The sequence below is a fragment of the Falco biarmicus genome, chromosome 1, assembly GCF_023638135.1.
Source record: "Falco biarmicus isolate bFalBia1 chromosome 1, bFalBia1.pri, whole genome shotgun sequence".
NCBI lineage: Eukaryota > Metazoa > Chordata > Aves > Falconiformes > Falconidae > Falco > Falco biarmicus.
Window position 1 is genome coordinate 95,674,533 of NC_079288.1, and position 144,179 is coordinate 95,818,711.

The 144,179-nt window shown below is 38.7% G+C and overlaps 1 protein-coding gene across 3 annotated transcripts; it reads left to right on the forward strand.

Moving 5' to 3' along the window:
- Positions 1-323: 323 nt before the first annotated feature.
- STIM2 (stromal interaction molecule 2) lies at positions 324-74,286 on the forward strand. Of its 3 annotated transcripts, XM_056349488.1 has the most exons (13): positions 324-693; positions 38,792-38,922; positions 49,986-50,100; positions 57,160-57,271; positions 57,947-58,062; positions 59,401-59,578; positions 60,518-60,695; positions 61,290-61,457; positions 61,670-61,770; positions 62,020-62,258; positions 65,858-66,059; positions 66,329-66,477; positions 66,845-74,286. In XM_056349488.1, the coding sequence occupies exons 1-13, from the start codon at positions 483-485 to the stop codon at positions 66,880-66,882; spliced, it is 1,938 nt and encodes a 645-aa protein (XP_056205463.1). In that variant the 5' UTR covers positions 324-482; the 3' UTR covers positions 66,883-74,286. The 3 variants fall into 3 exon arrangements, with proteins under 3 accessions (XP_056205463.1, XP_056205473.1, XP_056205454.1); XM_056349479.1 differs by lacking the exon at positions 66,329-66,477 and having other exon boundaries at positions 331-693; XM_056349498.1 differs by lacking the exons at positions 65,858-66,059; positions 66,329-66,477.
- Positions 74,287-144,179: the final 69,893 nt, after the last annotated feature.

Sequence of the window (144,179 nt, forward strand, 5' to 3'; positions counted from 1 at the left end):
GCCCCTCCGGCCGCCGGCCCACGGCCGCTCCCCGCCCGGGCACCGACCCCCGGCCTGGCTCCGGGGCAGGGCTGGCAGCGAGCCCTGCCGGCGCTCCGCCGAGGGGCACCGCCGCGGCACGCACGCTCGCCGCCCCCCGGCGCAGCAGGCCCGGCCACCCGCCGCCTCCCGCGCCCCCAGGCGCGTCCCGCCGCGCCGCAGCCCCCCAGCCCAGCCCCGCTGCCCACGGGCTCCCGCCGCCCGCCCCTGCCCGGCCCCGGCCCCGGCCCCGGCCCCGGCCCCCGCCCCCGCCCCCTCCCGGGTGACGTCACCACGCGGTGACGTGTCGCCCGGGCGGCTCGGCGGCGGCCGCCGGAAGCGGCGGGAGGCGGCGTGGGACCGGCGCTGAGGCGGGTTCGTGCCGCCGGAGCGGGCAGCGGCGGAGCTCCAGCCCCTTCCTTCCTTCCCTGCCCTTCCTTCGCCTCGCTGCGACGGCGATACCCATGAGCGGCTTCCGAGCGCCCGGCGGGCGGCCGGCGGCGACCCCGGTGCCAACCTGCCTGCTTCTGCTGGGGCTGCTCCTGCCCGGGCTGCTCCCGCCCGCTGCCGCCGGCGGGGGACGCGACCCGGAGGCTGCGGACGGCGGCGGTGGCCGGCGGGGCGGGCGAGGAGGCGCCGCCGCCACTGCGGCGGAGACGGCGGCGGTCGTGACAGGTAACGGCTCCCACGCGTGCCGCCGGCGGGGCGGGGGGAGCATCCCGCCGGCGGGGGACACACACACCGGCTGCTGGCGGGGCCCTGCCCCGCCCGGCGCGGTGCGCGGCGCTCCGGGGCCGCCTCCCTCCGCCGCGGGCCCAGGCACGATGCGGCTCTGCAGAGGGCGCGGGCCGGTCTGCAGGGGGCCCGGCTGCGGCGGCGGCGGCACTGCGGTACTGCCCCGGCGGCGGCCGGCCGCCCCCTCTGCCCCGCCCGGGAAGGCGCCCGCCGCAGGCTACGCGCGGGATCCCGCTGGATAGCGATGCTGTTGCGACCCGGGGCCGCCGCTTCCGCGTCGGCTCCCGCGGTGCCGCCCGCCCGTGCGGGTGGGTGCCTGGGGCGCCGCCCCGGCCCTGGCCCGCCGTGCGCCTCTGCCGCGGCTCCCGCACCCGCAGGGCGGCTGCCGGGCGAGATGCGGGGCGCCCTCCCGGCGCGGCGGGGGTGGGGGGGCGGGCTGCGGTGGCCCCGGGGCGGGGAGGCGACACCCCCCCTAGCCCGCTTGCGGGTCCTGCCGTGCCGCCGCGCAGCTAGCTGCAGCGCCGGCCGGGAGCCCCGTGCTGCGAAGACAAAGGTGTCCATCCCGCGCCCTCGGAGGGGATTTAGCCCTCGAGAAAAGTGTCGAAAGCTTTTCCCCCGCTTCACTTAATCGAAACAAGTGAATACATTCGTACAGCCGTGCTTGCGGCAGGTGGTAATGCCTGCAGTTGCAAACAGCAGTTGTGGTGAAACATTTAAAATAATCTAATTTCAGCAGGCGTCGACGGCTCTGGATTGCTTATACGCATTATGAACCTGTCTTGAGCAGTAGGAAGCTTTATGGTCTGCAGGCTTTTCACTTAGGAAGATGGGGTTTGAGCGTCAGGTAGTAACTCGAAAACATTTAGAAGTTTGTTGCGTCTCTTGGTGTGCTTTTCAAATAGCTCGCTAATGGGAGGGGGTGTGTGGAAGGTGGAAGAAAATCACAAACCGTACTCCTTCTGAATTAGTGTGCGCTTCTTATCAGAGGAAAAACTTCTGATATTGTTTGGAAGAGTATTGACATCCTGAGCTGAAATTACTGAGCTTCAGTGGATGAAACATGCATAGGTTTCTTCTCAACATAACGCTTTAAAAACGTTAATTGTAACTGCTGGAACTTCAACGGTATTCCCGCAGGAACTCTGAGATGGAGGTGCAAGGCTATGTGATCTAGCCGATCTTGTTTGAGGACACAGCATTTCTGAAATACAAATTGTCCAATCTGTAGGCTTGCTGTGTAAACTAAGGAAGTTGGAACATCCGCAATCTGTGAAGCAGCAGTCAAACCTCCCAAGGGTATTGTGAAAATGCTGTGTTGGAATAGCTTTTTTTTTCCAGACCATAATTAATCTGGTTGTAGGTGGTATTTAACAGTTCTTGCTATTATAGTGCTGATGCTGTCTACATTTCATGCTTAATCAATCTTGATGTGTCAGTGTCTGGAAAAAAGACTATTTTATGGACTATAAAAGTACAGAGATGCTTGTCAGCTGTCGTGCTTTTCCCCTGCAGTGAATCTGGTAAAGAAATACATTTATTTGAGAAATCTAACATGTTAAGACTGGATTTATTGTGCTACATGAGTTTGGTCTGGAAAATATTTATGGTTAAAAGCCATCTTAGAATGAGTTTTAATCTTTAGGAGGTTTTTAACATAGTTCTGTGTTCATCCACTCGATAAATAGAATGTTTAAGTTCATCACGCAAGTTTTTGCCTGTCTGGTAACTAACCCCCAGATAGTTTTAAGTTACTCTTTGTAAAGCTGGAAGAACTCTTGAAGGTTGGGAGAAAATCAGGTGACGTGTTCAGCGGGTTGTTTTGCTTATCTTTTAGGGAAAGAATGATAGATAATATAAAACCTGCAGATGTGCCATGGAGTTAAGAGGGATTGCCAACACTCATCTGGAGAAGAACAGAAAAAAACTTAATTTATGTCATCTTAATAGGTTTGAGAAATACAGTCCAGAAGATGAAAAGCTGATAAGGCTGTGCTAGGAAGAGGCTATCAGATACTTGGTGGTGTATGGGCAGCACAGCTTAGGAAATAACCCAGGAGCCCTAGTAACAAATCGATCTGAATAAGCAATGTTACACAGCTGGCAAAAGTGGGTGCTATCCTTGGATATGTTGATCCAGTTTAAATTACAGAAGGCATCTGTTTTTTTTCTTCTTGGTTGCACTTTTGTGCCTAGTTCAGTGTTAAACAATCCAAAAAATGCAGAGGAAAGTAGCAATGTGGATAGAGAAACTCAACCTATCACTGATGCTAAAAATTTTTTAAAGTATTGTTTTATTTTGGAGGGTAGAAAAGGCTGTGGGGAGTGTATATACAATAAATAGTTCACACAAGCATATTGATTTTTTTTAAAAACTTTCTGTTTTCTTGTTAAGAGGAAGTAATTGTCGTGGGTGAGATTTAGGTTAAATATAGACTGGAAAGTTTTTACCTATAGCAGTCAAATTACGTAGATTGTTCAGTAAGTTCCTATTATTGGGGGCTTTTATTGTGTTAGAGGAGAAGCTGGCAAAGTTTATCTAGACAGAAAAACTAGATACCTAGACAAGTTTATCTTGACAGAAAAGGTATGTATAATGAATTTTAGGACTAGGAAAGAGCCTAAGATTCTACTCCTGCTGTATTTCATTGGATATTCAGGGATTTACTCAGTTGTTTATATAGATTAACATTACTGTTGTCTTCCTGTGTATGTGTGCCTTTTTAATGGTGATATTTATAAAATGACAGCTGTATATGTAGCATCTGACACTGTGATGAAGGTATTTAGTCATAATTATGGAAATCGGATCAACAAAGCTGTGTTTCCACTGGATGAAACGTCATGAGGCGATTTTCTACTCATTATGGCTCTGTTCACTACTGAATTTGATAGAAAGTTTTAAGGAACCTTCTGTTCTGAGTCTGAAGACAACACGGGGTTTTCACGTTCAGTTCATTCATTGACTGTTAATTACGTTGCTTTTTAATTTTGTATAGTTGTGGATTCTTTTCTTGTTTAAAAGTCTAAATTTAGTTCGTGATCATGGATTAATTTGTCTGCCTTTCAGGTGAGACAAAGAACCAGGACCTGTATTTGGCTAATAAATTTTTCTCAAATAATGGCTTGTAACACTGAGCTAGACCATTTTTAACTACAGCAGTACATTGTATTTACTGAAGAAACAATGGACAACATAATGTAACATTTTCCTGAAAGCCATTCAAAGATTTGTTTTGCTTGTAATTGAGTTTCCATTCTGGAACTTTTATTTATATATGTATATGATAATAACTTATCTATCATCTTAACACTCTGAGCTCTTCATATTAATTAGACTTTGGCACTTGAGAAGTGAGGCTTTCTAGAAAACGTGTCTTTTTAGCTGCAACTTGACAATTGTTTTAAGCCATTCTAATGTGGGTGGCTGTTGAAGGGTGGCTTTCTTGTTTGGAGTTGACCCCAGCTGGCCAGGCAAGCAATATTGTTAGCAGAGAGCCAGTAGGTGTGGGCATGCTCATCCCAATACTTGCAGCCCACAGGGAGGGAGGGAGTTCCTGCTGCCTTTCTGCTTTGTACCCTGCTTGTCCCCAGTGTTGTGATGAGCGCTGTCAGTTGCTCTAGCTTGCAGGAATGTGAAGAGAAACACAGGCAACAGAAAAATCGATAGATTTCTTAATCAGACTCTTTCCTGATATGCTTTAAGCACTAGTGCCAGTGCAACGAAAAGGCAGGATGGGACTGTCCAGGTGGGATCATCAGTGGGGAAGAAGGGTGGTCTGCCTCCTGTGATGGCAAGGAGTGATGGTTTGAGCATAGCTGTCCATAGAATTGCATCAGTAAGGTGACTGTAAAACTGGCACAGTGACCTTTTTTTGGCTTGAATAATCCATTTGGAAGTTGGTGGTTATGTGTGTGGACTAATACAGAGTGCAGTGACTTTGGTCATGTAGCAAATGCGCTGATCTTAAAAGGTTGTGAGCTATGAGACTTCTGTCACTTCCCTAGCAAACTGCTTTTTAAGGCTGGTAGATTTTTTTTTTGGGTTGGTTTTTTTTTTTTATTATTCCATTACTACTTTTTGTTTGTCTTTAAGTACTTTATGATCTAGTCTTACTGTTTCTGTTGGGAGGATAGAAATTGAAAGTTCTTTTTCCACTAAAGGATGTCAACTTCAAGCCATCATTTGCTTTCTGATAGCATCTCAATGCAGTCATCTGCCCCTGAAATCCAGCTGGTTTCTGCTCTGTTCTCAGTTTCATTAGGTTTTTAATTTCTTAGCATATTCTTTATTTTTAGTAATAAGGAATAGGAGAAATCCAGCAAACAAGGTTTCTGGGTTTTGATTAGCTCAGTTGGCAGCTGGTGAATTGTCACAACTACTAGATATAGCTAAAAAAGCTGTAAATGGCTGGATTTGTAGAGGTTCTTGAAACAAATATTAAAAACCAAGCAACCAAGGAAAATCTTGGCTTTATGTAGCAGAGCAGCGTTGGAATCCCACTCAGATAAGATCTCAAGCCCTTGTAACTTAGCCATAGCTGAGTATTTTTGCCTTACAGCCTTCCAGTGTTATTACCGTAACTCTTCAGTGCTTCTGCTAGTGCATTCTGCAGCTTCTGGTGTACTGTGAGCTTTTTTCCCTTGACTGTCAGCATCACCTGTTCTGAAGATTTCCCTGGACTTACTGTGGGAATTAGCCAGGTTTAGTTAGTATTTTGTGTTTCTTGTCTTACAGTAGCAGAGCTTGCCTTAAAACCCCTCAGTGACCCTCCCCGGTTTTTTTTGTTGGTGGTTTTGTTTTTTTTTTTTTTTTTTTTTTTTTTTTTTTTTTTTTTACTTGGTATCATCCCTCCATCAAGACGTTTTTGTATTGCTCTTTCAGTTATAAGCTGCTCTGCTTTTCTGGGGACCTCCTACCAGATTATGTCTAGCTGGTCCTATGCAGTTTGGGCATGATTCATTTTCTTCTAACTAACCTCAGTGATACTCATCTACCTTAAGCAGGTTGAGCTGCCATATATTTGTCAAAGAAGGACTGAACTGACTGAGGAGGCAGTTGATCTTGATAAGATTTCCCATGATGCTACCACTATGAAAAACACCTAAAAATGTAGTTTCCTTTTTTCAAGTTTGTTTGAAGTAAGCAATTTATATCCTTTTAATTGATTTTTTTTAGCTTCCGTGCTGTAACTTATATGTCCTTTTTTTTTTGCAGTTGGCATCAGGGGAGAGGAGCATATTGAGAATAGTTGTGATGATGTGGAAAAGCTAGGAAAATTACTACTTTTATTTTTGTTAATTTTTAATACATTGTCAAAAACTCCTTGGAAGTCAAAAGAGTATTATTTTACATAAGAGTTGGCTGTAATTTCCTGCAGAAATCCTGAGGTATGAGAAGACTTCATTGGGATTAGTCTTTTATATCCTATCTGTGAAACTGGCTTTTTAAAATACAGGAACTTGAGATGTTTCTCTTGATCATATATGGTATGTGTTAAGGATAAATAACCACTATGTATTGTTGACCTAAAATAAGCACACGCACATTTTACAAACCAAGGTGAGTTTCAAGTTATTACATAAGTTAGTGTTATTTTGCTTTTGGATACTTCTAAGTCTCTCCTGTTACTATGGAAACTATCTTTGCATTTCTGAAAGGGGGAGGGGGTGAACAAAATGATAATACATTGTGAAAATTTAGAATCGGTATAACCAGAATATGATTATCTGGGTACTATAACATCTGCATTTGTTTACTTGATTTCTGTGAGCACTTGTAACTTAACTGAAGAGAGTTTATTACTGTATCTTTCATGTTTGTTTGATTTGTGGTGGTTTTTTTCATTCTTTTTTTTTTCCTTTTGGACCTTTCTCCTTTTCCTTCCAATCCCAAAAGCATGGCATTTTTCAGAGACCTGTTCAAGGAATCCTTAAGTCTATATAATGAAAAGTACTCCGGAGTTTTAACTAAAATCTGTCTTGACAATTGAAGATAATGTGCTTGTTAGAACAGTTAAGAATTTAACAGCACTCATAATAGAACTGTTGACTCATTTGACTCAACAGAATTTGAATTAACAGGTAAGAACCAGTGACATTTTAAATCTCATTTCTGTGGTCTCTAGCACAGACTTTTAAGTTTATCAGGAGAAAATTTCCTCTCTATGCAGACAGTGTTATGCTGTTGCAGGCAAATATTGCTTCTCCTGTGATTCCTGGATGCAGAGGCAGGAGGGAACCTGCCGCTATTGCAGCTTGTATTGCTAACCACAAGCAGCACCACAGAAACTTGTGTAAATTGGAAGTGGTTGTTGAGGCTACTTGGATTGTGTGAAGCTTTAACTTTTGCAGTGGCTCAGAATTTATGGGAATGCAAAGATCGCTTTGATCATTTTCCTCTAGGCAATGCTTTCTGTCTCTTACCTTTTATTCTGCATCATGAAACATTTAAAAACTGTCAGCAGTTCAGCCTTCTGGTACTGTCTCCAATTAAAATTTTAATACCTGATTATTTTTTTGTGTGTATTTAGTTTCTGTGGTTGTAATTAATTTGTAAGAAATTGTCATTTGCTCAGCTTCTGAAACTGAGGTAAGCAATAACCAGTAGTTTATCTGAACCTGTTAAAAAACAAAGAAAACTTGTGGTAGAGTTTAATTGAAATATGTTTTTGTTGAATAAAAATTTGATGAAGTCATCTTGGATTTCTAAGCTCTGTGTAGTTTCTTCTTAAAATAGGAAACTTTCCATACATGAAGGTGTGGTATGGGTGCTTTTTCTCACTTTGTGGTTTAGAATAAAGGAAGGGGTTAGTTGTATGTAGTTATAAGCACGTTACAATATTACACAGATAAAGGAACAGTTCTTCTCAGAACCATCAGGTGTCTGTGTGAACTGAATTAGTTCAGATTCAGCGTTCTCTGCAAGTTAAATATGTTAATTTCCTTTCTAAATTTCACACAAACATTATTTTATTTTTAATAGTAAACAACTCCCACAGGCTGCCATTAAGATTGGTCATCAGTAACTCTTGATTGTTTCTTGGCTTTTCTTTTGTACATGTAGCATTTGATAAATGAGCAAATGGCTTAAGTGATTTTTTTTTTTTGGTTGTTTTTAGATTTACTCTGTTTACATGTAGAAATATGTTAAGTGAGTTTTGCTAGGAAGTTATCAACATAACTTTTGTCAATCTGCTGAATTTTTTTTTTTTGTCGCAGGATATTACTTGGAATGCATTCCTCCCTCCTACCCTCACTAGAGGCAGTAAGGAGGTGAATTTTTTGTTTGTATTTCTAGATCTAAAGCAAATAATAATAATAAGTCTTACATTGTTTGTCTCCACTTATAGTCTGGAAATGACAAGCTTGATTAATTTTTCCTCAATTTGAAATGCTATCCAGTGCTTTTATTTGAAGAACAGTGAGCAAGAAATATATTGTTAATGAATAAAGAAACCCATCCAAACCATGAGGTCGGTGATGATTTTGAAAGAAATATGAAAGTTAATTATTCTGAGTAGGAGACCTCCTTCTAACTGTAGTTTTAGTTCTAGATTGCTATATATGGAAGGTTGCAAGGTAACTTCTTGCTGTGACATGGTATGCCTATATGACAAATGCTGTTGGCTTGTTATTTTCATTGCCTAAAGACTTGCCAATTATTTTGAAATGAAAATGAAATTACTTTTTTCAGTGCTAAGTATTATTTACTGTTTTGCTAAATATTAGCAAATTAAACATCATTAATTAAACAGAATTAAATATATTACACTACATAATATCATATAGCTCCAATACTTACATTATAATTTGGCAGGAAGGAAAAATGTATGTATATCCTTTTCTTCTTGCAATTTTTACTTGCAAATGAAATGCATCAAGGCAGCCCTTGCCTTCCCCAGGGTATATTTTTAATTTTTCTTTGAAAGACCTAACTTTGCCAGTACTTTTTTGGAATATGACTGCCTCAGTCTCTTCTCTTCTACCTGGTTGATGTTCCCGGAATGTATCTACTGAGACACTGCTGTCAGAGCCATAGAGGACATTGTAGTTACTCTGGGAACAGCACCGTGATATGTCAGTGTGAGTACAGATACAAGACAATGAAATGGTTTCCATTGACTTCACCATATGAACCTGTATTACATATTCACTGGGATTTCATTCAAAGACTGCATTTTAAGTAAATTGATATTTTGGGTTTGGTCTTAAAATGCACTCCTGGTAAGTGGTCTTACTGTGTGTTGCAGGCAATGATGAGAGATCTGTAGCTCTGCAGCCTTTGAAGGATGTTGCTTTGTAACTGGTTTAAATGGACCCTGGTGTAGGCTGTTTCTGCAGAAATAGGTGCTCTTCCTTTGTGCTTGTGGCTTTCTGTCCCTCCCTGACTATTCTGTGTGTTCCAGCTGCTCCCTTAATATTATCATGGCTGGTGGTGAGCTAGTCTGGGGGAATTGATTGAGCTGGATGTTTGTATTAATTTTTTTCTCAGCAGAATCGGGCTTGCTTCAGTTCAGTGCGCAGCTGCACAAGGGTGTGCGTGAGAAGGTAACAGTGTTGGAGTAAGGTAGTATTAACGATTTTTGTAAAAGCCCATGCATGCCAAGTAAATAGAGATTGAGAAAGGTGGATAAAGGGGGATTTAGCTACTTGCAAAAAGCAATGTTTTACACAGTTACCACCCGTGAGGTTGAAAAATGGCATTCAAAATTGGTAAAGAAATACTTCAGCAATCCATAAAATTTGTAGAGGGAGACTTTTAAATTATCAGTAGAACAAAGACTTTAGTATGGCTTCTTAAAGAGAGAAGTTATCGTAGATGATAGTAACTTCACTTAGGGAGAAATTCATGCTTTTTTAAGAGTTCATGTCTCGAAACTACAATCACTTGCTTAGCATAACTATTTACTTATATAAAGCAAAACTGATGAAATGTGATTTTATTAAGACAGGATAATGAAGAGGAGTCCCATGCTTGATTCAGTTATAGATGATTGAAGGGAAAAAACCCCCACCTATCTGAGTCTAAATGCATCCAATTGACTACTCTTACACTTTGTTATAAAGGAATCCAAGTAAAACTGGTTGGTTTCCTTTCTTAAGTAAACATCCTTCCTAGGAAACTATGCATCTGTGATGTGCTTCTTTTTTTGTCACAAAAGCATTCAGAAACTTGTTTTATGTTGCCTCATGTCTGTTTATAGTACCCTCTGAACAGTAGTCAAGGCTTTAATTTCTCTTGATGTTGATAAGTGGTAAGACTTCCTCATTTCAACAAAATGGAAGCTCTGTACACAACCTCGGCTGTGATCAGGTCCACAGAAATTGCTGTTTCCTTACAAAAGAGTGATAAGCAATCACAGGTAAAATGTTATCTTAACGAGGAGAAAAAGGATGCATCTTCACAGTACTAGGTCATTACAAACTGAGCTTTATACCATTTAGCTTAGAAGGGAGTGGAAGTTTGATGTCTAGTGAGATGATGAAGGGAGGGGGTTGGGAAGGGGGGGATTCAATGTAAACTGCTGGTGCCTGCAGAGATCTTTTTGGTATTTCATGATACTCTGTGATAGGATGATGAGAGGGTAGTGTTGAAGTGCAAGGAAGTAGGGCAGGGAGGGAAAGGAGGAAGGAACTTGTTTTAGCACTTTCATACTGTTAAGTGTGTACTTGGACTGGATTTAACCAAATAATTGGAGCTCTGATTAGCTGTTATACTTGAGATTTTTGGGAGTAATGGTGGATTGTTCCTTGGAAACAGCCTGGTTATCGATCAGGAAGAAATACTACAAATTCTGAAAAAAGGTAAATAGTATACTATTGTTGTCACTTGAAAAGATTGTAAAACTAGGAGAGGTTTGAATAAAGCTTGCCAATGCTTTTGTATATATGTTTGTATGTATGTAAAGTGTGTATGAAAAGAAGCTGGCACTTGAATTTAAAAGATCTGCCCTGTGGCCATAGTTCTTTGGAAGCTGAAGCCCATATACTTCGGCAGCTGTGGTTTAGGCCTTCAGCCTGTCCTCTTCCTCATGCTGAGCTGTTTCAGTTTAGTTGTTGGGTTCATTTTCTGCTGGAATAATGTGCTGAAAATGGTGAAGTCAAGGTCGAATGAACCCTGGGCTGGAAGCAAGGAAGGCCAAAGAGGTGGAGGGACAGAGGGATGGAAGAGCACTGTGGAAGCCAGATGGGTTTCAGGTCTTAGGAGGTGTGATGATAGTGAGGATGTCTCTTTGCAACAGTGATGGTGAGGATTGTCTCTTTGAGGATGACTCTTTGAAATCATGAGTATTATAAAGGAGGCAACTCTAGAAAGACTGGTAATTATTTTCATGCTATGAGACCTGGGAGCATTGGTGGAAAATCAGAAGGTTTAAAAATAAGGTGTGTTCCACTGCTTTCCATTTTCCTGGGGGAAGGGGGAGAGCACACTGGCATGAATAGGGGGAATTGAACTGGGAAACTAATTGCCGTGGACTGTTTTGCCAACCAAAAATGGGTTGGGTTTGGGGGGGAAAAGTGGTCTTTGCCATCATCCTTTGTACTGCGCTATGGGCTGCCAACTGGTGCTGTGCAAGGCTGAACGAGGTGGACACCTTTAGTCAGTGCAGCTAATTCGTATGTTTTGCTAGTTTTTTGTAAAACTGCAAGGTATCGTTGTGTTGTTTGAGGCAAGATAATTTGACAAAATACTTGCTGTTTTCCATTAGAATTTCATTTTTAGTTCTGTGCAAATGTTTCAAGTGACTGCTAAAGCAGAAGGAATAAGTAAAATGCTTAAAGGAGAATGTCATAATTTTGTAGTAAGCTGCATTGGGATTTGTACAGTAAGTTTTTGGGAGGCGTTATCAACTGGGATTTTTCAAGTTAAGGACTGGCAGAATTTTTGCTGGTGCTGATTGAATTCATAAATTGATTTTATTGAACTGTTTTTCTTTTGTTGATTTGCACTGGTTTGCAGTCTTCTAAGTAGTATCTGAAGGCTGAAATTCCTTTCCTGCCTGAAGTTTGTAAAATTACAATGACTTTTTTGGTTTTGATTTTTTTCTAACCACTTTTAGTTTTCTATGCCCAAAATGCTGTCAACAGCAGGTTAACATTCTTACAGAAGCCAAAGAACAAGATAGCCATTGTCTTGTTACCCAATTTATTGCTTTTATTCTTTAAATATGAAAGTAGTAGTTGATTATTCACTTGGATAGATTTTTTTGAATTTTTAGCACTTTTAATAAGTGCTTCTTTAACTCTTGTCACTTGTTGTTCTGATACTGGTTTTCTTGTGCCTGTGAAGTGTTTGAGAAGACTTTAAGGCAGAGAGTTAAGCATACCAACTGATGACCCTGAGTTTTCAGAATGCTGTGTTAACCTGCTTAAAGGCTAGACGTAGTGCCTTGCTCTGTCATGAGAGAACTAGTCTCTAGTATCTTACCTTCAGATCTGACTGGGGGTGAAGTGGAGGTTTTAGGCAGCTGTAGTGTTTTAGGTAGTAGTGTGACAATTTTGAAGATCAATCAGCCTGTTGCTGAAGATCAGTCAATCCGATTTGCTTTGTAAAATGGGATTTCGTTTTGTAGCTCCTACCAGGCCACTCTTATTTGCTGGATGTTGAGGGGAAAATAACTGTAACTTTTCAAACTTGGTGGCCTCTTGTCTTTTTCAAATTTTTTTCTCCAAAAGCTTTCTGAGACTTATTGGAATGAAAATGTTTATTTTGCTGTTGCTTGTACTATTGTGAATACTTTAAGTGAAACTCTTTTTGCCGTGGGGTTCTGCTCTGGCAACTGACTGCAGAAATGTTTCATGAATGTGTCTGGTTCAGTTTGCCTTTTTCAAAATTTTTTTGGTGTATGTAATAAAAATGAAAGTGGAAGTGGAAACTCTGCTAGTAACGAGGACATTTTGCACATGAAAATTAAGAGAAGTATATTTAGTGTTTGAAGGAGTGAAAATTCAGTTTTTCCGGGTCTGTGCTATACTTCTAGTGATCATAAAGGTCAAGCTTAATTCTGGTCTGTTTATTGGGAGTGTAGTAGGACACTTGCTAGAAGAAGGAAGGAGCATGTATTTCAGAGCTGTAATTAAGTTTTCTTTGGCAAGTTTTGCATTCAGACAGGCTTAAATATGTAGTTCGCTGGCATTTTCTGCACACATGTGAGAACTGAAAACATCAACTGTAAACTGCTGTGGAAAACGATGGCATGTGTCCTGGGATCACCATGGTTGCTGCCATTTGTACAACTGCTTGGATATTTCAAAGAGCTCCTTCTGTTTGGCTAGGTAGTGAATTTAAGATCAGAAGTTGAATATAGAGCATCCTGTATTGTGTGGAATTAAAGCATTTAAGACATTTCTGAGGTTTTTTTTTTCTTAACCCCGGGGTTGTTGGATACCTAGTGGAGAGCATAATTCTTAGATATTTTCTTAGTATGTGAAGTAAGTTAGAGACATATAGTAGAGGGTGAATTATGATGTTCATACTGGTGCTACCACTAATAATGAAGTGCTCAAAGTATTGCAGTTGAAATGCTAGGGTGAGGTAAATACTGTACTTTTCCTGTGCGTCTTGTCCAAGATTATAAGTAGACTTATATTTGCATGAGTAATGTGCCTTTGGCTCTGACGTTCACTTGTTTTATCAAATAGCCTCCCCTGATGGTCTCAGACATCTTACTTAGAAATATTTTGAAACTTGCTTCCTCTTTGGCCTATCTTAAACTTCTGTTAAACATAGATTACTTCAAAGTGCAAGTTGTAGTTAGTTTGGCACACAGGCAAACCCATTTGATTTACAGATGGCACGTGAGGCATTCCCTGTTTACTAATTGAAATGAAGCAATGCTTCTTCCAGAAAGGGTTGAAGCATGTGGGATGGATACTGGTGGGGTAGAGGGCTCAGAGTGGAGGAGAGCAGCCGGCCCCAGCAGCAGCTGTTGCTGCCACGCTGGTGGGTATTTCCAGCAGTGAGCCTGCTTCCTCCTTCTCCTTGGCTTTTCTGCCTGGCTGTTGCTCATGCCAAGGCTATTGTTATTATACTGAATTTAGAGAATGTGGCATCATTTGGGAGCTAGTGTTTCAGATCATGTGGTGGGAGAAGCATGCTTGGTTAGCAATTACTATGCACAGTTTCCTGCTTCACCTATTCATTATTTTAATTTGTTGTTTACTATTGAGTTTGTAGGGGCCCCAGAGGTGTTAAAAGGCCCCCGTGGAATTACTTGATCAGAAGCTTTAAGGATGGGATTCATTTCACATCTGTTGAGGTGTTGGCATCTGAGGTAGGAATCTAGGCTCCTGTAACAGAGTAAATTTGTTTTGTCATGAGGTAGAAAGCTCTGTTGAGATGGATGGGACACACCACTAACTCAAGTTGCTGTGTCAGATTTCTTTTGTGTGAAGAGGGCACTTCAGATTTAAGGGAAAAAATTTTGTTGTTCTGGCTTTATACGAGAACTGTTCTAGCAACAGTACTTCATCCTGTTTAAGGAGCCTCTAACCTGTTTACATTTATATCTAAACTTAAACGCTTTCTGAGTCAAGTATTTTTGGCATGTTTCTTTAATGTATTTAAGTTTTTATATGCTATATGATAAATAATTGCTGCTCAGGTTGGATATTAATTTGGCATTTATGTTCACAGTGCTTCTTAAGTGCACTTAAGTTTTGTTTTCTGTGTCATTTAGCTTTAAAATGTTGCAGGATTAGGTTTCAGCCAATCAGTAATACTACCTAGGAAGCTATAATTAATGTGTTAGGGGAGGGGAGGTGGTGTTAACTCCTTCTCCCCATCTTTGATAACCTTATTAGCCATGATTTATTACTTTCAGAAGGTTTGAGGCTTCTTAGTAGATGACTTGCCTACTAGAGAAGATGATCTATGCTTGAATTCACTTAGCTTTTGAACTGTTTTACAGAATTCATCTGAGTGGTTGGGTTGCAGTGTAAGGAAATTAATTTTTTTAGGATGTAATGTTTCATAATGTATTTTGTAAGATTCTTCTAAATGTCTTATCCATTGAGTCATGCTGTTGCATTTGTCTTGCCTTGCCTCCTCCACCCCAACAAATCTTGTGCATGTTTTAGATGTTCTGATTGTGTACCCCAACCTCCTTAACAGGCTTTCTCACCGCATTTGATTCGCTGCTTATTTTTTGCTCTAGTTTGAATGAAAAAGAAATACTGAAAAGCCAAATCCAGCCATCCTGTATTGCTATTTGATGCAGGAATTGTGTGGGTCTTGTAAAATGCTGGTTACAACAGCACATAACTGAAAATGCTGTGTTCCAGAATGAATTTACATGTTTTGCTGGCTTTTTTTTTTCTCTGTGTGTGTCTGTAACGTGCTCAGATGGTTTTAGACCTATCTGCCAATGTTCATAAGAAGTACCAGAAGTAAAAAGCAGACTGCCATCAGTTAATGTGGTTCTGAAGCTCTTAACAGAAATACTTTGGATATGTAGGTAAGACTGAAGCACAGCTATAGAAAAAGGAAAGAGTGATTCCACCTCTGCATTAATTGCATCTGGGAACTTCAAGTAACACTTTGTACTTCATGGCAGAATGTTGTGCTAAATTAGAAATTGTGATACCCTCGCCCACAATTGTTCAGTATCATGCAACTGTGATTGGTTTAGTCATGAGCAGAGTACTGGGCTGCCTACTCTGTCTTTGCAAGGTACCATGGCATTGGAGTTGCTCTTAGTGGTTCATTACTATTCATATCTGTTTTGCAGATGAGAGCTGTGGGCAGTGTCTTTTTCTGATGGCACGGACTTATATTTGAAAGATACCAGGGACAGAGAAAACCCATATTCTTCAGGAATGTTTGGTGACATGTAATCTGCAGCTTGTTAGGAGTCTATAGTTGTCCTGTGTTTGAGGATCTTTCAGTAGTCATTCAGAATATCTGACAGGATTCTCCAGAGTTTCTGTTCCCTTTTTGTACGAACATCGAAATCTGCAGAGAACTCTTACCTGTTATATCTGACTCATGCAAGTTCTAATAAATCAACATTTATGCTTAAGTTCTGTACTGTATTTCTAAGCACAGCTGAAGGTTTTTCATATAATTAAGGCTTCTAGAAATCTGCAGTGTAACTCTTTATATGCAAATCTTTCAACAGCTAAATGATATATTTAGGAGTAGTGATTTGTCTAGTATACAATGATTTATTCTGACATGTAATTTTTTTAATTAATGTCTTTTCTTCCTCAGGCAAAACTCTGGCTTTGGATGCCTGTCCAACATTACCTTCACTTTTGGTTACACCTGCTATTTACCTCCTCAGCTGGGTGTCCCATGGAACTTGCTAAGCAATGTGTTCAAAAGAAAAAATTTCCAAAAGTAGATTTCTGTTCAGCTTTTGCTTTTATGTTGTTTATAAGGTGGTTCAGTTCAGAGAGTGGGTGAAAGATATGACAGTGAGTACTTGAGAGATCTGGAGTTTGTTCTTAATAAATATCATGCAAAGCCATTTAGATTAGTTAAGGCCTTATTACTGTCTGAATTTGTTTTGTCTTTGCGTTTTCTGCCTAATTAATGAACACCTGTATCATTGCACTCAGAGTTGATCGTTGACCCAAGCTTAATTTTGGGAATGGTTTTTGGGTTGTCTAATGCACTTAGATTTGCAAAAGGACCTTTATATGAGGTATTACAGCATTAATATCTCCTCTGAACTGGAATTTTACTTGTGTATAGTGATGCTAGTAAATAACTGAATATTACATGAATATGAAATACTCCATAATTACAAGTAGTGTAGTCAGCTTTCAGCAAAAGGTGTGTCTGTCAAAATTAACTCCTCTGTTCTGTCCATGCACCTGCTTGGCATAGTGTTTACTGTGCTAGCCAGCTGTTACTGTTGTCCAACCAGACTGTAGAAAGAACAAATAGGAAAATCACAGGCAAATAAGAGTAAGTAATGACAAGTTACCAGTACAGCCTCATGAATGTTCAACAGAAGATGGATGCTGGCTGAACATGGGTAGAAGAGAAGCTAAGTAAAAGTTGCCAGTGGAGTGAGGTATAGGCCAGGGGAAAGATCCGTCCACGGAGGGTGGCAAAGATTGTGTGTGCTGCACAATGCATTGTAAAAATGCTGCGTCTGTCTAGAACAAAGTACCTTCGCATTGATGGCATTCAGACATACAAGTCATTAGGATACTAGTTGTGACAGATTTGTTTTGTGTAGGATTTAAAGGGTTGCATACGCAGTTCCCAGCAGTAAACAAGTTGGGGAAGCTGGGAAATGTTGCTTTGGATTATTTCTTGTCTCATTTTTTTGGTGTGTGTGTTCATGTAAGTAAACAATATTTTGTCATAGATGTTTAAATAACAAGTATAAAGCAAAACAGAAATGCTAAATTAAGACATGTCTTTAGTTATGTGGTTTATTTTTATATGAGAAACATGGTGATTCTGAAATTTTCCACTCTGAGGGTGCCTGGCAGGTTGCAGTGTGGATTCTTTATTCCACTCATAGCATATTCCTGCATGCTTTTGTTAGTGACTGAAAGTTGTTAGTTAATTCACTGATAAAGCTTTAGGGTAACATTTAGTAATTGGTTTACTTCTTTGAAAAACTTACTTTAGCAGAATTTGTGTTAGTGTATGCATGACACGTGATTGTACAAAAATTAGTAGTACTGAAATTATGCCATGAGAAAACCTAAAGGCTTTTTTCACTTTTCTGTAAGTAATTTAGCCTTACTTACAAGTACTTGTTTACCTCTGAAGAATTGGATAACAGATAACATACAGGGATGATTGTATGCATGTATCTTTCTTCCGTTACTTAAATTTTTAAAAGAATTAATGGAATCAAATTTTGGATGTGACCGCAGATCTTTACAGACCACCAAAATACTGTGTTTGGAACAAAGTGATATTGGTCAGTATTTTTACTGCTTTTAAAAAAGGCCAAACTTGTATTTTGATAGAGCATCTATCACTGTTATTCAGAACAATTTTGCTGAAATTTCATTTTGTGATAAGAGAGAGGATTCAGTTCCTGTGGCATCAACTTTTACTAAAATGTTGGTGTCTGCTGTTTTAAGAGAAAATCCATGTATGTTATTTGTGGTGTTGTAATGTGGAAATCCATAGAGGCTCTTTGGGGAATTGTAGGTTTTTTTTCCAGAGATGGCTCTTTCAGACAGCAGTTGATGCTGTTACTCACAAATATGCTTTTATGCATATTGTTGTGCATTTCTCCCCCTTCACTGGTCCAGAGGTGATCAGTTAAAACATTGTTTAAGAACATATTCATTGTTTTACAAAATCAGAGAAGTAGCTTATCTAACACATGGAAATAACAATCTACCAGGGGCTTGAGAAAAGGATATTGTGAGAAGTCTAGCACATAATTGCAGCACAGTGATTCAGTATGACTCTTCCTACAGAAAACGTTTACTAGTTGTTTTATGTCCTGAAGTGTGAAGGATTGTTCCTGTCTGCTTGGTTTTTATCTTACCTAAAATAAACATGGCTTTTTGTTCCACCATGTAGATCTCACTTTGAAGAAAGTTTGGTGTCTTGGATGTGATGATCAGCAGAACTCGTTGTTGTTAAAGGCAGGGTTGGTTCTTTTCGTGTTTTGTGGTTTTGTGTGTTGTTTTTTTTTTTGTGTTTTTTTTTTCTGTGTTTTGGGTTTTTTGTGAGGTTTTTTTTGTGGGGTTTTTTTGAGTTTTTTTGTGGTTTTTGTTCTTTTGTTACCTAGTAGCCTTTCAAAATACTGTCATTTGGGGGAAAAAAAATACTATTTGGTTTATTTTTCTCTGCTTTGTTTTCTATTGTATGCTGTTTGCTTATGAAGATGTCCCCTTCCTTTGGAATTATGCTCATTCTGTTTGGAGATGGGCAGAACATCACACTGAGTTGAATCAAGGAAGGTGTAATTACCTCTGCATTTCTCTGTTTAGTAATTTTTAATAGCTGCTTATTAAGCAAACAACTTAATGGAGTTAATACCAATTAGCAGTCTTTCTGGTAAGAAATTATCTGCTAAAACATTCCACTGTGCATAACTACCTCAGGTGACTGACTGCACAGATCAGCAATGGTCAGTTTTTCTGCACCTTCCCCTCCACACAGCTCAGGCTTGGATTTCTCTTCAGATTGTCATAGATGGCATTTGCTGTTAACATGCTTTACTTTGTCAACAGCAAAAATCAGTAGGAAGGAAGGAGGTTGTTATGCTTGGTATAATTTCTGCAATTGAATTTGTAACTATTCAGCATTGATGGGGGAAAAAATGAATGTCTCAGTTTTTGTTTTGGGTATAAACTGCCTGGGTGTGAGCCTGTGAGTGTAGAAGATTTGTACCATACGTTGTGTTCAAATTTTTCTGCTGCATTTGTGTCTTATTTCTAAAAAAGTTGTCTTTGGTTTGGTTTTACATGTTGTACCATCTCTTCTATTGAGTACAACAGCTAATGAAAAGGATTTTGTGTAATTTATTGGCTGATGAATTTGCCTTCAGGTAAAATACTACCTTCAAAAAACAAAGTCAGCGTTTTCCAGACAGAACTGAGTGTAGCTGTTTTTCTCCTAGAACATACGGAATATTTATTGTATTGACAACGGAAGAGAAAACTCAAGGCACTCTGGTAGGCTGAGTAAAAGGCAGGCATTAAGGGGAAGTATATTTTTTGCTCATTTGATAAACATTTTATGTTAAACAGCGAACAAATGGAGGACAATCCTTCAGGAACCTATTGGCTCTGTGTGACCAAGCATTCCTGTGGATCCAAACTGAAACTAACAACAAAAAAATTTCTTGATTTCTGCTGATAGCATGTTTTATCTACCAAATGATGAATATTGCCACCTTTTTTTGAGTAACTCCTAATAAAAAGGAACATCTTATTTACATGTTGTGCATAAACACGCTCAAATTTTCTTTGACAATGTTGCTTAGATTCTAGTGAGTTACAGTGACTTCAATTCAATATGTAATTATGGGAATATTGTTTCCTTTAGTTTCATCGCCCTTATCTCTAACAGAAGGCAAAGTGTCTAAAAAAACCCCCAACCAACCATAGCAAAACTAATCACCTATAAATGCATGTTTTCATCACACAAAAATGAAATTCTGTTGTTGCTTTTAGGGAAATTAAGAATAGGGAAAGCAAAATGCTTACATGGTTGGGTGTTTGGGGTTTGGTGTTTTTTTTGTTGTTGTTGTTCTGGCTTAATGGAGAAGTCCTAGGTGGGATAAACAAGTGGCAAGACTTTGATGTACTAAATATTTCTGTAGCTTGTTTGAATCATGCTGTTTTCCTGGCTGTGAATTGAACATGCAAAACCACAGACTAGTGGTTCTAGCCATAGACTGCTCAGTGGTGTGCTAAAAGTGAACATGTTTGCTCTGCAAGTCCTGCCTGAGGTGTGAGCAAGCTGAGCTGAGTATTTGCACCCATACAGAAAATCTTAAGACTGACTTATGAAATCAGCTGTCTGTTGTCTTCCTGATTAGTTAATGACATGCCACAGAGGCTGCAGCTTCAACTTGCGCTGGGTTTGTGCTGCAGTTTATTCTTCTGTCTCATGCAAGGGGCCTTGAGGTGGCTGGGCAGTGGAGCTTTGATCAGTTAGGGAAGATGCTAATGAGGAGAGAGGCTTTTGAGTCAGTTTGCAGTCTCTGAGGTGACAGGAAGACACCATGCAGCAGAGATGGCTGAATGTTTGGCCTGATTCCCTTGTTTCTGTTTGAAGGCGTGGCTCCTATCACCCACATCTTCATGTGGGTGGATAATAGACTGCAGAAACCGATTAATCAAACTAGCGTACAGCGTGCAGGCAGAGCTGGGGTGGCACTGTAAGATTTGGATTGAAGTGCTAGGGGTGACTGAACAAATTTTGAGCTCTGGCATTTTTCTGAAGGAAGATGTAACGTTGAAACTGTTGCCAAGGTTTGTTGGTTTTAAATTGCCATTTGGCTTAATTTGGACAAGGTTGAAAACCGTGCTCAAATTCTTCCTCCCTTGAGGATTTGATGGGGCAGGAGTTTTTAAGTAGGTCAGTGGGCCTGCTCAGTTATTGGTATATGAAGTTGGTATATATTACTGTAGTTTATTATGTAGCAATAGCTATGGGATTAGAAATAAAAATATTGTGAGAAAAGGTAGGTCTTCTAGGCCATTTGTATCAAGATGTCCCTGTGAAAAATAACAGCTAAAATACTGTCTGTCTTCATTTTGATTTTATCTAGTGGCTTGCTTTTTGTTACTTCGGATGTCATGTATTTAGTAACTATGTACAAACATTTGCCCTCATGAGTTTTTTGTGCATATATAGAAGTATGTAATTCTGACAAATGCTGATCTAATTTGAAAACTGCAAGTGAGTATTTAAGCATATAAAAGGTTGTCTCCTTTTATGACAGCCCTCACCCTCTTGCTGTCTCTCTTTCGGAGTCATTTCAAATTGGCCTGCAGCTAGAAAGCCCTTTCAGGTAAGAAAAGAGTATGCTTGTGTTCATTTAAGGAGTTTTTGGGGTTTTTTGGTGTTTTGTTGTTTTTTTTTTTTTTTGTTTTGTTTTGTTTTTTTTTTTTTTTTTTTAAAGTATATATATGATGTTGCATATTATAGAGAGTGGGCAGGAATTACTTGTTATTTTTTAGAATAAATGGAATACTTGCCTTTAGAGTAAAAGTATGTGAAAATGCATGTTCTGGAGCTGGGTATTTCGTTTGTCACCCCACTGGTCTGCATTTGAGGAATTTCTTCTGTTTGACCTCTTATGGAAAGGGACACTTAAATGATGGTGAAAGGAATGATTCTTTTCAAGGCAGTGCTTTGGTAGCAACATAGGGTTGCATTTTTTAGTAGTGTAGGTTTTATTTTTTATCATCTCTGCAGGTATTTGCAGAATTCTATTGTCATTTGAAAGACTGTACTTGGCTACCAACTATCCTGTTATCAAAGTTGGGGTTTTCCTTTGATAATTTCTTTAAGTTTTTGTCATTCTGTACTTGGAGTAGTAGGTATTTAATTTTTGCCCCAGTCTAGTAGTATTGCGGTCTTTTCCGTGGCTTTAAAATAATGGTGTAATACTTATTTTAATTGCCAAGCTAAAAGAATTCCTATTCTATTAATCATGTTTTACTACAACACATAATCCTTTGTAAGGGATCAGTAAATCAATAGCCATGTGATCTCCTATGAAACAAGGGATTTTAAAGAACTCCAGTGTTTAAGTTTATTACTAAAACTTGGCTTGAAATAATGACACTTTTTTTAAAAAGAACAAAGAATCTTTTATACACTGCAGAGATTAAATTTTACTGCTAGTAATTTACATTACCTGACTTCTGGAGTCTCAATACTTGTAGATTAAAAAAAAAAAGCCCAATGAAACTTGCAATTGTCGGCACCAGTAAATTTGGTAAACTTAAATAATGGTTTGATAAGTTGAGTTTTATATGCTGGTTTACTGTTTGAGATTAAGTACTGTTACTTAAAAATGTTAATAGCTTTGTTCTGCTTACTAGGTAAGCTATTCCTGGCAAGTATTAGAGAAAGGGTTATAGTTAATTGCATTAAAACCCACCTATCAATAAATAGTGCTCAAGTTCAGTGTGCAGTTACATGAAACAGCTGATGCGGTTCAGAAAAGCTTGGAATAAATTCTTAGTAGTGTTATGGTTGAGCCCTGGTTTTACATCAGGGTTTGCATCTTCTGTAAGGTGCCGCTGTGGGTAGTTACACACAAATGAGCTCTGAGCTCAGTATTTTTCATGCTGAGGTAGAACTTCTTTCAGTGTAAGAACTGAACTCGATTGGAATAGATTTGGATACCTTTTCAAGGTATTGGTTGCATTAATTCTGCATATCTCCTTAATTGCACTTCATTTTATCTGATTGCAATTGCTTCTCTGTAGTAGTGTATTTCATACATGCAAGCATTTCTGCAGCTTTCTAATCAAAATATGGGTAAAGTCGAAGGTTAAAAACATAATATTAGTGAATACATTGAATGTTTTTGTAAGGTGCTTTTGTTAACACTGCTCTATGTAGATCAGTAAAACTGATGGCTTACTATCTTACCTCCTTTTCTACCATTTCCACACCCTTCTCTTTCCCTTCCCCCTGCTATTGACTGCAATTTGGCTAACAGCATCTTGAATCTTATTTTTGATCAAGATTGCAGTTGTAGTGCAGTAACTTATGTAATGCTTTTTCATAAATTACTTTTTCTGCTTATAGAAACAGTGGAATTTTTGCAACAACCCTGTCTTTTCTCTTCTTCCCTTCTCCTTCTGCATGTGAAAATTGTTAACCCTTCTCAAAATCTTTGTATTTAAGCTTGTGTAAATGTCAGTAAAGCCATTAAATTTTTTTTAATGTATTCATCCCTAGAGAATCTGAAATACCTCAATTTTTAAATTGCTGAAAGGGAAGCTGAGGCTTCTTACCAAAACAGCACTGAATATTATTGGAGCTTTAGAAAACTAACAGTGCAAGATAGTTTCTTTGCTTTAGCTATGTCACAAATATGTAGGCTTTTGCAATAGGTATCTCATTTAAAAGTACAGGTTGTCATTTATTTGGGGCTAAATGTAGCCACGTAATGTAGAATTTTTTAGCTTTGTTACCTTCGTAAGTTTGTGCATACAAAATGTCTCCTAATGTAAAATGTATTTCTTATGGAGATGCAAAGTAATGTTATACAATACAGTGTAGCTTTAGAAAAACCTTATTCTTGAATGAACATGCCTGTTCTAGTTGTGATGAAATCTTTCTTCTGAACGATGATCACCCTATTTTTAAACTCTGGGCTTCTACAAGCATCTCAATTCTTGACACCGTGTTTTCTTTATTGTCTTTCAGTATGCTTTAAGTTCTGCTGAAAGTCGTATCTCTTTATTATATACAAAGTATTGGTTTGAACTGACGTGATGGTAAAACTATACAGATTTTGCAAAGGTATTCCTGAAGGATAAGTTCATTTGTATGCATTCTTTAATTATGCATATGCATTCCTCCTGTCATTGAAAGGCAGTAAAACCTGTGCACAGATGTCAAGGCTGTAAGAACCCATTTGGGATTTGATCAGGATTTCCCAAGGGCTTCTTCAGGCTTGCCTTGATTTTTCTTCTGTTTATTATCATTAGATATTTAAAACTTCGGGATGTAAATGTGGTGGGTCAGCAACTTCTTCACAACAGTAGGCTTCCTAGGAGCATCCTAGGAACAGATGGTGAGGATACAGTTGACATTTCATAAGTAAGTATGACTACTGGTGTTACATTTTTATTTGTATTTGTGAATTGGAGCCCTCAGTTCAGTATCGGGGCAGTTGTTACTCTAAAATCTGCCTTTCAAAAGAGATGATAGAAATGCTGATTGAAAGGGACCACTGAATGTCAAACCTGCGCTTTGAGCGAGAATGTTACCACTGCAAGAAAAGGTCATCTGGCCAGCTCCTGAAAGCCTCTAAGGGTGAAGAGTCCACCTCCTCTGAGTAGCCTGTCCTAATGCTGCAAAGCCCTTCTAGCAAGAAAGGGTACCCTGATGGTCCCAGTGCATAGTTTAACTGTTGCCCCATGTTACATGCTCTGCCCTTACTGAGGAGGGTTTGCAGCCTGTGTCAAGTAGTTAGTTGCAGACCACTATTAGATCACCTTAGCCCTCCTCTTTACAAGACTAAACAAATTAGTTTCTTGAAAGCTGGCGGTCTTGGAATTATGTAGGATTGAAACTCTGTTTTATTTTAATCTTAATAAAATTGAAGCAGCTCATTGAGCATAAGATTTGGAAGGCTAAAGTTGTAAGAATGTGTAGTATTACTGGATTAAAAATGAGCCCCCAAAACAAAGAAAAGGCTGCATGCTGCAAGTATGTGTGTATTCATGTGTATAGATATGGCCAAACAATGCAACATTTTACTGGGGGGGGGGGGGGGGGGGGGGGGAAGAAACCCACAAACAAAAAACCCCACAAATGGCCAAATAAAAACAAACCAAACTTGAATATCCTAGGTTGTTTTGCTGAAAAAATATAATCTGTTTATATAGAGAGAAGATATGTAATGTTTTGCTTCAGCGTTAAGTACTTCAAAACATGCGTACTTTAAAGAATTTTCTGCATGGACTTTTTTTGTGTGTTAGATAATCACAGATGAGTAGGAACAAGTAGGCTTTGGAGAGAAACCAGGTGAAATCACATGTGGAAAGGTTCTTTCATTCAACTAAGTTTAAGAAGGCATCTGAGCAGGAAATGGTATAATTTTTTACTACTCCAATGAGAAAAAGATGGAGAATTTATTACTCCAAACATAAAAGCTTCAGACTGTTTCTTGAGAGTATTATCTTGCATGAGATAGGGTAATTAATAGCTCACAAATAAGTAAATTTTTAGACTTGTTTAGAAACCTTTGAAATTGAATTTCTGATGTACCTAGATGGAAGACTTTTTTTCTTTACTGCCTCGACTTTCCTCCTTTAAATAAACCTTAAGATTTTTAGATAGAAAAATTAAATTTTAGAGAAAAGTAAGGAAGGAAGAAACGGAGAACTTAATTGATAATTGCGAAGCTAGTAGGGTAGTGGTTTAGTAGTGTAATCTGTCTAGTGTAGGCTGTTTGCAATGTTATCATAGGTGAAGGAAGCGAGAGAACTGCAAGATAGCTATCTGCCTACAGTATAGTGAGCATACTAAACTTTCAGTTTATGATGCTACCATTTTGAAGTAACGTATTAAAACCGTGGTTTTCAGATTTCAGTTCTTGTCTCGTAATAGTCCCAACTTTGTCACATATAAAAATAATGCTGTTCTTTGCATGTGTCTAAGACTTTTAGTTCATATTGTTTCCAGAGGGAATTTCTGAATAGGAGTGGAACTTTCTGGGTGTATACTTCTAGTTTGAAAATTTTATATTAACTTTTGGTAATATTAACTGAGTAGGTTTAAAAATACTACTTTGTTTTTTGGATTTTTGTTGATTTTAGAGGCAGCTTCACCTGGCTTTGGTTTGGCATTGGTAAAAACTTCACTTGTGTGAAGAAAACTTCAACAAACATTTTAAATGTCAGAAAAGTATTTTTGTTTTATCTGTTTTCATGTTAACTGGAAACTTTACCATGTGATAACTTCTATGTGTGAATTTAAATATGACTAAAGAAATGAAACAAAGGAGGAAACAGTTTCCTTTGTGTTTTAATAGAGTAAATGAAGAATGTAGTTCTGTGTCATGGAGCATAAGGCATAGTTGCCCACGAGCCATCAGTGTGCCCTGTGGCCAAGAAGGCCAACAGGATCCTGGGGCACATTAGGAGAAGCATGGCCAGCAGGTCGAAGGAGGTGATCCTGCCCCTCTGCTCTGCCCTGGTGAGGCCACATCTGGAGTGCTGTGTCCAGTGCTGGGCTCCCCGGTTCAAGAGAGACAGGGAAGTGCTGGTGAGGGTCCAGCAGAGGGATATGAAGATAATGAGGGGGATGGAGCACCTCCCTTATGAGGAAAGGCTGAGAGAGCTGGGCCTGTTTAGCCTGGGGAAGAGAAGACACAGAGGGGATCTTACCAAAGTCGGCAAATGTCTTAAGGGTGAGTGTCAAGAGGCTGGGGCCAGGCTCTTTTCAGCAGTGCCCAGCAACAGGACAAGGGGCAACAGGCACAAACTGCAACACAGGCAGTTCCTTCTGAATATGAGGAAAAACTTGCTTCACTTTGAGGGTTACAGAGTACTGGAACAGGCTGTCCAGAGAGGTTGTGGAGTCTCCTCTGGAGACATTCAAAACCATCAGGACATGATCCTGTGCAACCTGCTCTAGGTGAGCCTGCTTTAGCAGGGTGTTTGGACTAAATGATCTCCAGAGGTCCCTTCCAACCCTGACCATCCTGGGATTTCTGGTAACTGTTACCCATTTTCTGCTATCCAACTGTATGTTGATTGTGCTCAGTATTCCTCAGAAATTCAGAATGTAAAAAACATTTTCCTCTTGCCCCCAGCAGATGACTTGGTATAAAAATTGCTTTGAAATGGTTACAGACAAGAACTGGATTTAAAGGGAAGATTTATGACCTACAAATCTTTGTGTTAATATAGAAAAAATTAAAACACTTATGCTGGTTGGTAGATGTGACTGACAAAGAATAGTTGGTATTTGGATGTCAGCTTTGTCAGGCATTGCATTTAGGGCATGAGAATAGACCTTGGAGATAAAACCTGAGAATGTATGTACTTTGTATTTGATTAAACCAAAATTAAATGGCGAAGTAGATAAAACCTGAGAATGTATGTACTTTGTATTTGATTAAACCAAAATTAAATGGCGAAGTAGATAAAACCTGAGAATGTATGTACTTTGTATTTGATTAAACCAAAATTAAATGGCGAAGTAGAATAGTATTACAAAATATGCTTCTCTTTGAGATGTGAATGAAGAACTTAAGATGTTTTTATTGTCTATGGAGGCCATAAACCATGTACAGAACAGCTAACAACAAGACAGAAACTCCAACATATTTGAAAACAAACCTTGTTTATTCTATATGTTCTATTTGTAACATATTTCTGTTTCCATGGGAAACAGAAGGTTGCATGTGAAATCAGCTTCCTGGGATTTTTGAAAATGAGATCTAATTGAACGTGTTTAATTAGAATGAATCTTTGACAGTTTTGATTTACTTTTTCTTATGCTTAATGGTGGGCAGGTGGCTTTTTTAATTTTTGGAAGTTACTTCCTTTCTGATATTGAAAATGATGGACTGCCTGTACGTGTTGATACTTGATATATTAAAAAAAGGTAATGTGGCGGAAACACTTATGTCTATTGGAATTTGGCTCTGTGCCTGTTTTCCTACTTATGTCTTGCAGGGAACAAATAGCAACAGAAGCAGTGGTAATTCTGTGCATGAGATCCCCAGTTCCATTTGCAGTATGTGTCTGGCAAAGCTTAAAAACCAATGAAGGATATGATTTTTCATGCTTTAGCCTTTTCAGGTCTCATAACCACTAATATTGATTTGTATCTGAAGTCTTCTGTAAGACTCTAAAGTATACAATGACATTTTATGTTTAAATAGACATATATGTATATATGTCATAAAGTACCTGTAATGACTCCTGTTAAGTAAAGTAGTGATTGTCTGGAAAAAGCTTACTGCCCTTCATTTCATCTTGATTTTTACCCATGTGTGTCAGGAGCCTATATTGGGAATTAAGTGAAGACTTGAGTAAATTACATATTTCTTAGTGTCATTGGTTACCTTTAAAGGTATCTTATACCAATGTTCTTTTACAATTGGTTGTAACTTCAGTTGTCACAGTGTTAAATTATTTTAAAATATCTTTAGACTTTCTTGTTCTTTCCTTTGAGTTTTCCGTAAGTATTTTCCTGGCTGTTCTCTTCAGAAGTCTGCCAGTAATAAAAATTTTAAAAAGCCTCTAAACAAAACAAAAAAAACCCTGAAACACAAACTCCCTTGGCTTTATGTAGCCAAGTGTCATAGTTTGTCAAGTTTGGAAGTTTGGGACAGGTCCTATTATTTTGCTCTTTTTATAGTCCTGTGTATGGAATTCTTAATGCATGCTCTGGCTCCTATGATTTGGAAACTGGTCAAAAATTTGGAGCTTGAATGAAGGAAGTACATAAATTGTATAAATACTTGGGGCAGATATGAGCCTAATGGACACCTTGAGCTTGCTAGTGTAAGTTTGTAGAGATTAGGTGTCTCTGAAGTCCTGCTGTTAATACAGCCGAAGCGGGCTGTGTGTGGAGCTTGTGACTTCTGTAGGCTTGTTGGGGGAGCCTTGGAGAAAGGACAAATTGTGAGCTTGCCAGCAGTGGTGTTAGAAACTGTTTTGCAAATCTTGTGGAATGTTTTATCTGTTTGCTATTGCTCTAGCTCCTGCTATAGTGTTACAAAAGTTGGTTTTAGCTTTTATAGGCCACAAAAATCTACTTGACAAAATGCAGATTGCCTCAGGTGTTTAGTGTTGTATTTAAAGTCCAGCCATGACATCAGCTTGTTGCAGGTAACTATGTATTAATTTTTCCACTTGATAATTGTTAATTGCAATAAGTCATCTAGGACACGACCTTATCTTACGTCTCCTAGTAGAGAAAGCAAGGATGTAAAAAAAAAAAAAATGGAGTTTACCGCTCAAGTCGTGTAGATTTTGTTCCACTGCATTAATTCCATTTTTCAGTTTATTGCTCACCTGCTGTGTTGCTGGCTGGATTCATTTGTAACATAGGGCACGTCAGGACTGGGCTTAGCAGCAGCACTGGCTGTAAAGTGCAGCTCTGCCTGCTTCTGCATGGGTTTCCTCCTCCTCCTCCTCCTCTTTTGCTGTTGCAAGTGTTTGTGCAGGCGTATAGAACCAATTCAAGCAGAATCGGTTTCCTGGTCCTTCCTGCAGCATGACTGCACAAATGTGCTTACTGTTGGTACAAGGAAGGCAATAGTACATGGACAGAAATGAATGGTGGGGGCACGAGCAGTTAGAATCCTTTTAGCATTAGTCTTTGGCTTATTCTGCTTTAGATATATATGAAATCACTGCTTTGGCTCTTCCTTGCACCCTGAATATGCTCGTGCTCTTTGGGAGCAACTGATGTTATTTGAAGCTGTACAGTTAGTGTTTGGCAATCTGTGTTGTTCAAGCAAACTTAGAGTATTTGGATACTTTACTGTTTTCTTTTGTATGTAACTTCTCAATATTTTTCTAGAGATGGAATGCTGCTACTATAAACTTGTGTGCGAATTGTACGCAACTTTTTTTGATGGGAAGAGCCATGTGTTTGTAGAATGAGGGTGGTTGGTTTTTTTTATTTAAATGGAATCCATTTGAGCAAGTTCTCTCTAACATTACGTGACTTTCTTTAACTCTTTTGGAGTTTTTAATTGAACTGAGTTTAATTTTTTTTTCTACTGTGTGATTCCAGTGCATGAATTAATGCACAGAGTGTGAGTGTTCAGTGTTTGTTCATTGTGTCAGTAAGAGCTGGCTTCTATTTTATTGACCACTTTAACAACTAAAGAATATGTATTGGAAAACTATACTATTTGCTACTATTTTTATGGACCCAGGTGTACATTTATCAAAACAGTATCGACCAAGATGTATCTAAGATACAGGCAACTATGGTTTATTCTAACATTCTGATAACTGTAAACAGCACTATTTCTGTTAAGTTTGAGCAATAGCATATGTTATTTCCAAAGATGTGACTATCTCATTTTTTTTATGTTCTGAAAACTTTTTTTTTTTAAAATGATCTTTAGATCTTATTTGCATGAAATAGGCCAAGGTGAACTGAGGCACCATTGGTAGGTTTGTCAGCTCAGTTATCACTTGGTGAAGTTAATCATGAGAAAAATATTTAGCAGCATATTAGTAGGAGCAAAACTGCCAGTTCTGCAATCTGGAGCTGGATGTGAGTGCTAACAGCAAAGCAGTTTGTGTAAGCTCTGGGACTAGGATAGTCCTTAACTAGCCAGCAATCTGCATGACTAGTTCACGTAAGATAGTAGGAGTATTTAAAGGAACTTACATTTATACATCCTCAAAGTTACTGATGTTGAATGGTGCTAGAAGAAGTGTTTCATTATGGTGTTATTGATTAAATAAAATGGATCTGTGTATTCAGTGCATCTGTATTTCTGAAAGTATAAACATTACATAGGCTGACAAAGTTAATACTCAAATACTGGAATCCTAGCAGATTATGTATTAAGCAAGTGCCCTGATGCTTTAGGTTTCAGTTGTATAATTCTAATATGCTCTCTTAAAGTATAAATACATCCTGACAACATGTTGTTACAGGAACTGTGAGGGAACTGATGATGCTACAGATGGTGCTCACAGAGGATTAAATTTGATTCCTTGGTTAGAACAGTTAATAATATACGTACTAGATCAGATGGTGTAGAAGACTGAAGTAATTCAGTAATGTCAGCAATGTCATGCTTGCATGCCTGATTCATGGATATAGGATACGATTATGAACCACATGTGAAAACAAATATATCAGAGGAAAAACTGGTGTGATGAAAAGTGTAAGTTTAAAGATATATCTGTTTTTGTTTGAAAATAATAAATGTGTCTTCAATGCACTCCTCTAATGCACAATTTTAGCATGTGTCAGTTTGTCTGAAAGTGTAAGGATGTAGGTCTTTAAAGATGCTTTTTTAAATCTTCAAGCCACATCTGTAAAACTTATGCCTTTTTATTAAACTTTTTAGAAACTATGTAAGGTGGTGAAATACTTTTCAAGTGCTGCTCCCTCTTTTCATTCCAAGTTGTGAACTATCTTCTTAACATGAAAAAAGTTCGTAAACTTTTGTATTATTAACCATACTGTTGTGGTGGTTGTATTCTGCAGATCACAGTCTGCCAGAAAGGACTTAGTGGCTCATGCTCTGCTCACATCTAGAGCCATATCTGAAGAGAAATTTGTACACTGAATACTGACTATACATTTCACCAGGAGGCTAAAGATCAGGCTCCCAGATTAATTCACAGCAGAGCTGTTAACAAGGATGGAATTCTAAGCAAGAAGATGAGGTTTTAGTTAGAAAACAGTTACTAAGGAAGTTTGCTTCAGAAATTCCATGGACATCTTGTCAGACTTTTGAAGGTCACCTACCTGTAAATTGCTTTTCTGATTTCCTGACCAAATTAAGAAAGTGGCTTAAAAGTTATGCTACTGTTACTCCTTAGGCAGATTAAATTACATGATCAGGGATATACTGCATATTTTCCTGTTTCCTGCTGTTAGAAAAGGGAGAAATACATTAGAACAGCAGTGAAGAATTCAGACCTAAAATATAAAAAAACCTTGTGTGTTATTATATTAATAGTCACTGAATATATATGAATACACAGCTGTAGTTTTTCATCAGCTTAATTAATGTTCTGTTGACAAACGAACTCCAGTAAATTCACAGTCCCTTCAACAGATGTAACTTTTAAACATCTGTAGGATGTAAGGCAAAAATACAGACTGTCTTTTCTGTTTTGTCTGAGTTTTAAGGGTGTGTTTTTATCCCAGGTGAAGCTAAGAATTTAGGTCATCTATGAACGTATGAAAATTTGTTTTTTCTTGGAGCTATTCTGATTTTAGATGTTAATAATTACTATAAAGTGCAAAGAGTGCATCATACATCTTTAAAGGAGTTTTAAGTAGTCTTCGCTACTAAATCAAGATAGTTGAAAACTTAGTTTTATATTGTGTTAAATATTTCCCTGCTTGGTTTTGTACTAATAAATACGAGTAAAATGAGACAGACTTTCCTGTTGCTTAGAGTAGGTATCAGACATATGGCACTTTTTTTCTAAACTAAACATTCATATGTGTTTGTAGGTTTGTATAGTAAGTATCATTGAAGTGCAAATAAGGTTGGAAGGAGGGAAAACCAGAATTTTTGATGGCTTGTGTAAGATGCATTCTCCCAGTTTCCTCTCATCCTGCTTTGTTAGGGTTGGGAGGAGTTCCTCTTCTAAATCAGTCTACTTTGACCATTGTATAACAATAATTGTCCAACTTCCTCTTCCCTTCAGACTGTGTCGTTGCTCAGGGGGTGTGTGGGAAGGAGATGGAAAAGCCATGAATCCATCTTCCTGATTTTTGTCTAGTCAGACACAGCAGTGTTGTAATTTAATAATCAACTTCCTAACAGTCTAAATGAAGTGTTTATACTGATATTTCATCTTGTCAGAATAATCCTTGAGATGATTAATGTATTCAAACCCATTTTTGCAACTTCCTTTTTAAACAAGCATTACTGATTTGGGATAGTTGCTTTTAATGCAGTTAAAGCAAAAATAGATTTGACATCAAATTTGATTATCTAGAGAATTCCTTTCTGTTTCTAGAGAAGTCCTTTTCCACTGAGTAAACGTTTTTATTACTATGAAATTATTAAATAGTTTTCTAAGGTAGTGTATAATGTTTTAAATGTCTTAAGTGAACAAAAAGTTCTGTATGCTGTTCTGCAGTTTGTTTTGAAGCTTTTTATCTAGGAAAGATTAGAAAAGCTTTAATTGAAACTTGCCTTAACACTTGATTTTGCTAATGGCATTATTTGACTAAATTTCTGCTTCAAATGATTTCACTGTTTTTTCTTTTCTGTGTGTAAAAAATGAAATTTAAGTTCAGAATTAGACAGCTTTTTTGTGGGTGTGGAGAAAGCAGAGATGAGATAATGGTGATTTAAGGAAAAATCAAAGCTTTGCTTGCCTCATCAAGTTTCAAGTTTTGGGTGGGGGGAGATAGTTGATTGCATATATTAAAAGCTACTGAAATAGCAAAATAGATGGACACGTCAATACTGCCAAAACCAGGTTTGCATCTCATGCAAAGATTGCTTATATACATAGTGAAGTGGTAATGATTTATTTTAAGGTTCTTTGAAAAGTCTTCTTTTTTAACTGAAGGATGGTTTAGTGGATTTTAAAAGGATTGTGGCAGCTTTCATGGAACTGAACTGCAAATTTTGTTTTTTTTTAAGCTGAAATTTTACCAGTTGCTAAGCATTGCGCATGTATTCAGAAACAAGTGCTTCAGATACCAGACTTTGCAGTCCAGAGTTTTATTGCTGAGTCTTATCTGCTGTTATTGCACGAGGTTATAAACACAATTTCCGAAATTACCTGAATTTCTAATATGGAGTAGTGGAAAAGCCTAATGTGAAACTTCAGTTTTTAAAATTCTTTGGTGACAATAATTTCCTGAAACTCCTTTCCCATTGTACCCCCTCCCCTCTCCCTGCTGTCATTATTATTATTGACTTTTCCTCTTCAGGAAGCTCATTTAAGTAACATCAGTGTTGTGATTAGAAGATAAGCGTGTTACACCCTTTTTGTCAAAATTTTGTCTGTTTTTTAGTGGAAAGATGTGCTGCAATCATGAGCTTTATTTTTCACTCTGATCATTTAAATAAATGTCACAAATGACATTGTCAAGTTAAATGTTATATCCTGCTCAGCCTACTTGCCATATGGAGGAGTTTAATTATTAAGAGTAGGAGTGATTTGCTTTAGGAGCTTTTAATTGAAAGATTAAACGAAGCTCACTCTGAGGCTGTCTCTTCAAGTATTTGAAGATTTTAATGACACCTTATGTAAAGATTTAAGATAAAAGCAACATGTTTATTTGCTTTACTGTGAATGGTTATTTTGAACATCTGGTCAAATTTTTGGAAATGCTTGCTTTTTGTTAACTTCAATAATCTGTATTGTAGCTGACACTCAGATTTGTATGGAGGTCATTAAAAATCATTGTTTTCTTACACTTTTTTTTACCTTGAAAGGAATTGTATTGAATTAATGAAGAAAATGTAATGTAGTAGAGTACAGTGTAAAACTAAAGCACAAAAGAAATCTAAAGAAATCGAAATTGTAGTTAGATGAAGATGCGTTTGGAGGGAGTGGGGGGTTGGGGTATTGTGGCCACCTGCTTTGGCTCTGGAAAATGCAGAGAAATCCTACCTCTGTCCTCATGGCTTGCTTATACAGTTTTAAGCTGAGAGTATGTGTTTAGGAAGCTGACAGTTGTATAGTGCTTGCCTTTCCTGTGAGGTTTCCCTTTATCTCAGATGGCTTCTTAGGAATGAGGAATCATAAAACTAGTAGGACATGGTACACTCCTGGATTCATCAGAAAAAGGCAGTCGCAGCAACACTGCGGGCTTCAATAGGACTGCCATATGTTAGCACAAAAAAGTGCTTTTCCCTCTCTGTGAACAGTGAACATTCTCACAGAACAGAAATGATGTGTAGTAGTCAGTCTCCCCAAATAACTCCCAGCCACCAAGTTGTTCCGAGTGAACTAATCTGGAAGCTTAAAGGCATTTAAATTTTAAATTTGGAGGTGTGTATCTGGTTCCGGGTACCTCTGAATATCATAAAGGTTTTTTCTATTGCTATACTCTTAAAAGGGATCTTTGAGACATCAAAAAGACTTAAGGGCTGGGGTGCTTTGGAGACCAGGCTGGGACTGCAGACAGCTGGCTAGGGTCCCTCTGTCACAGGCTTTGGCACAGTCATAGCTTTTATGCTGCAGTGTCCGTATGCAAAAAGCTGTGTGTGTAGGATGGCTAATAATCCTGCAGTTACTCGATCTGTCAGTCCTTTTCACTGTTGCACTCACAACAGTTTAGGGAAACATAAATGCAGGATGGATGAAAGACTGTGAGGTGCATATACACTTTTGCTTTGGAGTAATTTCTAATGGTGTATCCCTAAAATAAATTTCAAGGGCTTGGCTGACATGAATGCTTGAAGGTATGGGTGGAATTAATTTTCCTTACTAGCCTGTGTTGACATTGTCAGTTTGTATGTTTAATTCCTGTTGCCTTCAGGAAATGAGATGGAAAAGGTGTGATTCTAAAGTTTAGGAGAATTTCAAAATGAAGTTTCTCTTGTAGTCTTGCCTTGGTTTAGCCTCACTGAAAAAGAGAGAAAGGTCAGGGGGAGGGGAGGAAGGGGGCAGAAAAGCCCCTAAGTAATAGTAAGTGCTATTTTCCCCTTATCTGTAAATAGAAAGTTTCCTGTAATCCAGATTGGATAACTCTGTACTTGGTTTGTTGTCTAACAGTCTCCTATACGACTGGTTTGTACCTGTGGCTTTGTGCAGCTTCCTGGGCTGATGAAGGCTATTTACTCCTCTTGCCTCAGAGCCAGGAGGCAGTTACCGAGCTCCTCAAGGCAGGAGAAAGGTTTGGTCAAAGGTTCTGCCAAGTTTGTTACGCCATAAATTCGACATCTATTTTTTTTTTTTAGTAAAAAATTTCTTCCTTATGATGACCAGAAGTTCTGAAACTTCCTCACTTCTAAGCAACATTAAAAACAGGTCTGTAAAATAACTTCTGCCTGGAGTGGCATATGGTGTGCTTGTATGCCCCTTGTCTACCTCATCCAAACTGTATCTCTCATTTGCTTTGCTAATTCTTCCGTGCTATTTGTTAAAGAAAGGGTCAAACTAAGCTATCAGGTTCACTCCCTGAGTGAACTTTTTGGTATCATCTCTGTACTCTTTCCCCTGATGAGGATTTTGAACTAGGTGCATTTATGACAACATACCAGACTAGGACAGAGAAATTGGTTCAGACATGAAATTAAGTCTGTCCTTAAGGTACAGGAGGAGGTTTGGAATCCCCGAACACCTTCAATAGGGTGAACTCAAAGTGAAAAATGAATTATCAACTAGTCCTATGATTTGTTACGGGGCCTCAGGCTTATAATTGTGGTGCTTACAGTCTCTTGAGACTTTTCCTCTTGGCTTTTTTGTTAGTTAACTGGATGCTTGAGAAGTTTCTAACCATACTTCATATAGTATTAATTTGAATTGTTTCTGCCATGCAAGTAAGACAAAATACTGCATGTTAGAATCTCCTGCAGAGGTAGGTGCAGATGGTTAGATTTCAATCAGCTGTGTTTTTAATCTGGTAGGGCTGCTTCATAGGTATCCTTGGGAAATGCTTTTCATTTATTCTTATGCTGTGGCTTTGTGATTTGTTTTTGTGTTGAGAATGTTCTCTAAAGAGGGGTTGACAAGTGTTGTTAGTCTGGGAATGTTTAATTTTACCATATGAAAATAAGCTTGAAGGTAAATCCGGATTCTGTTTAGAGTGGGTTCATTTTTATTACAGTTGAGATGTGGTGCTACTCCATGTTACTACTTAGTCCCCAAACAAGCAGTTGGAACTCTATCATCTCTTGAGAGAGACATCAAGTGTTCCTGGAGTCAGTGCACGGGACATTTGAAACACAAGCAGCCTGTTTGTTTCTCTCAAGAAAAGCCATCGCTCTTAAAAGTGCCCTTGTGCTAAAATAACCAAAAAGTTACATTTTAAAGATAAATAAGTATTATGATTAAGAAACTGATCAACCTCAGTTTGGAGAAAGTGTGCTCTGAGAAAAACTTTTTGATTTGAAAAACTGGGCTTTCAGCTAAATAAAGTGGAAAAACATTTGAGGGGGTGCTTGCAAACTGTGAACATTTCTCTGATATTTTCTTCTATGTAAGAATAGAACTAAGTATAAATTGAAGAAGTTGGGTGTGTTTGAGGGACCTGTTTATCTGTTTTGACAATTATGCTTTCTTCTAACTTAGAAATACAGATCTGGCAGTACAAAGATGGTTCTTCTGATATATGATTGTATTTTAGTGCCACATTCTTTGTTTATGGTTGTTGGAATTTAATTATTAGAAAAATTTTTAGGTGATTGATTGCATTGCAAGAGAAGCCATTCTACAGCAAACACTCTGTTTTACAAGGATAAGTCCTTTTACCTCCTCCAATGATAGTGATTTTTTTCATTGCAAGGCAAAAATCTAAAAGCTGTGTATTGTGAAAATCAAACCTTTTCTAATGAAACAAAGATGGGCAAATGAAATATGTTTTAAATTGTAAAAAAATTACGTGGCTTCACTTTTTTCATGAAATATTAGTTGCATTCCAAAACTGAAAGTTGTTTGTTGTGGCCTGATTTAATGTTTAGTAATTTGTCTCTGATCTAGATGAAGTAGTTCTAAACCCAACCTTTCTCTGTTCTGAGACCGTGTCAGTGAGGTGTCTGGGTTTTCTGTGGGTTTTTTTGTTTGCTTTTTATTTTTTTAATTGATACATGGGCACAGATAACAGGTAACTATTAACTTCTGCATAATAAAACTGGTGGATAAAGTAAGAATGCTTTGACTCATGTTTAGCTGCAGGGATCAGTCCTATTAATGTGCATTTGCGATTCCAGCTATGTTGTGGTTGCTATCTTTGTACTTCTGCTTTGTAGCCTTCTGCAAACTGACTCTTATCCTCTACTCATTATTTTAAAATTTATAATACACAGAAAAGCAGAATCATGCCAATTCAATTGGTATGGAAATACTGAAGTAATTTATTTTTCTGTGCAAATGCTGGTTCCTATCAATTTCTATATGTGCATCCTTTTACTTATATAAATGAGCCTTTAATAAGTTCTGTAGTAATATGAAAGCTTAACCCTTTGATAGACTAGAAGAAGCAAAAATTACTCATATGCTGCCTCAATTTAATTTGCTTTGATGTGATTGAAGTGGAGTGTACCAGTTTATGGGATCTAGTCAGTGTATTTTTATAATAGCTATTACAAAGGGAATTTACAGTCTCATTAAAGCTGAACTTCCAAAAAATTATTTGTGTGTTCTTCTCCACCTTCTATTCTTTGATGGTGTTTGGTAGGTCAGAATTAATGAAATACCTAGCTATTAGTGCCAAAGTCTGTGAAAGACCGATCTTTAATGACAGTTGGTCATCATGTGTTGTTGAATCTTGGAGCGTTTGGCATGTGCCTTGTGGAAGGGAAAAAACAGAGCTATAACAATGTGATGTGGTAGAAGCAGAGCCATTAGATAAGCATATATTGTGAGCCTTCAGTGATGAATACAAATGAAAATGCTATTTTTGATCTGAAATCTTGTTTCACAGTGACTCTGCTGTTTTTGATCAGAGCATACAGGACTGAGAGATCATGTGTTATTATCAGTTGGATTTTCTTTGTGGTGTGCTTTCTTTTTAGTCCTCCATGAATATTTTGCATCCAGCAGTACTGTCTACTTTAAATTTGATCTGCAGTGTTGTTACCATCCCTTTGTTATCTGTGTATGAAACTATGATTGTAGGACATGACAATTCTTTATCTTCCTGCACTGCTCTCTGTTTAGCCCAGGCTTTCAGAAAGGAGGTTGAAAAATGCAGTGGCTTTATTTGCTATTGCAGTGATATATTACTAAGGGTGGGTGATAGATGAAGAGGTGGAGATAGCAGCGAGAGGGGTGCAAAAAAACCCCCTCACGAGTCAAACTATTTCAATCGAGGCCGCCTTTCTGGATAAAGAGCTGACGACACTCCCCACCCCACCCTGCACTTTTTCTTGACAAGAATTACTATTTTACAGCCAAATTTGACAACTATGACCAGGTGACTGTGTGCAGTGAAATATATGTACACTTACAGAAATTCAAGCCCTTTCTCTTGCTTGGAAGCTTTATATTTTAGTGTGACAGTAGCTAATATTTCTGGGCTTTTTTTGTGTGTTCCCCCTGCCTCTAGATCCCTGCAGTTCACTCAGCCCACCGTGCTTTACTGAGGAGGACCGGTTCAGCCTAGAAGCTCTCCGCATGATCCATAAGCAAATGGATGATGACAAAGATGGTGGTATTGAAGTAGATGAAAGTGACGAGGTAGGAGTGAAAAGCCTTCACTTGTGCATATTTAAATCTGTCTTTTCTTTTTTTCTCCCTGTTTTATATAGCTGCTTTTTATGTTCTAGCCGTTGAGTAGTTGTTGCTGTTTTTCTTAATTCAGCCCTTCCCACAGCCAAATGTGTAAGGAAAGTCCAACTTCTAGAATTGTCTGAAATGGGATATTATTGTCCATTGTTCTAGCCTAAAGGAAAGTTTTATATGACTATGTATAAAAGCTGTTATTTCTGTGATTAGTGTAAGAGGTAGGCAAATGGTGTTGGTTTAACTTGCATTGAGGCAACTAAGAGTCGGACTTGGTATGATCTGCCACCTGGCATGTCAGTTTCTTTGCTCCAAGCTTTTCTTGCTTAAGGTATCACTGACCTTTTCTATTTACCTTAGATCTGTTCCAGGCACTTCACAGTGCAAAACAATACCCGTTACAGCAGTCTAGAAAGTTTTTTTGTGTGTTTTTGCTTACATTTTACAGACAAGTAGTAAATGTCTGCTGTAGGTTAATGGTAAATTAAGTCCTATGAAGTAAGGAAAATTATTCAGACTTGCCTCAAGTTTTTGGTGAGTGTGCTCAAATGGGTTTGGTAGGCAGGCTCCTGGTGGTCCTGGCAAAGGACTTGCCCTTACACTTATTCAACTTTACTATCAGGATTCTCAGATCACTGGGTAGGAATAGAAATATCGATGCAGTTTCATTGTTACTGCTGCTTTTGCTTTCTGGCAGTTGTCAGGTACAGACTTGAGAAAGGGAGTGAAGATGTCCCCTCATCTCCTGTCCCCTAAAAATGAGGGTATTGCTATGTGGTTCTGAAGCCCATTCTCACTGGAGGTGAGTGGGAGAGGAATCTAGCCCTGATTTCTCTTCCCTTTTTGGTAACATCTCAGGGAAGATTGCTCTCCGTAAGTTGTGAATTATCATTGTCAAGTTTAATTTGATGCTACTTACTTTTTCTGTGTGACTGTGCACAAGTAGCATCAACAGTGATCGATGCTTGGTTGATGTGAATTTTCTGAAAGAATACAGTACAGTGGAGGGAATGGTCCAGAATAAAATAATGTACCTTTTAACTTTGGAGGAAAAAAGAAAAAATCTGCTCTGTACCTTAGGGAGTGTCATGGCGAGGTAGTTCAGGCACTCGAAATAGTCTAGCACTGTTGCTGCAGAATGTTTAGTTATTTTCACTAATGTTTGGGAGTGTACAATCCAGTCTGCAAACTGAAACAGAAGTATGAGTGTGAGCTTCCTGAGGAGCTTCTCAGCACTGTGTGGTACTCTTGACATTGTGCTGCATTTGCTATACCTGAAAGTTAAGAAAGTTAAAAGAAAATACTGAAATATTTATACATTGGAAGCTTTTCATTAGTGTTCAAAAGATCTGTCTTAGCTTCCAGTGGACCATTTTTATGTTTGACCTTAAGTTTCTTCCTGTTCCAGAGGAATGTCAAGATAAACTCAAGCAACAGAAGCTACTTTTAAACTCTGTTAAAATGACTGAAATAAAAACACTGTTCATGAGGGTGGTTGTTGTAGCTGGGGTAATGAGAGATGAATGAAACTGTATATTCAAACTATTTGCTGTACATATTGAAGAAATATTTAATACCCCCTAAACGAGCTCTTTTCTACGTACAGTTTGCATGCAAATCAATGATGAATATGTATTTGCATAGAGTGCTTTCTTGTAAGACATTAAAAGCAAACCCGAAATTAATGAGAAATGTGGTTTAATTGCAAGTTCAACTACTAATTTATATGCTCTTGTTGTAGCACTTACTGGATCTTTACTATAATCTTGACAGATCTGACACTATAACAACATAGTTACCTGATTACAGTAGGTCTGAATATATGCTAAAAATGTTGTCCTAATATGCACTATTTAAAAACCAGACTTGTGTTTTTTGTTCTGTCACAGTGGGTAATATTGCTTGTTTTGAATAAGAATGAGGACTGATAATTAAAAAAACTTGAGAAGTAAAGCTTAATGAAATACAGGGTTTTTACTTAACAGCAGGGTAATGGATTTCCTGTTTCATGCTGCATGGTTTTTGCTTGCAAGACTCCTGGAAGAGCAGTGTATTAGGTATGTTGATTAGATATTCATCGGCTTTTTATTTGGCAGGAAAAAATGTGACAAAGTACAGTAAGTTTCTGCTGTTTTACCAGCACTAAAACAGTGTTACAAATTCCAAGTGTATATTTACACCAAGGAAGTAAGTTCTTGTAAAGAAGTTATTTTGAGAGGGGAAGGTAACAAGAGCTGAAGATGTTGAAGTATTTATTTTAACTATTCTAATTTGCTAATCCAGTTGAGAACTTTCAACAGTGATTCCAGACATTTCATCTGCATGCTATTACTTTTCCTAATGTTACTCATGCCCGGTTTTATGTTGTAGTTTGTTTTTCCTCTGTAAAATGAAGTCTCATGTAGAAACTCCTTCTCTACAGAAGGATCTTTGAGGATATAAGAAAATCTGAACTGTTATAAGAAACTTTATTTCGTATAAATTGTCTGATACTGAAAACAGTTTTGAACTACCTTGTGTGGACTGGGAAGAAGCTTGTATTTGACCTTGATGAAATTGATGTAGGGAAACCTGATCTGAATTTTTAGCATGGGATTTATTAGTCATTAAGACACATGAGGGTTTTGTTGAAGTCTTCTGAGGAGGATAGAGGGGCTCTAGTTTGAGCATGGACTGGTTAGATGGTGTTTTCCTTATTCTTTCACCTGTTACCTAATTTAGACTGGGTGGTATAACTTAAGAGATGTATAAAGATGAAAAACTTGAACTTTTAAATTCACTACAATATACTTTTTCTGGTTCTAGTTATTACAAAATACTTACAAAAGAAGAGCTTTAGCTACTCATGTTAGAAATGTTTTTGCATTCAGGTTTCACATAACTTTCTAATACTTGCCCTGAATTTTCAGTGTAGAATTATGTACTTCAAAACAAGAAGTATAGCTTGAAAAAAAACCCAATGGTTAAGATAATAAATTCATGTCTTACTTAAAAGTATGCTTTACTGTGCAGTTACTGATTTCTGTGAAGTGTAGGCTATCATGGTGTGAAAACCAGAGAATATGGTACATCAGACAAGAAGAAAAAGGATGGATGTGGAAAAAGATTATGCTTATCATTGGGGCAGGCTAATATGATTTTTTTTAAAATCAAATCTAGTTCTTGCTATTATTCTTTCTTATTAACATACGAAAGATTGGAATTGTTTAAACTGGTTTAAAGAGGGGGGCTGTAAAAGGGTAAGGGGAGGAATGTATTACTAATTGAGGTTTTAGTCATGTGTTGTGGGAGGCTATCTGCCTCAGGAAGCATCTGTTGCACGTGTACATGATTTTGTTTCAATGATGAAAAGACACAATCAGTATGACAGACTTATCTGTTCACTATTAACATAGGTTTTTCCTGTTTCCAAAGAACCTGTATGTGTAGATCCTACATCAAGTCATTTCCTCAAGGAATCTCTCTGTAGAAATAAATAAGTTGATGTTTTTGAAATACTAGTATCTTAACAGTGTGTCTACTGTCACACAAAGCTAATGGCACAATTACAGCTTTGTGTGGGATCTTTGGATAGATCAACTTAATAATCTTGATGTTTTGTTTGAGTTTATAAGTGCACTTAAATAATTACTTAATGAAAATCCCAACCCAAGAAACCCTCCCACAAAACCACCAGAAAAGGAAAAAAACACTGTGGAGAGGAAGAGAGTGCAGCATCGAAAGTACGAAACGATCAGAGAATGGTGTTTAACAGTATAGTCAAAGAAGTTGGAAAATCAGGGGTGAGAATGCAGAAGTGCCTGACTTAAAGTGTTGTCTGGAGGCAAGAATCAAAAAGAATCTAGTGGCCTAAACCAGGGAGTATTATTGTCTTCTGTGTAGTGTTTAAAGCAGAAAAAGTAGCTAGTATGGTCTGATGAGGAATAAATAGTAATATAGCACTTTGGCTATGGTAAATTTGATGGGCAGAATATTTGACAGCCCAAGATCTTCCTCCGAAGTGACTGTTTCTGGACGGATGGGCCCTGTGAAGCTGTTGTTTGAGGGCTTGAGGTTGTTATTTGCATCTTGGATGCGAATAAACTGACAGAGGTGGAACAAACCTACGTCTAGAGAGAGTATGCTGTGTTTTTTGAGAGAAGAGGAAGGAGTGGACTCTAAAAAGGAAAAAAAAGTTGAAGCATCCAGAAGGAAACAAAAATGGAGAAGATATGGAGGTCAAATGTAAACAACTCAGTTAAAAATAATTTATAGAACTGAGGTGAATTCAGAAATGTATGCTTCAGTATACCCCCTCTTTAGTGCTAATTTGTGATTAAAAGTTTCATAATAAAGGAGAACCAGTTCATGTTCTTATTACTTATTTTTATTACGTAGTTTGCTAATCATATTCTTGGTTGTTTGTTTCCTTTCTTTTAGCATTTGAAATGGTACATGCATCTACACATCACAATCTATTTTACAAGCTTGCTAAATTAAAATATTCCACACTAATATTTATATTTTGGGATAATCTGGAGAGATAAAATTTAATATAACTTTTCAATGTGAAATTATTTTCTGTATTACTGCTGAAATACAGCTAACTATTTGATTTGTATAAGATGAGTTGGTGAAAGAAGTCGGTGGTTATCTTTGTTCTTTAATTCCTTAAGAGATATTTAATAAATGAATAAAACATGATTTATTAGTTTGGACCAGAGACCTATTTGTTTTGGTAATCTGTTCTGGACAGTGGTGAGTACAAAATACTTCAGGCAAAATCGCAAGAAATTCCATGACAGGAAGTCCTGAAGAATAGAGGCCAAGATAGTGTGGTGCTGCCATTTTAAGTGTGTGTATTTTGGATATTAGAAGCCTAAAGTGTGAGGTGAAAAAACACTTTCAGAATTTAACGTTAAACTTGAGATGACTTAAGTGAAGTGCCCTTCTGTATTCTTGGGACAAAAGCAAATTTATGCCAGAACGTCTCTTCCTTTCAATTGTTGCATCTTGGAGGGAGTGAAGATTTTTGGGGAGGGGGGAAGTACAGCTGTGTATGGAACAGATGTTAAAAAAAACCCAAACAACGGATGACAGTTCAAAAGCTTAATCTCCCTTCTTCTTTCGTGCATCTTGGAACCTCATTAAACTTCAGGAGCCTACCCCAGGTGTTAGGTTTTTAGTTGGTTCTGCTATAAGGCTGAGCTCTTGCTTGATTTTGTTGTCTGGAATTATACACTCAGCAAGGTGTTAGATGTCCTTTAAAGTTCTCTTACTATTCTGGTTTAGTCCTTATTTTGTATCATAAAGGTCCTTAAACTGGTGTTCATATTTATGTAAACTACGTAATACTTCATTGTCAGCTGGTTAGGCAAAAATCTGCATGGTTGAGAAATACCTGCTGCAGTGGTTCAGAAACTGAAAACGTTACAACTGTTTTCTGTAGTACTGGGATGGCTCCTCAGTGTGTTTTGTATACCTCACTGTGCAAGAGCATTCTGTTACAAATGTTGATCTTTCAAAGACATATTTTGAGCTTCCTAACCAACATAGCAAACCTTTTCCAAAGCTATTGGGTTACTTGGATCCCCATAGTTTGTCTAGATCTGTTAATAGAGGTCTTTTTTTGCATGGCATTTTATCATTTAACTGCTGATGTATTTGCCCCCAGGCAGTATGCCTTCTAGCCTTCTCGAGCTTTGTAAGCAACTCTGGACATGTCTACATAGTCTGTGTTTTCAGAGCAGGATAGGTAGGAGCCCTGTCTTGTCTGAAGACCTTGCGACCATGTTAGTTTGTGGCTGTGCCTGTGCAGTGAAGTCCTGTAGAGAGGCAGCCTGTGTTTCATAGGCACCGTTGCATGGAAACCTATTCCAACGTGATTTGGATCAGACCTACCTCATGCCTTGCCTCCTTGGAGGTATTTAAGCTAATATGTAGCTGTCTGCACCCGTTTATGTAGCACTGCAGGCATTTAGTTCTGCTACAATGAAATGCCCCCTTGGAAATTCTATCTTGGCCGTTAAGAGATTGCAAAGTTTACTTTGCAGTAGAATAGCTACAATATTGTTTTGAGCTTTTTTCCATAATCTTTTTTTCAAAACAATTGGTAGGTTACTTAAGATATCCTTGGTAACACTTTCATGGCTATAGCCTGCGTTTTCCCAGTAATGTTTTTATTATGCTTAAATATATTTTCTTATTTTACTGTGTAACATCTTTAGAAACTGTCTCTGTAGGGTAGGCGGTTGTGAACGCGGAGTACCTGAATCGTAGTATGTTGACTTTTAAAAACATAGTTGCCACTGTAACTTGTAAGTCTGACTTTCTAATACTGCAACAAGTCTGGTAGCAGTGGATGGGAGGGAATGTACTAAAAGGTTGTGTGACGGTGACTAGCTGTATCTGAAGGTAGTAGTATGGGAAAACTGAAACTGTAACTTCTGCAGGTTTTCTTTTGAAGGAATAAAACTGAAGGAAATAACACTGTTTAAGGAATTAAACATGTTAGATATAAATTAAAATAGATGCTCAAGGAAGACAGTAATGCTTAGCCAGGAGATGTCACCAATTGCTCCTAAAGTAAACTTGTCAGTTAGAGGGTCTATTTTTAAGTTGGTGAAACTGAAAATCATAAACTTGAGCCTTTACCCAGAACAAAATACAAACATAGCACGAGTACTTCCATTCTGCAGTTAGTGAGTGTGGTTAATTGTCCTCTTCCACTGCCATTTGTGAAAGTGTGCAGTTGTTCATTTGCTCTTCAAGGAGCAAGTATGTCTTGTAACTTCCATACTTTAACATATTTTAACTTTTTGTATTCTTGCATGTAGTTTTAGTTTTTAAGTGCTATCTTCATGTCAAACCAGTATTGGATTTTGCTCTGCCTTTTTTTCCTCCTTTTGGAAGGGTTGGATTTTTGTTGTTGTTTCATGTTAGATTTTGATTAAGAGTTGACTGGATTTTGGTGGATGTTACAGCTAAAGACTTTCTGAAGAGGAGGGAAGGTTGTGGTGTATGTGACCTTGTAACTCTTTTCCAAGGTTCCACAAGTCTTGTCCTTTCCAGGGAGGAGAAAGTTTTCTCTCCACCTATTACACTGCTTAACCTTGGCCTTTGTGATGTGAATTTTTATAGAGGCACAGTTGTTATGGTACTTTTGACTTGAAACTGGAGTTTTGATCTCTAGGTGTGGTGGTTTTTTACTCTTTCCTTGTTTTTGGAGTAACTACTTTTAAAAGTGATCCCCCCCCCCCCCCCCCCTTATTTCACACAGATTTTTTTTTAGTTATCTACTGCTTGCTTGGTTTCAACTTTGTAGTCTTATAAAGCCATCTCCCTCTTGATTAATTATGTTGGCTAAGATAATCCTTAGATGTTTTTTGTTAGAGCTTATTCTTTTAACCTCCCTATTTAGAGTTATTTTTCTAACCTTTTCTTTGTGTACTTAATGACCAGGGCAACAGAAGAGAGATTAGCTGCTACCACAAGGAACAGAAAAATCCTCTCTTTTTACCAGAGTTGTTCTGTTTTTGTGGCTTTCTTTAATTTTTTTATGGCTTGCTTTAATTTAGGATGCAATTACTTAAAGGAAAATTTCCGTATTAGGCCAGTTTTGAAACAAAGATCTTTTAAGCGAAAGAAAGATGTTTGATGATATCATGTATCTCTTAATTAGCAAATGCATTCATTCTTTGAAACATGATGGCCTCTTTCTAGCTATACACACTGTAACTTTACCATTGTGACCATCTGGTGTAAGAGAACCTTGTTGAGGGAGGAAGTCATTGTGGTTATTCTTAGAGGGTATGGGAGCATTATAGGTGGGACTGAACAGAAGAGTGGCTCTTTTCTTGAAGAAATTATCATAAATGCATAATCCTTCCCCTTAAGGAGTAACTGCATATTGATTGCTAAATGCGAACTGCTTACAAGTTTGTGCATCGATGATCCCTTTTTTTAAAGAGGGACTTAGTCAAATATTCTAAACATTTTCTCATTATAAACCAGATCTTTTTCCACTGTCATCCTCATCGCCTGGGAAATCTTGTCCTTCAAGCTTGGATTTGTTTTCTGTGTTTGTGATGAGATTTGAGACCGGGCTTTTCGGTTTTTTCCTCTCCACTTGTTAGCATAGCCGTTTGTGTTCGGCGGTGTGTTGGGAACGTAAATTCATACAGTAACTACTTTTGCTCCCTCTGCCGGCTGCATAGCAGAATGACATGAAATTCTGCACGTTTGCCATAAACTGTTGTTGGCATTGCTTATCTTGGGTGCCAAGGCAACCTATCTGTCCCATTTTTTAAATCGGAATGCTTTCCTGTAGTACTTTGGGGTGAGATGTAGCTTTTCTGTTTATCAGTTGGCATCTTCCTTCTCTTCTGTATTCCTAACCCTGCATATAGGTATTGTTAACAGCAATTCAGACTTCCTTTGATGGCACCTGTAGCTGTTCAAATATTCTTGTCCTAAGGTGTTTTACAACCTCTGCTGACAACTAGCAGTAATGATAGAAGCAAGTTTTTCATGAACAAAACTGATCCGATGTATGATTTTAGCTGAGGAGATGCAAATATGCTTAAACATTTACATAACAGCGTATATTCCATTGCTCCTCTTGAGAAACTTGATTGGCCTACAACGTTTGTTTTTACAGTTTTCCATGCCTGACATTTGGAGGCTCCAAGGGCAGTGCATCACCAGTCACTAGAAAGCTGAAGTGTTAGTGTGTACCTTAACCCCTCTATGAAGGGAGATAGTTTTTACAGGGAAGGAGCTATAATGTATTTTTTGCTGTCTTTTTAGTAAGTTTTTCACAAGTTTCCAAAAGACATGTTGGGGATGGTAGTTGATGGTAGGTCCTTGCACTCTGAAGGGAAGAGATGAGGTGGGCAAACATCAGTTCTTTCCAGCTTCAGCTGTGATACTGTACTTTAATCTGGAAAGCTTAGAGACATTAGTGAATAAGAAGATTGTTTTGTTTTGATTTCTTATTGTTTGATTTCTTTTCTTCAGTTTACCCTTTAATAAACATGGAGGAGGAACAAATAGGATAATCATCCTTTGATTGCACTTGTATGTTAGCCGTGGAAATTGCCAGCTTCATGGTAGTTGTGCCAGTTTGGGAAGAACTCAGAGTTTGCACTTGGACTACAGAGTATGCTACAGATATTTTTACATTTGCATATTGTTACAGCAATCAGTCCTTCCCTGTGCTTACCACGCTCTTTTACAGTTGCTGGTCTGTCGTGTTTCAGAACTTGCGTAATTGCCTCTGCCCCAGCAGGCTGCTGTTTTCAATTGTTCTTACATACTTCATAAATTTCTGCTATATTTCTCATGTATATACATGTGTGTATGTGTATATATCCGTATTTATGTGTTATAAACATAGGAAAGAGGAGGTAGAATTCTTGTGCAGTTTGTATGAGCTAAATAGAACTATTTTAGGAATCAAAAGGCTTTAGAAAGCTAATGTCTGATAACCAAAAAAAGTTTTGAAGTGGTAGATGAATGAAAGAGAGTTTGCATCCAGTCTGTATTTGGAACCAAAAGACATGCATAGCTTTATGATTGGATTAGGGAAGGTGACTAGTATTTTATCCCAAGTTTATCAGTTAGAGGAGAAAACTTGAATCCTTTCCCATATTTTTAGATTCCCTTATTGATAAGAATGAAGTTTTTAATAAGAGGAAATTGTTGTTAGTCCTTTCTTGCATATTTCAGCTATCATACGCTACCTCTTTTTATTAAGAGTTAGTATTATGTTTTAACATCAACTACTTTTCAGTCTGTCCTGCAGTTTCTTGAATGACGTAATCTCTAGATTTGTTAGAAATGGTGCCTGTGTGGGAAGCTCTGCAGATAAATTATTACCAGGGCTAAATTCAAAGAAGTGGGGCCTTCTGCAGTGCATCGCTAGCTTAGCCTTCCTCCTACCCTCTGCTTGAAGTGGTGATGAAATCAGACCAGTCACATAAAAAACTGGGTTTTTGCATTAGCTGTTGTGACTGTCTGTAGGTGGTTTTGTTTGAACAGCTTTATCCTTCAAGAACTGAAGAAAGCAAGCTATCTACTGTGGAAGATCACTTAGCTCTTGTATTAATTTTCTGGTACTAAGGTCTCTGCTCACAGAGACTGCTTATGCTGTGCTTTTAGGAACTGATATTTGTGGAAGGTTTTCGCTATTAATGGAGGTGGTTTGCAAACCAGTAGTTCAACTTTTCTAGGTCTGTGTGAAATAAAAATAAAACTGGTTTTGCAGTTCCATGCTTTTTTATTTGTATGTGTTTGGAAAATCCGTTTGTAGTTACTTCTGAAATATCGATACAACACTGTTGTATATGCCATGATTGCAAGATCTTCCTTTTTATCCTGTTTACTAAAAGGCAAAGCGTGGTTATTTTGACATAGGCTTCCTGTTAATTACTGAGAATGAAACAGCTTTGTGTGATGATTCTGTACTTGTAGTATAACCACTGAGGAATCATTAGCAAGAAGAAAACTGTCCCTAAGATGACCTCTGTTTTTTAATTTGAAACAGAAGTAAAATTTTTGTTGTCTAATCAAAAGGCTTTAGTAATACTTAGTCAACGCCTTTCTGTCATCCCTCAAGCACTTGCATTTAACTGGTATAGCAGCATGCAGTTATTACTCATCCATATGGCATGTTCTCAAATCTTACATGGTCTTCTGCTAGGTGAAGTTGGTTAAATGTCTTCAGAATAAAGAAGTATGCAGTATGACTTGTGTGGTGCATTTTGTAATCACTGTAAATCTAAGGCATACTAGTAATGTTAAACCTAGTATACTAGCAACTGCACCTTCGGTTTTTCTAGGTATTAATCATTGTGAAAATCAACTCCTGTAAGAGTGTTTAGCTTGCTTTCTTCATCTTTCATGTAGTCAACTTACAGAAATAGTGTGCTGCTTGCATGAGCAAGAAAAAGTAAAGATTCTCTTCTGCCTGATTTCCTTGTAGTTTGTTTAGAAAATGTTACTTTGGCATTTAAGATGATGTTTTCCTTTTTCTTCAGTTTCTAAGGGAAGATATGCAATATAAGGATGCCTCTAATAAACATAGTCATTTACACAGAGAAGACAAACACATCACTATTGAGGATCTGTGGAAACGCTGGAAAACATCTGAAGGTAGGTAAAGAAGAATAGGTGAAAGTGATGGTCATTATTGAAAATAGATGTAATTCAACTATTTTTCCACCAAGGAGTTTGGAGTAGTAAATGGATGACCTCTTAAATGATCTTCATGAATCTGTTTTGGTGCTGTTCTTTATAGGCGTATGTAAACCTGACAAAAAACTCTTTGTCCAGCTAGTGTTAATTTCCTCTTGATGTGCTGGGTGTATTCCAAGTAAACTAAACTAGCTTACACATGCATCTATGTGAGGTTGTAATTTATGAAGGTGACAGTTGGAAGTGTTGAATTACAGATAAGCATGTTTTTAATTCAGTAATCCCTAAGGGTTGCTGTCAAGCTATTTTTTGAACATTCATTTTTTTATATGTTGTATTAAATCGAAAGTCCAGTGTGCTTCCACTGCAATGTAGATCTTTGGGCTACAAAGAGCTGGAATTTAGTTGAAAGCATTTTGGAAAAAGGTACTGGCAACCTAATACCATCGTCCCTCCCTCACTTTGATTTGAGTAAGTAAGTTGAGCCAAACATTTCAAATATCACAAGACACTACTTAACAGGTAGTGTAGTATTCACTGCCAAATATGTTCCAGGATGTAGTGAAACTTCCAGAGCTCTGGAATGTTAGGAGAAAAAATACTTCTTTTTTCACACCATTCAGAAGGTGTTGTGCTAATGGTCAGCACAGATCTAAAAGTTTAGTCAAACAGCTGAAAGTAGAAACAAAAGAGAAATGAAATTTAAAACATGCCGTTGGTTCATTCTGCTAGTGTAGGAAGTCGTTAAGTGCAGTCTGAAGCAATATATTGGTCAAGTGTTTGTTGCATGGTGAATGGCTATGTTTTAACCAGCAAATTTTAGCCTCTTCAAATATTCTGTAAATTATTCACTAAAGATCTTGTTCAATGAAAGTATTGCAACTGAAGTATCGGAAAAATACCTCCCTACAATTGTTTGTCTAACTTATGAGTTATCAAAAATTTGGGCTATAGTGGTATCAGAAGTGTCTAATTTGTCTGTTGTGTAATCTTTGTTCCAGGTTTCTTGAATGTAGTGTGAGCAGTGTGAGTAAGACTCAAAAGACTTTGAGAGGGATGTCTGGTCTTACTGTGTCTGCTTATAATGGCTTCACTGTGCATGCTCTTGAGGAAACTGAAGTTGCACCGCAGGGAGGCCCTTAGAATGAAACTCCCAAGCAGTGTTAACAGTGGTCTGCTGACTGTTAGAAAGCATGAAGCCCTCAGATAATAAACTACTTTCATTTAATATTAGGTAACATGGAAAACACATTTTTTCCTTTCTAGATAATTTAGGGATTTTGATGTATTTTCGTCTTATGTGCTGCTAGTTTATCGTGTCAGTTTAATGCAATTTGACAGCATTAAACAAAAGGGTGGAAGGTAGTATAAATGATGGTATCGGTAATTTGAAACTTCCCTAAGTAGTGTGTTGAGGTATCTGTGTGAGAATTACAAGCTCTGAATAGTGCTGTTGACATTGCACTTCAGTACTTAAACAGAAACATTTTCTGGATCTATTGCTGCTTAGTTTATGCTGAGTAGAATTGCCCATTTGTTCCCATAAAGCTTGCTTTATGTGAAAGTTTGTCTGAAGTATTTGTCAAATAGTTTGCTTTCTGTTTAAGATATTGGGTGATGTGAGATAGGTAGGATTTGAGGGAAGAAAGTGAAAACACGGTTTATGATACAGTAAGTGTGCTATTGCTGTTTGGAGTCTCCTTTTAGGATTAACAAAAACAGAGGTTCTTTTTAAGTGATTGCTTGAGAAGGATCTTAAACAGTGAATAGATCCCTAAGAATGGGCTCCATTCAAAGCTTTAAAAATTGCCTAATAAAAAAAGCAGCTTCAGAATATTGTTTTTTGATATTTCTGAAATTGAGCAGGCTTTGGGTATCCCCCCTACCTGGTGCAAAATCCTTAGGGCATAGTCTGCACTGGTGCAAATTAAAGGAATTTCAAGGGTGCTATAGGTTTTAACTGCATGAAAGGAATTGTAACTTAAATCAGCATTTAGCCTATTCTTGCTGTGTTGCCATGCAGTTTCAATGAGTCATTCAGTATTTAAAAAAAAAAAAAAAAGGCTGTCACTTAATTTAGTTTAGCTGAAATTGCTTATGTTTTTTGTGACCATTTAAATTTTTTAATCTCATAATCTAATTCTATAGAGAGCATTCCATTTAGAGGAATGCCTAGGAGCTAGCATAGCTGTTTAAACCATAGAAAACACTGCTTTCTGAAAGTATTCTGGTTTCTGTTGTTGTGTATGTCTGTTCCTTTAATGTAAATGCGACTATATGCTTGTATTTGCTTTGACTATGTCCTTTTCTTTCTGATTAAGCAGTATTTATACATATACAGAGCCTTTCTGCTATTCTAAAATATCGAGCTTAGTAATTGCTGTTGGGTTAAAATCAAAGGTGCATCTTCAGTATTTTTTCAACAAGGGCCTTGAAAAGGTGGTAGTTGTGAGTGCAGCAGAGGGGACAGATGAACATTCGTTTTGATGGCTGAACACCAGACCGTACAATTATATTTGAAAATTCTTTGTCTCAGAGGTGTCTGCCTTCTCTTTTTTCTGCCCCTGTAATAGGCTGAAATCTTATAAATTTGCTGTCTGAAGAGAGATGTAAAGGTATTTATCCTCAATAGTAAGGGAGTCTGTAAAATCAGTGCAGGGGCCTTCAGCTGGGTAGTTCTCTGACCTGTCTTGGAATAGGTAGGATGCTGCGTTCTTGGTGGTGTAGCGTTGTCCCTTGGGACTTGATTTTATAGCAAAGCAAGACTGTAGTGGCCAAACCTGGAGTTCATGAATGATTCACTGTTGTTAACTAATTTTGGGTAGTACTCAGATTAGTCTTTTACAAACTGCCTTAAAAAAACCCACATCAACAACCCAGGTTTTCTTTACCATTATGACATATTATTTGGCCTTTAATGTAGAGTATGTCCTATAGTGCATACTGCCCTATAATAAAAAAAAAGCTTCTCCCCACCTTGTGTATTTTTTTAACTTTTTTTTTATTTTGTTTTGTATTTGTTCTGTTTTTGGTTTGTGTTTTTTTTTTCCTTTTCTGTGGAAAGTAGAAGGTGACCTAAAGTCTGGTACCTTATTAGGGGAAAAAAGATTAAAAAATGGCTTACTTTGTGTGGTCACCTGTTGTATACTGAGGTAATGTTGCACAGGTGTTCTTGCAGCAACTGTGACTAAACTGCATACCACAAATGTGTTACTGTTGCCTCGCACTTTCTTAATTGTTTGCTGTCTCAGGTTTTAAATATCTGGAGATTGGAAATGCATGTGAGCAGGGCTTGGCCAAGGGTGAGTTACATAATGCTGTGTAGGGTTCCAGACAGGACCAGTACGGTACTGCGGGCTGGCCCTTCTGTGTGAAATGAGTTCTGTTGAAAAGATAGTCAGGGTCATTCCTCTCTTTTGCTTTTTCATGCTATTTGGTTTGTTAGTTTAAAAACCTTCTGGTGGCAGCAAATTTCACGCTGATGTTGTTGCTGAAGGTCCTGCTAAAACAAAACTAACTTTTAAAACTTTGTGTCTGCTTGCTACAGAACAACTTTCTGTTTTTCTGTATTCTGGTCAGCCTTTTTTCAGCTTATAAGCCTAATACATGTCTGTCATCCATTCCTTGCCACAAAATATGCTTATTGAATGGAATTTGATTTCTGAAAGAGTAGGAGGCTCATAGGGGTAGTGAGGCTGACACTGTAATATTGTTTTACTTCATGCCTTCCTGCCCTGAAGCACTGTGCTACATGATAAATTCAACATGAAGAAATGATCTTTTAATGGGCCATTAACATGGATTAGCAAGGAGGAGCTTTCATACAGGGCCAGTTTGAAGCTGTTTTTCCTTCTTCACCTTCAGGCATGTTATAGCAGTTTAAAAGGAGGGGAAAAAAATTAGAAGAAAAAAACCCAAACCAACCAAAACCAGCGAAGCCAAAAAAAACTCCAAACAGAAACAGCCATAAAACCCTCAAACTTGTGATCAGAAATAGAACAGCTGATGCAAATCTAGACTGACTGCTGCACTGTAAACACTGTGGCTTCTACACCTGCCTGCCCAAAGCATGTTGCTGACATCCTCTCTCAAGATACCTATTTGTGAAAACAGGTGTGAGAGGGAAGGTTGTTTTGCTTACTCTTGCATGGTATATGCATTTAACTTACAGTAGTTGTCAGTGGCTACTCCCCTGTCCAAAGCACTGTATTCTTCCTGGGCAGTTAAAATAAGGAGAAAATGACAACCTCAGCTAATTAGCGGGAACTGGCACATTCTAACTGGCAGTGCTGGTTGAGATGAGTTTCAGCTGGCCTCCTTACTTTTCAGTATACCCGATGCATACTGCTTGTCTTGTGTCATGTTTCAGTAGGCTATAACTGCTTCTGCTGAAGAAAGGCCAGTTTGCTTATCAGTATTGTGTATTGTTGTAGGATAAACATATATATTGGTTGTAAGGTCTTACCGGAGACAAGCAATACTTCTTACTAATACATAAAAGATGCCAACAAAAAGAAACAGTCTGATTGTTTTCACTGATCTAAATCAATCTCCCAGGGCTTCACTGTGGTGCTGTAGGAAATGGAGGACAGGGTAGTTTAGGATCCAGTTCCACATGGAAAAGTTAGGGATTTGCAGGCACTGATACTGGAATTCTGCTAATACAGAATTAGGTTACATAATAAATCTAAATCTCTCACAAAATATGTGCGTGGGCAGAGATTCGGACACCGAAATCACAGAATGAGAGTTGACTGTACGTACTGATTATGCTTAAATGGCGAGTGGCCATTTAAAAGGACACAACATATTTCAAAGAGTAATTGGTACTAACTTTTATGTAAACAGGTAACAGTTTAAGAAGAATATAGAAAGTACAAGCTCTGATTCTAGTTCAGGATAGAGTTTGGTCACTTCTTTTTGCTATTTCTGTAATAATGGAGGTATTTGATACAGTGACAGATAATGAATAGCAAAGTGTTTTTTCCTAGGTGTAATTGGTTCGTTTGGGGAAATTTCCTTGATATTCTACGAAGGAAACATCACACTAAACAGTAAAACAGATGTGATAGGCTCTGCTGTAATCAAATATGTATCTCATTTCTTACATGATAGGTTTAAAATCACTAGTGAATTATAAACAATTTACAAATTTACATAAATTTTGAGAGGGACCACAGAATGCTTTCAGCAGAAGTGAAACTTACTGTTACTTCTTTTTTTTTTTCCTCCCTGTCAATTTATAAAGTCAGTGTATGGCTTCTGAAGTGGCATGTTCTGTACTGTCAGTGGTAGTCTGTAGTGTATAGTAGCTATTTTAGGTGATTTATCTTTTTTTCCTGTCACGTTAAAATGCTTTTGCTTTGGATCATTTTATGAACATACTTCCAGAATGCAGTTAAGGTGATATATTTCTGGATGATCTTACCACCCTTTTGAGATGCTTAGAATGATTTGTAAATCTGATCACTTATTGCGAAGATTAACTGTTTTGTGAATGTGAAAATGATCTGTTTACAAATTAAGCCCAGACATTTACCATAAAAGCTTAGAGTAATATGGCAAAACTGAACCTGGTGCAACCAGGATCAACACCTGGAAAACAGCTTGTGGCTCAAAAGCAGAGGAAGAAATGGGACAGCTTTCTGGGAAAGAGGTGTAGCCATTCGTACGGCTAGGATGCAAGTAGTTTGTACTGTGAGTTTATTGTTTTTAAGCTGTAAGTGGGTCTATGAAATGTGTTCTGTCTCCGCTTATCTGGAGTGATGAAAATCTGAAATGTTTAAGCTTATTTTACAGCTATGTTAGTGCAGACAGGGGACCTAAAGTCCTTATTTTAGTTTAATTGTGAACTGAAATATGAATTTGAACTCAGAAAAATGTCTGTTGCTTGCAGCTTACCTGTCAAGCTTTCAGCAGCTTTTTCTAAAGGATCATTGTCAAAATTCACCACTGAGAATGTGTCCTTATGAGGTTGCTAAACAAATGTCTGCCCAGCATTGTCACACAGAATTAGTTTTCAATTGAGAAACTTTGGATTGTGGGGTGTTTTTAAACATATTTGTTCATGCAAAGATACATCGGTTCAGAAGGAGGCTGTCACTATTTCTTTCACGTGCAGACAGACTATGGCAGAGTGGATAAATGTAGAGGACAGTTTCCCTTCAGCCTTGCCAGCGCTAAGGTGTAAGCTGTAGCAGCTGGCCTGTAAGGGTCAGAAATGTGAATTTAGTTTAATTTGGGTTTTTTGTTTCAGTGGTTTTTTTTTTTTTTTTTTTTTTTTTTTTTTAAATCTGTGGGAGGTATTTTCTTAGAGCATATGTAGCTATAAAAAGTTATGTACACTGTTCTGCTATATGGGCAAGTTGTTGATTATTGTCTACATATTTAAATAATTTTTCTTAGTGGGAATATTGTAGTATGTAATACAGCTGTTCTGGGCATAGGTTTAATTGTTTTCCTGCTATATGTTTTCTGTCTTCCAGTATTTCCTTTCAATTTCCTCTGTTCTATGCTCATCTTTTATGGTTAGTAGGCATGAGCCTTTATGGAGATTCTTGTGAAAACAAGTTCTTAAGCCATCATCCTGGGAAAGATCTTGGTGTATTGCCTTAAATGGCTACAGCACCTGGTGACATGTCTTTAGTTCTGCAAGGGTAGCAAGGACAAAAGGATTGAGGCTGAGATCAGTTTAAGCAGATAAAAGTCACAAGACTGTCCTGATTTAAACTAAAGCAAACCAGTAAATTATTCTGTGGAATTTTTAATAAAGAAATGTTTCTGTTGGTTCCATGCTTGTTTGTTTACAGTTTGCCTAAGCTTCCTCTGAGAAGCACACAATGAGATAGGTGAAATGCCAGAAACACCTTGGTGAAGGTTAATGCTAGTTTTTCTGCAATTCTCTTTGGCACTGTTCTGTTCACTGTAATCTGTTGTCTTCTGTAACTGCTTGTCTTCTATGTCTTGCTATTGATTTTTACAAAAATTAAAGGTAATCAAACTGACTTTTTCTTCCAGTCCATAACTGGACCCAAGAGGACACCCTTCAGTGGCTGTCAGAATTTGTTGAACTGCCTCAGTATGAAAAGAATTTTAGAGACAGCAATGTCAATGGAACAACACTTCCCAGGTGAACATTTCTTCTGGATTAGTTTCAGATAATTCCCTGTAGGTTACTGCTTTAGTCTGTATGTGGGAACAACTACGTGAACCTAAAGTCTGACAAGATACAGTCAAATGCAAGAAAAGAGAAGTGTCCTTGTGGTTTTGAACAGCTGGTGTATTTTTTTTTCTATGCCAAATTATTTCAAAATATAAATGCTTCTTGCCACTCCTTTTGTCTTAGTTTTGCTTCTTACTGTTGAAGTTTCTATCATTGGTCATATAATTCTGTATGGCAGTGAACTTTCTTTTGAACAACTTCAAATAATTGTATGGGTATACATCAAAAACTGTCTGTAGAACCTAATTTCTTGAGCATAACAACTAGATTTGAGTATTGTATGTATTTCAGAGAGCTGGTGTTGCAAGTCTGGAAACATACCATTACCTTTAACTCTGCCAAATGGATTTATGTCATGATTATTCCAGAAAGAAAAGAATAGGGAAATGCTTTGATGTTTTTCCTTTGCCACATGCTGATATGCTTTTTTGTAGCCCTACTGTCATGGTATTATGTCTCTCACTCTCATTGTATAACTATAATCTATATAATTGTTGAAAATGCTATTGATGTATTTCTTTCCATAGACTGGTTTTGAATATAGCTTGTGGAATAGGTAACGTTTTGTCTTATCATTAACAGGATAGCAGTAAATGAACATGCTTTCATGATCTCTCACTTGAAAATAATTGACCGGAGCCATAGACAGAAGCTTCAGCTTAAAGCCTTGGATGTTGTTTTATTCGGACCTCTCACCCGTTAGTAACTTTTTGTAGTGTTTTCTTATCTCTTATTTGTAAGAATTCAACAGAGAATATTTTCAGTGACATGATACTGTAGGTAGGACAGCTTACCTATTTTCTGGTTGTACTGATGGATTGCTTGGCATGCATTCTGGAACTGGGCGATGAATTAAAAAGTTGTCAGGTTGCTGGGATCAGGACAAAGGTTCACTTCTGTGTATAAGATTATATAGATATTTTAGTATAACCCCACTTGACAGAAGGGTGTTGGCTTTTGTGTCACAAGAAGTGTCCTCTGTTTTTGAGTGTTTAAATTGTACTTGCAGCTAGTGTTACATTCACTTCCCAATTAGCTTGGACAGTGTAAGGTGGGATGCTGAAATGAGGGGGAATGACCTTTCCCAAGGAAGCAAAAAGGAGCTGGTGGTGCAAATCCAATACCGGTGTCTTTCGTGCAGACTCAGCCTTAAGTGCAGTTAAATTAATGCAGCATTTACACAGCTGACATCTGACCCATCTTAGCATGTGCAGAGATTTCTTTACCACATCACCAGCTTGCTTGTATGCAGTTATAGAGCTGTTGTGGTACTGTGCATGTCAGGTATTCCTGAGCTTAGTGGTCGGTTTGGAGAGTAGTGACTGACTTCACAAAAGTCAGGCCAGATTGGAGCTGGCCTGACTGATATGAGTTAGCCTGACAGATCCGAGCTGGAGATTTTCAGGGGAAAAAAAGCACTTTGCGTCTGCATTATACCTTTTAATGCTAACAGAAACTGTCCTTTGAAAAATTTTTTATAAAGGTGCAAGTGACTATAAAAGTTGTACTAACAAAGTGTATGTGAATCTGGGATATGATACTTTGATAGTTCAGGTCCTGCTTTTAAAAAGTGCTGCTACTAGCTACTTATCCTTTTAAAATCTACTTTATTTTCTACAAGTGCATTTTTAACTTAGCACAGGGTATTCCAGAGGTGCAGACTGGGGAGAGCTTACTCAAATATAACTAAAGTTCCTACTGGCCTGATTAAAGTGTAATTGGGGAAACTCTCAATTCATTTAAATAAAGATAACACACTATGTACTGTAAAAGTTTAGTAGGCTTTCCTCAATATAATGTATGTTTTAGCATAGGTGAAGTAGATTGTGCCAGAGCAGAGTTGCTTAAGTTGTATGGAAATGCTCTGGAGTCCATTTGAAAGGTTGAAAAGTTGTTGGAAGTGGTTGGAGATAAATCAGTCGGGATTCTGTTTAGCATCAGGTTCTGTAACCTTTTAGGCTGTGGGGAAAAAGAAAGTCCATAGTCTGTTGCCTGTATCAATGAACTAGTTAATGATCTTACTATTCTCTGCACAGGTCCCCCTCACAACTGGATGAAGGATTTTATATTAACAGTTTCTATAGTTATTGGGTTTGGAGGCTGCTGGTTTGCATATACACAGAACAGAACCTCAAGAGAACATATCACAAAGATGATGAAGGACTTAGAAAGTCTCCAAACAGCAGAACAAAGTCTTCTTGACTTGCAGGAAAGGTATAAAAGCTAAAAAAAGTTAATGTTTACTTGTCCTTTTGTTTTGAGGTTAAATACAAATACAGATCCTGATCATTTTCAGTCATACATTATTTGCATTAAGCTGCCTTTGAATTTTGTTCATCATCATTTTGCATGGAAATTGTGATTTCGGTGACAATGGGGTTTAGGGTTGATATTGCTCCTGGGTATTTTAGCAGGCAATATCAATTTAGGGTGAATGTAAAGAGAGCAGAGGATCAACCTTTTTTACCTAGAGATGTAAAGTATATACTGTTGTTTTCATATAATTACAGTTTACTTTGGGATACTTGTGTATATATATATATATGGGAATTAGAACATTTCTCTGGTTTTTAAGCTCCTAAGATTGAAACAGACCTGGACTGATTGCTCTCTATTACTTATTTAGCACTGTGAGAGCTGACAGTCTTCTCTGATGCACCTGTAACTCAATTGTCTATAATGACTTGTGTTTTGATCTTATTACACCTTTAATGATAGTTCAGCTAAAATTTCACATATTTTGTCTGATGTGGACAGAACATTATGTGATGTAATTGCTGTTGGTTCATAAACCTTGCATAGTCTTTATTGTCACAGAATGGTTGAGGTTGGAAGGGACTTCTGTAGGTCATCTTGTCCAGCCTCACCTGCTCCAGCAGGATCATCTAAAACAAGTTGCCCAGGACCATGTCCAGGCAGCTGCTGAATATGTCCAAGGATGGAGACTCTACCACCTCCCTGGGCAACCTGTGCCAGTGCTCAGTAACCCTCATGGTGAAAAACTGTTCCCTGATGTTCGGATGGAACCTCTTGTGTTTTTGTTTGTGCCCATTGCCTCTTGCCCTGTTGCTAGATGCATTTTCTTCTCCTCTGGACTGCAACTTTTAACAAATACGCTGTGTAATTTCTCATATTTTTTGTTCAATTGTGAAGGCTTGAGAAGGCACAAGAAGAGAATAGAAATGTTGCTGTGGAAAAGCAAAATCTGGAGCGCAAAATGATGGATGAGATCAATGATGCAAAACGGGAAGCTCATCGCCTAAGGGAGTTGAGGGAGGGAGCTGAATGTGAGCTCAGCAGGCTCAAATATGCAGAGGAAGAGCTAGTACAGGTATCTGCAAACTGTGTATAATTTTAGCATTGATTTTAAATTGGTCCTGGTTTTATTAGATCCTTAGGAGTGTTTAAAGCAGCATTTATTTCTCTAATGATGGATTTGAATGGAAAAATTCAAAGAGCACTTAATAACTGTATGTCAGTCATGCCATTAGCTAGGAAAATAATCCTGAAACTAAGAAGACATACACTTCGTATGTTAGCTTATCATGTTGGATTCATGGAACAAAATATATACGAAAGCTTTTTTCCACCTTGTTATCAGATGAGAGATAGTAGCTTTGTCTCACTCAGTGCAATAATTAGATTTATTGTACTAAATAAAAATGCTGCCTTATAAAAATATTTAAGCTTCAAGTTAGGGGCTATATACCATAGGAAAAAAATCTAAGTATAATGCAGTATATGGAAATTCATATGCTATATTTCAGAAATGCCAGATCTGCCTTCCAGACAGCAATTGGCTCACACCAAAGCTCCGTAAAGCCTTAGTATGTTGCTGCAGCCTATAAAGGTGCTTATATTTCACTTTCTTCTGTTGTTTCTAATGATACTCTTGTTAACACTTTTATTTCTTCTTGATTGTTAGGTTCGCATGGCTTTAAAAAAGGCTGAAAAGGAGTTTGAGCTGAGAAGTAATTGGTCTGTTCCTGAAGCTTTGCAGAAGTGGCTTCAGTTAACACATGAAGTTGAAGTACAGTATTACAATATCAAAAGACAGCATGCAGAAATGCAATTAGCAATCGCCAAAGATGAGGTACTAACACTTACTCTTTACCTACTTAAAACTTTTCGGACCTACAGATATATGAAATAGTAAATACAAATTGTCTAGATAAGCATTTGGAGATTTTTTTTTTTCCCCCTCCTCAGGGTTGTTTTTTGCTACCTGTCACTATTGTTAAGATTGATATCTGTGTTAAGTCTGTAACTCCCAGTTTTATGTATTTCATTTGACCTTGCTTTTAGGCAGAGAAAATAAAAAAGAAGAGAAGCACTGTATTTGGAACGTTACATGTTGCACACAGCTCCTCCCTGGATGAAGTGGACCATAAAATCCTTGAAGCAAAGTAAGAGTATTAACAGGATGCATGTTCTTTTGTGACTATTTATTCCTGAAACACTGGAATTTTATGAGAGTGATGGGATTTAGTGTCTTAGTGCCATTGCACTTAAGTAAAACAGTTTAAAAGATATTAAATGACAAATATTTGGACAGTCCTAATGGATCTTCTGGTATGCTGGGATGATTGCGCTTGCATTGCTTTGCTTTGTCGTTAAGAACAGTGCCTGTAATTTTAATTTGTGCTTTTCTTTAGGAAAGCCCTCTCTGAGCTGACGACATGTTTGAGAGAGCGTCTTTATCGATGGCAACAGATTGAGAAGATCTGTGGTTTTCAAATAGCACACAATTCTGGGCTACCAAGCTTGACCTCCTCTCTCTACTCTGATCACAGCTGGGTAGTTATGCCTCGAGTTTCTATTCCTCCTTACCCAATTGCAGGGGGAGTTGATGACTTGGATGAAGATACTCCTCCAATAGTTTCACAGTTTCATGGTAAGTGGTGTGCTCAATAAAAAGAAAGGGGGAGAGTTGGGGAGGCATGGGATTTGTAAAGTCAGGTGGGAGATTAGTGCTGAAATCAAACAGGACTGGATCAAAGTCAAATCAAGAAACAAAATTCTATCTAGCATTTTAGATGCATCTGTTGGGACTTGTATAAACTGGAAATGGGTTTTTACAATAAAAATAATGTGAAGAAAAAGCCTTTATTCTGTCTTAGTGGGAGATTGGGGGGGGGATATCCAGCTAAGGTTTTGAAAGTCTGCTTGTCATGCTTGGATTGCTGTGTAGACAAACATTTGTAATGAGTAATGCATTATAATGAATTTGTTAGCACACTTACTCTTTCAGGTGGAAGGGGTGGAGTTAGTCTAGGGTCCCTTGAGCTACTAGGAGGATCGCACCCTTTAAGAGGCCATGTGCTACAGAGCTTTTTAAACATTCTTCAGTGGCTGGAACAAAATCCTGTTATCCAAGGGAAGCTTTCAGGCAGAATGTTTATGTTTGGATACAGTGGATTGTTTGACTGTGAGGCAGAGAGGCCAAGTGCTGGAGGGAGGGAAAATCCAGATTTGGTTAAACTATGATCAAGAGAGATACACTGGGGATTCAGACCACCCTTGTATCTTGAGTTATTGCGTCAATACAAGAGCCTGTTTCATGGAAGTTGCGGTTAACTGGACTCTAGAGGCAAATCAAAAAGATCCCATGGAGGTATTCAAACAATTAATATCAAGCTGAGAAATGAGTAGGGAAGGAAACTTTGTCTTATGTGTACTTTTTCTTCCAGGGCTGGGATTCTCAGAAGAAATTAGAAGTGTATTTTAAAATAGCATAAGGAGAGTGGTTGCCACTTTGCCGGCTTCATTTAGTGTGCCTTGGTCGCATGTCTGTCTACTGAATGTAACCACTTTTTTATAGGCCACGTTGCAAAGTTATGCAACACTACTTACTGCAAGCTTTTATTGCTTTTAAAGAATATTGTGTCTCTAGTTGTCTTCGCTGTGAACGCTTTGATTTAAACCTTAGCAACAAAATTTTTGGATGGCTCGGTAAAATAAGATGTCTAGAGTTAAACATCCAAGTCTGTATGGAGAAACCTGTGGTCTGATTTCAAAATGAAGAGCTCCATTTATTATCCAACTTTCCAGATGGTCTAAAATGACAAAACACTTAAATATGTATTTAAGACTTCAGTCACACTTCGTTTTTTAGTCACTCTTCTCATTCAGGTCTTGCATAGAAGTGAAGCCAGAAAGCAAAGTGCAGTTGTTTCAGAGGAGCTGTGATTTGAGGAGGACTGTACAGTTTTAAGAGCATACTTAGTTGAAACTTTTGCTTTTGTGGGCTTTTGCAATTATGGTGGTTTGTTTTTGTTTTTAAAGTTCAGTTCATTTGGAAGTATTTAGTTAATGGATGTTGTCTCAGTGATGAAAGTTATCTGAGTCTTGGTAATGCTACAAAAATTTCAAATGTGTTTTCCTGAATGTTGGTAAGGCACAAGAGCCTGATTTTTGTGAGTGATTACATGAGGGAAGTATCTTCTCCTTAACTTAGTAGGTTTTAAAATTTCTACTCAGTGAAAAAAAAAACACCAGGAAACGCTTGGAAGTGGGGAAGTAAAGAGAAAATATGCTAAATGATCTGTATTTGAAACCACTTTAGGAGTCAAGTTATTGTAGGTTAGTTTGGTAACTGCTAAATTATTCCCATCCTTTAGACAAAAATGACAAATACACATTAGAAGGGACAGAAGCAAAATAGCTTGTTCCACTCATGAGGCTTCAGACAAAATGCAGCATGCAGACAGGTCAGTTATGAGCAAGACTGTTTCAGTCTGGACCTAAACTGAATTCTCTGGGCTGTTACCTTGCCCCAGCATCCTTTGGTCTCTTAAGATTGAAACATTTGAAGTCAGCAATTGGGACGACAGGCTAAAATGGTGTGAAGTAGATCTGTTTAATCATCCTGGCTGAAGAAAAGGGGGGATAAAAAACCAGATGTACAAGACTGGAACAAAGTCATTACAGGAAAGTAATACTGAAATTCCTGCTTTTCCATTGACTGATTAGGATTCAGCTGATTCCTTGATTTATTGAGCTTCATTTGTACTAGAAAATTCTAGACCTTAAATTGTCACAGCTGAATCCTTCATAATGCTGTGTAAATACACCTACAAGGAACCAAAATGCTTGTAACTTCTCTCAAAATTCACCCATGGTGCAATCTTTGCTTTTACATCAGCAAGTAGGATGACATCTGATTTACCTGGATACAGAGTAACTTTTCTGAAGGGATTCTTACTCTTATCTCAGTTCATGTTTGTGGGTTTTTTTTAGACATATATTTGTAATGACAGAGGCTTATTTTTGAGCTGCCAGCACCTGCTTTTCAGGTCTGTAGGGACTTCATGGAAAGTAAAATCAAAAATTTGAGTTACATGACAGCTGTCATGTGGGACTTGTATACCTCTCTTTTCTGCTCAGCCCAGCAGGAAACAAAGTCTACGCGTTGGCGAAGGTGCAGTTACTTGTTTTGTGGAAGTTGTGATTTCCTGCACTAAAACAGAATGATAACTCAACCTTTCCTGAGATTCCAGTAAGGGAAACTTTAATTTACCTGATGCAAAACTGGCATCTCAAAAAATAAAAACATTTTTTGTCAGGCTAGACATCCTTGTCTACAAAAATAATTGATTTTTTTTAGTGTGTTTTGTTTGGTACCAGTTTTGAACATCAGTGAAGGCTATGGTCCGTCTGTCTTATGCAGTGATGCATTCTGTGGGACAGTTTGAGGAGGGGTATGAGAAATCCTGAGACTCAAAACTGCTAGCCTGAAAAGAGGTCTGTAGATTTATTTCCGTAGGAGTATTGCTGCCTAATCATCCTTTGAAGGAGGAATTAATTAGGAACATTTTAGGTTGTCACTTCCTGTTAGATACTTTCCTGGTCAAGTTTTGTGTTGCTGTCTCCCCCATTCGTAGTATTTTTTGTTTCTAGAAATTCATAGTTAGCCTGGCAAAAGGAAGTGTTGTCAAATAGGAAATACTTGCACTGAAAATGAGATTGAGTTATATTTTCTATCATGTTAGGTAAATTGGTCTTCCATGGCTAACATAACTTTCAACTAATGCAGTGTGTTTTATTTTGGTTGTTCGGTTAGGTATACCTGCATTGCAGAACTTTTACATATTCTTTTAAGCTCCAAATCACCATGCAAGTAAAGTACAGGATATTGTGTAACATACTAATTTCAGCATTGCTATTTTCAGTTTATAAAGGGTTGGGAGCTCCAGTAGAATCTTTCTCTTTGTTCTCAAGAGAGCATAGCGAGCCAGAGCTTTGGTGCACGTGGTCAGAGTAATATTTGGCAGTCACAAGACTGCTGCAGTTGCATCTTGGTTAGTTGCTTCATCTAACTGTAGAATGTGTAAGGTGATGCCAGTCTGTCTTCTCCCTAAACAGCTGAGCAATGTCAAAGTTTTTTAAGAATCACTGTGGCTGAAGCAGATAGCTGCTATTTAGTCTTCAGAGTAGATATTGTTACCATCAATGTCACTTGGAGGGTTTTGGTTTGCTTTGTCTTTGCCTCAGGGTCCATTGTAAAACCTCCCAGCACACTGGCAAGAAGCAGTAGCTTGTGTCGATCAAGACGCAATGTTGTGCCATCATCTCCGCAGTCTCAGCATGCTTTGCAGTCCCCTGACCCTGACATCCTTTCTGTGTCGAGCTGCCCCGCTCTTTATCGAACTGAAGAGGAGGAGGAAGCCATTTACTTCTCTGCTGATAAACAATGGTACGGAGATTAGCAAACAGCACTTGGAACTCTGATAGGATTATTTGAGACTAGCAGTTTAGAATTAGAGGTTGAACCAAGCCAAAAGTAATCTGTAGGATAATATAAATTAATATAGTCCTCATTGAACAGAGAGAGTTCTTGTCTGGTATATGTATGTAAATAGCTAGCATGTCGTATACAGTTAAGTAATGTTACAATCCAGGGTGCACTGAACTAACCCTGATTCTCCATTACAATATGTTACTGGCTTTTACATCTGAAACTAGGATCAAAAGCAATGTCAGCTACTGGGCGAAGAGAAGATGGATGGTAACACAATTCTTACAGCATGTTGAGCGTGTACCTACTCTTGTTACATGGCCTCATAGGAAAAGGTTAAATTCCTTTTGGAAGGAGCAAATGAGCTTGTTGAAAGGTAGGGACACTTGTCCTGAAGAAACTTTTTGTGTATGATAGGCTTAATTCTCCTTCTTTCATTTCATAACTTTTCTCAGAGATAGTTTTTGTTCTTTGAAGTGAGATACAAATGACTGATTCTGGGCAGATGGTGCTGCTCACAAAAACAAGATCACACAAGTTAATTATCTTAAGTTTAGATAATAATGTAATGAAAGTCGTGACTTCAAATGTTTAACTTAATGTTTGTTGTTAATTAAATACTAAGGAAAAGTGTGGGTGGTGCTTTTAGACTAATGTTATTGATTCTAAATTAATTTCCTTTTTAATTACACGAAGGAAATAGTAGTTTCATTATGTTTTCTCCTGTCTTTGCTCTAACTCAGGGAAACACAGGAAACAGGTTCGGAATGTGACTCCTTAAATTCATCCACCGGAAGGAAGCAGTCTCCTCCAGCAAGTCTTGAGATCTACCAGACACTTTCTCCTCAGAAAATATCCCCAGAAGAATTCTCACTGGAGGAATCATCTACAGGAGACTCCTCTTCTCTAACTGCAGATATCTCTAGGGGCTCTCCTGACTGTGTAGGCATGGCAGAAACTAAGAGCATGATCTTTAGCCCTGCAAGCAAAGTTTATAATGGAATCCTGGAGAAGTCCTGCAGCATGAATCAGCTTTCAACTGGGGTCCCACTCCCAAAGCCTCGGCACACCTCATGTTCTTCAGCCAGCAGTGATAGTAAACCCAACCATGAAGCTGCTTCTGTCCCTAGGATAAGTAGCATCCCGCAGGACCTGTGTCAAAATGGTGAAAAAAACAAAAAGCCATCAAAAATAAAAAGCCTCTTCAAGAAGAAGTGTAAGTGAGGTGGGCAGAAGAAACCTATAGTAGTGTTATAAGAACTCTATTTTTTAAGTCTTAGGAATGTAATTCCATTTGAGTGTTCCAGACTGGTTGCCCTAATGGAATGCTCTGTAGGTCAACTATATTTAACTGACTGTACTGTCAAAGGTTGTGCCAGCTGTTAATGAGAAATCATTAAAAGTTCAGACAGTTTACATTAATTTCTGCCTATTTATTTCCTTTTTTTTAGTTTGTCTTTTTTTAGTGGTTTTGTTTTAAATTTTGTTTTCTTGGTTTTTTTTGGTTTTTAGTTTGTTCATAAACTATTTTTAAGCCACTTTGGACTTCTAAGCTTTAATGGACTAGTAAGCCTTCCTGGGCTTGCCAAAGTTTCTTGTTTACTGGAGCATCTTCCTATCTTTCCGTAGAGCTAGGACATTTATCTACTGGACTTTAAGAAAAATAAAAGTAGAACTAATTGAATTGCACTACTGTTTTACAGACTGGAAAAGTCTCTCTGCAAGTGAAACCGAAAGACTTGTATTTGACTGAGAAGATGAATCTTTTCACTTTTAGATCTTTTGGGGTTTTTAAGTAGAACTTAGGATTTCTAATTGACTTGATTTCTGGAAATGGAAATGCCATGCTTTTATTATTAGAATGGTTCAAGTCCTGCTGTAAAGATCATGTTTTTTCCAGGACTTTCACTGTGATTTTACTTCACTGCAGGCTGTATGATTAAAAAAAAAAAAAAAAAAAAGAAAAAAAAAAGAAAAATAACAAGAGAAGAGGCTTTTAATTCCTTATGCAAGTGATGGATATGAAACTTGACCGAGGACTGAAAACATTCACCCTCTTAAAATGAGGAGGGAGATAGTAGCTTTTGTTTACAGACTGACAGACAATGGACATTTGGTTTGTAAAAGTTTGTACTGTGGTAAAGACAATAAATTGGAAACATTGTGTTGGGAATGTTCTAATTTTAGCTGATGCTTGTTTCAGAGGTCCTGTTAATTGAAAGCTGTTGTAGGCTACATTGCTTATGCTTATTACTGCTGTGTATAAGTTATATTTTTTGGACTAGCTATTAATGTCTTAATGTCCTCCTTTTGTAAGATTTCATACACTTTATTTTTGTATAGTTTGAAGATTTAGCTGTTCAGCCATGTCTGAAGTAAATGGTATAATTTTATAATGCATACTGTTATACTAATTCATAATTTTAGATATAAAGATAGATATAAAGGTGAGACTCTACATGCTTTAGATAAAAGCACTTTTTATGTTAAGCTTTTATAGGGAGAGATGAAAATTGAGGTAACAAGGAAGCCTTCTTAGAGCAACAGTAGCTAGTTATTCAAAAACATATTTTAATTTTTTTTTTAAAACAGTTGGAGACAACAAATGTACTGCTTGAGTAACAGTGCCTTTTATTCAGTTTGAAAATACTACTGAGCGGAATTTCTTTTGAGGTACATTCCAAAGAAATACTTCTTGCTCTAGTGAACACAAGCAATTTACCCAGTGATGACTAAATAGTTTCAGCTCTTCCATAGGAGTATTCTAGTTGCCTCAGTAACAGGTGCCACTGCCAGCGACCTGTGATTAGGGGCTTCTTGCCAATATGTACATGCTGTACTGTATGAAAGAATTAATTCACTGACTGCCTAAATTTTTTTCTAGTAAGAAGCCTTCAAAACCTGTAGCTAACTGAAATCAAGTGATACATGTCTTTTCTATAATTTTCTATTTAGGTTCCACTGTACATACCAATGTGTTAGGTCTGTCCTCAAGAAGTGATGGCGATGTTAACAAAAGCATATTTTATGGCTAGTGAAATGGTTTGAAGAGGAGGGTTAGAAAATGTGATAGAGACCTTGCATGTACAAGTACCTTAAATGTCCTGGTACATTGATTAATTCCTTAAGAGAGCAGAAGGAATCCGGAGTATTACTGTCAGAAGGTAACAGTGGTCTCTTTGAAGAAAGATTGTACACTCTGTGCATGGTAGACAAAAAAGACCCCCAGCAATGCAAAAAAAAACTTGTGCCAGAGAACCACTTCAATGCTGAGCATTCAGAGTTGTAGTTAAAAGCCTGATGAAGTACTTGAACACATACAAAGGGAAAAAAACATACGTAAAAGTAGGGAACTTACCTTGCCTCCCAAGCAGCACGGAGAAGACTACTACCAGAAAAATGTTCAATTTTGATGTCTGCACTTGAGAAGGCTATAGCAATAACAGAGTTTAAAGTTAGATCTGGGGCTGGATAGTAGATATTGCTGTGTGAGGTTTGAGGAACTATGTCTCTATCATTACCAAAGATGATGAAACAGCGTCTTGATACTGGAGAGTAAATATTTACACATGGAAGAAATTACCTGGTGTTGAGGAGTGGGAGGACAGCACTACTTAATCCTGACGTAAGCCAGGCAAGCTCAAATACTGAGAAGCCAAAACAGACAAATTCGGTTTTCTGTAGTAAGTATAACTAAAAATTGAAATGGAAGAGGTGGTGTACTCTTCACTGGCTGTGAGTTTAAGTGTTAATTATCTTTTTAAAATACACAATTTAAATGTCTTCTGGAAAAAAAATGCTATGGCTTCCTACAAACAAATCAATAAGATTATCATAGTGTTAACAGATTTTTTGGCTTCAAAATGGCAAACCTTTGGAGCACAGACTACTCTCAACACTCGGTTTGTTACCAGCTGTCCTGTAACTTTATAGCTGCTAATAATATTATATTTAATAATTAATATTATAGAACTAAAAGCTTAAGTTAATATGAGCAGAAGTGGTGAGGATTGTATGTTGGAGCACAGACTGCAATTTTAAGTTCATAGAGTTGAGGGTGGGGTTAAATCATTTTAATAGACCCCTTGTGGATCTTGCCACTTAAACTTGTCCCCAAAGTGACTTGCATTGCTTGTACTATGGCTACTGTAGGAATGCTCATCTTCCGTTAGCATCCTGCTGAGAGCACTGACTGTCAGGTAGACAGATCCTCACCGGCAAACGTCAAATCCAGTCTTAATGTTGAAGTATCTGGCATATGTCAGCAGCTCAGAAGTGAGACGATATGCATTCAAAGGTCCTCTGTTTTTCCTCCACTTGCTTAATGGTGTAACATGAACTGGCTTGCAGTCAGTGAATCCAGCCAGGGTTCCAACCACTGGGATTTCTATAAGACATGTCAGTCATTCAAGACAATCATCTAGTGTCATCATCTTTAAATGGCTGGGGAATTCCTAAGCTCTAAACTCAGAATGGTTGTGATCAGAGGTGGGTTGGTTTTTTTTTAGTTTCTGTTCTCCATGTTCTATTTTAAGTTCTCCAGTATTTTTCAGAAGATGAGGATCTTGCTTTCTTGAAATATTTTAAGAGTACTTTGTCAGGAGAGCAGCCCTTTGTGGAAACTGCTTAAAAGGCTTCTCCCTGAAGAGGTTACCATTTGAGTCTTTCACCTGTAAAAGCAGCTGTCAAGTGGTTCTGCATGAAGAAGAAAAACCCAATACTTCCAAAACTGAACAAACCCAAACCTTTCCACAATTCTTACTAAAGCTATGTGATACTTCTTTCCTAATAGTGTAAAAATTTTAGGAAAGGATTTCTGGTTGCCATGGGGAATACTTTTGACCAGCTTAGAGTGGACAGGGAAGTAGATTCTTTTTCCCTGCTCAGGGATGGAATCTAAAATTTCTCATAGGCAGTTCCATGCATATGTCAACATCTCTTTCCCCACCTCACTGGTACCTAGGTAGCAGGTTACCCTCCACTTTCTGGTGGGCAGTTTGCTGAAAGAGGGAAGATTCTCCATCATAGTTCAGGTAGTAATGTTATAATAAGAATACAGTTCCTCATTTGGAAGCCTTGAAGATTGTGAAGCCAAGGATACTTGACTTCAGTTTTCTTATATTTATGGATGCCAGCTTGAATTGGTCATTAATTTATGACTGATTGAAAGCCTAAAAAGATAAAATTTATTAGAAATTGAAGCTTTCGAGATTTTTGCCCTTTTGCTTCCCAGTATATGGGAAAAAAGCATGCATAGGAGAGAGGTGAGCTTTAGCTAGCATTTCTCGTACTGCCGGTTTAGAGCTTCAGGATAGTTTCATTCCATTTCTAAGATACATTGCTGGAGAGGGATTATTACCTTAATTTTATAACGTGCAAAGAAGCATTTATTTTTCATTTACAAGCAGGGAAGAAGAATGTAAATAAACCGAATGCTTAATTTTTTTTTTTTTAAAGCCAAATAGAGGAATTACTGATTCTTGGACCTCTTTTACTATTTGCTTATCTCATTGTACAATATATTAAGTAGGAGGGTGCACATTGTTTTCTAACTTGTTCCAGTTCCACTGACTAAAATGATGCATTACTGTTTCATGTCTGAAACACTGCTTGCTCTGAATTGCTGTAGGCATTTTAATCCTGGATGTTGCATCTTCACTGAGTAATGGTTAAACCTTCTAAGGCTGTTTGATTCAAAGTGCTGGTAAACTTTTCTACTAGTGACTTAAACACAGATGTTGGTATAACCAATAACCAAAAAAGGCTTTTGCTAGTAGAGTCTGACTGCCCGACAGCATGTAAATGTTTAGGTAATCATTCTTTGGGGCTTCAGTAGCGTTTTCAACAGATAGCTTTCCCTTCCAGCCCTGTAGAGATGGTGCTGATCTGAATTTCCACTTAGTCCTGTCTTGCACGAACAGAATGCACTGATTCATATAAATTATAACAATATTAACCTTTGAATTGTTATTCCCAGTTGCTCTTGCATCTGACATTACTTAAGCAAGATGGCAGTACTTATCAGCCCACTTCAGTCTTTCAGAAATAAAATGATTTGTGTTATCTTTTTTCCTTTACAACTTTGAATCTCAAGTTTACCAAATTATGTGTGTTCTGTGTATTTAATTCTTCACTGAAATGGAAGTGGAAGGTTGGTCTCTGCTTAGATGTTAAGGAAAGCACATCTGAGCAAGGTAGAAAGAAATTCCTCTTGCTCATTATAGAGGATGAAAAAAGAGTTCAGAGGTGTTTCATCTGCTCCTATATCAGAAGACTAAGGAATACTCACAACTTACATTGCTGAAGATGAGAGGTATATTCAGTCTCAAAGCTTTCAGATGAGTAACTCTTTACCCAAGGAAAAAAACCTTTCTTCTTTAGACGTACTCTGCAGGACATTACCTTCATATTTCTATTCCATTTTTGACCCAGCATTAAATTTCATAGTTAGCTTATGTGATTGCTGGACCTCAGACCAGTTTCAGATAATGGTTTCAGTAGCATGTCTTAAAGTCAATTTTGGTTTAATATGCACTAAAGACATCTGAATTAAGACTCTCCTTTACATTCCTTTCAATTAATTTTGGTTCGTTGTGATCCCTCTACTGTTAAGTAAACAGGTACTGAATACAACATTTTTTTCAGCTGAGAATTACCAATAGATAAGTGGTAGATAAGTTACTTTTTGTTTGGATATTGTTGTAAAAACACTGCTGTACTTGAGTTAAACTAGGTAGAGCATTGACTTGTGCAATTTGTGTGTGAGTGGTAAGTTTATCTTTCTTAATTTTTCCTTTGTGTTTTACTTTTATCTTGATGCTGCACAATTATTTTCAAACTTGAATTCATTTAAAATTAAGGTCAATATGTCTAGCCCTACAAAAGTCAGTCTTCAATTGTAAGCCATCAGTCCATTCTTACTGAAATGAATTTAAATCTTGAATATTTGTACTAGTTTATTAGCTTGTTAGGTGGTAGAATGGGCTCTTGGAAGTCCTCAGGTGGAAGGCAGAGAACTTCTGAAGTGAACCAGGTAACTGGCATTCTTTATCAGCATTCAAATCCATCTCCCAGTAAGACTGAGTCTCCCCAGGGGAATGTAGATGTACTTACTGCTTGGAACTTTGTAGTTAATTATATTTGGCTATCTAAATCTAATAACTTGCATGTGCGCTTTGCTTGCTTGCTTTTCAATAGCTGACGAGCTATAGGAGATCTTGGGGGTTTGTTTAAAAAAAAGACTGGCAAGAGAAATCTGTCAGGCTGTGGACTGACTAGAACCAACAAAGATCCCAACTTTTTGTGGAAAATAATTGTTTAAATAGTTCTTAACGAAATGGGTAGCATGTGTATTTTCACACTGCTTTCATCCAAGCAACAAAAACAATTAAAATACCCTACATTTCAGCAAGGCTGTTTGCCAGATGTCTTGCCCTGTTTTTATTTTTAATTTAAATAGCATTGAGTTGTAGTGAGTGTTCAGCATATTAATGCCTGACTTAAAGGATTAGCGGAATTTGAATGACTTGCATTGTTTTATTTAATTACAGCTTTATAGAAACGTAGATACTTGCATAAAGCCCGTCATTGGAGCTAGGTATGTTTGAATGACATAGCAAGAAGAGGACCAACGGAGTGAAAATGCGCACAATTTAAATCTTACTCAAGATGCTTTACTGTTCTGGGAAGAGATGTTATTCTCAGTGCAGATTCTGCTCTTCCTCTGTTTGCTCTTAGCATCTGTTTGTTTTCATTAGTTTGAACTAAAATAAGAAACAAAGCCCTCAGACTGGCTAGTTTCTGTCTCTAATATATACACACTGTACTTGCTTTTAACCTCATCTACTGCATGTTGTTAATGCTGTACGCAAATGCAGTTGGAGTATTTCTTTGGTGTTGTACAGCATGATGCATTTCATTCCCTTTTCTAGTTTATCTCCCATTAGCTATATATTGCTTTACAACTGGAAAAAACTGAGTTTTTGGGAATTGAGTCTGTTTGCATATAAAAATCTTTTTTTTTTTCTGTGAGTCTTATGAGAAATGTCCTGCTTGGAGAGTCTCAGACAGTATTTTCCTGTGTTTATTCATGTTACTTTGCTTTATTTTATAAGTGGATATTGATTTCTGATGTGTTGTTACACTTAATGTTGAATAAATTTGACTTCCATTTTGAAAAGTGAAACTGTGTTAGTGAGAATGTTATGTAATGTTAATTGAACTTAGGCTGTTGCCAGAGTATATAAGCCTTTTTTAAAACTTGAGATAAATTTTCTTTGTTCTGCTTAGGAGTCTGTAACACTTCTTTGTTTCATGCTATTATTAAAGCTTGGTGGCAATATTACTGGGAAGGGAAAGGTGGATACAGTTTTGTTGGGGCAGCCAGGGTGCCAGAGTTAGGCTTGGAGATCCTGAGCCTTAGTGCTTTTGCTTGAAAGAGCCTTTTTAAGTTTAAGTTGCATCATATTTTTAAGATTTGGGATTTTATGTTTTTATCTTCTGAACAAGGTGAAAAGCCTTTCCAAGTGACTGCTGGAATAATGCATAGCCTTGTGATTTTGAGTTTGAGGATTAGTTTGAGAACCTGTGGCTTTCTACCAAAAGCAAAAAAAGAAAATTCGTGCTGTTATTTAATATTCTTTTTAACTGTAGCAACTCTGAGAAGGAAAGAAGCACTAGCTGTATATCAAGAAGAGCTGTTTAAAAGTGGCTTCTCTTGTAACCAGAAGTGCCACCTATGTAGAGGTGACAAGGTTGCAGCGAGATAAATAAGTGACAATACAGGTGTGGACCGGGGGGTCGATGAGAATAGTGTTTAGAGAACCTATAGTGCAAAACAAATTAGTTTTTCCTGGATAAAAATAGGATATTGGTAATTGAATCTGTATATAAATTATTTTCAGTTGTAGTTTTCTAATGCAGCCCTCCTGAGAAGCAATACCTTGGTGTGAGTTGGTCGCTGGTTTCACATCAATATGTCCTTCGTGTTCTTGATTAAACAGTGTTAACTGCTTATCAGTGGAAAAAGCATATGGGCTGGCAAAGCCTAAATCACCTTTGCATCTTCAGAGCGCTAAATACCTTTCTGTTGGGGGGGACCTACTATTAATTTCTCCTGCAAATTTTGATTGAGATGTTATAGCATAGTTTATAAGAAATATTTTACTGCAAGACTTGGCACCCGAGCAAGTGGAACACAGAGCATTCTAATCCCCATGGGATATTACTGAGCTTCGGTTAATTAACAACTTCAGCAAACTGGTATTCAGTCACTGAAGTCAGGTGTTTTTTTACTAGATTAACTGCTTTTGATTACTGTTGAATCGAAGTCCATTTCCTTACTCTGCCGAATTTAGGCTTTTAAAGTGACAGTTTTACCAGTTCCCACTGGGTGATGGCATTGCTTGTGAATTTCTATAGCATCCTGCTTGCCCTTGGTGAGATGGAGCATGTGGAACAAAGTTGAAACGGGGCAAGAAATCTCTTGCAAGGTCCTTTGAGCACTGAGCTGTTCCTAGGGATAGAGTGCTCCTGGTTAAGCTGGTTCTAAGTTTGGTAAAGGTCTCCCATACTCCCTGTTCTTTTTGAGTGCCTTGTAAGGATGTGCGAAGTAACTGCTAACATACCTAGACAGTGGAAAGTGTTTCTTTATTCAAGGAATCAAAGTAAAGTTTAACTGAGTTCCCTATCAGCTGCAATACCTGTATGGTTCAGTCCTGTTTCTCTCCTACTTCTGTACTTAAAATTACCACTTTTCCTCCATTGTTTCCAGGAGGAAGTTAAATAGTTAACTTCTGAAGGCCAAGGTTTGTCTGTATTCTAAGAGGTCTTACCTTTTAGACTGATAATATTCTGGAAGTAATTTCTGAACCTCAGGGTGGATTTCCATTTGTTCTGTGTACTACTTAAATCTTACCAAATTACTCATTTTCCAGTTTTTCTCTTTTGTTTTATACAGAGGAGGCTTAGCAATAGGAGAGTATTACAGAAATTGTAAGTCACAATTACAGCATGTGGGTGAAGGCGTGTGAATACACGTGTGCATGAAGGAAGAGGCTGGCGACAGGGGTACAGGAGGAAAAGCACGGTTATTTGTACTCTGAAATGCAGGAGTCTGGAAAAATGATTGGAAAGATGAGGTATATATGAAGGAAGATCTAACACTGGCTATGAAATTGCTGAAGGACCTCCCACAGCCTTTAATTCTGCTCTGATGAAAGATACCCTGTTTTTAAGGTGTTAAGAGGGCTGTGAATAAAAACACTGCTTTGGCAGGGGGAATCCGTTCTGCTTTCTGCTTAACCTATAGAATGTGCTAATCTAGCAATTCTAGATAAAATAGTTTGAGAAAAATAGAATGTTATTTCTGGTTTTTTATTTATCTCCAATGGTGTATCTGATGTTGTCCGCCAGGAATGCTCCAAGATAGATGGCTGCCCTAAAGCTCTAAAACACCCCACCAACCAAAACCAAACAAAAAACCCAAACAAAACCCAAACCCCGACCACCAAACACTGTGGTGTTTAAAGTGGTTTTTTCTTTTTTTTAGGTATGCTGTCGCCTAGTTAGAGCATATAATAGACTGGATAACTGTAGTTTATGTTGACAGAGACTTTGCTTAATTTCTGTCTAGGGTGGAAGCAGCAGCAGCAGAGACATAAGAGAGAAACACTGAGTTTTGATGGAAGTTTATAAAGTTAATCCATCACCAGTACCAAACAAGAAAGGGCTTCTGAATGTGGACTTTTTCTGAAGAGATGCGTGACCCTTTAAAATAAAGTCCTTTGCATTCATAGTCTAGTCATGGCTGAATTGTTCAGCCAAAGGTGTGCTTTAGCCGTTAGTTTCTGCTTTGATGTTTGTCTTCAGATCTGTAACCAGCAAAACTTCCAAATTTAATATCTAGAAAAACAACAAAATAGCTAAAAACAACCTCAAGCCCAAAAACCTGAGATGACAAACTTCAAATAGGAGAGAATACATCCATTTAGGACAAGCTTTCTAGTGTAAAATATCTAAATGCAAAATTATTTGTGTACGTGATCTTAATTTCTTTTGAAAAGCAGCTCAACCCATCAGTTCCAGCATCTACCTCAACATGAAGTTATGTTTTGTGGTAAATCTGACTTCTTTTTGTCTTGTATAATGCCAAGAAAAGTTTCTGCGCTGCAGTTTATGCCCTGAAGTGTACCTCTGCAACCTCCGTTGTACAAATCAGGCTGGGGATACCTCTGCTGCTTTGCTTTTGTCAGTGTGCCTCCTCATGTTACGGACAAACTGAAGTTTTTTTGCAAGTTCCAAGTCTTTTATTGGCATTTTGTTTTGTCAAGCCTGGAATACTTAATTGCTGGCAGGTCTGGCCAGAGCTACTGGGCCTTGCTAGGGATCATGTGTCTGAGGCAACTGCTGTAGCTAGTAAGTGCCATTGCTAATATTAGTCATAGACAAGTATACTAGTTGAGGTTCTGCAGGGAGCAGAGAAAATTCACCAAAATACTGAGGCTTTTTCCATCTAAACCATGCCAAAATTAGGAAGAAGCCTTGAAGGAGCTCTAGTTTCTGCAGTCTTGAATCAGGTTGTTTTCTTGAAAAGATAAGTGTTACTTTACCCTTCAACATCCCAAAGTAGCATGAATAAAAGAAAACACAGTAGTTCCTCTTGCAAAGGGCTACAGAAGAATGCTCATGGCACAGCAGCCCAAGAGTTAAGAAACTAAAAGGAGTAATACAATTGCATTGCTTATGGGAACAGTGAAGGTACCTCATTAGGTTTACCAGTAATTAACTTCACTGAAGACTGGAAAGGCAGAATGTGTGTAAACAAGTGTGGAAGAGTGATAAGGTGATCAGTTGTGATAAATGTATGTTTGAAATGTCAACTACTTTATCCCTGGAATGCTCTAGATGTAATTTAGAACTCGGGAAAGAGTCTTGGCAGCTCAGTGTAGAATTGGGTGTTGAGCTGCTAATCAACTTGAACATGCACGATGTCAGGATTGGAATTGGGTGAGTTGAAAATACAGCGGTAAAGACATTTAAAGTATGGTCAGTTGTGCAAGGTAATCATTAGCTGCCGTGATGGTAATTTCTCTTACAAGAGGTGGCTTTTCTTTTTTTGAATCAATCATATTGAGAGGTGTGGTGTACTCTTCAACATTAGAGCAAGCTAAAGAGAAAACCAAACTGGGTTCCTCCACATGTCTGAAAAGACTCCTGTTCAGAGCCTCCATTGTAACATTGAATGGTAATAATTTGAGGATTATCTGGAGATCCTGTACTTTAAAAATAAAGGTCCTGTAGGAGGCCTGTGAAGGGGAGCTGCACAAAAGCAGAAACTCCTGCTGGCATTTTCTCTAAACACAGCTAAACACCATATACTTTCCCATGCCTTGCTCCTGAGTATGTAGCAGAGAATACAGTTCTGCTGCTTATGCTCCCCCTGTTTTGTCCAGAGCTATTGAAATTAAGTGCAAGATCCCCAGTAACGTTCATTCCTTTCTCTAGATCCTCTTATATATACCCTTTGCCAGACTCCGGAAGAATAGCTGCCCCGTGCTGCTTACCTTCATACAGATCTGTAGGTAGAAGGTGGTGTATTTTGGTTCAGATGATCATCTTGTCTTTTTGGTTTCTGCCAGATCTTTCAGTATTCCTGTGGAACCAAACTGTTCAGAGATTTGTGTGGAAATAATTCAGCCTTCCTTGGCACTAATTCGCTGCAACTGCAAAGGTTATTTTGGATTTGTATCTACTGTAGTTAGGAATTCTCAAGTGTCCTATTTTCCAGGGAAGCTCAGACAAACCTATTATCAAAGAGCTGTGATTGATTTTGTTGCATTACAACCAAATATTAATTTTCTTCTTTTCTTCCAGAGGGAGAAGGGGGTGTATGCTTTCCATCCCTTTAAAGATGCTCTTCATCTCCAAGCACTGTGTAAGCTGGCATATGTTGAATTCTGAACATCAATGGAGAAAGCAGCACTGTAATTCACACATTTTGATTTGATGGCTAGGTCACAAATATGCTAACGTTCAACTTGTTGGTTATTATTGCTGCTCCTTTTCACAAGGGAAAATTAGTATGCGCATTACAGGATGACTTCTCTACAAAGAAGTATATAAACGAGGCAGGCGGCTCAATTTCTTAGCTGTTTGTGAAAAAAGCCTTTTATTTCTTACTGTATTCCCTGTCTGGGAGAAGTCAAACATTCATTTGAAGACTTGGAAATTAAACGAATAGTTCCCTCGCTTTAAAAGCAGCCTGAACTCTGTTGAAATGCTAGCTCTTTCCTCTTTTTTTGGTTTTGTTTTTTTTTTGTTTTGTGTTTTTCTTGAGGGTCTTACACTGGTGAATCACTGTTTTAGTGCTGCATCCATGATATATCACATTCACAACTTGCTTACTGAAGACTTCAAGGAAATCTGTGTGTCCTGCTATTGGATTCTTTTGCATGCAAGAAGAGAGGGGATTGTAACAGCAAAGGACATCTGCTTTGATCAGTACTGTGCTTTAGGGTGTAGTTGGAGCAATGAAGAATTTAGGAGGGGTGGGGAGAGAATAATAGAAAAGGTATGATTTCAAACATCACATCGGTATTGATTTTCATGAAAATACTGTTGGATTGTGAATCTCTAATCAGAAGCCACCTTGAATTGTTATAGCTTACTGTTGTGGACACCAGAAAGATTTACCAACACTTGTGTTTTTTAAGTTGATTTAAAACAGTATCATATAAATTTGAAGCACTTAAACAATGCTTTATCAACTTGCCAACTTGAAATTCTAGCTCATGCAAGTTACCTTGGGCACTTCTTCCAAATAGAGTGTCTTCCAGTAAGATTATTGCTAATGTTTCTATTACACTTCTGCCCCCATCTCTGGTAGTATGATATGTTCAGCTGAAACTAGCAGATTCTTGCTAAGTCGTGCTGGAAGTGCAACCAAAACCTTAATTACTGAATTTTTATTTATACTTTTTCTCTACCGCACTGTAGAATTGGATTGTAGAGGTACATAGGAAAAGGTTGTTGTGTATGAGACTTTGTGTCTTTATAGTGCAAGAATATAACTTATTATTACATATACTCTCCACCATTGCAAATCATTTACCTGTCCTTAGTGAAACTGAGGTAGTGTGGTGTTCTTTATGTATGTTTTTCAGTGATAAAACATAGTAGTAATGTCTTGCTCACAGCTGTGAAGAAGTTTGCTTCGTGAACCTTTTACGCAGCCCTCTTAAACTTACCTAGTGATGGCTGCTCTGGAAATACTCTATAAAACTACAGGTCTTTCAAAGCTGCTTTTAGTGAACCAGTAGGACTTTGTTCTTTTCTGTTTCAGCAGCCAGATACAGCAGCCCCAGCTGAGCTTTTCCCAGTGCACTCCAAGTTAGTACTTGATTGCTCTGCCTAGGCTCCTACTGATTGAGCTTTGTATGTTTTGGGGGCCTTACCAGAGAGCAGCTCAGCCACGTTCAGTTTAAATGAAATAGCTAGTACCTAGCACAGCTATCTGCACAGTAATAAGACAGGAAAAATCCCCAACCAACTTCCTTAAAAGAAAATTGACATTGCTTCAAACTCAACTTCAGTTGTGTGTATGTGTTTTTCTATATACATATGTATGTATAAAATAAATATATGGCTAAGGATCCATATAAATTTCCACTAGCACCTTAAAGCAATGAATCTTTCAAGTGGAAAACTGTTTTGTCTATTGTCACTGAAAGATTTCTGTTGTTTTCTGACCCTTCAAAAGTGTGAGTATCAACAAAGGGTAGTAACTTTGGATCTTTGCATTAACAAATACAAATAGATGAGATAATACATTTAGCAAAGCTTCAGAGAGGAAGGTGAAATCTAGTTCTTATTGTCATTTACTTGCCTTGTGACTTTTAATTACACTGTTCGATTGTTCTGTGAAAGACAATAGTGACTGGCTTCCTGTAAGGGGTTGAATGAATGTTAAGCTTCTGTTAATTGAACATTGAACGTACTCTTCTGAATTCCAGATGTTATTAGTAATTCATCAGATTAAAGAATAAAACTCTTCTGAGAGCTAAGCATTTTCTCTTGCAAAGAGAAATGTTGATTTTCAAAGCTACATTAAACTCTGCTCTGTCTTTCAGGATCCACACAAACCAATTAATTTTTTGGGGGGTCGGGGTGGTGGTGGGAAGTGAGTGGCAAGTAAAATGAGATGCCAGGAAAGAGCATAATATAAAACCCATGTTTGGCCTTCCTTCGTCTTAAACAGGGAGTTTTATAAAGTGACATGATGGGGGGAAAGAAAAGACACAAAAGTACTGAGAATATAAAGCATAAGTGGTACAGAACAATCACAAAGACTTTCAACAGTGCTGTATATGTATTTCATATCCATGTTGCTAGTTATTCTAAAAGCCTCTATAAATTAATAGAGTACACACAAATAAGAGAAAGGAGTGTTCAAGCTTATCCTGTTACTGCTGCTAGCTAGCTGCAGACATGAACAAGTGTCCTCTGCTAAAGCAATCAGCGTTTGCTTTTCTGTAAAACTCTTGCAGCTTGACTTCATTGGTACTCAACATGGTGAGTAAGCCCACCTGGTGTTTCAAAGGTATTCGGAGATCTTATTCTGGGTGAGATGACTGATGGCTTAACCTGCAGGTGGATTGCACTTAGTGTATGTTTCTTGGGAATGTCTAACAGTCTCTGATCTCTTTTGGTATGTTGATTTTGAAACATATTGGGGAACAGTCAGTTTCTTTTTATTTATTTTTTTTATTTTCACCTTATTCTGTCATCAGAACACAGACCACAGAATCATGAAACTTTTGGGATTAGAAGGAATCACTGGAGACTCCGTAATAGCCCTACTGAAAACTGGGTCATCTATGGTAGGTTGCTCAGGTCTGTGTTCAGTTTGGGTTTGGATATCTCCACAGATGGAGACTCCACAGTGTGTCTCTGGGCAACCTGTACCAATGTGTGACCAGCCTTGGTGTTAAAACCAGTATTTTCTTTGAATGGAAAATCCCATTTGAATTTATGGCTATTACCTTGTGTTCTTTTGCTGTGTATCACTGTGAAGAGTCTAGCTTAGTCTTGTGCTCGCAGGTGTTGATCCACATTGATAAGGTTCCCTGAGCCTTTTCTCCAGCCTAAACAATCTGAGCTCTCTGAGCCACACTTCAGATGTTCCTGTCCTGCAATCATTTTCATGGCCCTGTGTGCTGGAACTGCTCCAGTTTGTCCATCTTTCTTGTACTGGGGAGAGCAGGACTGATCACAGCACTTGGAGGTATTTCCCTTTTCTGAACTTCACAAGGTTCCTTGTTGGGTCATTTCTCCAGGCTGTTGAGGTCCCTTGGAACAGCCACACACCCATCTGGTATATCAGCCACTCTTCCCCATCATTTATAATGTGCAGACTTGCTGCTGTTGTGCTCTGTCCCATCTTCCAGCTGAAGAGGTTAAACAGTACTGGCCCCAGTATCAGCCTCAGGGCTACAAGGTTAGTGATGGGCCTACAGCTAGGCTTTGTGCTGCTGATCACAACCACCAGTTTGAGCCTGGCAGCTCAGCTGGTTTTCAGCTGAGCTGGTTTCCACTTTATTGTCCACTTACCTCACTTGCATTTTGTTAGTACGCCTATAAGAAAGTGACGGGACCATCAAAAGCCTTGCTAAAGTCAGGATGAGCCATATCCACTTCTCTCTCCTCACCTGCTGAACTCATCACGTTATTGTGGAAGGCTATTAGGCTGCTCAGGTCTAGTGGGTTTGCATAGTGTGTGTGTGTGTGTTGCTACAGAGGTGGCTTCTGTGAGAAGATGCCAGAAGCTTCCCCTATGTCAAATGGAGCCAGTGCCAGCTGGCTCCAAGACAGACCTGGCCAAGCTAATCTGCGATGGTGGTAGCACCTCTGTGATAGCATTTTAAGAAGCTGGGGAGCAGAAATCTGTGCCAGTGAGAGAGAGGACTGGGACTATGTGAGAGGAACAACTCTGCAGACATGAAAGTGCAGAAGGAGTGGGGGGAGGTGCTCCAGGTGCCACAGCAGAGATTCCCCTGCAGCCTGTGGTGAAGACCATGGTGAGGCAGGCTGTGCCCCTGCAGCCCATGGAGATAATGGTGCAGCAGGTATCTACCTGCAGCCCATGGAGGTCCCCATGCCAGAGCAGTTGGATGCCCGAAGGAGGCTGTGACCCATGGGAAGACCATGCTGAAGCAGGTCTGCTGGCAGGACTTGTGACCCCGTGGGGGACCCATGCTGGAGCAGTGTGTGAAGAGCTGCAGCCCATGGGAAGGACTCAAATTGGAGAAGTTCATGGAGAACTGTCTCCTGTGGGAGAGGACCCTGTGCTGGAGCAGGGGCAGAGTGTGAGGAGAGGCAGAAACAACATGTGATGAACTGACCGTAACCCCTGTTCCCCTGTGCCACTCGAGGGGAGGAGGTAGAGAAACTGGGGTTTAATTTAAGCCTGAGAAGAAGGGAGGGGTGGGGGGAAGGTGTTTTTGGTTTTGGTTGGTTTTTGGGGTTTTTTTTCTGATTTGAATGGTAAAAAATTAAACTAATTTCCCCAAGTTGAGTCTGTTTTGCCCGTGACAGTAATTGCTGAGTGATCTCCCTGTGCTTATCTCAGCTCATGAGCCTTTCATTATATTTTCTTTCCCCTGTCTGGTTGAGGTGGGGAGTGGTAGAGCAGTTTTGGTGGTCACCTGGCATCTAGCCAGGGTCAAACCACCACATCAGGCATGATTCCTGCTTTATAAGTCCATGATGACTCATCACTTCTCTGTCCTTCATGTGCTTGGAAATCGCTTTGACAATTATTTGCTCCATCACCCTTGCCAGGGTTTGAGGTGAGGTCAACTGGCCTGTAGTTCTTCAGGATCTACCTTCCTTCTTATCCTTCTGAAAGATACAACGCTTTCTGTCTTCCAGTCCTCAGGAACCTTCGTCAATCACCATAACCTTTCAAAAAGAGTGGATAGTGGTCTGATAATGGCATGGGCCAGCTCCCTCAGCACTTGTGGGTGTATCCCTTCTCTACTGACAGTTTTCCTTGCTCCAGACTTTTCCACTAATTTCGGGGACCTGAGATTTGAGAGGCAATCTTGCCAGTAAAAAGGGCCAAAGCATAGAAGGCATTGAGTGCCTCAGCATTATCCATGCGGGCTGTCAGCATATACTGTGCATCACATTCAGCATGCTGCCCCTAGTTGTAAGTTGCTGATATGCCTGCAGAAGCCTTTCTTAGTGCCTTTCATGTCTCTCACTGGATTCAGCTTCAGATGGACTTTGGCCTACCCAGCCCCATCACCGCACACTTGGACAGTGTCTCTGTATTACTCCTGGGTCACTTGCCCGTGCTACCATCTCTTGTTATGTTCCCATTTGATAGATGAGTTTTGTTAGGAGCCCCCTGCTCATCCATGCGAGTGTTCTGACAGTCTGCACCTTGGCACAGACAATTCTTAAGCTTGGAGGAGGTGATCACTGGGAAAAAAAACCCACTACAAACCCACCCAACCAAAAAATAAAAAAAACCCACAAACAAAAAACAAACAGCTGTGCTGAAACACTTTTCTCCAGGATCACGCTCCATGTGACTCTTCCAAGTAGGTCCCTATTCTCCTTCCCAAACAGGATTCTAATATTTGCCTTGTTTCCTCCTCTCTGGATCCTGAACTCCATGCCTCAAGGTTATGGCAGCTAAGACTGCCCCTAGCTTTCACACCCCCTGTATTAGGTTTGGCTGGGACTGAGTTTATTTTCCTTATAGCAGCCTGTATGGTGCTGTGTTTTGGATTTGTGACCAAAGTGGTGCTGATAACACACCAATGTTTTCACTGTTGCTGAACAGCTCTAACACAGTGTCAAGGTCTTCTCTCTGTGGACAAGAGACTGGCCGAGGACACAGCTGGGACAGCTGATCACAAGTGACCAAAGGGATATTCCATACCATCTGATATTGTTCTCAGCAATAAAATTAGGGAGAAGTTTTCCAGGGCTTAATGTTGCTCAGGGACTATCTGGGCAGCATATTGGGTTTTTGTTTTGTTGATGTCGTGTCCATCCTGTTCCCCCCCCCCTGTTTTTTTTTCTGTCTCTTACTAGTCTGTCTTTATTTCAACCTACAAGTTTTATCACTATTATCCTTCAAATTGTCTACTTCATCCCTCTGTTGGGGGAGTGAGTGAGTGGCTGCATGGGGCTCAGCTGTCTACGGCGGTTAAATTGGAACACTCCAGACCCATTCTTCTTTCTTTTTAAGTATAAATTCCAGCATCTTCCCTTGTTGGCTACTTGATCATTGGTATCAGAAAGTCATCATTAATGCAGTCCTGAAACATCCTCAATTGCTTGTGTTTTGCTGTGCTGTGCCTCCACCAGATATTGGGGTGGTCAAATTCTGCATGAGGACCAGGGTCTGTGCATGTGAGGCTTCTTCAGTTGTCTGAAGTTGTCTGAAATTCAGTACTTCCTCTTGATCAGGCGGTTGGTAGCAGACACTCACCACAACATTACTGGTTTTGGTCTGTCCAGTGATTCTGACCTGTAAGTTGTCAGCTGGCTCATCGCCCATCCCCAGACCCAGCTCCATGCATCCCTGTGGTGCTCTCGCATCAAGGGCAACTCCACCTCCTCACCATGATGCTTTGTGTCCACCCATTGCAACAGTTGTGTGAGTTATCCCACCGTGTTTCCATGGTCCCAATGGGATCATACCTCTGCAATTGTATGCAGACCTGTAAGCCCCAATGTCAGTTCTGCATGCTGTGAGAGCGTACAGGCACTTCAGAGAGGCGCGCAGGAGTGCTGGCTTCCTGGTGATGCCGCGACTGATACTATAAAGACCTATCACAGCACTAAACATGCCAGTTACTGAAACTCTGAGGACACATCCTCAGTGTGTTTCTGCTTTAATGGAGATGAGAAGAAAGGAAGTAGTGGAGAACAATGAATGCTGGTTGCTGGTCTTTGCTCCTGAGATCCTCTATGCCTATTTACTCCCTGTTCATAACAATAGAAAGTGATTTGCTCCCCAGGGAGTCAGAAATGATCAGTGCAGTATTGAGAAACATGGTAAAGATTGAGAGAGGAAAATATCTGACTTCTGGGTAGGAACGTCAAGTGAAAGAATGTGAAGAATTGGGTGTTTGAAGGAAATGATACTCCAAGGACAAATGATTGGAAGTAGGTAAAGACTAGCGGATTTGAAAAGAAAGGTGAACGTACTCAGGGTTACCAAGATAAGAGATCAGAATAAAGAGGAATAATAATAGGACTGGGAAATGCTAATAATACAAGTGACAAGAAAAGAAAGAATGGTCAGAAGTACATTTTTATAGTAATTTATGCTTCAAAAATCACATAAAAATGATGTGCTATGTTCTGAGTAATCCTTGACTTTACTTTTTGTCCTGGGATGTATGTAGGTTGATGGGATCTGAAATGGAACCAGAGTCATTGTGCTGTCAAGGGCTTGCTTCCCTATACGTTGCTTGGCTTTTTTCCTACATCCCTTGGGTGTGATAATGACATTCTGTGAATCATAACAGCAGTGCAGAGCTTAATTAATGTTTGCAAAACACTTAGATCCTCAGATGAAGTGTGCTATGTGCATCCAGTGCAACATATTATTGCTAATAAGCACAGGCTATTTTTAGTTCTAGCAACAACTCATTCTTGGTGTTTTTCCTATCACAAAAACAAACATGTAAGGATGGCCATGATGGGTCATGCCAAGGTCCAGCTACCTCACTATCTAGTCTTCAGGAGTTTAAGGAAGAGAACTGCAAAAAAACCTGATGCTTTATCTGGACACACTCTCCTGGCTTCTAGAAAAAAATATTTTAAAGACTGCGATCCAAAGGTTACATCCAGAACCTGCCACTTAAGAGAATTCTCCTCCATGCCTTTTCAAAGAGCGCCTGGTGAGCCAAGGGAGTAACCTTGCATACCTTCCATAGAACGTTCTCCTCTGTCTGAGAGAGAGAACGTAGAGGAAGAAAATCATACTTCTAGTCTATTTAGCTGGAAGTAAATCTCCATCTACCAGCTCCATCACAAATGTATTTCAGTCATTAGAGGAAAAATTATGTGCTATTTTGTACTTTGACATAACTGCTTATGAAGACCTCAGTATATGTCCTTTGAGCCCTCAGAATAGGACAATTTATTGCTTTAAATTTATTGTATTTATCTTTAAAACCACAGATTCATAACCAAGGATACATCAGCTTTTCACCCTTGTGAGCTGGAGGTAGATGCACTAATTCATACTAATTAGATGCTAAAATCCTGGCTTTTATATAAATTAAAGATCATTAACTCTTTGTAAGGAACTGCTTTCCCTTGCCGTTACCTCAATTTTCCCTTCCCAGGTAGCAGTGTTTTACGTATCAACTGGCAGCAGTTTTTTGCCTCAGAAATAGAAATATTTGGAAATGTGATGTATGTGTGTATATATATATAAAGAATGAACAGAAACCATTTTCCTGTTAAACTGGGTTATGATTCCTGATTTGTCCAATTCCTAATTTAAAACTTAGTTAATGGAATTCTGTCCCATTTATACAGGGAAATGGGTAACTGCTTTGTGAAGTTTTGGAAGTACTTGGAGGTGTGTGTAATGAAAAGGCCAATAAAAATGTAAATTATCTCAACTGTATTTATCATATTTCACCTAGTTCTCTGGCAATGCTGCTGATTTTGATAGCAACAGCCTACTAAATATTTTGTAGCACAATTTAAAAAAATGAATAAACCCAAAATATTTGCATTTAATTATCTGCCACGGAAGGTGTCTCTTCCATTTCAAATTAGTCAGGCAGATAATACATGTTCACCAAAATCTTTTTATCTTGGTCCTGGATTTTACTCTAGGTGGCAGAATTGTTCTATCTACAGCACATGAAGAACAGATTAAGAAACAAAAAATGGTTAATGATGTATACCTCCCCAGTGTGAATAATTCTTGTTTCCTAAATCAGCTGCCTTATTTTTCCAATAGTGTCAAATTTATCAGTAAGCAGGTAGAATTCATAAGCTGTGTTTTGTAAAAGTGGAGAAAAAAAAAAGCCTTTCTTCATAAAAACTGCCTGACTCAATTAGAAGCTGCAGCATATTTTGTCAAGTATAACTGCTATGAAATGGTGATACTTAGAGGAACTTTTTGGGAATACATATGAACTTCCACTAATGTATGGTTTCCTAGGAGGACTTGAGGTTGGGGGAAGAGTTAATCTTTTGAACAGTGTTTTGTCAGATTCTTTGTATATAGCGGAATTAAATTCTAACACAAAATGCATGTTAAAACAGAGAGCTGGGGTACTTTAGACACATTTGTAAGGAAAGAGCTTTAGGCTGAAATATGGATGCATATGCTGAGCAAGTATGAGTTCTATCTGTCAGGTGCATTGTAAGATCTTAGAAGAATTGAGCTGGTCTGATGGTTACCTAGATTAACACTTTGGCAAAAGCTCCACCCTAGATCCTCTACATCAAATAATATTTGTTTTGGAACATTGAATATCATTTCTTTGTTACCAAATGTAATAAATTTTAAGCATATAATCTCTTGTATACTCCTGACAGTGTTTCTTAACTTTAGAATACAGAAAAAAGATTTGATAATAATAAATTTATTTAATAAATTAATCATTTAAATAAAATTAATTTATTAAGGAGGAGGGAGAATTAAATTAGTCTTTAGGGGATCAGACATTTGAAGTCTAGAAACACTTTCTGGAGCTCTGGAGGGGAACAGACAATTTCAAAGATGTCATGCTTTTCCTCTTTCTCCAGCTTTGATGATGCCGGTTATTCTGTTAAGTATGTGTTTTCTTTGCCCTCATTGTTACATGCCCTGGCCATCCTTGGCCAGTATGTTATTGCTACTCACTGTGCCTAGCATTTGCTCTGAATTTTGTGGGAAGGTTGCTATTGTGGAAGCTTTAAGCACTATTGCATAGTGCTACTCCTGTAACTGATGTTACCCTTTTTTGCAAAGTGGGGAGAGTTAGCCGGGTACATAACTATAACTATTGGAACACGAGGACAAGAAACAATAAACTTTCTGTCAAAATTAAGTTCTATTTGACAAAAAACTTTCTACATTTTTCGTGGTTTAAAAAGACAGTGAAACAGTTATAGCATTAGCTTGCAAACTTCTCTTCAAAGTTGGAAAATGTAATTTTTTTTTCCTTCTCATAAAGTAGAATTGTTGACTAAATCCTTGTCTTTGGTTTGTAGACTAGCTAGACCCCGCATCCCCCCAAGATTGGCTTATTGCAGTATGATCTGCCTTGTATTTTGAGTTGAAAGCATCCTTTACTCGCACAGAGTATAACTTTCCTCCCTGAAGGATTCTTTGAAATAAAATGGAGCTACTTTGTAAATGCAGGGAGTGTAAATTCTCTGTGTGCGTATGAGTACGGTCCTTGCCTGAGCACACCTCAAGCAAGAGTAGAAGGTGGAATACTCCCATAGCAATTTATCTATGGATTCTTTTAAAGTGCATTTTTTACTTGATTTCACTTATCCTTACAAACTTCTGACTGAAGTTATGTGGGAGTACATAGGGTATGTCACACCAAGAGATAAAGGGTGTGGGGAATGTGGGAATATGTATTTCTGTAAGATTATCTGGTCAAGGACCTTGGCAAATGCAATGAAAAGGAGAAGGGGGGAAGCAATAACAGAACTACAGAGTCACAGACCTGACAGACAAACATAGTGGGACAAGGACAAGAAACGAAAATTAACGAGCTGTCGGGAAACTGCAGGCAAACTTAGACTTTGCAGCTGATAAGGCTGAAAACCTGAGGGTCCAGGATGTTGCAGGTCAGTGGTACTAGAGAAACCGATGGGAAATGTGCAGGGGAAGGGGATCAGGGAGGAGCAAAGTGGGAATAGAGAGGAAGGGGTAATGAAAGGGTTGGTTACTTGTAAAACAGGGCTGGTCAGTATGCTTGTCTCAGCCCTGCACCTCATCACCACAGTGTGTCTCATCTTCTGATTAAATCCTTTTTTAATGATCTCTCTGTGTAACCTCGCAGTGTGTCCGGTGTGTGTGAGTGCTGCAAGGACTGGGTGCCAGCTGCTGGGGTCCGATGGGGGCTGTGGGCACCCTTGCACTGTGGTACCAGCTGCTGGAGCCCGCGGGGTCTCGGTGCCACCCACTGGAGCGGGTGGAGGTCTCGGCTTCAGCCACTGGGGCAGGAACAGTGCGAGTGAGGGGCTCAGCACCAGCAGCTGGAGCTCAGCACCAGCAGCTGGAGCAGGACTGTGCCCCGGCCTGTGTGCCTGGTGTTAGCTGCTGTGGGGGCGAGGGTATCTCCCTCAGATCTGGTGTGCGTGTGTGTCCACTAGCAGACCTCCAGCAGAACCACCTGGTGAGTAGGACACCTGTGGGGCAGGGAAGGGGGTCCAGGATCTGGGCAGGGGTGTTGGACAGGCAGAGAAGCTGTGCTGGTACTTGGGGATCCACAGATGTGCGTGCGCTTGTGAATGTGGGGTGTGGGTATGTGTTTGTGTGTGCCTTCACCGGTGACCTGTCTCCACCAGCTGAAAAGGGGGAAGGGATGTGGCTGTCTGGGCTTGTGTTTTATGTGAGTCCTGTATGTAGGTGCTGTTGAAGGCAGCACCCTGTCTGTGGCAGCCTGAGTGACTGGCCCTGCTTGTGTCCTCTGCATGTGTGTGTCTGTGGGACACATGTGCAGCTTTGCTAGCAGTTGCAGGCGGAGGCGGGAAAGTGGCAGCCATGCCCTTTGGCCTGGGCAGGGGCCCCGGGCACCTGCGCTCCAGCGTCTGGGCAGGAGGGGCCTGGCGGGAGCTGCTGGGGTGGCTGCTGCCCCCAAAGTCCCTTGACAAAGCTCTTTTGTTGTAGAAAAAATTAAATGACAGGAAAACTATGGTTTGGGTTTTTTTGTATGTGTGTGTGTTTTTTTGTTTTTTTTTTTTAACTGTGGAAAGCAAAAGGAAGTTTAAATAACTACAATTTTTAATGATAATTTTTCAGGAAAATAGGAGTGTTTGAATTTGTGAAAAAGCTGCCAGTCAGCTGGGCTCAAAGACTATTAAATATTTTTAAACAGGAATGAAAAAATACTTTGGTTATTTTTAAGCTTAGGCTTTATTTATGTATAAATCCTCAAAGTGTACAAGTTTAGCATTTCTATAGACCATAAATGGAGCTTTTTATTGGCTAAAACTGGAATGAATTTGTACTCTTACCGCATCTAAAAAAAATAAATTATCCCGATTACTGAATAAAATTGAAGACTGCCTTCCATTGCTCAATTTGTTTGTAAGAAATCTACTGTGTTTACTTTACAAAACTCTAATCGGTGATATATATTTGTGGGAATATTTTGACTCTCAAGGGATTTTGGCACTCTGCGTGCTAACTAGTGCTACCACAGTGTAACCATTTATCATTAGGGAGTCTTGAAGGTCTTCAGCATTAATGCTGCTATGCACTGCTTGATATGACAAGACCAGTGTTTCTATAGATTACTCATACCCTGTTGTCAATAGGAAAGGTCATACAAAACAGAATTTTACTTAATGTAATCATATTTCTTAATTTGTAGTTTCTTAATTTTAAACCAAATACTTTCTCCTTGCTATAGGACAATTGAACTAATCCTCTTCAGCTCATAACTGCGATTCTTGTGCTGTTCTATTTTGGGAGAATAGGTTTATATTATCACTTCTCTATAAAATTATTCAGAGGTCACCTTTTGCGACATCATTTTTCTTCTAGCCTGCTCTAGTCACCATAAGGAGATTCTGTTCTCTGTGCAGTGGGAAGCTTTATGCTAATATTGTTTAATGTGTTTTCCACAGGGGTTTGCTATCATGTAACATAAAGTGATGTTCAGGAAGTGAGGGTTACTACCTTTGTAGCTGCTCTCAGTACTAGAAGAATGTCATACTTTTACATCTTTTTAATGTTAATGAAGCTATTTTACAAAAGGTTTTTGACTTTGCGTGTTATCCCTGTGAAAGCATAAGTGAAACCTTTGCACCTACCACTTTACCGAGCATTACACACCATTTTATTTATATCATCTGCAAACAGTATTGGTGTCTATTTCACCCTTATTAGCATGGCATTAAGAAAAAAATATCCTTTCCTTCTCTCTGAGATGTCAATTTGTGTGTTTTGACCTTCCTCAGTATCAGTGTTCCTCTCATTTTCTTTCAGCAATATCATTTCAGTGGTTTACTACTCACAGTGACTGAAACGATTCACCCTGCCTCTTGAAACCAGTGTGCTGTGCTTACATCTGCCGCTTTGGTGAGTGTGCTGGTTTTGGCTGGGCTTGAGTTAGTTTTCTTCCCAGTGTCCTGTACGGGGCCATGTTCTGGATCTGTGCTGGAGCCAGCGCTGGTGGCTCAGGGAGGTGCCGGTGGCTGCTGAGCAGCGCTGACCCAGAGCCGAGGCCGTGTCTGCCCCTCACCCTCCAGCAGCGAGCAGGCTGGGGGGCACCAGCAGCTGGGAGGGGGCACGGCCGGGACAGCTGACCCCGGCTGGCCAAAGGGACATTCCATACCGTATGGCGCCATGCTCAGCGGGTAGAGCTGGGGAAGGAGGAGGAAGGGGGCACGTTGGGCGTGATGGCGTTTGCCTTCCCCAGTCACGGTTACATGTGCTGGAGCCCTGCCCTCCTGGGGGTGGTTGAGCCTGCCCGCCGGTGGGGAGGGGGAATGAATCCCTTGTTCTACTTTGCTTGCGTGTGCGGCTTTTGCTTTACCTGTTTAACTGTCTTTATTTCAACCCACAAGTTTTCTTGCTTTCTGATTGTGTCCCGCATCCACTGAGGAGGAACAAGTGAGCAGTTGTGTGATGCTTAGTTGCCGGCTGGTGTTAAACCACGACAGTAAGCCACCTTGCTGCTGTGGAGCCTGTCAGGGGGAATTCTGGTGAGAGCTCTTTCCAGAAGTTAAGGCTGGCTGCCTCATGGGGCTACTGTAGTTTCACTTGAGAAAACCTGGAAAAAAATTAGTAAAAAGTATTTGACCTGTGTTTGGGTCTACGGCCCCCAGTGTAAGAAGTACATGGACCTGTTGAAACAAGTCTAGAGGAGGGCCACAAAGATGATCAGAGGGCTGGAGCACTTCTCCTATGAAGACAGGCTGACAGAGCTGGGGTTGTTCAGCCTGGAGAAGAGAAGGCTCCAGGGACACCTTACAGCAGCTTTCCAGTACCTCAAGGGGGCCTACCAGAAATCTGGAGAGGGACTTTTCACAGGGGCATGTAGCCATAGAACAAGGGGTAATGGCTTGAAACAGAAAGAGGTAGATTTAGACTAGATATTAGGAAGAAATTCTTTACTGTGAGGGTGGTGAGGCACTGGAACAGGTTGCCCAGAGAAGCTGTGGATGCTCTGTCATTGGAAGTGCTCAAGGCCAGGTTGGATGGGGCTTTGGGCAACTTGGTCTAGTGGCAGGTGTCCCTCCCCATGCAGTGGGGTTGGAACTAGATGATCTTTAAGGTTCCTTCCAACCCAAACCAAGCTGTCGTTCTATTTGCTCAAATATTTTGTTTTTTAATCAAAAGACAGAAGTCACTTCTGAGGTTTTTTTTTAATTCTCAGTTTGAGGCTTTTCTCTGTGGAAAACATATTTTAACAGAAGCACAGTCCATTTTAGGGGATGGTTCCAACATTATATATGATATGACCTGCAGAAGAAAAAGAGGTGTGAGGAATCTGTGATTGATCTGTGATTGAATCTGTGATACTTTAGGACATGTGATACAACGTTTTGTAGGCCTGATGATTTTTAGACCTGCAAAGAGCCTTTGAAGGAAGTTCTATTACCAGCTGAGAGACAGAACAAAATAATTCAAATTTGAGTAGTTCTCAAAATGTTATCTGAGGAAAGATATATAGTCTATGCTGCATCTTTAATCCGTTTATTAAATATGGGAATATTATGATACAGTAAACACTGAAAGTGAAGTAAATGCTGAACCCCCATGCATTAATGGGGGTTACTCAGAATATTTTTGAAATTAAAAGGTGTTTCAATGGAGTTTGTTTGCTGGAATATTCACAGATTCACAGAATGGTCAGGGTTGGAAGTGACCTCTGGAGATTATTTAGTCCAACCACCCTGCTAAAGCAGGTTCTCCTAAAGCAGGTTGCACAGAGAAATGTCCAGGCAAGATCTGAATGTCTACAGAGAAGGAGACTCCACACCCTCTCTGGTCAGCCTGTTCCAGTACTCTGTAACCCTCAAAGTGAAGCAAGTTTTTCCTCATATTCAGAAGGAACTGCCTGTGTTGCAGTTTGTGCCTGTTGACCCTTGTCCTGTTGCTGGGCACTGCTGAAAAGAGCCTGGCCCCAGCCTCTTGACACTCACCCTTAAGACATTTGCCGACTTTGATAAGATCCCCTCTGTGTCTTCTCTTCCCCAGGCTAAACAGGCCCAGCTCTCTCAGCCTTTCCTCATAAGGGAGATGCTCCAGTCCCTCATCATCTTTGTAGCCCTCCGCTGGGCCCTCACCAGCAGTTCCCTGTCTCTCTTGAACTGGGGAGCCCAGCACTGGACACAGCACTCCAGATGTGGCCTCACCAGGGCAGAGCAGAGGGGCAGGATCACCTCCTTCGACCTGCTGGCCATGCTTCTAATGCACCCCAGGATCTTGTTGGCCTTCTTGGCCACAAGGGCATCACACTGCTGGCTCATGGCAACTTGGTGTCCACAAGAACTCCCAGGTTCTTCCCCGCAGAGCTACCTCCCAGCAGGTCAGCCCCAGCCTGGTGTGTACTGGTGCGTGGGGTTACTCCTCCCTGGGTGAAGGACCTTACACTGGCCTTTGTGGAACTCCATTAGGTTCCTCTCCACCCAACTCTCCAACCTGTCCAGGTCTCACTGAACAGCAGCGCAGCCTCCTGGTGTGTCCGCCACTCCTCTCAGTTTTGTATCTTATTGCTTAGTTATTAATCATATAATTTCATCATTGTTGGAGCACGTAAAACGTGTCCCTAGCTAAAGTTACCTTATAGCTTTGCCCTTAAAATACGCTGTTTATGGGACATTAACTCCCCTTAAGTTTTGAATGAGAAGAGGCTCTGATCTTCCTCCTGCAGCCACTGGCAATCTGATAAGTCTTCTTTCCTGAGAATCAGGCATTTGTTCTGCTAGCATTGCTTGTCCTTCTCCCAAACAATGGAGATATTGCCTAGACTCCAAATGTTTGATTTGCCTCTGTATTTTTGGCCTGAAGTGTTTTTCTTTATCTGGGAGAATAGAAAGCAGGTGGCTGTGTCTTTACTTGCATTTTAAGGGACAATTTTGCTTTAAAATGAAGTAAGAATATGATTTGTTTCGTGTTATAGGGATAGAGTTTATTAATTTACAACTCTTTAAAGGAATGCAAAGCTGAGAAAACCAGATTTCAGGGGTAAATAATGAACAGAATCTTAGGGTATAGCTGGTATATCATCATAAGGAGGAAAGGAGTCAGGGCATTTGCTTTATAAGTGCTCAAAAGATATCGTTTAACTTCAGCCTAGACCCAGTAAGGTATTAGTTTTTTGGGAGAGGAAGATCACCTCACGGCTAATAAAGGTGCAACTTTGTACTTTAAAATCCATGCAGATGCATCGTTCATCTATTTTTGAAGAATGATTAACACTAGAACATTATTAATGATTGTAAGTGGCAAAGTTGAGACTGGACGGGTGGCACACATTGGAAGCAGAAAGATCACAAAAACAAGAGAGTTATTGCATTAACAGGGGATTGGACATCCTTGAACAGAGTGGATACCTATACAGACTGGATTTTCAGGAGTTATGGAATTTTCATTTTTTCATAAAAAAAACAATTCAAATGAAGATACTACCTGAAAACTAAACAGTTTAAAAATTTTACTTCTCACAAAAGATTTTTCCTGAATGACTGAGGCATTTGTGCTTGCAGTCTTACTTATCAGAATTGTTATCATGAGTGTTTAAAATCCCATTCAAGGGAAAACTACTTGATTCACTTGAAGAAGAACTTCTGGGGTGGAGGGATAATGAAGAAAAACAGCAAATCATATGGAAAAAAGACTGCTCCATCTTAAATCATGCTTAGCCAATAAAACTCTTACCAGAACAGACTTTCTGGCTGCAGTGAGTAATTTGTGGGTTTTTTTTCCTGCAAACAGCACAAGAATGAGATTTTGAAGTTTGTGCAATATGCTAAAACTCTCTCTATCACATGCTGAAATAGATTTTTAAGCTTCTCTTGATGTAGCTCAGTACCAATTTACCTTTATTTCAGTAGTTTTTTTAACATTTCTAATGTTTGCTGACTAATACACGTGAATACCATGAAGAAGCCTGTGTTAGTTAACCAACATGGAAAAAACCTCAAAGATTTCAAGATCTGATTACAAAAATAATTTCCATGTCCTTCATCTGAAGATTCTTGAAATACAGTATTTATGCATAGTAATTGGAGTGAAAGGATTTTAGACGGCAAAGCAGCCTATCTTTCCTAATGTTTAGAATGGCTAAACTTGTCTTGGGCCCCTCCATTTCTGGCAATGATGCTCTGCCTGCTTTTCCGCAGATCTTGATTGCCTGTTTTGTTAATTTTTCTTTTGTAGGCTTCAGGGATTTTATCCTTCTTCATCCTTCCCCCTCTGTAATGGTTGCTGGAACAGGGAAGATGAAAGTGGGAGAAATTGAAAGCAGCCCAGTGTAAGCCCCAGGAGCAGCCTACCTGGCATGGCTAACTGGTTTCTATGGGTCTGTGTGTCTCAAACGAAGCTCCTGAAGCAGCGCACAGTCAGTTGCACAGCCCGAGGGTGTATATACAGCATGGGGGACTGCTCAGGTCCACAGGGAGGTGAGGGTCTTTGCAGAGACTATAGAGGTCAGATACACAGAAAAGAGAAGATACCAGTTAGTGCAGCTAATTTATTGGTAGCTTGGTAATGTATTTTCAGTGTTATGCATGCCTTTTCAGATTTTTTTTTCTTCCTTTTTAAGGGTTGGATTGTATTACTTCTGAAAGTCAGGTGGTGTTTTAGGCATCACCTTCACAATTTGCATGTATATGTCTGTGTATGAAAATCTAATTTTGTATGTTTTTACAATTTCTAGGTACTATCTTTGAAAATTTTTGGGGCTGCAAGCCTGTATTCATTGCCTTAATCCCACTATTTGCAATGTTACATCTATAACTGCAAATGCTGTTTAACCTGCAGTTCTTTGTTTTTATCAGTTACGATAACCAGAAAACCAGCAATTGGGAGAACAGAATATGTGGGTAGGAAAAGGATCTAACATGTTCTTCAACCTCCTACAAAGGTCAAGCAGTCATCTGGAAAGACTCCCTTCTCCTGTAGACAAATAATTTTGGACACCAACACTTGTGGTGAGGTTGTACCCTAGTCATACCTAGTCTGTACTGAAATAGATTTTAAAGCAATTATATCCTACTTATTGTTTTAAGGTACTGCTCTGTCACATTGTGCCAAGAGTATAAATACTGTCTCTGGTGCGAGAGGGAGGGAACAAAGCAAACAATTTCCTGCTTTACACACTGAAACCTCTCTAAAATTTGTTGTTGTGGGTTTTTTTCTTTTGCTTAGTATTGGATACATGATTTTTATGCAATTAAACTTTATTGTCTAAATTGGAAATGCTTTGGGGTTTTTTAAATGATTTTTGAGAAGGAAGGGAGTCTAGCTTGTCTACAGAGAGAATTCCAGTGCTGTACCCAGCCAGACTTCTGTGTACTCTGTTCATCCATGTGGTACCTCAAAATTAGCTTGTTTAAAAGCAGAGAGAATCAATAACTTTTGGTTTTGAATTAACCTAAGTGGTATTTGGTCACATGACTGAACAGGGAACAAATTTTCCTGGAGATCTTCAGTAGTTCCCTTCTGAGAGTACATCGGCCCGTGGACAGAGCAGAATACTGCAGCCAATGTAATTTTCCAATGACACCCAAGTTACCTTATTTCACTGTGTTAGAAAAGCTCAGAGGCTGTCACTGCAACTACTCATTGTTATTTGGAAAGACTCTTTGGAGTTCTGGAGACTGTGCTCCATTATTGTAATTAAAAAAAAATAATCCTCAGTCAGTATAGGAATTTTTTTTAAAATAAAAATGCTTATTCTAAGCATATTAAAGACAGCATTAAACACTGCCTGTGGCAATGTTCCCCAACACTGCTGGCCTGGGGGTAGTGATATTGAATGAGTCGTGCTGCAGGCGTATTGTACTTTGTTCTTCCCTTCAGCTTAAATTCAGCTTTTTAATTTCCTCTGCCTGTGAGCAGTGTTGGAGGGTATCATGGGCAAACAGCACTCATGAGTGGTAGGGATGGAGGGCTGGCCTACGGTGCATCTCCCTTTGCTGCCTGTTATCGGTCACATTTGTGCTACTCATTACAGGATTATTCCCAGCGTTAACTAAATTCTACAAAAAGTTTCATAAGCTGAAAACTAAGTTGGCAGAAAAGCATGTAATGTGTTCAGGACCTGTCATATGATGATGTTACTAATGCACACAAGGGGGCACAGTTATGCTTTCCCATGCAATTTTAATGTCTTAATCTGTAATATCCCAGGAGATTAAACAAACAGACTCCTGTTCTCTGAAAATACTGGGGTGTTTAGTACGATAATATATTAAGCTGTTTAAATTCTGAATTGGTGTTTCTAAGATGCTAACCTGTAGGTTAGATTCCATTTCTCTAAACAATTTCTACAAAAATAGATTTTGGATCTTTAAAATATATCAATAGAGCCTGATTCACGTAGGTATTGCACATTAACACTCGCACACTAACTGTGAGTTATATGATCAGTTCTGAATTGTTGGTTTTCATCCACATTAAACAATTACAGCTGATTTTGATAGCCCAGTTTTCCTTCCTCATGGACTGTTGAGGCAGGTTAATTTAATAATCTGTATCACTTTAACTGTTTCATCATAATTTTGTATAGTTTTATATTTACATAGATTAAAGTATCTACTTTTTCTCAGGTTATTTGCTTTAGAAAACCCAAAAACTAAGTCAGCACATATTCTCAACATATTCTGGTGGAGAGTTAGCTGTGATGCTACTGGAAATGAGTTTGAAAAACTGATGCATAATGTTGAAATGTTCCTATCATGAATTTGTTGGAAAGCTTGCATCCCATTAATGTATGCCATCATTTATATGAAGTATTGGGTGAAGCTGGAGCTACTAACATTTTTGCTTATTTTCCATGCAAAAAACTTCTCCACTAGAAAAATGTTAGGGACTTTAATAATGTTTGTGATATTTGAGGCCAGATCAGGTGTAGTTTCTAGTTTAGGCTCAATGATGCTTACATCTTGCAAATGTTAAGCTAATTCAACCTCATATAGTGGAAAATAAATAGAAAATTACAAGGAGTTGCATCTTCAACCAAAAATTCAAGGGTGGCTACTTCATGAGCTTCACTTAATTGTTTTCTGCCTTCAGTAGAGAGTTGGTTCAGATAAGAACAGATTAGGCATGAAATTTGATCCTAGGTCCTGAAATTTTTAGACAGGGGGATAGACGGATGGATGGACACACACAGACACACACAGACACACACACAGATAAGTTGGTTTTTTTTTTTTGCTAATTCTTATTGTTCTCAGTGCTATATCTTGTTTTCCAAATAACAGCAAAGTGAGATTTTTACATGCACTGAAGAAAAGTAGTTATGCCTGAATTGTCTCTGTGGCAATTTATACAAGTATGCAATAATTATCTTAAATGCTTGTAAGTAGGGCTCAATCATATTGGAGTGCAAACACAAAGCAGTAATTAGTCCTCATCTCAGAGATGCTATAAATTAAATGGACCTGATGGGGATACAAGAAGAGTAAGCAACATAGCAGTGCAACTGTTCATGTTAATGTCATGATTATTTAACTGATAAGATTTAGTTAAAGTTTTGCTGAATCAAAAGTTAAGAGAAGGCAGCAGGTGTGTGTGGGGCTCTGTTCTTCTGCAGTCATCAAGGAGAATTCTGAATACATTAGGGTCATGAAGATGAACCTTTTTCTAAACCAGCAATGTGTGGAAATGTGGTGATGGAGGTGCAAGAGCCTCCCTTTGTGCTGGGATGTCTCCATTTTCAGCAGTTACGTGTTTGTACAAGAGTGTACTGTTATTTTAGAGAGCTGTTTCACCTCCTCAAGCAGTAAGACTGAGCACATTTTGGGAGTCTGAGCCTACTAAAGTGTGTTCAGACTTGTGTTGTAAAACCGATTGAAGCACTGAAACCAGTAGGAAAGACTGTGCAAACTAGGGCCTACATATGCTGTTAAACAGTATCTTAGTGGGTTTTGTACTTTTTAGAGACTTTCCTGAAGATGTCTTGGGACACCTAGATCCTGGACAGCTACACAGCTTCACATAGTAGACATCATCCTACTGAAGGCCAGCAGTAACCATTTCCCCTGCCCTTGGAGTTTTGCCGCTTTGCTTGGGAAAATAGGTTTGTATTTCACTTGAAAATGAACCGGAGTACCTTCCTGTGAACGTACAGAAAGGACTATTTCTGCCTATATTTGGAAATGGCAATGTACAGTAGAAACTTTTGCTGCCCTGGAAAGGTCAAGACTTTGGTTTAAAAAACTCTTTTGCCAATGTAGCTGGTGCAAAACAAGCTTGGACTCAAAGATATTTGAGAACCTAGGGCCTGCTGGCTCCCAAATGTTTTGCTAATACAATGTTGTAGCATTGACTTAGCATAAAAATCCTTTATATGCTTTGGCACACACATAAGCTCTTACTGTATATGAAGTGTAACTGGAAAACATTATTATTGCAGGAAATAATTACTTCTATTAAATATTACTTTATATGTAAATTAATATTATGCAAGACAAAATTTTTATGCTATAACTATTTTTCTATATATGCACACATGAATATACTTGTCAGTGCAATTATATTAATTACAGGCCAACTGTGCCTGTCTGATCTTACAACCTTACCGTATTCTCAGGTGTAGCACTTCATGTATTCTAATGATTGGAATTTTGGCAATAATGTCTGTATCTCTTTCCAGAATGCCTCTGCACAGCTCTGTAAGAAACTATGGATCCTGAGCTTATACTAGCTTACTGAAAAAAGTAACTTTTAATTTTTAGAGAACAATTGAAAAAATATTTACAAAAATTCAGACATATTGATGCTATTATGACCCTGCTGCCCCCCCCCCCCCCCCCCAAATCAAGAGGTCTCATTCTGAACAGTAGATAGACATCTCTAATTTGTTTGACTGCATCAAGTTTTGAATATAGGCCGCAGCACAATGGAGTTATCGGCCTAATTTTCAGGACTGTTGAAGCTAAAGCGTCTTTGTTGTTGAACAGGCAACTTTTATATTACAAAGATACTTGCAGTTTCATGGTGAGAGGAAAATGGTTAACCGATTTCCATCTATGATCAATATGAAGCTGACATAAAGTCTTTGCTTCAGCAGTTCCAATGGAGGTGATGAGCTGCTAGATGAAGGATTTATACTGGTGTTATTTTTGTTCATTCACTTGTGTATTATGTGTATGTGATTAAAAGTGACTTGAATGTTTTCTTTGTTTCTTCCTCTCTGCCTAGAGGAGCTTGCGAGCTTAATTTTTGATGCATGACAGAGAGAGTCTTTGGCTCTGAAGACTCTTTATTCACAGACAATCCGAGTGATGTCTCCCAAATACTGCATGTAAGTTGATGTTGTTGCCTGAACAACACCAGCTGAAGTATTTTTTGTTCATGAAATGAATGCCTGTACTTTTTGCCTATACTTTTTGTTGAATCTGAGATTACCTCTGAAATGATCTTTACATATCGTGATTGAATAACCACATTCACGGCTTGGGGAGAATGCAGAGGCAAATTCTTGTTAGCCGTAATAAACAGTAGTCAGATAAAGAAAAAAAATGTACCCAGATGGGTTGTGATTTCTAACACTGCAGTCAGGCACAATGAACATGCAGACCAAAAATAAGTATGAGTTGTAGCTGATTATGGAAATACAGCTAGGAAGAATCTGTGAGTAGCTAGATTTAGAGATAACAATGTGCAGGAATTTCTAACTTACAGTTGAGGGAACAAAAATATCTTGGGGACAACAGTTATTCCTCGCTTCCAAAAAGGCTTTTCTTTTCTTCTAGTCAAATGTTTTGTGAGAAAAATACCTCACTTGGAACTGTAGTATGTTGCAATATGCCGTAGTGCAATGAAAATCTAGGAATGGTTAAGGCAACTTCTCTAGATGGGAGTTGAGGGAAGCTGTGTATCTGGTCAAGAAACGATCAATGGGAAATGATTTCTAGAGATGTAAGCTTTCCTTTTCTCTGCTACTAAGCCAAAGAATGCCTACCTTGTCTAGTTTCTGAGAAATGTATGTCTGGATGTGTTGTTAAAACTGATTTTGCTAGCGTTCACTGATCTTATTGATCTTTTTAGGTAGCCTTACAGCTGTACAGAGTAATGCTAGAAACAACCTTCAGCAAAAGCTAGAAGAGCCCATCTGAAATGATGGAAGAAGTTTTACCTGGTGACACTGCACTTATTGGAAAAACTTTCTTTTTACTAACGTCCTGTCTACATGATTGCTGGCTGTAATAACTGAGTAACTTTGTATTTAATCAGCTTTCCTCATAGATTCTGTGAAGTACAGAACAATGTTTTATCCATTTATAGATTTTTTGTAGGGGTGGGCAGGGGAAACAAGTTGCTTAATAGTTTTGAGCATCTCACTTTAAGGTCCTTGCTCAGGACAATAGCAATTTGATTCTCTAGCAAGGCAGAGGTCTCCCAGTTTTCATCAAATTCTTGATGTACATGAATGGAAGTGTTGAAATTAACATCTTTCTGGGTCCCACCCAGAACAGCTTTCATAAAGTCAACAGGACTGGAGTCAGTGCCTCATGTGGATGGTTTTCTGTGAATGTGAAAATGATAGCTTTCAGAAGTTTTCAGACTGGCTGGTGCTGATACTGTAGCGAGTTTGCTAAACATTTAGGAAATACTGTCTTTAACAGTAAGGTTGTCAGCAGCTATGAGCTAGGTCTTGGGAAATTAGCTCCTTGGCTTTGTCCTTGAATTGCAATCTTACTTTGCATCTAATTTATTGTATTTGTTACTCTATGTTTCTATCTTTAAAGGGGCTTTAGTATCTCTCCTACTAGGTGTTCTGAAGATTGGCACGTGTATAATGCCTTGAAGCTTTCAGATGAACAACAGAATGGAATTGCAAAGTTGCTAGTATCGCTATTTGCTGGCAATCTGGAAAGTGCTTGTATTCCTAAGGGTTAATACAAAAATAAATTTAGCTTAGCACAGTTGTCAGCCAATTTAAGGTGAAGATTTCAGAAATTAGTTCTGACAATCCTGTGGAACACACCATATGTCATCTTTTGAAAACTGAAGACACTATTCCTTCTGGTCTTTGTTATGAACTTAATGAGGTTAGAGAAATGTCCTCTGTCTTTTACAAGACACAAGGGTAGAAGGTCTTGATTTGAAAAATACGGATCAACAATGTATCTTTAGTGAGAAAACAAATTGAATTATTCTGCTGGTTTTGTTCCTATGGTGCCTCTCAACAACAGATTCATCACAGAATGATTTAATTGTAATTGCTCATAAAACCCACAATTTGTTACAAGCCAGAGTGGAATCCAGTAGGGATGACTGACTGCTCGTTTTGAGTTTGATCACTTTGTTTTAGGGCATCTAAGCATGACAGGATAGACTAATAGCTCTAAGATAGGTGTAGAAGCTCTTGGCTGCAGAGCTGTTTCTGTTTCTGGGTGGGGATCAGCAGAGGAATGAGCCACAATCTTCCTCTGACTGAAAGAACTGACATACCCTAATGCCAGCATCTCCCAGGCCAATTACGGTGTGATGATGTTTTCATTGTTTCACTGCTCCAAATATAATGAATGTTGCTGCTATGACAGAGAAATAGTCTTTAATATGAGAAAAGAGACTGGAAATAAATTGTGCATCCAGCTGCCTTGCTGGCTGTATTTTTTGCTATCCGAGTCTCTTAAGTGACAACTTGAAGGCTAGTTGCTGTGCTATCTGCTCTGATCATTTTGGGTATATGTATCTTTTTCATCTATCAAATACTTGGGCAAAAATGCTTCGAAGTAAAGTTTTCAATATTAGAAGATCCTGAGAACCGAATCTTTAGGTTTTGACTATTGTTGTTATGTAGTTATTATTCTGTACACCAAATTGGAGTCAAACATTTGTATTTTATATTTATCTATCTTTAGCAAGTTACAGTTGAGAAATACTTGTAGAGATTTTTCCTCCTGCTCTTAATAAAAATTGCCTCATTTTAAACAAAAAATCATCCACACTTTCTGTTGTCCATTTAATCTCTCCTTTTTTAATCAAACCTAAATTTTGAAATATAGGTTTTAGGGTTGAAGCTAGTTTCTTCTGTTTAATTTAAAACTAAACCAGGAAAATAAAGGAGAACTTATCATGTATTTTTTTCTTTCACTGTTGAAAATATTTCGAGCAACTGAAATGAGAAATATGTCATAAATGAGGCCAAGGCGATGTTAGAAATAAAGTACTTTTTTGAGACTGTCTAGGATTTAGATCAAGAGATTGGAAGTTTTTCTGACTTTGCTATTGATTTGCTAGGTGATGGTGTTTAACTTCTCTGTATGGTTCTGCAGTTGCTCTTATCTAGTAAGATTTTCTTACCCTTTACATCCATATTTTTTTATTAACTGATATGTGGAAGAAGGGGAAAAGTAAATAAGGTGCAAAGGGAGACACTGACTCCATACTTATCCAAACACTATCAAACTACAAGAAAACTTACTTTCTGGAAAGAGTAATAACCTGCAGAATACAACACTGATAAATCTAAATGGATTGAAGTCTGTGTATGTTTAAAATGAATGATCAAAAGAGCCAAGTGGCAGAAAGCACAAATGGGATGAGAAACAACAGTAATAATGAAGGCAATTAGTTTACTTTCTCTGAGAGAACAAGATGCTTGCTGCCAACTGAATATCAAATTGCTTGGCAGCTGAGGATGGTACATAAGGGGGCAGGAGCAGAGTGGTGAATTGGCAGTGGTTATCCTTTTCTCTGTTTCCTAAAGAGGTTCTGGGGCTGGAGAAGATGGGGGAAGGACATCCTTTCCTGGACAAGCAGGGCTGACCTGCCTTCCAGGACAGGGGGGACCTGCGCTGGTGGGCTGAAACTTGCTGCAGGCAGCTTTTCTCAGGAGGTTCTCCTGGAAATGCCTCCAGCTTAGCCCCCAGAGATGAGTCAGTACTTTGCTAAAAGCCAGAATATCAGAATGCCTTTAAGTCTGATGAGATTAGTTTTTGATAAGGTAAATGAGGTGGGGAGGATTTGGTGAATAGAGATGGATGTCTTCCAGCACATGAGATTTGGATGGCTGATTTCTACATTGAAAATTTAGGTCAGGACGATGGCTAAGTCTACCTGTGATGTGAAACAAAAGGTAAGAAAACAGTGGTGTACCTGCTGAACTGAGGAAACACAGAAGGCTAGAAATGGTGCCCTGTGGCTGTTGGCCTGTAGGAAGGGCTTGCTAATAGTTGAAGATCAATGAAATTTAAATCTGTGATAAAACTGTCCTTGGAGAGCTTTGTAGGAAATACATTTGGGTCTTAGAAGGCAACTAAACCTCTCATACTCCAGAAGCTAGCCTGTGGAGGAAACTCTTTTCACTGAGAAAAGATACTATGAACAGCTTTGTTTTTTGCTGGTAGTGCTACTGATGGTAAAGGATGAGTGCAAGGTATAGTTTGTTTGGGTTCATTTTGGTTTTTTTTAATCATTTACCATATCTTTATGGTGAAATCACTCATAAATTACAAAGTTCAGAGCCTTCCTGGCCTGGTTTTAGAAATTTCAAGTAGATGAAGTACATATGACCGATACCCTTAACAGAAATCTTTTCTTATGTGGAATTATTATCCAAATTAAAAGGATGAGTTTGTGCATTTTGTACAGACAAAGCAGGAATAGAGAGATGAGCCTTTGCTTTCACAGCATGCATATGATTTACCAGGCATTGCGTTCTTTCCCTGGGGGAAGGTAGGTCAGCTGAAGCATGCAGTGGGGAATGTAAGGGTGGTATGGTTTTGGGGTTTTTTTGTCTCCTTTCTGTTACCTGCAAGAGATATTTTGTACACATGTGTCAAGACCGCTTTCGAATTAGCACTATTAAAAGCAAAATATTGGATTTAAAATTTCTGTGTTGCTAGATGAGTTCTCTGTTGTGGCAAAAAATTATGAATTATTTTCACAGAAAAGACAAATGCATGAAAATACTTGTTACTGTGAGAGGCGACAGTTCTATGGTATTATATTTCAAAAACCTGCCAAAAAAATACTGTATGAATAACTAGCAATGCTCTGAAATGTCTAGTGCTGTGCCTGCAAATTGCTCCTTGGCATGAAATGTGTTTTGCAGCTGTTATAAAGGTACATCAAAGCCTGGGCTGGGGGAAAATTCAAACTGGCGGGCAAAGAAAAAAGTCCTGGGTGCAAATAGCTGATCTGCCCAGAGTGAGATGAAGCCAAATATTGTTAGCTCTACATTGTCTGACAGAAACATTGAGCAAAAAGTACATGCAGGCCAAATTCGCTGCTTGCATAAACAAGCTGAATGTCACTGAAGTCAGCTGTTTGCACCAACAGTGAATTTGCCTTCCAGGTTTTAAATTATTTTTATATCCTTTAATGTCAGAACATAAAACAACGTTCATTTCAGTGTCTAAATTAACTGATTATACAAGTTTCCTGTTTCTCACTGTAGAGGTGGGAGGAAAGCTCCTTGTTCTACTGAGGAGCCTCCTGACCTGGGGTGCATCACTTGGATCTGGCACAGGGAAGTTCTCTGTGGAGCTGCTCAGGGGAAGATAGATGTGAGGGGTAGGGGTCCTTGCCCAAATATAGGGAGGTACCACTGGCAAGGCCCACAGGAGGGTCAAACTGGAGAATACAAACAAGTGGTAAGGCTGCAGCAAGTGAGGTGAGGAAACATTTTGATTCCCTCTGTCTTGACTGGGTTGGGCTTGAGTGCTCCTTCTCACCATTTGTGTACACGTTATAGCTCTTAGTTCTGCAATGTCTATTCAGATCAGTCCTAGAGATATTTCTGTATTGACTGCTGCAAGGCCTGCCCTAATTTTGCTTGTCTTTTATCCCTGTGGCGTGGGTGGGTGGTGTTGGGAGCCTATATGGGGGCTCAGTTAAGGGGCCTGTCAGAAGCAGCGTTGCTGCCACCCACGCTGGCTTCCCTTCCCTCTCCTGCTCCTGTTTTGCTATCCTGCAAGCTTTGGAGGTAGATGAACAGGGACATCACTTGTAAGTAGCTAATGCTCTGCAGGATGCATCCTGATACAATTGACTCGATCCTCACCAGGTGTAGAAACGTGCTGGTGATTGAAACCTGTTTTATTATTAAAATCCCTAAGTACTGATATTACCACATTAACTTAACTTACAAGCAAAAAGAGTAGTTTTGCCTCATAATGATGATGTAGTATACTATCCACATCTGTTAGTAAGGTCATCTGGGAGCCTCTCTATTTAACTCTGTCTCTCTGAAATCATCTTGCTTTCACCATTGGTGGCTTTTATTTGATCACACATCTTCCAACAAAGGCAGAAAGATTTTTATTTTACTGTTTCTGTTTTAAGTGACTTGGTGTTCTTGAAGGACTGATTGTTTAGAATAAAATAATACTAAAAAAACCTTCCCTTCCCAAAACAATGAAACTATTTAGATGGACAAATTGTGTTTAAAAGCTTGTTGGTTTATTTTCCATCTGGCCATCTGCAGCAGAAAAATATATTTCTTGTTACTTTTTGAACACAGTCAATTTTCTACAATTTTTTTATTTATTTATACAATTCTGTATTTTGCATAGGCCAAATGAAACATTTTGCTTCAGAAAAATAATTCATAGGTGAAGTGTTTTGGGATGATTCTACTTAACCTTGTTCTCAGCTGCCTCGTGGGAACTAGAGTTAACTCATGAGCTGGATTGCTTTGTTTTGCTCTGCCCTCCATGTTGACATGTCCTTCAGGAAGGAAAAAGAATAAGAAAAAATATTTGAAATACATATGATGCTGGGAAAATATCTTTTTCTGATTAGCTTGACTCTGTTTCTTAATCTTTTATTACTAAATTTATGATTATTGGTGTACTCTGTGCTTTACAACCTATGACAAAGACCATGCTATGTGGCTCTTCTAAAATATGTGACTGAAAAAGCAGGATGAATGAAGCTTAATAAAAGTTCACAGACTTAGTCCCCCACAACCACATGTTTAAGCAAGCTGAGTTTTTATGAAGGATTTGAATGAGAAGTAATGGTTTGATAGGTGTGGAGTGCTAATAACAGGAACAGCAGTTTTTGATTTGCTTGACAACAAATTTTAAGCTCCTGAGTGAAAACTTGGCAATGGGGCAGAAGTCATCATTTATTTGAAACTGATTCTGTATGTAGTTGTTATGTTTGCTCTAAGGATTTAGCTTCAGCAAAAGGAATAAATTACATGGCAGATGAGGAGCTTTTGTAGCATTAAATAGTGACAGTTATTGCCTATATGCTGCTTTCCTCTGACCTGTTAGCAGAGCCTCTATGGGTGCTCTGGTTAAGGCGCCAATGCAGATTCCTCTGTCAATGCTGCCCTTAGAAACAGCAAAACCTGCTTGTGGAACCTGGAATAGGGCTTTGAGGAACAAGCAATTATCCTCTGATTTGGGATGAATCCCCAACCAGAGCCACTGTGGAACATGCTGGTGCCACAGGTCTGAACTCCTGATGCTACCCTGAAGGAAACAGTAATTTTTTGACTAGGAATGGTGCAGAGACAAATATTGCAGCAGTGCCTGAGTAAGCAAGAGACTCAAGCTGGGGAAGAAAAAGTTGGTTGTATGAACTTCGTGTTTTGGCTTCATAACTTCCTTCATTGCCACAGAATTTCTTTTTATGAGCATATTTAAATGCCCAAAGTTTTTGTATATAAATGAAGATAAAATTATTTCCATACCTCACATACAGGTACTGTGAGGAAAACTACTCAAAAGACTGAAGCGGTCCATTTAACAGTAAGTGTTGTGTATTAGAAATGACTCATGGTGAACGCTGCCATTAGAAAAAAACCTAACCAACCCACCCATTTACTAGTCTGTTTCTGCGTGTTTTTTGCTTTTGCACATGAATCACATGGAGGCAGTCCTGCTACTGGTTTCTAGATGGCACTTTTATTCCATGTATATCAACTTCCATGCTTAGGTGTCTGATTCAAAGCTTACTGATAGCAATGGAAAGACTGCTGTTGAGTTTGAAATGGTTGGATCAGGCCCTTAATGTGATCTACTCTAATGCAAAAAGATACTGAACTATGTGGAATAATGAGATTTTGAAAACCCTGTTGTCTGTCAGTAGGTTGCTTCTTGGGCTACGTATCTTGAGTTTCAGACCCCTACAATCAATGTGTTTATTTTTCTGCAGGCTACCATTAAAAACCCCTGTATTTCTGAACTGTTCTTTGCTGCAAAGTGATATGAAAGCTTTACATTTTTGTTACTGGAGACTGGGGGAGGACTGCTGAGAACAAGGCAGGGAGGCAACCATCAGAATTTCACATAGAAAATATGAAATAAATTTGATAGATAACAGAGAACTCTGGAATTTGATCACTATATTTTCTGAATGAAATCTCTCTGGAGCATGTTCATTTTACTTGGCTTTATTTTAGAAGTAATACTTTAAATTTTGGGAGAAACTGGAAGTATAATTTCCAGATTAATGATATTTTGTAAGGAAGTTGCTTTCTATTTAATATGTGTAGTTGGATTTTTCTAAACCAATCTCAGTAACTTGTAGATCTAGGTCTTTAAGCTTCGCTTCCATCTGTATTGATTGCTTTAGTAGATCTTTGGATAAATGTCTAAAGATCTTGGAAGGCAGAGTAAGCATTTGATCCACCGAAATCTTCAGCTGTCTTTCAGAGAGAGATCAGGTTATGAGTAAATACTATTTTTACCACTGCTTTCATGTGTATGAATATTACTGAAAAAGACATCTATAATAATGTTCAAGAAGAATGAGTGTCGCATCTATTATGCAAGTATTATAATGTTTATAAAGCAGATAAAAATATCATACTCAATAGACACTACAAAATGAACTCCAATCTAATTGCTCTCAACACTAAATTATATCACTCCCATTTGCACCCTGCTAATGATTTCAAATGTTCAAACAAGCCATTTTTAAACTGATCAAAGTCTATTGCGCCTCTAACACAGATTCATTTCACCATCTAATCAGGTCTCTGACAAATTTCTAAGTACTCATTTCTTTGGAAGTAATTTGCAAGTGGTGCTACTCAGGGTATTATGAATTGGTGCAACAGCCAGCTGCTTGTTAAAAGATACAGCATGAAGCATGTGTTTAGAAGAGCATAAAGGATAAGCTCACTTGGTCAAACACGCTTTTCATGTTATGACAATAGAGCAGGGTTTACATGTATCCTTGAATGTGGCTTTGCACCTGGTTCTTCATGTCTTTTGTAGATGTATAGCTGCTACAGAATCTCAAGATACGATTGCATTTAGCATTCTTGCTCTTTGAAATAATTGACGACACTGCAACTTGTTCCGAGGAAGGTCAAGATGAGACATGCGTTTCTCTGGCGTGGTCCTGTTGATATGTGTAACAGATACATGAAGAAGATGTATCAAAGTTTAATTTTACTGGACAGGAAACAGTTTCTGTGTTTGCGTATTTCCAGACCTTCTAAGACTATTGCTAACAAAAATTCTCTTCAGCTTCCACCATTCCTTGTGCCAGAGCCTCACAACTCCCACTTATTTTTCCAAATACTGCACTTGCACTAGAGTGTCAGAGTTCCTTCTCACCCTGCCTGCGAGTTGAGCTCAGGCTGTCTTACATGGCAGTGTCTTGGGCATCAGCTTTTTTTTTTTTTTTTTTTTTTTTTAATGTGTTCCTAAAGCAGTGTTTATTTGTTCCCTTGTCTAAATGGACTGTCTAGTGGGTAGTGATTGTCATGGATCACACATCTGTCTTCTGATAGAAACAAGGCATTAGTTTGTGTACAGTAAAAGCCTGTTAACTTGACCATGGAGGTAACTGGAATTACAAGGCTCTACTAACCTTCAGTTTGTACTGATTTTATTTCATCACCTCTTCTTTGTTTTTTTCATTGCATTTCCCTCAACAGAAGGCTGCTTAGTTATGAAAGCTGAGGAATTTGCAATATTAAGCTGGACCGTGTTGTACAGATTAATGAACTCCCAAGAATTCAATATTGCTGTTTTTCCAAGAAAGCTTCAAGTACACTTTTACTTTAGTTTATGTCTCTTCATGGTAATAGTTGAAGTTGGAAATAACTGCTTTTCATTTCCATATTGCTGGTTTTATTTGACAGTGAGATCTCTAACATTTTAATGGGTCCAAAATAAAAATCTGCTCATATTACTTACACGTCCTTTTAAAGTTTGCAGTAGGGACTGTACTGATGTCAGAGCTGAGCTGACATCAGCAAAGTAGTGTTAGCTTGCCACTTCTGCTCAGGAAACGCTAATCAATTAGACTAGAACCACTTAGGATGCCTACATGAAAATTTCTTGCTGCTCTTCATCACTTGTTAAGAGACAAAATTCTATCTATAGGTAAGGGTAGATACTCTGTTAGCTAATGACTTGCATGTGTTGACTGTAACACTGCAGAATTTTTCTCTTAGTGATCTTTTTAAAATACTTACAATTGAGAGGAGATTGCTAACTAGATAATAATGGTCTTTACACATCAAATTAGGTCCAGATATGTCATGTTGTTTGCTTTGATTTAAGACTACTTTAAACAACAAGCTTCATAAAATAACACAACTCAAATCTGAAGACCTCAAAGAACTTCACAGATACAAATTATTTAGACAGAAATAAACTTAAGTGGGGGAGAATTTAGATTAAGCAATGCCTTTAAAGAGGAAATAAAGTAATTACAACACCCCTGCAAATGGACTCTAATTTTGTTGTATCAGTTGACAAGGTGGTTAAAATGTCACACAAAGAGTACAGAAAATTGCACAGAAAATCAGAGGAACTGTGGGGATTTTCCATCTCTGTAAGTCAGGACCACTGCCCACCTTCATCCTGGTTCCCACATGCACGTAGACTTTGGTGAGTGTTTGAGAGTTCCCTCGCATGGGGAAGTAGGGACCATCCAGGGCACAGACTTTCACACAGACCTTGTGTTATTTATCCTATAGAATCAGAGACGGCACCACTCCTTTGCTACTTTGAGATGCTATTGGGTCTTGTATCTGATGGGCAGATGTTTGTTATCGGTAAGGGTTTGTTAGTCTTGCTGTACCAAAACCAGGTGCAGGATTGCAGCATAGCCTGCTTCAAGGGGCTAAGCCACAGGAAGAAAATTTTGTTGGGAGTGTGAATGCACCTTGAACATCAGCTATAGGTGCACATTTATGAGTTCCTGTTCATGACCTATTAAAAGGAGACTTTAAGACTTTCTGCAGAAGAAAAAATTTGGAGTTGTCTGCATTTAGATTTCTCCAGTGATAAAAGCATTGGGGCTTTTAATTTAATCTTTTATCTTCCCTGCCAGTAGAAGGTGTCTAGAAGACCTGGAATGTTTGAGTTCCGTTTTTCCAGCACTTTGCTTCAATGTGCTCCACTGGAAACACCAAATGGCAGACTAGGTTGAATGTACACCTTTTCCCTTACACTGAGGCACTGTGAATAATTATCTTGAAAAGACGACATACTTTCATTAAAGAATTATAAGAGCTCAAAACATCTAAAAGATATTTTGCGAATCCTCCTTTCAAACCTACTGCTTTGACATCAAGCTCCACCTTAGCTTTTGTACAAACACTTGCTACCAAAATTAGACTGAGAGAAATTGATATTTAATAATAAATTACATGAAAGAATGTCTGCATTGTGAAATGCAGCTCAAAGAAACATTTGAGCCCCAAACTGAGCACTGGGTTTCCAACTTTATCCACAGGATTTTGGCAATCATTCTCCAGAGCTGCAATACTTACCCAAAGAACAGGAATAAAGATACCTGCGAATGAGTTGTTACATAGTGCACACTTAAATAATATTTAATTTATAATTATAGAAATGAAAAAACTACAGATTTGGCGTAAATGAACTGGTGAGATGACTGAAAATACAGCTACAAATTCACACGTGCATTTAAAATACTACTTACTGTTATAAGCACAGTGAAATACTGAAGCATTTGATGAACACTAGTAGGGTAAAGGTTGATATTTTTTAATTTTATTTTTTTTAAACTATGAACCCAGTACCACTTTGATAAGTGATGTGATTACGAACGTTTCCTGTAGTTTGGCTTTTCTAGCCATGAAATCTCAAAATACTGTGAATTATATTTACACTTAAAATGAAATAGATTTGACTCTTGGCAACAGAGAGGCTGCATGGGTGTGAAATAGTGTACTAATGGTACCTCCAGTGACAAAATGGTTTTGTGGACAAGCTACCCTAAGCCTATTATGAGAAAAGCTACAGCAAGTTGTTATGGTAACTGGAGCTGTACAGTAACAGGGTAGGATTAAACACTTGATTTTTTTTCCCCGTGTGAACTTTTGTGAAGCATTATTTTCCACATACAAAGAAGAAAAAATATTTCAGAAGAAAATTAATGAGGAAATAGCCCAGCTGAATGTTTGTGTAAATTGGCTGTTGTACGTTCATGAGAGGCCTTGCCCCTCATAAATGATAGGTCTTACCTCCTTTCAGGCGGAGATGAATATATTTACTTCACTGAAAGTCAATGTTTGTTTTGGTTCAATGTTTCTAATACATTGTTGCTTTTTGCTGTTCTAGCTTTATTTTTTCTGGTATGGTGATTCTTTTATTGTCTCCATAGTTTTGCTTAGAGGCTGTTTGTATAGTGAAGTTTTACATCTCTAGGAATTCATGCTTATGTTGCAATAACCCTGCAACAGGTGGCCTAGAAGTTGGAAGGACTCAGAAAAGTGGTGGGCATGATGGACAGCACAGTGGCTATTACCTCCATCCTTCTTCCAGAGCCTGTGGCAACTGTGTGGCACTCCAGTTATTTTGAATTCTCTTTAATAATGATACCTTTCTTTCACAGCTGAAAACTTGCTTCAACCATGTTTAATAGCAACAGAAAAATCTTTTTCTATGGTAATTTTCAGTGCAAGACATTTGATTGACTCCTGCCTTTGTGTGTAAGTGTGTAAGACTACTTGTTATCACTATCATGCCTGTTGTATCTTTTTCAAAAATAATGCATAAATACATACAAGGGAGGTATAATTTTTTTCAGCAGTATATCACAGTGTTTGATGAGTTCCTAGTATATCCTTTGTCTTGCAAGAATTTTTGTTGTTTTTGCTTCGTGAAGCATCTTATTTTTAAAATTTATTTTGTGGAATAAATATGCTGACAAATGGTACAGCACTTTTATCAGTTCTGACCTGGCTATCCGAGGCTGTTTTGCATTTAAAATGCTTACTAATACATTGCTACAAACGCTGAAGTCTTTAGAGTTTGGGTTGCTGTACAAGATCCACAGATTGCCTTGAACCTACTGGTTATTAACTCAGTTAGATTAGAACTGGTCAAATTTATCATAGGTGTTATTTTCTAAAACACTTTACTCTTCACATTTGCAGTTCACTTGAATTATAGCACTGCTCAGAAATAAGAGTTTACTTTTACTGGCCATCAAAGCTATCCTCTGGTACCCTAATAGACTCTCTCCTCTTTGCAGTTAAAAGCTGTAGCTATATAAATCCCTACAAATCAAAGTTTGAGTCAATGTCTTGCAAAAATAAAAAGGGTCTCCATTATGTTGCTATTTCTTATGTTTATTTCTTGTAATGAATTCCCCTCTTCAAATGCATAAATTTAAACATGTGCCAGTTAAAAATTTAGGCTTTCTAATTAAGGAACATAAAGCAGACAGTGTGTATATAATATGCCAAGAAATAAGAAAAGAATAACAATGTATATTGCAAGATATCATCCTGATAGAGAATGATAAAATATGCATGGTTCAGATGACAATAACACAAATAAAGTGCGATGTTTTACAGAAGTTAACCACAGCTCCTGACATAGCTCTGGCACTAGCATGTAAGTGGTGATTATTCAAATGCCTCCATATTAATTCAGTTTGTATTAATGGAAATAATCCTAGAGAAGACCTATGAGAGCTAATGCATTTTGGTTCTGTGGCTTTCCATTGATAGCACAAAACAGCAAAGAGGAAAGTCATTTTCATGATATTAATAATGCGATTACAGAATCAGGTCATTTAAAAGAGTGGTGCTGACTCAGCTGTAGTAGTGCAGGGTTGAACACAGAGATTAATTCTTGAGCATGCTACATAAAAATCCTCTGCTGGATATCTCATTGCACTAAAGCATATTTCCTCCTTTGTAGGAAATATTTAATATGACAGCAGTTGATTTGATGCCTTCTTCCCTGCTGTTAGGAATTCTTTTATAGCATCAGAGCTTTTTCTGTTAAGTATTTACCTTTACCCTGTGAGAGGTGGCTTGTCTTTCTCCCTCCTTTCCAGGGATTGAAATCGGTTCCTTCTTTTATAATTCGCTGAAGGTCAGTGAAAGTCTGAGGTGTTCATAACTGCTCTGCATGGATAGCTGTCTCAACCAATGAATCTTATTAAAATCAGTAATGAGAGGGAGCAAACATTTCCTTTTTGTGAAAGGACATCTTCATAGATGTCACTGGAGTCAGGCTCCTGGCTGGCTCTTGCTACCTTACCTAGTTCTAGTGTTAGACATCTGTGCTTTTATTTCACCTTTTTTTTTTTTTTTTTTAATGACCAGGCCAATAATCTTGGCAGAGGTGCTGAAAGGTGTTTCTTGCAAAGTTCCTTTGTGAGAGAGAAAAGAGAAAGCATATTGCCATTGATTTTTTTTTTTCCCAAGGTGCACGTTAAAAATGCACCACGTGACAATTCTGTTCCCTATGTTCAAAAATACAAGAAGAAAAGAGATGTTTAAGTCAAAATGCTTTAAAGGGTTTTACTTTTTTTCCTTTTTCTTTTCATGTGGAGTTCTTGGGGGCAGGCTTAAAAAAATAGGGAAATAATTTTCTTACCTTTGCAATGAATTGTTTTGACATTAGCGATATTTTTACTTGCTTTGAATGAAGAAGGCAGGAAAAGCCTATTTTTCTTTTGTGGAACTACAAAATTAAAACTGAGTTGATATTTAAACACACATTTGTCCCTTTATTATTTCTTTCTAACATTACATTTTTCTCATCCCAACTAATTTTATATTTAAGTAATATATCATTTGTTTCCAAAGTAAATAAGAAAATAATGTAACACGATCTAGACAAAAACATTTCTGTATATAAATGGGGTCAGTTCATGAGATTTGTAGTTTGAGCTTGCTGGTGACCAGGGGAAAAAATGAGAGAGAGGAGCATTACTGAAGGATGTTAGGAACATCATCTAATAATTAGAGGCATGAATATTTCTGAGATTCTGTAACAGCGCTAGAAGCTGAGAGACTTATTTTCCTCTTTAGCATCTTGGGTGGTAAATAATTGGGCTACTTTAGCCTGTCTGTGCTTGAAAGTAAAGCTCATATTTTCTTGCTGAGAGTTGTTTCCATACTTTGTGTTTCAAAGTAGGTCAGCTGCGTGCCATCCCCTTTGGCTCTGTATTAAGTCATATCACATAGCTGCAAACTCACTGTTTTCTCTGAGAAAGTTGCAGTTTGCTGTCTGGGAATGCAAACTTTGGCTGGGAGGATTGATTCTTGCAGAGAGTGTAGCATGATAGTCTCACCCCAAATGGACTTGTTCCATAAGTATCATGCTGAGCTTCCTTCCCAAATGCTGAGATACTTTTTGGGTAAGATTTGGATGGTGGGTTTCTGATAAATCCTTTGATGTTGATTCAAATCATCTGCCTCATCTTTCATTACTCTTGCCAGGTTGGATTTGTGCCTTGGTGTGTTGCCAGGCATGGCCCCTGCTCTCCTGCTGATGCTCAGCTCATAACTGTCCCAAATACTCCCTGTTCACCCTCACTGGCCTCTCTCACCCCTTGGAATTCCTCCTCTGGGCACAGGTCTCACCTGCTCTTCTAGCTGTACTGGAGGGGGTTAATGCCATCATCTGCCTTGCTGACTAGCTCCTGCAGTCAGAGAAGAGTGAAATGCAAGAACTTTTGAAAGGCTTCTACTCTCTCTTGATAATGTCCAGATCATAACCATGGTCCTGCTGCACTGAGGGCTGTCACAGGTCCACGTGCTGCCAAGGAGGAAGGGATGGCAAGAGCCTTGAGAATCTGTACTCCCCTGTCTTGGTCAGGTTTTTGCAATTAGAATTCCTATTGATCGCAGTAATCAGAAATTGATCACAATCACAGAAATTGATCACAGTTCTATGAAAACCATAGCTGAATGTTCGAATACGACTATGTCAGCCTGCACTAGGCTTCTGCTGAACTGTATGGGAGTTGTGTACTATTGAATGCTGAGATATGGGAGATTTGGCTGTGTCTGCGACAGTTGTTATCATATTTGTCTGTGCTGAGGGACTGGGAACTAGTATATTGCCTCAGAGTTTGCATGGGTGGGAGAATGATGTGGAAGAATGAGTCATACCAATCTGAAATGGGAAGGGGGGCTAGAAAGCATTGTTTTAATGTTTGTTTTTCCTGTTGGTGTGACTCCATTTTTAACTGCTCTATTATTCTCTGTAGTTATTTTTTGCAAAGACATTTGCCAAGGATTAGTTTTTGTTTGGTTGCAAATATTGTATGGCAGCTGGAAGCCTTTTTATGCGGCTTTCAAAAGCTGAGAAACTGGTTGTCAATGTGTGAAAATTTCTTTGCTTGTACTGTAAACTGCCTTTCGTTAGGATGTTGTATATTTAATGATTGCTAGCCCAATGGGGCATGTAGAATTTCCTACTGTGGTCTTCTGTACAGATTTATTGGAGAAAGACATTGGAAAATGTTGCTGGTGTGCAACAATACATGGAAAACATTTGCATTTGTGTAAAAGTGATGGAAATCCTCACAAAGAGTTGCTAGATTAAAACAAAGCCAAAACCTTTGTGATTCTAGATGAGTTATCTGCACGCAATTATTGGCAGGTAGCATAGATGTTAAGTTTTATCACTGCCTCTGGGCAGCCAGAAAACTTTGAAATCCAGGATAAAACTGTCTTTCTTTCAGAAGAGAAAAGTGAAGTATTGTTTTCTCATTTATTTACATGCATGTGCAGATTTACAGAACAGCAATGGTAAATTGGACCATACAACTTACAAAGAGAAGTCCATCTTTCAACACTTATGTGAAATTTTGAGATGTGCTGTCTGTCATAAATCTTGTCTCATCTTCTCTCTGTTTTGAGAAGTTTGTTACTTGTCAGAGTCTGTGTGTTTTTTTGTTTGTTGCCATATTGGAATGGCGTGGTTCCTGCCATAAATGCAGGTGTTAAAACAACCAGTGAACTAGATGTGTTGGATCAAATAGGTTTGACTGAGGAAAACATGATATAGCTTAGGCCAGAGGGGAGCTGACACAGTTCTAAACTAAATCTACTTGAGTAGTTTTCTGAAGTCAAAATGTCCAGGGATAAAAAGGCAATTTTTAGACCAGTGACTGGAAAGGAAGTGACTGACACAAGAGCTGAAAGGAGGAGATCCTATGTTGGCCTCAGCTTTAGGTGGTATTTGAGGGCCACTTTGCGGGCCAGACACTGCTGCCCTTACTTTAAGCCAGAGTATAAACAGTAAATGTATATTAAAAATACATTCCACATTTTAATTTTTAGCATCTAAGTTTGTAAGACACCACAATGAAATTGTGCCTGTGTTTATTCTGTTGATATGTCCACTTTAGATTTTAGTTGTAAATCCAGAACTCATATTTGCTCCAAGACAAACATTAGTATCAAGAGCATTATGCCTTCTGCTAACTGATTTCTCATGTGACTCAATCCTCTCAAGAGGGTCAATCCTCTTCCAGACCTACTTAAAGTTTACATGGAGATATTATGAAGATGTGTTAGGATGGTGTAGTTGACTGTGGCATTATGCAACCTGACAATATCTAGAAAGAGCTGAGCTAAGATACGAGCAATTCAATGCATGACATCGTGCTTTGTTTAGTCATGTAAGGTGATATTACTCCCGTCAAAATGATCCAGAGGTAGGTGCTGAAAGCACAACTATATGGAATGTAAACAAGATGCATTCAAGGGTTTTAGTGTAGACCTAAACTGTGCTTGTGGTATTTGCAGCCATAGTACAGTATCATCTGTGGGGAGGATAAATTCTCTGTGTGAGTCCTTGCATAAGACCCTCTGCCAATTACTGTGCTATCCTGCCCAGCAAATGATGTCTCAGCTGCAGCTGTGGAGTCTAGAGCAATACAGCATGTTTAAATGTGAAATCCAGTGACTTAGGAAGTTTTTACTCAGAACACAGACATCTTTCATGAGTAAATACATAACTTACTTATTGAGAGGGTCTGTCAGTGGGCCACCAAGATAGAGTAGATGGCACGTGGCCTTTAAGGGAGCTGAGCTTGCATGTAGAGGCTAAGGAGTGATCTAGTAGAGGTCTACAACTACTTTTAGGAGGGGGAATTCTGACTATGAAAGTACCAAAAACTCCTTAGAAGGTGCAGATGATATAACAAGGGGCAATGGCCACAATTTCTGCACAAGGAGGGTCAGGTTAGTCATCCTTTCTTTCCAGGTGTGCAGTGCAGCACCCAGGCAGGGGACCGGATTTGGGGGTTTTCTATGGATGACCTGATTCAGTTCTGCTGATAACTCCAGTTGAAGGGCAATACTGGACTGGGGAGCTTCAAGAGGTGTGTTACAAACAACATCTCAGTGGTTCTGTTCCCAGTCTACTTGATCCAGTTTGAGCCCCTCAAGACCTTGAAGGTGTTTGAAAGCTGGGTCCGTTCAGCTCCACCAAGTACAAGTTTCAGATGAAAGCCTTCAGTCAGACACTTTGGCTCTCCAGGTCAGTGTTGCTTTTCAGTATGAATGTCCGGTCTATTTCAGCATGAGTTTTTTTAATAGTCTCCTATAGGAACTGCCGTGGGAGTTGCTGGTTCAAATGGAAAGTATACTTTTTTGACCTTGACTTCTCTACTATAAGCACACAGCAGCATGCATATATTTATGCAGGGGAAAACAATCTACCAGATCCTAATTTGCATATGTAATTTGGTTACAGGGAAGAGAATGAGAGAACAAGCTGCTTGTGGCAAATATAAATAAATAAATTCATTACTGCATAGCACTTCTTGCTGAGACATTATAGGGTATTTTCAAATCTTGTAGTACAAAGTCTTATTGTCTTGGTTTGACCAGATGGACTAATGATCTTTTGGGTCCTATTATCTATGATCTAATCAAATTTTAAAATATTTGGAATCTGCACTAAACAAATTTTAAATACACCACTAAAAGGCACATATAAGAATGCTATTGGTTATTTTCTCTGCATTCTTTTTTGTAATTAGTACTGTATGAATGTAAAAACGTGATTCCCGGTAAGTCTCTGTGAAGGCGGTACTGATGTAGAAACCCAAGCAGAGAGACAAAGCCATTTGCTATGGACCACACAGCAAGTCAGATGCTTTTTTCTCATCATTAATTTGGATGATAAAATGGATGTGAAATCAATTCTTACACTGATCTGAAACAACTGTTTAGGATCTTGTAACGGAACCCAAGTAGGAATAATGTCAAGCCAAAATAGCTCTTTAAGTAATTACATACAAATTAATAAAACCACAAAATATAGAGTCATAGTATGAACTCTGATTTAATCCCAAAGACAAAAGAAATCTGAAAGGAATTAAAATACCCTTGCAGAATGTGTGCAGTGTCTTCTGTCTAGGAATTTATATCCTTCTCATCAGTGTAAAAGCTAAATATTTGAACAGGCAAGACTGAAGTGATTTCTGTGGGGGAGGGATGGGGAAAGCAGTTAGAAACCATGCCATGGATGCTGCTGCCCTAATTATAAGGACATCTTGTCTCCAGGATTTGCCAGCTCAACACATTTATTGATCCTCAATTGTTGTGGGGTTTATATATGATAGTGATGACTGAAGGGGCTCTCTTATTATTTTATTTTTTTAAATTTTATTATGCAGCTGAAAATGCTGTGACGGTGTATTTCCATTTGACTTCCATACCTCAGTACAATTTCTTTCCAGGAAAGCTCTGCAGAAGAAATTAGCTTATCAAAACATATCACAAAAGACAGGTAGATACCTCTACATCAGAAGTCGTGTTCAAGCACCTGAGAAACAAGCTCTTTCATACCACTGCAGTGTTAAGATTATTAGGGAGTAAAAAGCAGAGCTCATTTCAGACATACCCTGTTCTGGAAGGGAGGGAGAAGTCTGTGGTTCAAGCAAAACTCAGGTAACCAAAAGCTCAGGTAATTTCAAATTTTTGATGTATTTCTTGACAGTAATCTTTGAGTAAGTAATCTCTATTTTTGTGATTAAAAAAGGGATAATCCCTCTTTTCTTTTCCTTTCACTGCGTCACAGAGCACTGGTGATTTGTTCACCCCTGAGGAAAACATGAACTGTTACGATGATGTAAAATGTTATGTCTGTGTGTGTTTAAATAACTGCAGTTTTCAGCAATATCTGTAGCTGTGGCTGCTTTGATGTAGCCAGCTGTAAATCTACAGATGGCTATTGGGCTACCCTGACACACTGTTCCGAACCCTCACATGAGATAAATGCATTCCTTAAGTTTTCTTTTCCTAATTCTAAAGAGAGTCATAGGGTCTCATCCTTTCTTACTGAGCAGAGGAAAGAAGGGCTGAAGTCTGGGTGTCTTCTGCGGGGCTGATGATGGTCCCTGGGGTAGGGTCCAGTGCGCTGGGTCAGGCTGATGGCACTACAAGTGTCCTGGCAGGTGGGAGCCCACGCCGAGAGCTGGTACCGGAGTGCTCAGCCGCCTCCGTAACACCACCTCTGTCACATCTGTGTAGGTTACAAGGCTGGGAAGGACTTGGTACTCCTCCTTTATGTTACACCAGCCCAAGACCTTACAGGGGTTACTTTTGCTAATTCACATTCCCAGTGATGCAGAATCCACTTCAGCCACGAAAATCTGATGAAATCGCCTGGAAGGGGGATAATGCAATGTTTTCACATGAAGTAAAATCTGCCAGAATATTCTCTCTGCAGCCACGGCTCCGCTCTGCGAGGCTGCGGACTTTCCCTCAGCGTGCACGAGGGGGCACTTTAAGACTGATGAAGGGAAGCAGAAAATTGCAACACCAATTCCACATCCTCGTGTGCAGAGTAAACAGTCTGGTGCAAAACAAAATATAAAAAAACCATAAGCAATTAAATATGTATTTAGCAGCAAGTGTGATTCGATTCCTGTTTTTCCCCCAGCAACTGCACTTGCTGAAAGTGGACAGGCAACTGAAAATTACATTCTTGTTCTAAACAGATTGTATCACTGTCGTCTTGTTCTTCTAAATAAATGGACTTAGCTTTTCAGCATCTAGACAAACACGGGATCAGATGCTATATCTTTTCTTTAATCAGCCTGTGTCTCTGCAGCTATCTGTGATGGTAGGTTTGCATAGGTTTGCGTTTCTTCATAGGAAATATTGAAATTTCTGTTCTCCAACATTCTTGTTTATTTCTTTCAACTGGTTTTATCTGACTTAAGCCCACCCAGAACTAACGTTCTGTTCCAGGACAGCCCTCTAGAGTGTCTCCTGAGCATGAGAAACTGCTTTTGCTGCCATGTTAATGTCCATTCCCCTGCCAGGAATATATGCTTGCCAAAGTGTTTGAATTCTGTAATGATTTGTCTTGTTAAGCACATTAGAAGGACATAATATACCTAACTCCTAATTCTAACAGAGTTTTTCTTCTGAATGGTTTAGGAAAGCTTATAAGTAATCAGATTAATTTGATAGATGCAGATAAACTAACAGAAACATAGCTTTGTTATACATTTATTTTCACAAAATGACAGACCATCCTTTTACTAAAAATTTGATTTCGTAGTATCAATAAACCTCATGAACTGTGAAAAGGTAGATAAGAATGACCCATTTAGCTCTCTGTGACAGGGAAGCATGCAGTGTAACTGAGATGGCTTGATATCTTACAACAACAATAGCTTTATAGTAGTTTAGCATATAAAATAGCCAGACAAGAAATGCAGACCATTTTTTGAGTTTCATTTGTGGGCTACATTGTCACTCTTTCCTTTTTACCTGCCTCTACGATGCAGATGACTGCAGTTCAGTCTTTCCAATAATGATGTTTTTGCTTATTTTAAGAAGCTGGTAGAATTGTTCAGCATTGCTGGGTGCACCACTTTTTGTCAGAAAACACTATTTTGTTGAAGCTGAAAAGTTTTGTGGAAACAATGATTTTAATAAAACTTTGCCAGGTAGGAGTTTCATCATCATGTTCTATCTATCATCAGGAATACTGGGATAGTGCTAAAAATATGTTCACCCAAGAACAGCCAACAGCTAGCCACTGAGGATGAGTGTTGCTTTTAGTTTGGTACTTATGCTGTACAGAGGCCTCTATACAGCCCCTATATAAAGGGCTATGTAGCTATACCTACCTCAAGTGGCATCCCAACCTGTTATATAAAATTATGGTAAGAAAAGTCTGAAAAAGTCAGAAATTAGTGAACAGGGAGCTCTGCAGGCACAACCCAAGGGCTGCTTTTGACTGTAGTATCTGCACAGTCAGATGCTTGCTCTGAGCCAACTTCATCCTGAAGCTTTCAGACCTGTTAGTGTGCAGCTATGCCTGCAATAAAACACCTGCTCCTTGGGTGGATATCTAGGCACTGGTAGAGCCATGTGTCAGTGGGGCTGCTGGGTGCTGAGCTGGAGCAGGCTCACAACCAGCTGTCTTGAGGCACAAGTGGGGCCCACACATGGCTGCTTTCTCTGAGCAGAGAGGAGGCATATCTTTACAGTAAACAAGAAGAGTGTGTGACTGGAAATCAATCGGTTGAACTTAGCAGATGAGAAATGAGGTCTAATTGGAGATTAAACAACCCAGTGGTTGAAACAATTAGGTGTCGGTCCATTTACCTCTCTCCTTTCTGGAGAAAAGCTACGCTGAAGAGCTTGAATTTCATAGCTCCTACCACATCCTGGGATCCCTCAGGATACTTCTGGGCTTTGGTTAATCTGTACTTGGGAGAGAGACAGAGACTGATCAGACAGCTGGACTAAGAAGGGAGCCGAGAGGATGTTTTGAGTAACATGCCTCAGTTGTCTGGAATGAATCATCTTGCTCTTATATGCTCCCCATTTTCCTTGTGACTGCTTCTTAGCCAGGTAAAACCATGTTTTCTAAAACATTGTGATGTGAACCTTTGAACAAAGATGCAAATAGATGCTTCTTAGGTGATGGTAAAAGTGGTATAAGTTTACAAGGTTGCTGCCTTTTTGGCAGCTCTGCAAAAACCCCAAACTTTTTTTGTCTGTCCATGGGTGGTTTATATGCTAGAGAATATTTTTCAGTCGTATTGAGTAACTTGTGCCAATATATGAGGTTAGTCCAAAACTTTCTATTTCAAATACAGTTATTAGTATTGCTTTGGAAGTGTAGGTCTTGGTAGGGGATACCAAAGGGCCTTGAGTAAGCTTCTCAAGTAGGTTTTTTAGTCTGCACTGAGCTGCTGTGATTACACCGACAGCAACAATGATCTAGTCAGTTTAAAGCTTTTGGGTGTCTGTGCAAACAGCAGTGATATCGTATGTTGCTGTACACATGTGCAGGTATATATATACACATTGTATAACTGTAAACATGTGGTGGTATGAAAGTCACAAACAGGTATTATATGTTCTAACTTTTTGATTTGGTAGGTGTTTCTTATTTCGGTTTGTTCATTTTCGTTCTTAAAATTAAACTAATTCATCCCATACTATGCCTTGCTCTCTTAAAGAGGACTTCTGTTAACATTGTAATCATCCTGTGCAATGGGCTTGGTGGTAGAAAAAATTTCCTCATAAAAAAAAACCAACTCCCATCTGGAAATACCTCCCTTTAGAGTTCAACTTCTTTGCTTGTTTTTCTGTTTTACATAAAATGTTAAAAAAGTGATAACGGTTATTGTCTGCTAAGAAGCTAAAGGGTATGAACCTTAGAACACTGATTTGTTTTAGTGCTTAATATTGTAAAGGGATAGTAAAGCCATATTAGCCCCATAGAATTTTTTTTTTTTCTTAACATATTCCACTGAATTAGCTAATATATGAACTTCAAGTCCCTGCTTTGATTAATTCAGAGCAGGAGACTGAACTTCCATTTCTGTTTTCCTTCGCAAGTGCCAGAGTTAATGGGTTAGTCTGAAGTGTGATTTTCTCTTTTGGGGCTTCTTTTTAAAATATCTTTTCTGGTTCAAACCAGTGCAAAATAATAATAAAAAATATCTGAAAACTGGAAATATTTTGCAAACTAAACAGCCATTTTTGTTCATCCCTGGTTTTAGTGAATATGTTTTCAATCTTCCTTTTGCTAGCAAGTACACTCTTGTATCTAATCAAAGTGGAGAAAGGATGCAAAAATACTGCAAAAATATTCCAACACAGAAAACTTTCCTGGGGAGTTTCCTCATCTCTGCTGTTATATTATGAAATCAATAGATTTTTTTTTGGTGAAGTTTGAAACCCTCAGTGGCAAATTACTGTAAATCAGAGTAATTCTTCCTGTGAGTTTCACTACCAGCAAACATAGCTGTGAATCCATAGCTAATTATAATGTCTCTGTTATTGCTTAGGCTTTTTAACTAAAGGAATCTACTCCATCAGTGGTTCCCAATGTTTCTGGTGCAGTGCTGCATACACTTGTTCCTACAGTACTCCAGGGCTTATAGGTCATGATCTTCTTCTGTTATGGATGTGAATGCAATCTTGTAATATAGCTAAAACAGATGAGTGTTCCCATCAAGGGACCACAGGTGTACACATGACATGGTGAAAAGTTCCTGCACTTTGGTCATGTATTTGGAAAGGCAACCAAACTGATCACAGAACCATAGACTCATTGAGGTGGGAGGGGACATCTGGAGATCCTCCAGTCCAGCCTCTTGTTCCAAGCAGGGTCAGTTAGAGCAGGTTGCTCAGGGCTGTGTCAAAACTCATTTTGAATTCCTCCAAGGACCAAAACTCCACAACCTCTCCGGAAAAACTGTTCCAATGTTTACTCTCCCTCACAGTAAAAATGCAGGTTTTTTATTCTTTCTTTTTTTTCTGATGGTTAAATGGTATTTCATGCATTTGAAATTGTGGCTGGTACCACTGAGAAGAGTCTGTCTCCACCTTCTTTGCTCAGACCATGAGATGCGAACCTTGTTTTCTCTGGGTTGAAGAGTCCCAGCTCTCTCTGCCTTTCCTCATAAGAAAGATGCTCCGGTCCTTAATCATCTTCATGGCCCTTAAATGGACTTGCTCCAGGATGTCCATGCCTCTCTTATACTGGGGATTGCAGTACTGGACCCAGCACTCAGTGGCTTTACCAGTGCTGGCCGAGGAGAAGAATCACCTCTCCTAGCCTGCTGGCAACACTCTTCCTAACACAAATCAGGAAACTACTGGCTGCCTTTGCCGCCAGGGCACATTGCTGGCTCACGGTCAGCTTGTCCATTCCTTCCTTTGCAGAGTTCATTCCTGCAGAACTGCTTTCAAGCCAGTCTGTGCTGGTGCATGGTGTTATTTCTTCCCCATGGATGCAGGACTTCTGCCCTTCCCTTTTCATGACCTTTTGGCTCATTTCTCCAGGCTGTTGGGGTCCCTCTGAATGGTAGCACAACCATCTGGTGTACCAGCCACTCCTCCCCATTCACATGCACTCAGGCCCATGTTCCAGGTCATTAACAAACATGCTAACCAATACTGGCCCCAGTATCAGCCCCAGCAGAACACCATTAGTGATTGGTCTCAGCTGGACCTTGTGCCGCAGATCACAATCCTTTGAGCTTGGCAATTCAGATAGTTTTCAATCCACCTTACTGTCCACTAATCTAATTTGTATTTCATCAATATGTCTATGAGAAAGTTAAGGGATAAAGTGTCAAAAGCCTTGCTAAAGTCAAGAGAAAAGTATCCATCACACTCCTCTCATCCACTGAGCTAGTGATTTAATCATAAAAGGCTATTACGTAGGTCAGACTTGATTTCTGCTTCATAAATAGATGCTTACTACTCCCTTCCTGTCTTTCATATTTTTGGAAATAGCTTCCAGGGTTATTTGCTCCATTACTTTCCCAGGGATTGAGGCGAGGCTAACTACCCTGTAGATTCCCTGCCAAATTCAGCTCCAGATGTGTTTTGGTATACTAACTCCATCACTGCACACTTGGACAGTGTCCCTGTATTCCTCCTGGGTCACCTGTCCCTGCTGCCACCTCTTATTATTATTTTTGATAGTTGAGTGTTCAGGAGCTCCCTGCCACCTTTGCTTGACTTTCTGCACATTGGGATGGACCATTCTTGAGCTTGGAGGAAGTGGTCCTTGAAAAATTGAACTGCTCTCCTGGACTCCTCTTTCCAGTATCATAGTCCATGTGATTGTTCCAAGCAGATCCCTAAACAAGCCAGTCGGCTCTTCTGAATTTGAGGGCTGTGATCCTGCTATTTACATTGTTCCTGTCTCCGTAGATCCTGAACTCCACATCTCATGGTCACTGCAGCCAAGGCTGCCCCCAGCCTTCATGCTCCCATTCAGCTCTTCCTTGTTTGTTAAGTATAAGATCCAACAGAGCATCTTCTCTTGTTGGCTGCTTGATCATGGGTGTTAGGAAGCCATCTTTGATGCAGACCTGAAACATCCTTGATTGCTTGTGCCCTGCTGTATTGTCTATCGAGCAGATATTGGGGTGGTTAATGTCTGCATGAGGACCAGGGCCTGTGCATGTGAGGTTTATTCCAGCTGTCTGAAGAAGGCCGCAAAATCTATGTTTCCTCTTGATCAGGTAGTTGGCAGCAGACACCCACCACATTACTGGTTTTGTTCTGCCCGGTGAATCTGACCCATAAGCTGTCAGTTGGCTCATCACCCATCTGCTGCTCTCAGATCAAAGGCAACTCTTCCTCCTCACCATCCTGGCCTTCCAAATGGTGATCCTAGGGTCACCTTCCTAATAAGCCTGTACCCACCGACTGCAGCCTTCAAGTTGAGTGAGCTACCCCACGATGTCTCCATGATCCAAATAAGGCTGTAGCCCTGTAACTGCACACAGATGTCTAATAGCTCCTGCTTGTTCACTGTACTGAGAACACTGGTGTACAGACACTTCACAAAGGCATCAGTGTACTGATTTCTGAGAAAACATGCAATCTGCTGTCCTTTTAGCATTTCATTTGGGTGCATAGACATGGCGTGGCCCCCTCAGCTCTGTTCTATTGGTTGAGGTGTCTTCCATCCATAGCATACTGCACACTTGCCAACCCCATCCATCACTTCCTTGCTGTATTGCATATTGAAGTCTATTCTGGCTCCCGTGTTTCTGTTTTAAAGCTTTCCTCACCAGGCTGGATGGCCTGTTGGCAAAAATGCTTTTGCTCCACTTGCTTGGGTGGATCTTGTCTCTTCCAAGCAGACCTTAGTCATCAAGGAGGATGCCAGGGCTAGTTTTTTCAGTCACTGCTGGTGATTGTGCCCGATGTCATGTCACTGCCCCTGCCTGCACAGGCACAGATAAAGATTTTTTGGCCCTCTTATGCATGCACTCCAGACCTCTCTCATCCTGCTGAAAGGGTCCTTGACTCTTTATAATCACCTGATGGCACCTTTTGATCAAGAACAGCTTCCAGATCTTGTTAGAAGCTTCTAGAGCTTGCTAAAAGCTACAGCTTCCTGTAGCTATCCTTTCCTGGCAGCAGGAGGAACCATGGTGCTCCCCAGAGAGTTCCCAGGGTCCTCCAGCAAGCTCAGAAGTTCAGGAAGATCTAGAAGCAGAGCCCAGAAGCTGCAGTGCAAACTGCTGCATCTGAATTTAACCCTAAGGAGGTCAGCTAGAAGCAAGTGGTAATCACCTGTCTGAGGCATTTGTTTCCCCTCCTGCCTGTGCCTAAGGTGTCCCTGACTGAAAAACAGCAAGTGGAGAGGGAGATAAGTTGTAGTTGTGCGCTACCTCTGTACCAAGGCTGTAGGTTGACTGCCTTTTTTATATTTGTTATATGCAAAAGGATAGGACGTGGATTGAAAGACTTCCTTTGAATTTTTTCCTCGGTTGACTTGTTTTATTTTAATCTTTTCCTGCTTGTTTTATGTTGCTCAGAAACAGCCTACTCTGGATTTAAAAAAAACAGCTATATACCTCGTATTGTAGATGGCAGCAGACTGCCTACTGCTGACATTTTGTACTGTTTTGTCATCATAAGTACAATGGAAGAGCACTCTTGTTGTTAAAACTTTTCTTTCCATCTGCTCATTCTGACTTTAAGCATAAGCCTGCTTAACACAAAGGGAAGGCATCCTATCTAGCAAGGAGAGGTTCAGGAGGGTTCACTGTAAACAAACTGATGAGATAAATGTAAACAGGAGCAGTGTGTTCTACTACAGATGGCTACCCTTCCCTCTTGCCTTATAACTCCCATGTTCATAATGAAGTACTTTTCATTTCTTAGAATCCTATAATGAAATGTGAGTTAGCAAGAAATGGATTTTTTTTAAATAAGGTTGAATTCTTCATCTTCTGCTAGTAGCAAGGGATGACTGAAGAATTAAACCCCTGACTTCATAGCTGACCTTGCTTTGGGAAGGAGGTTAGACTAGATTGCCTCCTTCCAACCTGACTTTTCCTGTGATTTTATTAATTATCTCCTATATCAGATGTTATAACAATATTTTTCAAAATAGCCATTTGGTGTTTGACTGTACCAGTATAGCTCTTAGCACTGCTATCAAAAAGTGTATCACACCTCATTTCTAACCCTTCTGTTGTATTTCTTCTGTAAATTGTTACTGGATGAATGAAGGAATCTGTGATGTACTCATCTTTCTAGAAGCTAATATTCAACTGCTTTAAAGATGGTAAGGGGGCTGGAGCACTTGTGCTGTGAGGAGAGGCTGAGGGAACTGGGCTTGTTCAACCTGGAAAAGAGACAGCTTTGGGGACACCTAACAGCAGCTCCCAGTGCCTATAAGGAGGTCATCAAGAAGATGGAGCCAGGCTCCAGGAATCTGTCCTTAGAGCTGGCCCTGCTTTGAGCAGGAGGTAAGAACAGAGACTTCCTGAGCTCCCTTCCAAGCTGAATTATCCTGTGATCCTCACATAATAAGCTCTACATGTTTTCAGAAGATCATCATTCCTGTTATGAAATCTCCAAGCTTAGCATCCTCCTTGGCAAGGAGAGGTATATATATATATATAAGGCTCAGGACCCAGGATTTTTTTTTTCCAGTTAAAAAAGTCCGGCAGTAATATGAATTTAATTAGGCTTAAGTCCTTGGGTATCATGCTTCTTGCCTTCCTGGTTGTGAGAGGACACTTGATCGTTGTGATCTATGCAATGATGTCATTTGAAGTTTGTAGAGAGAATCCACTGGGAGGAAGATTTGCAGTTGATAAATTCAAAGGAGATGATGATTGATACCATTTTTTGGCCCCAGTCAGGCTAGACCTCTCATCTTTTGATGGTACGTTCTCTCAGTTTAGTTACCAACTGGGTATTCTGGTCCCTCCCTTAATCTTTCTTTGTTTCATGTGTCAGGTTGTGGTGAGAAGAGGCAGGCAATAACTCTCACCCTCAAACTGATGTGTTGCTCACGCAAGGAATGATTAGTAACATAGCTTTTCATTTCTGATCTTCCTGCACCTCTGGATTTCTTGCTTTTTGAACATGATTCAAACTTAAAGGATTTCTCTGCAGCTGTGATAGCTAGAGCTGTGCTTTATTTCTGCGCATGCCCCCCCCGCCCCCCACCAGCACCAAAGATGAAATTCCATAGAATTAGAAGAAAGCTGTAAAAATGTGCAAGATCCATGCATGATACACATGATGAAGGATTATGTGTAATCTGAACCCTTTCTGCTTTCCTTACCCCTACTACTCAATACCTATCCCCCTTGTTATATCTCAGTAAAACACTGAAGTATGACACTACTATTGCTGATGTTGACTTGCAGATATGCACACTCAGTACTCAGTCTGCTGAAAAGCTGGTGGTATTACTTTGAATTGATACCACTAAGCAGCTGATCTTCAGTTTATCTTCTTGATTTTCAGTCTATTTCTAGGCTAAGTGGTTCAGAGAAACAAGAGCTGCTGCTTCTCAGAGGAGAAGGGTTAGCACAAAGGTGCCAGTTCCACTCCCTGTCCTCTGCTATGATTCATACATTTGTTTTGTTTCATTGGTACCTAACATCTACCACTGTTCCGAGCCTAGAAGAAGCTGTTGCTTTTGTGTCTAGGGAAAATAGCTTGTGCTCCAGACTGTATTTCCTTGCTCCATCCAAGCCCAGATGGTGAGACGTCTGACAGAGCTGCAATCTTGTCTGTTCATGTCACTGAAATGTAATCTCTGCTGTGCTGCTTTCATTTCTGGGTGAAGACTGGGCTATTGATTTTACAGTTTTTGAGTTGCCTGCATATATTTGGAGACACAGCTGGGGCTTTATTATTATTGTGGTGCCTTCTCATCTTTGTTAATGATCCCTGTAGTGATAAAGAGAAGAGGAAGAAAGTTTTCCCTCTTCTGGGAGTCTTCAAAGATGGGACATCAGACTGCATATTAGCAACTATACCTTCTTTTGATTTAAAGGAAGATTTATAGGATTGCAATGAGCAAGTTTTGCAAACTACAAGCAGAGAAAAAAGCATTTTTACCTGCAGAAGTACATATTGGAGCTCACAGCATTTCTTCCAGATGAATTCTAGGACATCTGTATGTTGTGTCTTTGTCTGAGGGGAGCCTTCTAGTTGCCCTGAATTTCTCAAAGTCAAGCTGGTTACATTGTTCTTTCAGTCATCAGTAGCTTTGACTTCTAGTTACTAAAAAATAGTATACAATAAAGGAATATTCTAAATCACATTTCTTCTTAAAACTGAAGTGAATTGTTGCAAGCTAAAGATGTGTATTTATTCTTTCACATTTATAATTAAAGAGCTCTCTTTCTAGCTCTAGCAAGTTATAAAAATTAAAACATACTTGATAAAAGCAAGAAAGGTTTTAAATGGATGAAGTGCCTCAACATATCAACATTCTCTCTCTGTCATTCCAAAAAGTTGTCGCCTATTGTACTCATTCTGAAGAGCTTTGCAGTTATTTTCTATAACTCTTTTATTTAAGCCTGGGTTCATTATGAAATGGTACCAAGAAGCTGACTGAATGGAGGCAAAGCAAGGATTAAATGAATAGCCTGTTGCAATAGGAGTCAGAAACTTTATGCAATCTTACTTCCTTCTGCTCTTCAAATACATTTGTAAATATATGTATACCTCACCTCCCTTTCCACTGACTTGTCCAAAATCCTTGCACCCCAGCCTCCAACTTCTTCATCTTGGATTGCAATTGCAACAATTCATGTTTCTTTCCTCTCTCTTACATCCTCAGGAACTTTTCAACACAGTCTGACAGAGCCAGCTCTCGCCCTTGTCCTTGATTCCTATTGCTTTGAAATAACAGTAACATTTGATGCGAAGGAGAAAATTTAAGGAGGAAGAGAGGTGGATACAGCAGAGAGGGATAGAAGATACAAAGGCTGAATGACACTTTCCTGGGAAGTTTCCCAACATAATCGGCCTAAGAGCTACTCTCTAAAGGTCTAAATACCAAGAAAAATGTATGTGTGGTTGTAGCATACTAAGAATAAAATGAATATACTTTTATCTCTCCAGCTAAATATGCACAACACAGGGGCTAATAACTAAAAATCAAACTCTCTAGGGTTAAAAGTACATGATTGCCAATCTGTCACTGCATCACTATTACTGTATTATGGTGCATAGTGAAGTTAGCACAAAGATACCCATGCACATTTCATTCTGATGTAAATTATCCTGTGAAACTGGAGTCCTTGGTTTAATTTCTCCTTGCTGCCCAATTAATAGTAAGGGATGTGATATTCCAGTAGTTCAACTTCCCACCTGTTCTGTCCTGTGAATGGGAATTTACCCTTACTGAGACTATAATCCTAGGGAATATGATAGGGGGAAATCTTGGCCTGACTGATTTGCCATATTTTTTTTGAAATATTCAACATCTACTTGGTCCCACTGTGCTGCATACTTTAGAAAATCCCCATCTAAGACCAGTTTCCATTACACATACAAGTGAATACTGCACAATGCAAAAAAAAAGTGCATTCCTAATCAAAATGACATATATTTAGAAAACTTCTTACCTTACAAATTAGTTAGATTGTAAACAGTTCTGGAGATATGGTGGTGGTATGCTCTGCTTCTCTTGTGTATAAGCCATTAACTACAGGAATGGATTGTAAATCATTCTGGATTCCTCCTTTACAAGAAAATTTTTGTGACCATTTTGGAACCTCTTTAGTATTTTGAGAATTTCTGAACAGCATTTGAACTGGTCATTCTGACTTCAAGGTATTTTTGAGCCTTTTTACATAGGGAAGACCTGTTATTGGCATAACTCACGGAATTGCCTCGTGTCAATTAAAAGTAAATGTTAAAATTAAAGCTAGTTAAGTAGAAATCAGCGAAATGATCAAAACCAATTTAAACTGTAAACTAAACTGTAGAATTTTGCATCTGGGGAGATAAGTTAGATTGCTTTATTTTTGAACAAGATACAGTTTCTACAAACTACTTCTTGTATAGTTTACAATTCTTATTTTTAATCTTTCCCCAAGAGGCCAGCTTGAAGTTTATTGTACTGTGTTTTCTAGTGCACTCATAATTTCAGATATATTTAATTTCTTCCTCTTACCTTTTTTTTTTTTTTGTTGTTGTTGTTTTGTTTGTTTGTTTAGTATTTCCTACAAAGATTTATTCAGGTTGGAAAACATTTTGACTTTTTTTTTGGTACTCCTGCCTCAGATGGCTCTTCATATCCTTTCATTTCTTCAATAGTCATATTTTATTTTCACCTATTTAAAGCTTTTCCCCAAGAAGTTTGGAAGATTAAGGTTTTGTTCAATAACAAATTGAAGTCTCAAGTTCAGATTGTAACTGGTCACGTATGTATATGTATAACAAGCTTGAAACTATGCTCAGATTCCCTGACCTTTTTTATCTTTCAAGGGAGAATAACTTGAGCTTACATTTCTACAAGGTGTCTGAATCTAACAAGTTTATTTGGGGTCACATTCACTGCAAATATTAACACTTCTTTAAAATTCTGTGCAATTACTCAATTCAGTGCTTTAATTTTTACTGATATGTATAACCTTTACATATAAAAAAATCCTTTAAAATATCTTTTTCAGTTGAAATTGAAATATCTTGTAAATGTAGTTGGAAATATTTTCCATTGCGTTGGCAGATCATGGTAGTCCTACCTGGACATAAATGCAGGAACAGCAGCAATATCACCAAAATAACCTTGTGCAAAACCCTGAATATATGCTAGAGGAAATATATCCTGCTTGTGTTCTAAATTCATATTGGTTTTAAGCCTTTTAGTAACTCAGAGATGGAAGAAAATATTCCAGATAAATTATTATGCATTTTTTAAAGATGGCTAAGGAACTGTGGGCCATGGTTTGCTCACAATAATATGCATGTAAACTGGTTATGGTAGAGGACATCAGAGCCTTTCAAGGTGCATTTTTTTATTAGAGTGGAAAGACATGCAATTTATAAAACATTATGATTATCATTATTTTTTCTGAAATTATATTTTTAGGTCCCTGTTATGCAATTGGTTTCTGTAGGTCATAGTTAAATTTTCTTAGCAAGATCCAACACTGACTGCTAATTTCCTAAGTGTGCTTAAGCCAGTCAAATTATAAGTTAATATCTAATTTTAGAGCTAACCCAGAAATATTTTTGCATTTGCTTTCCTATTAGTAACTATAATATGACTTTAATATACTCTGTACAGTTCCTCTGATCTATCAAGCATGGATGATGCATTTCTGACAATCCTCTTTGGACCCATGCTGTGATTGTAAGTGCTAGTAGGTTGCAGGACACTTTTGTGGCTATAATCTGCAAAGCAGGACTGCTTTTTACAAATGCATTAAACATTCATACAGACAAATGTGAAGTTTTATAGTGCAGAAGCTTTATTTGTTAGGACATGTATTTATTTTTTATTAATAAATTTTACCATACCATACATTTCTCTTTAGAATTTGAACTCTGAAAATGATTCCTTGGACTTAGTAAATGTTTTTTTCATTTTAGACCAAGGGAACAAATGAAAATAACTCAGATTTACATTTCAGTGAAATCTCATAAGTAATGCATGAACTGTGTTTCAGAACTGACTTGTGCAGGGCCTTAAGTACATTATTACATGCATCACCTTCCATAAGGAAACCACAGAGAAGAGAAATTCTCCCACTTTTCTTTTCCAAACCACAGAAAACCTAAAAGAATGGTGATAGAGACAATAATTTGTCAAAAAATGTCCAAAATGCTTATTTTTAATTATCAGGGAGTGTCCTGATTTAGTTAGTTGTTGCTAACTATGGCACATCACAGAAAATACTTGTATTCTTGATGCATGATGTGCAAAAATCACTGTGAGGACTTTTCAATATGAGTTTAATATGAATGGATAGACCTACTATCCATTGATACTGGATAATTATCAAATATCTGATACTCAATCAGTATCAGAAAGAATAGTTTCTTAACCAAGAAACCTGCTGATGGAAACATCACCACTAGCTCAGAGGCCTTATGAAAGTTTCTTGCTAAAGCTCCTCAGGTACTTTTCTTTGCTCTGTGTGGATTTGGGATTCTGACTCCAGTTTTAAAATGATTGTTTCATCTGATATGAAAATGGTTTTACCATAAGCCTACAATAATCCACTGTCACTGTCTATTGCTATCTGAAACTTACTCCTAACACATGACCTGCTTTATAATAAATAAACTCTTCACATCATCTACTGCTACACATCCTTTTGCACGTTAACATAATAGTATGTATCGCAGCTGACCTTTATTATGCTATATAATCCTTCTGAATAGGACCTTAAGTAACTTCAATACTTATCATTCAAATATGTAACTCCACTCTTGTATAACATGTACTAGGTTGCCAGTATAAGTTCTGATTGCATAAATGGTACTGCAAGGTTATAAAAACCTAGAAGAAATGCCCAACCATAATCAATGAACAATGTGTGCACGTAGATGCAGTAGGAAGAGGAGAGAAATTAAAGATTTCAATGACAACTCTAAGCAGCTACTGTTGACATTAGAAATTCAAGGATTAAAATGATATCTGCATTGAAATGCTAACAAGTATGATGATTTAGACAGTGTGCCCTGTTTCTAATTATTATGCATAGCTTGCATATAACATAAGTAGTTGTAACCTTTGTGTGAAGAGCAAAGTCAGGAAATGTTAATCCATGGGGAAACCATCACTTCTCTCCAACTTCCATACAGAAACTAGCTCAAATGATTGCTCTTGTTCTCCAGTCCAGGGGAAAAAACATCCTCTTTGCAGTTAAATATCCCCTTTTATGCTGTGTGTGCATTAGTCAAATTGATTTCCATGAGAGTTCTCCAGGCTGAGTTGTATAACACTACCATTCAGCACATCTGTGAAAGAAGCTGTAAGAGGGGAAAATGAGAAATGTTAGAAAAAAGACCCACTGAAAACCTGAAAGTAGCAGCTTTATGAAAGCTGGCAAGACAGAACTGGAGGGCCAATATACAGCTGGAAAGCATCTGGTAGGAAGGCCAGATTTTGAATTTTTACTTCACTTGGAGCTCTTTTCTTCCTTCTCTCCTACAGTCAGGCTAGTCACCTGGCTGAGGCTAGCTGTTGGGCTCGGGGCTGCTTGCTATGGGCAGGAAAGGACTGCTGGAGAAGGGTATGGTATCTACATCACAAAAAGCTTCCTAAGATCACTTTTGTCAAAAACCTGTCTGTAACATGCAGGTCCTGCCTTCTCAAGGTTTGTTCTGGCTACCTTTTGAATGACTCTATGACGCTCATTCCTTGACGCTTCTGTAATGTGATTATATGCAGTGGTTTTATCTGAAGAAAAACAAATCCTGTCATATCGTTGGAGTGCTAAGACGAGAAACTATTAAGGAGAGAAATAACATGTGACTGATCACAACATGCAAGCAAATTCTTTGAGAGAGCAGACATCGCACTTTGATAGTTTGATCACCACCCTCAAAGCTGTTGTGCTTTTCTTGCTCCTAGCTTCATGGTTACTTCACTGTGTATGTGTTTTTATTTGAAAGGATTTAGTCAGTTTCAAGTGACTACTTCTTGCCCTGATTTTCATATTTCTGCTCAAGAACTTGTGATTATTTTTTTTCATGCACTTCAATGCATACTGTTGCCATCAGAAGGTATTTGCAGTTGAATAATTTCTTCTAACTTGGATTTCTCCTAAAGACTTCTGTTTCAAGTATTGCACTGCTTTGGCCTCTCAGTCATCCTTCTTCAACAAAAACAGAGGATGTTAAAGAATGAAATACTTCATCTGGGAATTTTTATGTTCTGTTTTATTCTTTTGTGTTCTGTGCATCTCATGTATTTTACACACACTCTTCAGAGTATGGTCTATCTGCAGTTGTACAATGCAGAGGTCTTGTCAATGATAAACAGCTAACAAAGAGTGTCCTCACACTTAAAGTCTGTAATGTTCCCCAAACCACAAGATTTTGATTAGTGATCCATTTACAGTGTTTATCTTTTGAATTCTGGTTCAAATTCCATTGTAATACATATTAGTACAAATACTTTCAGCTGATGAGAAAATACTAAGGTTCTTCTTAACATTCTAGGCAAAAAATGAAGCTTCACAGAGGTAACTTGATCTACTGAAAACAAAGTGTTAAGGTAGTTCTGAAATCTTCATTTCAAATTTGTGGTGTGTTCGCCCACTCCACCCATAATTTTCCAGTTTTGGGCTATGCTACAGAACTTTGTGGTTATTCTTCTGAGGAAAAACTATCTGTTGAGTTTGGGCTGAGACCATTCCCAGAGTCTTACAGAAGAAAGAATAGTTTACACTTCTTTAGAACAGCTTATGGCAATAAGCTAGACCTTAGCAATAAACCTCATTTATATTCAAGAAAGTAAAACATATACAGCAGCAATAGCAAAGAAAAATCAATGGAAATAAAAGCAAGTCTCAAAGCTTTGCGATATGGCTGCAGACATAGAAAGAACTGTGCCTATTTCAGTCATATTAGGTATGATCTGAGCAAACAAAAGGCCTCTCAAGAGCTAACCTCAGAAACTATAGGCATTAGAATAAGGAGGTGAAGGCTTTGATCACTACACAGCTACTTGGGATTTACGCTGGACATGATGGCTACCAGGCTGAGCTAAATCTGTAGTACGGAAATGCTGAGCTCTGAGGAGGAAGAAATATGTTTGAGGAGAAGAAACTCTTTTATGGCTCAGTTTACATTACAGTGTATCTTGTATTTTAAAAGCATATCAATAACTCAGGGACTGGATCTGTTGCTGTACCAGAAAAATCAATGCTGTGTCCTCAAACAGAACAGGATGAAAATTAGGTCTTTACAAGGCAGAAAAATAAACACACATTAAAGAAATTCAGGATCTTGGTATTTTTAATCAGGTTTTATTCCCAGCAGTTACTTTGACTCTCCATAAACTGTTTTCAAAATTATATTTTAATCGTTCATCATATTTTTCCACTTGACACCTTCAGATCCGACTGTGGTTATGGATTTGTTTTTCTTAAAACCATTTTATTAGTGGCTTTTTTTTTTCATTAAATTGGACACTAAAAAGTATGTTTAACACATATATGCATTCTCAATCTCAAAACATGGAGATGGCTGTCTTTTTTAAAAAAGAAAATGCTCCTGGGGTGGACTTGATACATTAAATTTCAGCTTGTAGTAAATTTTTACAGTTGAGTTATAAACCTCTGGGAAATGGTGGGGTGGGTTATCACAGAAATGCTAATACAACCCTAACTCCAGCAGTGATGTTGTAATATATACATCATTAAGTTTCCATTCTCATGGAACACTTGGTGTACAGAATATTTACATTTATAGTACGATAGTGTATCTTACAGTATCCCTCCAGGTAACAGCAAAATGGTGGTTTCATGAGGAAAATTATGTGACATTATTTTAATATACTTGTGCTGATTTAAGCACAGAGAAGCTCAGGAGCAGGATTGTCATAATGCTTCCCTATATTAGCCTAGAAAATATTCAGCCCCTTTTAACTGTGAGTTGCTCAGAGAATGGCGAGAATTTGGAAGATTTTTTTTTTATCCCTCTGGCTTCTGCGGTAATTATACTGTACTGGATAGGTGGTTTTTTTTAGGTTTTTGTTTTTGTTTTTTTTTTTTTTTAAATAAATCTGATATTCAGACTTGCTTTGTGTGAGGTTCAAACACAAATACAAAACAGTTTTTTCCAATGTGTTTTTGCTGCCTGTTTGTATGTTTACTGATTTACCTATACAGGTTTTATACTAGGTGTCATTTACCCTCATATGCCAGCGGATAATTGCTTCCCATTCTAACCATAGCAGGGAAAATTGTGAAAGGGAAATCATTACGCTGGAAGGAGATAATTAGAACTACACTCTTTTCTTGGTCTTTTTTTTAAGAACTGCAATGAACAGGGGGAAAAAAAAAAGGAAAACCTTTGAAGAAGAAGTTGTGATCTGTTGTCACTGAGGATGGACATTAAGGGGGAAAGAGCCATTGATGAGGGCAAAGAAAGACTCAGACTTACGAAAGTCAGTAAGGGGCAATGAAAGTTTGTGTGGTCACTCGCAGCATTTGAGCCTGGTGAACTATTCTCTAGGACTTATGGTCATACTGACCAGCACGGCTGTGTTATTTTGGTTTTGTTTTATTCCCTGAAGATGAAGACACATTTAAGTTTTTTGAAAATACAAGAGGATTTGCCTGAAGAGAGTAAGAAACAATTTTTTACAAATTACTGAAGGCCTTTCAGATATTTTGAATGTAGAGATTAATTTTCGGTCTGATTTTCAAGGGTGGGTGCCAAGAGTGAACTTGCAGGACTGCACATGAGGATGTGTGTGCATATGCTGTTTACATGATACAGTTGACTAAAGAGACAAAGAGGAGTTAGTCATAACAACTCCCTGTGTTGCTGAATAAATGTTATATAGCTGTACATTAGGTATGGATGTTCTGAAATAAAGTATTTCCACTGAGGTATAGTGGCCCAAGTGAGGGTCCCATGTCTACTAAAAGATAACATCTTTTGTCCTCAGAATGCATGTAGAAAGGCAACTACAGGTGGCCTCTAATGGTGAAGAAAGGGCCATGGTGAATCTTTTGCTCTGAGAATGCATTTGGGCTAAGATTTTCCTGGGAATATATCTGAAAAGCTATTCTGTAGCATTCCAGTGCAATAGTAATTTACTGGAATTATGACTGTATCCCTGCAGAGCTTTGTTTGATCCAAAACACACAGCAGCTACCAAGTACTCTTCTGAAGAGTGCATGCAGCTATAAGAGAATGACATTTGAGTTAATTAATCTGTGGAAATACTGTTAGAAAGAGACTAATGTTGAGGGCTTGACAGATTCTGCTTGCTTTCTGAAAATACTTTTGTGACAAAAGATTTCAGCAACAGACATCAGTACCAGCAGATCACCTTGCTAATCTGTTCCTTTTTGTTTCTCTTCATTCAAAGAGCAACCAGATATTTTCTGTTAAGAGTGACTCTCATTTTAAATTAAGGACAACAAAATAAGAACAAAAATTAAGCTCCATCAGAGAGAAAGAGTGCATTTGTATTTTCTTCACAGCCTTTGCTGAAATGAAATTAAAATGGCTGCTGGTCTCTGCAGACTACTCCTCCTTTTTAGAAGGTTAGCTCATGGCAACAGCCACAGCATATACAGGTATCTAATTGCGTAATGTTTACAGTTGTGTATAGATGTTTTCCACTTTACTGAGATTTTCTCTAAGTATTGTCACTCATGCCTTCATCCTCTTGAGGTATTGAACATAGAGATTGTTTCCTTGACTTTGTTCTATCCTGGTGAGGGTACTATCCTTCATAGAGAGGACATAGGACTACCTACGGGAGGAGTATGATGAGCATTTCACTTCAGAGAATGTAGGCTGTTACTGCTATAGGAGGTGGAACTATCCCTGAGTGTATGGGAAGTGTCTGCGGGGCTGGGAGGTTATAGTCTCAGAGTCTCAGGAATAATCTCAGAGCTCAGCTCTTGCTCTTAGATGTGGAGATTGTCAGCCAGGTGTCAAAAATGGCTGAATTAATTATCAAAACATAAACAGCTGAATTGAGAAATTATTCTAATCTTACTGCTCAGTCACTTATTTTACTATGATTAAGCTTTGTCATTTAGAAATACAGTATAAAGTGGTACGTCATTCCACCAATACTCACAAGTAAGTTGCACGATCCTCTGCAACTAGTAGCTTACCCATCAATTTCATACAGTCTGTAACTCAACCAGAAACACTATGCTGGTAAACACGTGTCATTTTAAAAATTTTTGAAAATGGTTTGATTTCCATAATCCCAAGGGCAGGTAAATATCAGATCCTTAATGGGGAGAAAAGTGTTAAAATTCAGAAATCTGTGGAACTTCAAGAAATTATCCACGATAGAGGAACTGGCTGCACAAACTGAGAAAGTGGGCACGAGGGTACCTGTAAACATTGTCGTGTAATTTAACCTATTTTTATGCTGCTGAATGTGTATGCTTACAGTGTGTCCTGGACATACACAAAGGCTGTCTTTTGAGCTTCTGTTGGAAGAAAGGAAGAGCTGGTCTAGGGCAGGGAAGAAGCGTGACACACTCCAGTGTTTGGTCAATGAAGCTTCCTGGATAGGGATTTTCTGGAAGCATCTGCCCCTGGCCCATAAGATCAGCCATTAGAAAGAGCGAGCCAAGGGCCTCCAGAGCAAAAGCAGTCTGTGTTAAGGAAATATGAGGCATTAGATGTTAAGAGGGAGTGAGAGAATCCAGATTCTGAGTGCTGACCTTATGATGCCCACAAATGGGACCTCTGAGAATGGTAGTTGTCATATTTTGGGAAGTAGGCTTGTCAGCAGTAAGGGGTAATTCTGAATGGCAGTATTACATATTCAGGATCAGTGAGCCTTGACTGGATCTTTTTCTCTCTCCATGTAATTAAAGATTCTGCACTCATCATGCAAGCTGATTTTATATTCTGCATCTGCACTCACATAGAAGAGAGATGGTTTTCTGCAGTGGAGTAAAAGGGTGCACTGGTTCTATAACGGGTTATCAGGTTGCTAGGGTGTTGCAAGTGGAGGTAGATAATGGTTTTAAAAGTTGTAACTGGCCAGGAATGCTTCCTTGGTGTGTTCTCACAGTGATACTCACAGAGTGCCCTTTTTATGAGTGCGCTCCTGAATCAACTGGGCCCTTTGGAAATTTCTGTCTTGTGAGTCGTATCAGTTCACACCTAGTAAGTTGTTTCTGTCTTTTTCCTCATAACTGACAGAAAACCAATCAAACAGAAACTTTGTATCTGAGACATAATTTCCTTCCTCTCCTCACTGCTTTTTAGGTACTCAACGACTTTTTTGTCTCTTCAGGTAGTGCCCACAGCAATACAGTCCGTGTTTTTCCTTGCTTGTCTTACTATCCACCAGCCTTCACTAAATACAATTATGAAATAAATGGTTTTGAGAAAAGATTTTAATTGCTAACATGGAACCTCTTTTCAAATCTCTGTGTTCATTTCTCTTGCTAGAGAAATTTCTCAAGGCGAGGAAGGGAGGGTAGGAATATTTGGTGTCAGTTTCCAGTGCCCAGCACATGAAAGATGAGACAACTAATTTACTTAATTCTTTGCATGAAGTCTATTAACTGCAGTGATCTTTTCAAAGTCATTAAGTTGTATTATGTTAAAGCCAATTAGCATTCCAATTTATGGAAGCTGTTTTCTGTGGTTTTAAATTTTTTTTCCTTTTTTTTTTTTTTTTTTTTTCCTTTCTTCCCCTTAATATGTTATTGTTCCTTAGCTGGTGAGATTTTGTCTGTTTGGATGGTTTTTTTGTTTGCTTGTTTTGTTTTTGTTATAAAAATATATAATAAAGCATTTAGAATAATTGGAGAAAAGAAATAAATCTGAGCTGAAAAAATGATCTTGAACATTTAAGCGTCAGAATTTTGTTTTGCTAATGGCACTTAAGCTCTGAAAGAACAAAGTAAACATCTGGCTCTGGTAAGCTCATGCTCAAAAGCAATGACTTGAAATCCATTTACTTACACTGTTGAATGTTGTAGAACTTTGTATTACAATGTATAGGTAAGAATTTATTGTGACTGTTTCTTAGTGACTTTTGCAAGAATTTCAACATTTTGATGGCATAGCCTCTTGCACCTTAATATTCTGATGTTATTTTGGTGGATTTGGCAAACTGCTAATCCTAAAAAAAAAAATAAGGCTCCCCAATAGCAGGGGATAGGACACCGTAGGAACTGGATCCAACTTCATCTGCTGTGCCCTTTCTGTTTATACTTCACTTTGTCTTTCACAACAAAGGCAAAGTTGATACTTTTTACAAGTTTGGGAAGGTATTTGCTATTCTGGAAACAATCTGAAATCTTTGGAATGACTTTTTAAGAACCATAGTATTTGAGTATGAAAATTAAATGTGTACCTTACTTCTTAAACAAATTCTTCTAAACTACTTATTATGTCTCTGTCAACAAAATGCTTACATGTGAGCTCAATTTTGTGGTTCAAAGCATAGCTTGTATTATGTGGAGGCATACTAAATGGAAGAGAGAGAATACAGAGGTGTAAGTTTCATCGAAAGTATTGTCAGGAAGTTATCTCAGGTTTGAAATAGAGAGGGAGCAGGGAGAAAGAGGCA

Bases quoted from the DNA above. Each gene is read 5' to 3' on its own strand.
- STIM2 (XM_056349479.1), top strand. From the start codon at position 483: ATGAGCGGCTTCCGAGCGCCCGGCGGGCGGCCGGCGGCGACCCCGGTG. The intron at 694-38,791 runs GTAACGGCTCCC...CCCTGCCTCTAG, and splicing joins GACGGCGGCGGTCGTGACAG to ATCCCTGCAGTTCACTCAGC. The intron at 57,272-57,946 runs GTGAACATTTCT...TATCATTAACAG, and splicing joins AATGGAACAACACTTCCCAG to GATAGCAGTAAATGAACATG.